The following is a 126,561-nucleotide window of genomic DNA, read 5'->3' on the forward strand; positions in this document are numbered from 1 at the left end:
GAGTTCAAGAACAGCACAAGAGCAAAGTTGTTATTACTAAGAGAGAACCATGCTTCGGCTACAGATTTTCTAAATTTTGCCAAGATAAGTAGTTAAATATTTTTGATATAGTAGCTAAATATGCGTGCCAAAGAATTTAGCTACAATCCATAAACTTTCCCGCTCCAAATAAAGCGCATTACTGTAGGATCTTAATGCTACTTTAATGTCATTTCTTTAATTGTTTTTCTAATGAAACCTTTAACTTTTGCTGTCTTCACGGTTACCAAGACAGCTTCTGTTCGATCACATAGAGCTGACAAGTTCCCTCACTCTTATCTCTTATTTGCCTTGGGTTGTCATTATTTTGACAAGCGCTTTCATTCGCGGCTATTCTGTAATTATGCACTTTGAAATTTCTGAAAATTTCTATGAAATTTAACTGTAAATGAACTCGTTGCACAGTCCGCCTACGAGACAATTATACGGTTTCGGACAGTTCCCATGTGAAGGCAACTGGCGTCAGTTGAAATTGTCATGTATCGTCATTTAAGGAACGGCTCAATTTAAACAATTTTCCAAATCAGAGCAACCGATTGCAGTTTCAGTTACGCGACTCGGTTTGCCGGTACGGTGCGGTGTGGTGCGGTGCGGTGGCGGCTGCTACTTTGACCCGAAACCACCCACACGTCTTGTATTATGTTACTTTAATTTGGGTAATTTGGCCGCTGCTCGACTTAAATAATTTGAAAACAAATTTCAGCGCTGTTATTTAACTGGCCATTACAAAATTGTTTGTAATAGGCATTTAACCCCGAAAAAAGGTTCTACAATGCTTACATAAGATAAAAGTTGAGTTCTTGTTGTTGCCTATGCTCCTGCTGCTGCTGTAGCTGATTCTGCTGCTGCTGTGCCTGGTGAAAGGTGGTTTGCCAAAGGTCAGACAAATATGAGAGCGCACGAGCAATGTTATTATATTTCAAAATTAGTGCATTTTATAAGGGGTTTCCTTTTTTGCGGGTGAATCGGGGTAGGCTTTTAGCCGGCCTCCCAACTTGAAGCTCATTCGAATCGTGTTCAGCGACCAAGTTATGTCACTAATTTGCTGACGTTGTCGTGCCTCTTGTTGTGGTTGTTGTTGTTGTCGTGTGTTGTGCTGTTGTTTTTGTTGTTGTTGCTGTGCGACATATTTGCTCAGTCAGAGACAGTCCCTGGTGTATTCAGTGGCATTGCATATGGGCAAAAATTAATGCCAAATGTCTTGTTAAAAGAACAAGAGCAACATGAACACAAGAGCAACATCATCAGTAAATGATGATCACTGCATGTTCTGTAGCAAAGTTATTTAGCTCAGTGCCAGGCGACGTAATAAACTGCAGGTACTTATTGATTTTTACTGTTACAAAAGCAAGTTGTTAACATGAAAGTCGTGTGAATAACAGGCAAAGAAACAAACAGTCTAACAGTCAGCCAGGCAGACAGACGAACAGACAAACAGACTGCCAGAGTCCGGTAAAAGGCAGCAGCTATAAAAACAAGAAAGTATTTGGCAAGAAATGGGATGAACGATTTATAATGAGAAATAAATCTACTTAGAAGAAAGCTAAATGTCTTGTGAGAAATTCAAAAAAGGAACCAAACCATGTAGAAAACTATTTCTTCTTATACCCTGTACGCAACCAATGGGTAAAAGACGCTCTTTCAATGTGTATTACAGAAAAAACATACTGACTGTATACGGTATAAAATTATTAATCAGCAGCTCAATTAAGCTTTATTTATGTTGCTCTTTTTTCACGTCCATATCAAAGACCATAAGTGCTATAGCTTCGATTTGAATCGATAAATACAGATGATCAATGGTACTTTTTGAATATCGACAATAATTGACTTTTAATCAAAACATTCTCCCATTTGTTTACCTAGGAAATAAGACATACTCTGACATACAGGGTAAATCGTAGGCAGGTGCTCTCTTTTGTTTCCTTTTTTCATATAAAAATTCAATAGTAACCTGTACACAACGTTGTCATGACTGCAGCATCTCAGGTAATAAATGCGAGTTGGCAATTTCAGTTTGGCTGCCGCATCGATACGCAAAGTGAAGTTTTCGTCATAAGATGGAAATATGCAGAGGGCCCAGTTAGTTACCAGAAAAGTGGCAGCTGCTGGTGCGCAGCGGGTGCAGCTACTCCTGCTGAGTCGCCTCCGCCAAAGGAGTACTTACGATCGGCCATATAATTGACGGAAGCTGTCGTCGCTCGTTGTTGCCCCAATGGCAGGCGCTGCGGTGGCCCATTTCAATTCGCTTTTATATGGTTGTCATAATATTTAACTATGATGGAACCATCAAATTGCAATTACCAAACAGTCTTAAGATTGACAAACAAGAGTGCGAGCTGGCTGGGAAGACTGATGAAGCGAATTAGAAATGAAATGAGTGCAATTGCCATAAACGAATATGCTAATTTGAGTGGCAAGATGAATGCAATGGGGGGCAACTTACTTAGCTGCATTCCAGCAACGGCCGCAACAAGCTAGCCAATTAATCGCTATCAAAATCTTAGCTTTCCACGAACTGCCAATTATTACACAATGCCAGGCGTCAAGGTGGTTGGCACTACACCACGCAGCAGTCACACTATAGCTGCAACCACACACCCAAGTGCTATGAGATGGGTGCATTGCTCTCGTTTTGCATTGGCATCATTCGGTTGAATCTTCTGCCATTGGCCATTTTGCCATGCAAATTGGTACGCTGTCGCTGTCAAGTTGATTTGTCATCTTTCAACTTTGACAGCACGTGAGCTGCATGTAATTGCCAATGTCAATACCAATGCCTGTTCCCAGTTGCCAGTTGCCGATGGCGATGGCGATGGCGATGGCATTGCTAAGGGCCGGTGACAGTAGCCGTTGACAGGCCTTGGCAGGCCGAGCAAATTGGCGGCACATGTTGCTGGCAACATTGTTGATGAGGCCTGCTGCATGTTGCCGGCGATTGTTTACGACCATACAATTAACTTTTATAGTGAATAGGCGGTCAGCATTTGAATTCTTTTATAATTTTTGTTGGTTGATTTGTATGGCGAAGACACTCTCGCGCTCTAACAATCTAATTGCCTAATTAATCGTACAACACAAGACGGCAAACACTTGAAATGTGATTAAAGCTTTTACCTCGCACTGACTGCCAGTTTGTTTTGGCCAATTTAATTGGTACGATATTTGCAATGTTTAGAGAGAACTAGAACAACAGCCACAAAACAGATACAAAACGTGGTGGCATTTAAAACTTTAACGATTTCACACTAATGGCCACTCGATAAGGCCACAAGCTGAACCACAGGCACAACCACTAGTAGTAGCACCCGCGGCATGGGCAGTCCCAGCAACTCAAGGGCGCGCCCGTGCCTTAAAGCCTACGCAAAAGACACGGGATCCGAGCCTTCTAACGAACGACTATCGCAAACAAAAGTCAAGAACAAGAAGCACCATGATCTTGATAATTGCCAAAAACGTTTGCGCTGTGCGGTCTGCGGCCCAGCCCATGCCACACCCACCAACGCCAAAAGAGTCCAAAGCCACAAACATGACTTTTAAGGGCCTTACATGTCGATTGGAACGATTGCTTCATGCAGCTGTGTGGCCAAGGCAAACGACTCGGAACAAATCGTGTGACGAAGCTGTAAACGCTTCAATTCCTCCTTCTGTTATGCCTCATGCTCCATCATAGAAAAGGATTTTGTTCATGATTTAATTTTCTTTTTCTGCTTGCATTGATAAGTCCAAATATTTCGTGTAAAAATGTGTGATTGGTGCAATAAGTTTATAGATCAGTTCCAATGTTTCATTTAACTAAAAGACTTGTAGAAGTAGACTTATAATTATTAAAATCCAGCGTTTAGCTCAAAATTCAATACCGAACTGTCATTAATGAAGACCATTGGTTTCTAATATATAAAAATAAATATTATAACTTTTCAATTATGAACCCGAAAAACTTGGCTGAGACGCCAAAAACTAGTTTTAAGAAATTCAATTTTCTCTAATATTAAAAATATATTTCGATATATAGATTGATATATTGATTTAATATTCTATAACTTAATGGGAACACAAAAAATACATTGTATATTGGACTTGGTTAGTTAGACAAGCAGTCATTGGATAAAAATCAATCAGGTGAATAGACAAAACCCGTTACGAAACGTGTCAAAGGTGACAGCAGCCGTATTAGAAATCAATTTGAGATGAGCTGCAGCAGCTAACAGTAAACACAGAATGCCAAATGGTAGATGGTAAATGGTGAATTGCGAGGCCTCAGAACGGAACTGCAAAACAAATCAATCTGTATGTACTGGCCAAGTAGTAGAAGAAAAAGAAGAACCAGAAGAAGAGAGTGCAATTCCAATTGTGATTATAGTCAGGCGGCTGCCGCTGCCGCTGCTGCTGCACCTACAGCTCCCCGTCAGTCAATGCACTTGGACTTGGCCACCTGCTGGCCCACCGAGCCAAGTCAATTTGAAACTATGCAGCTCGCAGCTCGTCGTACGGTTTGCGTAAATTGTTTTCAGTTTCCAAGTTTCCACTTGCCGTTTTAGCCAGCACAATCAGGCTTGTGGTCAATGCCGTTTGCTGGGTGGTGTTAATTCTTCCACAACTAATTCTTGGCATTATTCGCTGCTAGTTTGTAGTTAGCAGCCGTTGATCGCCGGCGTGACAGCCGCAGAAGTCATAACCCAGGAAGCCAGCGCTGCTGTTGCAGCTCTTGCTGCTGCTGCTGCTGTTAGAAATCAACTCGTATTAGCAGCTCATTTTGATATGTTCGGATGTGTGCTCACACATGCGGAAGAAGTGGTCAACTGTGGCCCAACCGCTAGGGAAACTAACTGTTCTCCTGGGAACGGGCAATCGCTCGTGACCACATATAAGATAATCAGCGACCATCTGTATACTACAAATGATGACAACTGCTAGAAAGTCAATAAATATTAAATATATTAAAAAAAGAGCTGATTTCCATTAATTATTAATGTAGATGAAGCTATATCGCTTTATGTATGACATTGATTAAGTTAACTCAAATCTAGAATTATAATACAAATGCCCTTAAATTAGGCATGCAGAAAATATAAGTCTTATGACCTCCGAGCACTGGGTATAAAAGTATTCGTATACCTTGTGGGGTGTATTATAGTTTTTTCATAAAGTGTATTCAGCATGCAATCTCCCAACTCAAATTTTTGATACCAATAATTCAATGTGCATCTACTTTATATAAATAACTTAAGAAAATCAAAAAAAGTCGGACTTCAACGCAATTATTACAGTTATTACGGATTATCTATGTTTAGATGAGAGCATTATACGCAAAAGTCAAAATACAATAAACAAAATTATCTTTTTCAAATAGTCGACAGATACAGTTTGTAATTTCTTTATTAACGCAGGAATTAGTTAGAAGTAGCATTTTCCAAACACGATTTTCATTCAATAGATTTGTGTGGAAAAAGCCACGCAACTATGCCTGGAGGATATTGCAAACATTTGAGTTGAAATTCGTTAAAGAAAAGATAAGGAAAACTAAAGATGAAACGGAGCAATTAAAAAACCAATTTGCCACAGAACCGCAGCAACAAATAACAAAGTTTATAAATCTCTGCGATAGCTTTAATAAATGTAATAAATGTGGACATGCCAAATTGTTGAGGCTGTTATTGTTGTTGTTGTCGGTCAGCGCATGCGATTCTTATTGTTGCGAGTATTTTTGTTATTCTGACAGCTGAGCTGCGTCCATAAAAACATTTATAAGCCTCATTATGAAGACTAGAATTTCATGTCATTGAGACTAGACTTTCACAGCGTGCGTGCGCTCTTAGAATGTCGTCTTGCGGGGGATTCGGTGTCTATGATGGGGGCGGGGGGCGAGTTGGATATAAAAAACAAACTCGGTGACCATCGATGTTGCTTCTGTGTTGCTTTTACTATTGTTGCCATAACTTAATGCTGATTTTTGGTTGTTAGAAGTGGGCTATAGTGCGGCTGCCTTTGAAGCCGTTCAGCAAGTGCGTTTGTTAAGTTCGTGTCTTAAGTCTTTTGTTTGACACAGCCTCTTTTTTCGCAACTTTTGATATTTGTTCAACATTTAGCCGCAAACTGCAAGCGCAGTGGCTGTTAATAGTTGACCCACTGACGCGTGCAGCCCTAAATGCCAAAGAAGACACCGGCTGCAGTCCCTGGCTGGCCGACTAGCTGGTTTGTTGGCAGGTTAGTTGAGTGACTGACAGCCATCACACTTGAAACGAACCCAAATGCTGCCCCATACACACACACACACACACACAAACTTACATAGACACTGGACACCGGACACAGTTTTCTCTTTTGTTGCAAACGTTTTCATTTTCACGCCGCGTCGTTGGTTTCATTTTCATTTCGGTTTCTGTTTTGGATTTCGGTTTTTTGGGTTGTAAAGTCAAAACAAGTGGCATTGAGAATGTCTTTAAGCCCAAATGCAGTAATTGAGTTAACGGTTCTCACAGTTTTTACCGTCACTTACAAAGGAGATATTACTCAAACTTAAATCCATATAAAGCGGCACACCGAGTGACAAATTGCAGGCGCCCTTGGGGCTAAGTGTATTTGTTGCGAGTCTTCTGCTGCTGCTTGTTCATAAATATTTACCAACTGGCTGCAGTCCTTCGCAATCTCAGGTACAATCTAACGCACGCTGGCAGCATTAGGTAATAAATTGCTGGCCCGCCCCGGCGGCCATGAAAATTGAATTGTTTGTTGTTGGTGTTGGTGGCTCACGAAGGCGAAGCGCGATCGGCACGCCCACATTGCGTTGGCCAGGCTCATTAGCGAATATCGTGGGATTGAACGTAATTTTTGTTTTTGTTTGCCCAGAGATGAACGCCCCGATCTAACTGCAACCTCCAACTAGGAGTCAGGTTGGGATTGCAGTTGCCCAGGCAACATCTGCAACACGCAAAATAAATGAGCGCACATTAAGTTAAATGATTGCGAATATTAGAAAATATTGGCATGCCAAATGCTGGGCAGGCTTAGGCAGCAGCTATCCAGGCGCAAGTGTAGCGCAGCTGTTGCTATTTGTTAAAAATAACAAATGATCCTTGGCCTTGGCGACGGCCATGTCGTTATGTCTCATTAGCACTTGCCGGGCATTTACTTAGGTGCGCAAATTAAAATAAAGAGCAGCGCAACACTTGATGGAAAGCTTTGGACTCAGGCCCTGGCCTGGCCCAGCTTCTGGCTCAAAGAAGTTTCGAAGCGCCAAACCCGTTTGGAGCCGGCAAAGTAAAGAATTCATTGGCAAACACACAAAAGAAATAAGCCACTCAGTGGTTTTCGATATTGCAGTTGAGTGGTTTGTGTTTGGTTTTGTGTTTGTACAATTTTACTTTGCTTTGCTCAGCCAGGAAGTTGATGCATGGCCAAAAAAAAGAATACATCTTTGAGCCATTCTGGCTGCAATTTAATGATTTCGAATTGGCCAAAAGTTTTAATGAAAGTGCTGCTCCGCTTGCTGGCAACGAAAGATGCTCTTGGAGACGCCTTCACTTTTTTGTTTTTGCTGCACAAATTACACAGGCAGCTGTTACGGCTGGCAATCAGCATAAGATTTCAGCTTTTCACTGCCCCCTGTTGTTGTTTTTTTTCTTCTGTTTTTTGTTGTTTTCTTATTTTGCAGAATTCCCAGTTTTGGTCGCTGCGCTTTCGTGTCAACACATTTTATATGCCAGCGAAACCGGCCTGCAACAGGCACAACCGCAGCCGTAGCCACAGCCGCAGCCCAAGCACTCGGCCAGATAATCAAAAGTCCACCTGGCAATTCGGCAAGTGGCTCTGGCAGGCTATCATTCATTCATTCACTCACTCACTCGCTTACTCACTCACTCACTCACCCATTCCAGCGAATTCCATACGTTGTGCGAAGCGTGGGCTCAATGAGGTCAGTCTGCTAAGTCTTGCCAATATGCTTAACCATTGTCTCGATTCTATTTTGCCGGGCCATTGACTAGCAGCCAAAAATTTCACTTTTCATAAGCCATACAGCAAAACCATACGCCATATGTTACCATATGCCTAATGCCACATGCTAAATGCCTGCCCACGACCTGTTGAACTTTTAGCTCGCTGGTACAAAAACAATGACTGATATGGGTCATGGCGCAGGTAGTACAGCACGCCGTTCCCATATTTGATTGTCAAACATCGACTACCGTTTGGCCATAGTTGCTGTTGTCGCTGTTGTGGTTGTCGATTTTGTTGTTGTTGTTGTTTTTGTTGTTGCCATTGTCCATGCTCTGCGCTGTCGCCGTCGTTGTCAATGTTGGCTGTCAATTTTGTCAGGCCGGCTGACAGGCCTACAAGCGTACCAACTTGGCTAACTGGCCAACGCTTTTGTGTAAAATCAATGCCGCGATTGCATGCACAGCATATAAGATCAGATCTGGCGAAGATCTGACACAAGGCTCCAGGCAGCTTGGCGGTTGCTCCAAAACCTGTGCCAAATTTATGTTCCACACGCCATTAATCACGGCCACGGAGTGTTGGCGTCGGCATGTGCCGAACTGTGGTCAACCCTGCCAACAAAAGAATTTCACAAATCATAACCGCAAAAAAGGTTTTTTGGCCAATACCACTGACACATATATATGTGTCAGGCAGTTCGAATGCTCCAATACCCGAAGACTGTGGCTCCAAGACCCATTTGTGCTCGTAATTTGGGAAGTGGCTGCAAATTAACCTTAATTGATTGCATTTGACAGCAGATGTAGCAGCAGCAGCGGTGACTGCTAGTCAGCCATTGTGGGAGCGGGTCTATAAACCAGAGCAGACTGGTGTTGGGAATTTCGGATAGAAGCGCTCGATTCGTAATAGCATTCATTACAGCTGAGCTGCTTCAAGTGCACGGGAATAATTCAAACATTATCATTAGCCCGTTTTTATTTTAGTTTTTTTTTTTTTTTTTTGGGTTTTCTGTCTGGAAAGTGAATCCGTGTATTTTTGTGGGTCTGTCTGGGTCCATCGATTGACCTGCTGGAAAACTCTTGGCACACAACTTCACTTTCTATTTATTTACTTAAGACAAGCTAAAGCGGCGGCTTCTTTTGTGCCACAGCACACAAATCACTTCGATTTAATAACAATAATCGGTGGAGGGAAAACCGTTTTCGACTAGCTCCACAAGGTGTTTATGGCAAATCGTGACAAAATGCTTTGACTCACTGACAAATTGGTGCAATGAGCCTGTCGGCGAAACAGCAAACGAACTTTGATTGAACATCCCAGCCTTTGACATTTTGGCAAGTGAATTTGACTTAAAGAACTCAAATGGGTTGGGCAAAGAAAGCTACAGCAGCGAGTGCTATAGTTGTAAAGCTTGTTGCAATCGAATGCAAGTAGAAAACAGTTTAGTATAAGCTTAAATGTTCTGGTGTGAACACAGCTAACCACAACTAAGACCCAGCTGCAATATAATAATTAAAATTAAAGCCAACTCCATAGCGTACCCATGCCTAAAGAAATTATCTGCAAAATATGCAAAATACATATATATTGTATGTAATGGTGTTAATTAGACTACACCCCATGTGTTTTATTCCATTGCTATCTTTTTAAGTTTTCATTTAAATTTATGCCATTTTAATATAAATTACTAATTAAGAGTTTTGAGGCAACGCGCATTTTCTGCTTACGTGGGAACAGAATAGAAAGAAAGTAATTCAACATGAAGAATTTTCTTCTGAACAAATAAGTAGATGGGAATACTTAACAAAAACCCATGAATAATAATTATATTAACATCTAAATCTGCGGCATTTATGCTGTTTATATGAGAAAAATTGAAGGTAGCAATTTTACTCCAGAGGAATATGTTAATGTTCAATTCACGTGTAGTACATACAAATCTGCATGCCAAACTAGTTTCTGAAATTCCTAATAGGAACACCAAGGCCGTATAGAAAAGAATATAGAAGATATCAATATGTGTGTTGTATATCTTATAAAGTCAACCTGTCACATATCTACACTTAGCTATTATTTACATACAGGATATAGAAGAAATGTCCAACAAATATTAATATTGAATTTGAAATATTTTGGCTGTGGCTGCCAGTTGAATATCTCCTGTTAATATGCAAATCAACGTAGAAAGTAAACGTAGCAATGCATGATGATGCATATTTAATTTGCGTAGCTAGGCGCCCACCCCCCTCACCGCACGCCACCCCCAGCCCGGCACTCAAGTCATGCTATACCCAAGACGGCATAAATTTCGAGCTGAACAAGTGAAATTGACCAAATTTGGCAACTGTAACTGCATAAACTGCAAGTCAAATGGGACTCAAGTCACTTTGATGTGTCCAACAAAGGCCAAGACCGCAAAGGAGACATCGGCGACAGAGATAAAGCACGCAAATGTGTTGAAGTTGGCCAACATTTTGGCCAATTGCCCATATAAATGCTACAGCAGCGAATTTTCAGCATAAATTTGTAAATCTTTCTAACTTTTTTCTGGTTTATTTTCTTTTAGCTTGATTTTTTTTTTTGTATGCCAGCGAGTCGACGCATTTACGGCAACTTGTCGCAACCAAAATACAATTTTAAGCAAATTAGTAACATATGTAAATACATTTACAAATTTGTGTGTATGTCCATGGACAAGCAGCCTTTCACAAAGTGTTGTTGTACCTGTTGCTATTGTTATTGTCGTCTTTGATAAAAGTGAAGATAGGATTGCAGTGAAAACATTTAAAGCTTTCGTGTAAACAGCATATCGTATTCAAACTGATCTAATTTCAGGCGATTAGCCAAAAAGAATAGCACAGATCTGTATCGCTGACAGTTGCCAAGATGCTGATTCTTATCCCCGCTTGAGCATTCAATTTGAAGAGCAGTCCTAGAATTGGTCTTTAGGTCATCTTATTCAATTTCGGTGCATTTCATTGGAATTACCATATCCTTGCTAAACAGCTAACTGTTCTTAGATTTTGAAGTATTTTGCTTGTTACCGACCACTTAGCGTGGCCCATAGCTGTATTTCTAACTTAATTATAATACTCGCACACACTCGTATACAAACATTCACACACCCAACGAACGCCCCAAATGCCATGGGGCAACATGTAGCGAGCCCCTTCTGAATGCTGCGTATATAACTCATATGCTAATTAGATGTTACTCGTAACTAGTACTCACTGTACAGATACACATCTCTCTAGGCATCCCACTAATTGCTGGTCAATGGTCGGACCGCTGCTTCCATTTTACTGGGTTAACAGGTGACGCGGAAATCACTTATTTAGAGTGCCAGTGAAAATTCCCTATGACCGCTAGACACAAAAATGGCCACGCCCATGCTCGACTAACAGGCGGTGCTTAAGAACCAACGTTCAAAGCGCATAATTAGCATAAAATTATTGAACTAATTGCTGCATGTGAATGACTAAATAAGTAAATGACTGCAGAGCTTTGGCTTCCTAACTGTGTGGGAAATGCAAGTGATCCCCATCTAGCCTAATCCCTCATTAGTCATAGTTGTTGGCATTATCTTATTACACAGGCGGCCCTTGGGGCAATATTTGGCTAATTTGGGCAACAACCAGCAACATCCCCATAAATTATGCAACTTAAGCACTGCCAAGAAGTCAACGGGTCTTTGAAGCGCCGCTTGAGATTCTCACGTTTGTCAACACGCTTTGAACACATTTTGGCGCTGAATATTGTGGCTAGATAAAAGGTACTTCAGTTACTATTATATTGCCGACGAGTACTAAGATCGTATAGGGCACTACTTAGATTTCAATAAAAATGAACTAAATTTAGAAAAAATTTATTCTCATTTTCTATGACTTTTATTATTATATTTTGTATTACTATTGCTATTCTTTTTACTAATATTATTTATTAAAATAATCATTTTTATTAAGTACTATTAATATAAAACACTATCATACTACCTCATTCTCCATATATTGACTCGAACTTTTGATCGTGCATTTTTTGGAAATTTAATTATAACAATTCTTTTAATTATTTTTTATTATTTTCTTGCATCACAATTCATTAATTTTGTATACTGACGAAAGCAGGCTTATTTCATATACAGGATTTCGAATATAAATTATAACTTTTATTTCTGTTTTGCTCAGGCTTTGAAAATTGCGAGTTCCAAGCTCGAAAATTTAAGCTCATATAATTTGAGTGTATAAATAGATCGGCAAGCTCGTCCTTATATTTTTATACAATTCGTTTTTGGAGCGCAGTTGCCACTTGCCAGGCGGCAAGCACATAAATTCCCTGGTAGCAGCAGTGATGAGCTTCAGCTCGAGCTCCCCTGATTGCCCGTTCATTTGCACATGGTATGGCAATTTTACAGATTTATCATTTTTTTCGCTTTGCAAAGCCAAAATTTATTAATATGCCAAGTGCGCATCGGGCCTTCGAACCGGTTCCAAGCCTCGGGCAGGAAATTTATGGCCCCTGGTTGTGTTAGAAACTAGCAACATGCTAGAGCCTGCAATCAGCTGGCAGCTGGCCTCGACAAAGCTGGTCAACTTTTACGCATGATACCGTTGTCCCAGCTTGGCGCTTACGCAGTTCTTCACACGTCGCGTTGGAGGCTTAGCTGCGGCTTAATATTTTGTTGGGATTAGATAAGCGAGCTGGTGCATAATTGGCCAGATGTTGGGTATGCTGTTTGCATATCGCGTGCCACGACGCCGTCGCCATCAGTTTCACTTGCGAGTGCTTTAAGATCCGATCGAGCTGGCACTCAGCTGGCAGGACTTTGGCAAATAAATTGCCAACAGAGCCGGGAGCAATGTTGCTGGCTGGCTCGCTGGCTAGCTGGCATGCAGATAAGATTGTGATCTTGGCCTGTTATGAGTCAATCAGACGCCTGCTACATTGTCACCGTCACCTAGCGGTTGCCTCGAGCGCGTAGGCAAACAACATGCGGAGATTGTTTCGATTGCATCATGAAATTTAACTGCCTGGAATAGTCGTACAAGGGGCGCACCAAGTCTTCGCATAAATTGGCAGCAAAGAGGCTTGGCGTCAATACAGGCTGCTCCCGGCTGGCTCACTAGATGCTTGGCTGGCTTATAAGGCGCCGCTGAGGTAACGCTCCATTCAGCTGTCCGCTGGGCAAAATGTTTATGAGATGACGATACTTTCCGAGGACAGGCGGGCCCTATCTCTGGTACCTTCTTTCATAATTTCTATGAGCAACACAAAAATGCTACCTTAATGGTAAATGAATAGACATGAAAGGCACCGCCTGCCAATATCAGTTCTTGTCCTTGGTCTTCTCTGTGGGTTGCCAAAGCTTCAAATCGGCTGACACTTTCTTCACAAGCGGCGCTATCTTCTTGAAGGACTTGTGGTCCTTGTCGCCCAGCAAATTAAAAATTATACTCTCGGAGCTGGCTATAATACAGCCTATGTGACGCAGACGCTCTAGGGCTAAATCGCGATCCTGGTTGAGACGCGAGGCAGTGCAATCAGCGACAAGCCAAACATCCATACTATTATTGATTAGGTCAAACGCCGTTTGCTCTATGCACACATGAGTCTATAGGAGAATTGGAAATTGTTAGCAAAAAGTAGATTATGGTCGTGTATTGAAACTAGCCTCAACTCCAAACAACACTACCGTCTTGGGCTTGTCGCCAAAAATATCTTTTATCTTCTTTTCAATTGGCGGCACAAACATGCTGAACTTGGTCTTAGGCACGATATCACAAGCATGTTGCACATCCAGCTCACAAACGGTAGAGCCCAATTTTTCCGGATATTGCTCTGTAACCAACAGTGGTACATTGAACACCTTACCAGCTTCTATCTAGAATATCATCTTGTTCACTTTTGAATTAAATGCAATGCTACACAGTTTACCAATTTATTGGTATTCTCTATAACCGCCCCAAGCAAAGGAATTGCTGGTTTGAACTTTTCTTGAATATCGCACAACATAAATAACGTTTTATTTGGCTGCAAACGGTAAAGGGATTGTCCTATACTTTTGGCCATTTTGATTCTAAAATTAATTTATACAATTTTGGTTTTGAAAGAGTTTCTGTAATAATTTGAAAGTTCCCGCAAAGCAAACGCCCTCTGACGACAGTCGTTAGTACTTCGTTGTGCCGTTGGTATGCACTGGAAATCATCGATATCGATGCCACTGTTAATACGAATGCTAAAAAACGCGCTCTGTTAACTTAATGTTACGTGTAAATATATTTTTTCTACTAAGCACTGTGATTTTTTTAAAAGCACAAGTTTTGTGCCTAAATAATTGGACTTGTTAAACGCCAAAGAAACGCACTAAGCTTTAATTTACAGCTATAATTTACGATTAGGATCCAAACCGACCGATTTTCTGCCAAAGTTGAAACCAAAACGAATTTAAGAACATTCGAAGCAAACTTCCTGCATTACCAAAAACTATTAATGAACAAACCATAAGTCTTGGATACGTAAACAAAACAGTGAGTAAAAAGAAAGCCGGCGTGTTTCATAACATTTTGCGCAAATACTATTGTCTCGTCAAATACAAGAGGAATTTATCGAGCTGCCGCTTATCAGGTGTTTTCTATCGACAACATAACATGCCTTGAATAGCTGGTCACACTTTGAAAAAAAAAACACATGGTCATACAGTCTGCTACCCTTGCTTTGTTTACCTTTTCTGTTTACAATTTCTTTCGTCTGTAAAGTGAAACAAGTGTTTGATTTAAATTTAAAATTCATAAAATAAGGCAAGTGCATAATAGATTCAACACATTGAATAGGGTGGACTAAACAGATGTCAGGATTCAAAACTACCGCTGTCACTGTCATTGCCGGGACCACCAGTTGCTTGCCGCTAATATTTACCTGTGCCTGTGCTTGTGCGTGTGCTTTGTGTTTGTGTGTGCATAAATATGTTAAACACAAATTTGGCACCGAACCAACGCCAAGTTCTTGGTTGACACTTACAGCGCGCACAACTAATTGCAGCCACATAAATTACGCTTCTCTGAGAATTATCAAGGCATTTGAATAGCAAATACATATATGTTAGCACATACATATGTATGCAAGATAAGCGTCGCTGTCCGATTTGCTGTTGCCTGTCATATAAAAGCAAAAATATCAAAAGCTCGACAACGTGCTGACGGCTGAAGCAACGCCGGCGTTAAAGTCAACGCCAGCGTCGTCGTCGCCGTCGCCGTCAACGTTGACAACGCCTTTATCAATTTGCAACGGATACGCAAGTTGTGACAAGTTGAATTAATCGCTTAGCCATCGCGACGCTCTATACAGTCTATACAGTCTAGACTCTAAACTAGCACAGTCCCAGCACTCCCAATCAGACTCTCTCACTCTCACTCTCCCTCTCGCTCTCTTTCCGCCTGCCCGTGTCTCTGGCTAATTGCGCTGCTCTCTCTTATTGCCAAACTGTTTGCGAATTGGTCGCGGTCCATTCGCATCGCAATCGTTCAGTAGCTAAGGGAAGCGTTCGCCTGTCAGACGAAGTCTGCATCTGCCCCAGCAATTTCCGACTGTCCTGACATTGGCGTTGGCATTTCATTTGATTAATATTGATCAATTGATAAATACGCTTACACACACACACACACATACATACATACATACATTCTCTGGCCATAAATTCTGACATAAATGTTGGAGCTCTGACGCCAGCTGAATAGCTGCCGCCGCCCACTAGTTTGGTCTGTTTTTGGGCATCAAACCGCGAGATCTTTCCTAATAATTTGCTTTTGCATTTCTCTTACAGTTAGTCGCATAGTACAAATTGTAAAGGATGAGCCTACAATCGATCAAATATCAGCGTGGCAGCCTGGAGATACTTGATCAGCTGCTGCTGCCCGTCGTCTCCAAGTATCTAACCGTGCGCGGCGTTGAGGACGGCTGGAAGGTCATCAATAAGATGCAGGTAAGCAGCAATAATCTTATCCAATAGACATACCAATCCCTAAACCTGTATAAATTCCTGTCTTGTTCAATCCCTTAATCATGTACAAATTACCATTTGACGCTCTATAAATAACGGCATTTAATTTTCTTATAGAAAAATAAATTAAATAATTCTTGTAAATTGCTTGCCAAGCATCAAAACGTGTGCAAACACATCATCATCATAATTAATTGCATCTTGCTTAAAACGAAATTGTTTGTGGTTTGCTCATTTAAGTGGCATGCCCTCTAGTTATTACCACAACTAAATATGTGACCAAGCTCTGGGTTCGTCTTCTTCGTTATTATTTAGTTTTTGGTTAAACAAATAGAATCTGCGAGAGCGAGAGATAATTTCCTAGTTGTTTACTGCTGCTTGTGCAAAGAGCACGCATGCGGCTCATCACGTGGACTGTGGCGACCCATTATATAATGTGGCTATAAAGAGTTTATGGCCAGATAAGAGCGTTGACACAGCAGCAGATGATACTGATATACTCCCTAGACCTGCACCCACTCATTAATTGCATATATCTCTGGTTTGTTTACTCCCTTTATAGGTACGGGGCGCTCCGGCCATTGCCATTGTGGGCTGCCTCTCGCTGGCCGTCGAAATCTATCCGGAGGAGTTTGGCAGCAAAAAATCGCTACGTCAGGAAATTGAGGGCAAACTAAACTATTTAGTCTCCGCACGACCCACAGCGGTCAACATGAAAATTTCCGCCGACGAACTAATCACGCTGGCCAATGAGCTCACCAAGGATGATAACGTGACAGTGGAAGATATGAAGCAAAGGTAAAACATACATCGCAAAGGCAACTTCAAAAGACAAGGCGCAGCCATTATTCCAATGTTATTCAAGATTCCTGAACGCCACCGAGGCCATGCTGGAAAAAGACATTGCCGACAATCGCGCGATTGGCGCCAATGGGGCCAAGGCCATACTTGAGCATGTGGCAGAGTCGGCTAGTGCGGCCGCAGCTGGTCCTGTGCGTGTGCTGACGCACTGCAACACTGGATCCCTGGCCACAGCAGGTTACGGCACAGCGCTGGGCGTAGTGCGGCACCTCAGCGAACTGGGCAAGCTGGGTAAAAGCGAAAGGCAAAATGGCCAGTCATGCGAGCAGCTGATTAGTGTTCCTCTTTCTCCTTACAGAACATGTTTACTGCACGGAGACACGGCCGTACAACCAGGGTGCACGCCTAACCGCCTACGAGTTGGTGCACGAAAAACTACCCGCCACCCTGGTGCTGGACAGCATGGTAGCGGCGCTGCTGCGTGTAAAGAATGTAGCTGCTGTAGTCGTCGGCGCTGATCGGGTAACATATTTTTGCGCTCTCTGCTTGGCAACTTAATCAATATCACTCTTCCTTTCACCAGGTGGCTGCCAATGGAGATACGGCCAATAAAATTGGCACCTATCAAATAGCCGTTGTGGCCAAGCATCATGGCGTGCCCTTCTATGTAGCCGCACCGTTGACCTCCGTCGATCTGCAAATACCCAGCGGTGATCACATTATAATCGAGGTGCGACCCGATCGCGAAATGACACACGTTGGCGAGCATCGCATTGCGGCGCCGGGCATCAATTGCTGGAATCCCGCCTTCGATGTAACGCCCGCTTCACTTGTAACTGGCATCATCACTGAGCATGGCGTCTTTAAGCCGTCAGCGCTCAAGGCAGAGATTACCAAGCTGCTTGATTTATAACAGCCGCACAATTTTTTGCTGCTGTTGTTGTTAATATTTGCGTTAAACGAATGCACTCCAGTTGCAAAGAGCACCACACAGACACACACACGGAACCACAAAAATATGGGCGACCAGCCAACTGGCTTTTGTATATGTAAATAGGCGCTGAACGTAAATACAAAGCACACTATCTTTACACAATAAGGCTCCAGAGTTTATCCACATGTTTTTTGTTCAATTATTATTTGTTTTCATCGTTTTCGTTATTGTTTGCCCATGCTTTAAAGCTGAGGGACGGTCGCGAGAACCCCAATAGACCTAGAGCAGGAGAGAATGGAGTTACATACGCGATCTCTGGCTGTGCCGCTGCTGCTGCTGCTCAGCTTGAGTCTATGCAGCTGCCAGTTGAATGTGAGCAACAATTTTCGTAATATGAAGGTGCGCCTGGCCAGTACAAATACTACTGCTACTGCGAACCAGCCGCTGCGTGAGGGCCGTGTGGAGGTGAGCTTTGACAATGGCGTTACGTGGGGTACCATTTGCAGCACAAAGTGGACAAAGCGCGAGGGAAATGTTGTGTGTCAGCAGCTGGGTCTGGGCTATGCCTCCATGGCCATGCCCAGCACAAAGCACGGTAACAGCAGAACACATCCCTGGGGCATGGTGGGCACTCTTTGTCGCGGCACCGAGCTCAAACTATCGGAATGCCATCGGGAGTCGACATATCCCACTGTATGCCATGCCACCAATCGTAATGTGAGTACAGTGGCCTGTGTGAGTAAATCACCGGATCTGGAGCTTGGTCTGGTGGACATTGAAGTAAGCGCATACTTGGCAAATGTGCCCATGACAGAGCTGACCTGCGCCATGGAGGAAAATTGTGTGTCGAAGGATGCGTATGTTGTACGAAGAACAAATCCCAGAGGTATCCGCAAGTTGCTGCGCTTCTCGGTCAAGGCCTCCAATGTGGGCAATGCCGACGTTAGTCCCTATGCCAACTACAAGGACTGGGAATGGCATCAGTGTCATATGCACTACCACAGCATGAACGTCTTCGCCACATTCGACGTGTACAATCAGCGCTACCAAAAGGTGGCCCAGGGTCACAAGGCCTCCTTCTGTCTGATGGACTCCCAGTGCAATTTGGGCATACGCAGGAAATACACCTGTGGCAATACCACCCAAGGTAAGTTCACTCTTGTTTATCACAGTCATGTCCTGTCCATCCTTAATGCTGACCCATTGATAGGTATCAGCGCTGGCTGCGCGGATGTGTATAGTCATGTGCTAGATTGCCAGTGGGTAGATGTTACCACTGTGCCCGTTAATAATAGGTATATACTGCGTGTAGCCCTAAATCCCGAGTATATGCTTGGCGAGAGGTCTTTCGAAAACAATGGTGCCGAGTGCGATCTTTATTATACGGGCGAAGTAATAAGCACAAGGGTCACCAATTGTAAACGAAAGCCGTTATTGATTTAGTTACAATTTTATAAAAAATATTTGATTGGGAATTGGGATATGGAACATAAAGTCAATAATAAATCAATGTATTCATATTATTTTATGTATGCTGATTGTTCTCGTGAAGCTAGCAAATTTATTTAAATTTACAAGTTTTTGTAAATATTAAAAAATCAGTTTTCATTCTTTGAGCAAGGCTAGAAACCTATGCACGGGCGGGTAATACTCGCTAGTTATGAGTATTACCATTGTCAGCCTTTCAATCAATTTACAAAAGATAGTTGTCGAATTATCTTTTGTTGAACTAATGAATAAAATGACGGTTCCCAATTGTTGTAGTTAAATACGTTTATTGTTGTTTTGTGTTTGTTGAATGTTTGTTTTATTTTTGTTTTGCATTTAATTGCTCTTACACAGTAGTTTCTATGTTTGTATATCTGGTATTTATTATGATCTATAAATATGCCTTTAATTACTATAGATAAATATTTAGGCGCTTGCTTTGTTTCTTTTGTGCTAAAATTCAATTATGCGTTTTTTCGAGCTTGTGGCGTTTATTTTATTTATTTTTACTTTTATTTTTTTTTTTTTGTTCTTTTTGTGGTTTTTGTTTTGTGCTGATAGCTGTGCTTTTTATTGAAATATGTATGTAACTTGCTTGCTGCTGGCTGCCATTGTATACCCTACAATAAGCTAGTTGTGCCAAAAAAATCAATTGAATTGTAACTAAATGTTGCGCGTGGCGTTCGCAATTGCAGTCGCATTCGCATTGCATGAATGATTTGCATTTAATGAGTAAGATAATAAATTCTCAAATTATTTGTGTGTTTTTATATTTGTTTTTGTTGCTAATTACAAAAATGCCTACACTACACATTTATACACGGAACTCTTAAACACTAGCCGACGTCTCAATTAGAAATTAGCTGGCATCATTTGCAGTATGTCAATGTATATACATACATACATATGTTAGTATGTATGCAAAATGATTGCATGACAAAACAATAAAAAAATATCAGTAATCACGTTCTCAAAACCTTAATGAACAAATTGCAGTCAGCTTAAACTTAGGCAACAGAATAGATTGAAGAGCATTGAAAAGCGTAGGAAAATTGTGCGGCAATTGAGAAAAAAATTTACATTTATATTCATGTGTAAACATTTACATAGATTTTTTTTATAGATTTATATATGCCATATATATGTAGTTGTATGTACGTTTGTATGTGTTAAGTATTTCATTAAAAATGCATTAAAGTTTTTCGAGTATTTATGTCATTTGCTTAACGGCCTTTAAAATGCTAACTAAAAACACTTGACGCATAAGCCCTTCGCCCGTCCAATCGTCCGATCCTCCGCCCGACGCTGCTCCCCCCACATTAGCAAAAACACGTTGAGCACAAAAACTACTTTACAAATATTACATTCTTTGCTCTGGCATCGCCCCGAGATTGCCATCTACATATATAGAAATGTGTAAGAGTGTGTATATGTATGTATGTATGTATTATTAATTAAAAGTAGTTGCTGTATACATATTTAAATAGCATACAATTGTATGTATTTTAAGTAACATTACTTTAGGTGCTATGACAAACTGACGGCCAATTTGGATTGCGGCTTTTAATTATTATTATTGTTATTATTATAATTATTATTTTGTTATTGTTTTACCTTTCGTTTAGTATTCGCTCTCTAGCTTTCGAATTACCATATTAACCTACTCGTATAATACCTAAGTACGGTATGGTATATGGTGTATGGTGTATGGTGTATGGTATGCTACAATCATTAAAGTGTCCACTTAACGTGCGTTGCTCTCAGTGTATTCATGTTGTGTTCGTGTAAGTCTTTTCTTTTTTGAATCATTTATAAATATAATTGTGTATTTATATGTAGTTTAGAGAAATGTGCTTGCATTTTTTTCTTCAATTCAGTGTTTCCATTAGAAAATTAATGTAAAAAATACATTCATATATATATATATACATATATATATATATAGAGAATTTTAAAAATGCTTCTCGCCCTCGTCGTCCTTGTTGTTGTTGTTGTTGTTCGTGTATTGCAATGAGTTTCAGTTGTGCTGCGCTTTGTACGCTTCGCCCCAAACTGCTGGGGCTGGGGTTAGGATTGGATGCTAACTGTGTGCGTATGGGTTACAGTTTGTGCTATGTGGGTACGTTAGGCGTTTGGGCTTTAGCTTTTGTATGCTATCAGCTCTCGACCGTTGTGGATGACACGCTGTGACAAGTGGTAAGCAGGTGCTCAGGAATGGGTATGGGCTGTGTGCGAGCCGGCTGCTTCTTCTGCAAACAAAAACACAACAAAGAGAATTGTCAGCTTTGATAAAGTGAATAGGTGATTTAACTTATACCTTGCGCCTGAACGGAAAACAGCCCGCCTTATCCGGTTCCGGTACGGCATTTATCAACAAATCGGGCGTGGGGCATTCGTCGGGACCAAAAACGTTCAGTTCGCGAAAGCATTCGGTTTCCATCATTTCATTTTGCCATGAAATGGATACAGAGCCCGTATTGAATTTCGTATAAAAATTCGTATCGGATTCGTCGATATTGACACCCTTCACAGTTGAGAACTGTTCAATATCGAGCACATCTTTGGCGTAAACGGCATGCGGCTGTTGGCGAGGAATTAATTGTTAGCGGGCGAGTTATTGATTCAGTTTTAGGTATTGCTTACGTCTGGCTCAAAGGGCGGCTTCAGCATGCCCGCCTCTAAGCGTCGCCAGTTTAGCTGTGTGGAGTGGAAAAACGGATGCGCCATCACATCCTGGGCGCCGAGACGCCCATTGCGGCAGCCCAAGCGTTGCTTTATCGATTTAGCTAACAGCTGTTGGCACATTGATTTGGCTTCATCATTAAACTTGCTCGAATACTTCTCGGCATCCTCCTGCGATTAATAGAATAGAATACTTACAATTAAAGTAAACAGATTTGCTTTGCTTTTTACAACTGTAAACGCACCTTGACACGCCTGTCCACCTCCTCGCGTTTGACCTTCTCCTTGCGCATGCGAAACGGCGCCTGACCCTCGATCATTTCGTACAGCAGGCAGCCAAAGCTGAACCAATCAGGCGAGAAAGCGTACTTCTCATTGTCTATAACTTCCGGCGCCATGTAGCCTAGCAGGTGTATAGATTTGTAAGATTTGTTTGGTTTTTGTTTCGTAAGCCAATTGCTACTCACCCACTGTGCCGACTCGTCCTCGCACCATTTCTCCCTCGGGTATCTCCACAGCCAGGCCCAGATCGGAGATTCGGACGTGCCCATGGTCATCCAGCAGTATGTTCTCCGGCTTGCAATCTCTGTAGACAATGCCCTGCTTGTGTAGATGCATCAGTCCACAGGCCACCTCGGCAGCATAGAAACGAGCACGTTCCAGCTCAAAGCCCGGTTCGCCGCCCATATTGTAAATGTGAAATTTCAAATCGCCACCTGCAAAATGAATATTAAATATAATGAAATACATTCGAGTAGCGCTAACAAAGCTTTTAATTGAAAGACGAGCAGCGCCTGTGGGTAAATTAAATAAGCTACTGAATGTCAGCATCATTTGATAATGGGATGTCTATTGATCAATGAACCAAATGTATGTTGGAATTTAATTAAAAGGACCAATAACATTAACGAGCACTGCACGTTTATTGACATTCGTCCACATTCACAATTCATTTGTTATAACTGTAATGAATGTATGTAGGGATGACCATTTGATGGCCTTCACAAGCACTTGAGTTCTTTATGTTCATATTATTTTATTTAGAGAAATTGGTGAACAAGCGTAAACTTATGATTATTGTACATTTTCCGACATGTATTTCAAAGACAACGAGCAACAGCGAACACATCTTTTCATTGACCCTTCTAGCTTACAACTGAGCTTCTCCTTCTTGTATTTTTATCGATAAATCTATCGTTGATTAAATATCCATAGCAGGGTTGCATATGATAAGTGATTTTATATTACCAAATGAGTATAATGCCAACATTATACTCGCCTGTTTAATTTAACTGATTGTAAGTTCGACCACTCCTAGTTCTGTTTCCAACTCCTACACTCGGCCATCCTGACTCTTCATTCGACCCGAATGACGACTCTTCTGTTAAATTAGCATTTGGCTCCCATTTTTTCATGTATTCTGCTACAGTTGTAGTTTTCCCTGGACCTTCGTGGTCGCCTACCTTTTCTACGTCATATCTACCATGGTTTTGAATCTTTACTATTTTATATGGACCAAAGAATTTAGGTTTCAATTTTAAACCAGTACCATACTGTGTTCTCTTAATGGCTACAAGTTCGTTTATTTTATAATTGGACTCTTTTTTGCGATGTTTATTAAAAGATTTTCGGTTTTCCTGCTGTATTTTTGCTATATTTTGCCGCGCTTCTTTACGAACTTCTTCTCTTTCGTTACTTAGCTCCTCTATAGCAGCTTCTTCTAATAGTTCTTGCAAGTCCGATATTCTTTTAAGTTTCATCTCCACACCAGTCAACAATCTAAACGGTGAAACTTTAGTGCTTCTTGGCGGCGTACTGTTGATTGTTTGTTGAACGATATCAATATGCTTATACCAGCTACAAGGATTTTCACGACATAGTTTAGACAACATTGGTATTACGATTTTGTGTATACGTTCTACCTGGCCGTTTCCTCTTGGAACTCCTGTAGCTATCGTAAGATGCTGTATACCTTCTGTTTCACAGTACTCCTTGAACAGGTTTGAAACGAAAGCTGCACCCCTATCTGATATTATGCGCTTAGGATTTCCAAACACTGCTGCCTGCCGTCTTAGTCGATCTACAACTCCTTCTGCGGTGGTATTTTTTGTTGGATAGAGCCAAACAAATTTTGAAAACGCATCGACTATCACTAGAATATAGTTATAGTTTTTACTTGTCTGTTCTATTGGACCGACATGATCCACATGGTACGTGCCTAAGGGCTTGTCTTCTTTGTCAATTGGTGCCAAAAACCCTTCTTTCTTGCCTGATTTGCTCTCAGATATTATGCATTCTACGCAACTTTTTACAATTTTTGGCACTTTTGACGATAGCTGCGGAATATAGAATGTCTTCTCGATTGCTTCTTGAGTTCGTTTCGCTGAGAAATGCCCTTGCTTGTGTGCAATTCTTATGATTTCGTCTTCCATCAGCGATGGTACTACTATAAGTTCCTTGATGGGATCCTTGTATAAAATACCATGCCTAACATAAAAATCTTCGTATGTGCTACAATCCAAAACAGTTAGCACCGCTCGGACCCAATCATCTCTCGCTTGTGCTTGCTGCAATCTGTGCTGCAGTGAGTCTTCAAGCATAAGACAGGATACGCGGCTTAAAGCATCAACATGCCTCATTTTGCTGCCATTTCGATGCTCAATACTGTAGTCAAAATCTTGAAGGAAGAGTGCCCAACGCGAGACTCTCAATGGAATATCTCCACGTTTTTTCATGGTCAAAGCGAAAGCGTTACAGTCGGTCACAATCTTAAATTTTATGCCAAGTAAGTAAACGCGCCACTTTTTCAAGGCCTCGACTATAGCCAGCACCTCAAGCTCATAAGAATGATACTTCTCTTCTGAGGGTTTTGTTTTCCGACTTAAATATTGAATTGGATGCAACAATTGATCGTCCGAGTCTTTTTGCAAGAGTACACCACCATAACCATTCATTGAGGCGTCCGTATGCACTTCAGTCTTGGCTTTCGGATTATATAATCGCAATACTGGAGTACTAACTAATGCTGATTTTAATTGCCTGAATGCGACTAGTTGTTCTTCATCAACTTTAAATTGCACGTCTTTCCGTAACAAATCGGAGAGCGGTTTGGCTATCAGCGCATAGTCTTCTACAAAGCGCCTAAAGTACGATGTTAATCCGAGAAAACGCTGCAAACTCTTTCGGTCATGCGGTATAGGAAAATTTTGAACTGCCTGGGTTTTTCTTGCAGATGGTCTTATTGTGCCTCCCTGTATAACGTACCCTAAAAAGTCAACTTCCTTCATGAGAAACTGGCACTTGCTCCACTTAATACGCAAGTTAAACTCTGCTGCTCTGTCCAGTACGCGCTTTAACTTTTGGATACCTTCATCTATATCCTTGGAGGGAATTATAAGATCATCCATATAAGTTACGACTGTACCATCCTGTACCAGATCTACAAGAATTGCATGAATGAATCTGGAAAATACAGCTGGGGAGTTCGATATTCCAAAAGGGACGAACAGGAATTCATATTGCCCTGCACTTGTTACAAATGATGTAAATTTTCTCGAATTTGGCTCAATTGGAACATGAAAAAATCCGTTTGCGAGATCAAGTGTAGTAAACACACTTTGGCCCTGCAATCTCTCAATCACATCGTCTATTAAGGGCATTGGAAAATTGTCCCTCGCGATCTTTTCGTTTAAACGCCTGTAGTCACAGCACAATCTTTTGGTACCATCTTTTTTCGGAACGAGGACAACAGGAGATGCATACTCCGATGTACTTGGCTGTATGATCTTTTCTTCTAGCCAAGTTTTGATTTGCGAATCGACAATAGACTTGTCCGCATGTGATATGCGCCTTGGGCGTTCGAAAACTGGACGCTCATCATTTAACAAAATTTTCATTTCAATTGGACATTTCTTCTTCATTTCAGGTGAATAGTTTTTAATCATTGCTTGAACTGCGTCTGCAACAGGTTTTTCTAAGTGATGTAGATCGATCTCAGCCTCCTGATTTTCTGCAAAAAAACATACATCTTTGAATTCTTGTAAAAGCTCTATGTCTGGCTTCTTATTTTCGACAGTATCTTCTGTTATTGTTGATGTCTTGTCAATTACTCTCTCGTTTGCATTGTCCTTCACTTTGGGTCGAAATTCTACGAAATTTTCCGATACTATTAAGTCCGCTTGCTTCAATACGCTGTTTCCTATTACAGCTGAGTATTGGATGTCGTCTCTGCTCGTAACATGAAAGGTTATATCCAGTAAGATACCATCAACTTCGACTTGAGTGACAAAGCTTCCCAGTGTATTTAGCTCACTATTACAGATACCAACAAGACACTGTTTTTCATTATTCAGTTCAACTTTTCCTAGCTCTTTAAGGATATCATCGCGTATCAGACAGAGGTCACAGCCTGTATCGATTAATGCAGAGAAGCATATGTTCTTACAAGACAACTCCTTAAAAATGCATTTTCCACTACTGTTGGCCTTGTTTATCATCGTGTTCGCATTTTGGCCTTCTTTCTTCTCCACTGCACGCGATCCTGAACAGTTAGCTGCCTTATGCCCTGGTTGAGCACACTTGTAACATTTTATTGGCTGTCTACATTCTCTGGCTAGATGTGATGGATCGCCGCATTTGAAACATTTCTTAATTCGTTCTTTATTCAAGTCAGGTTTCTTTTCTTCGGTATCGTTATGCATCCTACCCGTATTAGACGCTTGAGGGCGACTACTACGGATTTTCTCATATACCTTGATTTGTTCTTTTAGTTGCTGCAGAGTCTTGGCCTGATACAGATTACTTTTGTTACTCCTCGAGTCAGGTATTCCCTCAATAAAATATTCTATCAGGCTTGAGTCATCCAGGTTAAGAGGTCCGCCAATTTCCATAAGGCTATACAGATATTCTATATAATCTTCACCTTGACGCTTACGCCTATTCCGCAACATGCGGTGGACGTCTATTGATGAGACTACCGTCCCAAATTCTTCCAATAGCGCTTGCTTTAAAGATATCCAATCTGAAATTCCATGCTGACTGCGCACGAATAATTTTGCTGCACCTTTTAGTAATTGCTTTGAGTAAATAAATTTCTGAAGGTCGTTCCACTGCACTGCCAAAGCGTTATCTTCAAATTCATGAATCCATTTTTCAACAGCTGGTTGATTTGACCCATTGAATTGCGAGAGTGAATCTTCAATGTCGCGTAATGTAAACGTTGTTCGGACTATCTGCATTGGTGAGCTTTGACGGGTATGAGCCGACCCAGCATCGTCATACTCAGATTCATTATCGTCAACCTGCAACCCATAATATTCTAAAAGTCGGTCTTGCAAAGTTTGCTTTCTACCTGTTGTTACCAAACTAAGTGCCGATAACTTTTCTTTTAATTCGTTAACTCTTAACGCCAAAATTTCGTCTCTGTTCATTTTGTTATCGTCGTTGCTCGCTTTTCACAATGCTTAAAATTGAATCTTACAAATAAACAATTCAATGTACTTAACTTAATGGTATAAGTAATTAAACTCTTATGAATCAAATTTTAGTTTTTTTTTTTTTCAGCAACTTTAGAAATTATTAAATTATTATATTCGTCTGTCTTAACTTATACTTTCACTTTGTGTTTGCTTACACTTAATTTCTTCTTTGTTATAATTTGATTCTTTGAAAATTTTTTACTGATTTAACACTCTTTACTCAACAACTAGTTAATTATTTTCATATAATGACGAAATAACATACTCTGTTGTTGATCTGTAACTTGATACACCCTGTGATCATCGTTGTCGTGTTGAAGCACGTTCCAGTCACACGCTCTTTTATTGAAAGATTCCGCGCTCTTCGCTCTTCGCCTCTTTGATCTGCAACTTCTTATTTCATCACGAAGTGAAAATTTTGCGCTATCCAGCCTTTGCTACGCAGAATTTAAAACATCGCCTTCTCGCTTGCGCTTATCGACCACTGTCACGCAATACACGACTGTTTGTCTCGCTCTTACTAGAGCTCTCTAGGCATACTTCGCCGCTGTCGCCATTAATCCTAGACGATTCTTGACTTTTTCCATTTTTTCCAGGGCATACGAATTTTAATGAATTTTCATGCACCCGCTTCGTTTTATGCTCCGATTAATAGTCTTGCATACGTTTGTACTCGTTAATCAATTTACGAATTTCACAATTTCTGTCTATCCCACTTCTGACACCAAATTTGTAGGGATGACCATTTGATGGCCTTCACAAGCACTTGAGTTCTTTATGTTCATATTATTTTATTTAGAGAAATTGGTGAACAAGCGTAAACTTATGATTATTGTACATTTTCCGACATGTATTTCAAAGACAACGAGCAACAGCGAACACATCTTTTCATTGACCCTTCTAGCTTACAACTGAGCTTCTCCTTCTTGTATTTTTATCGATAAATCTATCGTTGATTAAATATCCATAGCAGGGTTGCATATGATAAGTGATTTTATATTACCAAATGAGTATAATGCCAACATTATACTCGCCTGTTTAATTTAACTGATTGTAAGTTCGACCACTCCTAGTTCTGTTTCCAACTCCTACATGTATGCAAATGAAAACTGATATCTGCTTGTTAGACGTAATGATTACCAGACAACAAATGCGAGCATGTGTGTGCGTGTACGTATGTGTGTTTGTGTGTGTGTGTGTGTGTGTGAGTGTGTCTGTCTGTCTGTCCTTGGCTGTAGACCCAATTAGAGTGCCAGTGAATTAAAAGTCATGGCAGCAAACATCAACGGGTTGCACTGCCAGCACATGGCCTGCAATCGGAACTTTCCATTGTCTACTAAGCTTGGAGTGGCCGGTGGGCTGGCATGCCTGGGACGTTATCTACTGAACCAAAAGGGCATATGTCCCAAGTGAATTCTATGCACGGCCTTTCAATCGAACGTGCCATTGTTTTCTTTTTTTTTTTTTTATGCGCTCCAAATCCGAGTTTACTATAGGGCTACACTAACTGGATAATACGTACCATTCATTATGGTCAAGACCAGGCAGAGTGCATCCTTTGTCTCGTATGCGTACGCTAGATTGACAACGAATGGCGAGTTGATTTTTTGCAGTATTTGCTTCTCAATGAGCACCATTGATTCCCCCTTGCGTTTTTTAATGCGCTTTTTCTCCAGCTTTTTGCACGCGTACATTTTGCCCGTAGCGCGCACCTGCAAGTGGCAACAAAAAAAAAAAAAAGACGAGGCATTAATGGACACGTGTGTGCACGCTGTTATCCAATTGCCCACTTACCTGACAGGCGCAGACCTCACCGAATCCGCCCTTGCCCAGCACTCGGTACATGCGAAAGGTTTTATATGTGATTGGCTGCGCCTCCAGCCACTTCCACTGCAGGTAGCTGTAAGGGAATTTGGGGATTAAGCAATTGCAATGATTGGTATTAATGGAAGGCCTGCGGCACGCACCGATGGAAGTACATGGAGTTCTCGAACTCGCGAAATGGTTCGCCAGCCAGGAACGCCTTCACGGCCTTCACACAATGGGCAAATATATCCTTGCCGCCGCTATTCAGCTTGCTGCGAACTTGTGCAATGAGATCATCGTTGAGCACATCTAGGACCAGTTCATCAGATGGCGAACCCGAACCGGTGCCAGATACACCGCCGCCCCCCTTATCCGCATCCTGACTGTCCTCACATTCAACGCCCTCGTCGCCATCGTTCTCCGCATCGCCATCACCACCGTTTATCGCCCGCGCCGCATCCTCGCCATTATGATTGTGGATGTCGTGCTGCAGCGTCTTATGGTTCGTGTTGTTAATGTTGTTGCAGTTGTTGGCGGTGGTATTGTTGCAATGTTCAGTCTCAGCTGTTTCAGTTGGATTGGCATTGCTGCTGTTCAGCAGCAGCTCGTCCCGTGTCTCCTGATCCAGGCCTTCGCCGCCTCCGTTGCGCAGCTCCAGCTGCGGCTCAATGTCCAAAAAACGCCGCCCAATGTCGTGCCCAATGAATATGCGATTCACTATGTACTCGATCTCATATCTGTGAATGTCGAACAAATTCAACCTTATAATAAGCCACCTCCGATGTCCTCTACCACTGCTGTTGACTTACTTGACCACCTGTTCCAAAAAGCTAATATAGCGAAAGTAAACGGGCCGCTTGTTCTCACAGAACTGTCGAAAGAGCTCACGACCAATGGGCTGTTGATCTATCACGTAGCCATAGCTTATGTCTGCATGGGTTATCGATTAGCAAAATGCGACAATCAGTACAAAAATTCTTATCATTCTGCTTCCCTTGCTTCTATTTTGTTACTCACCTAATTTGTCCTTCAGGTGGATGCACTGCGATATGTGTGGAAATTGTAATATTTTGCGCCATTTTTTACTCTTTCCTTTGTTGCTGTCCGAACCACCTGAAACACAAAGTAAAATATACATTATTTTTTAAATTGTCAAACCGTTGTGTGCTAAGAATGTTAAACTTTGATTTTTGCATAGTCTAAGCTCTCACAACCCAATCGAGTTTTGTCTATAATAGGTTTTCCGAAATTAATTTAAGCTGTTGTAAGATGAACTATACTTAATAGAGGCAAACCAAATTCTTGGAATCATTTTGAATATTCAGCTTTTATTTTTGTTTTTTCTTTCAATTTATATAACCCTGCGACACTTAATCTATTAAATGTTCAATTATTTACCTAACACTTAAACTATATTTAGAACACTTTCCAGACCAGCTGCTTCTCATGAAAAGACTTACACTGACTCAATATAATATTTATTGGAAAGGTAACTTAAAACGTAACTTGTTATTATGCCTTCAGGCCAATGGCTAGCAGCAGTTCAATGAACGCCTCAAGCTAAAATTACATATTTGAAACCAAATCAAGAGCAGAAATAGGAAATTGATCAATTTATGCGTATATTGATAGCGTATGATTAAGTTACGAAATCGAGGATGCAGCCCACAAACGCCCCAGTTGCATTTGTGGTGAAGGAATAAACTGAAATTTTACTTTGCCATTTGGCATATTACAGTGTCTGCTGCTGAACTCGTGACACTTGAGGTGCCGTCAGGTGTCTGGGGTTAAACGAACATTTTGCAGTGCTGGATTCCTGTGGGGATTGGCAGTTAGGGTTGGGTTAGAGAATTGCAACAGCTGTCCGCCTTGGCAGGTTTAACGACGTTGCTTGCATACCGTTTTTACTTTACTGGAGTAAGCCATATTGAAAGACGCAAATGATGGAAAGCACAAAGTTGTTCGACTTTAAAAAGCGTGTAAACTGAACTGGTGACACTTTACGTTATTGTTAATTTGCCAACTGAATGGCAACAAACTGAATGGACAATTGAATAACGAGTGGAGAGTTTTATAGCTTTGTGGTATGCTTTAAATGCTTAAGCTGTGCTGCACAATTGAATTGATTTAATTCAATATTTTGAACAAGTGACCACACAAAAGGCTCATTGCAATGACTAAATCGAGTGCTGCACTCGCATTAGCTCTGAGCCTCTGCTCTGTCAATAATAGCAAAGCCATAAAATGTAACAAGAAAATTGAGTGGATGGCAAAAAGAACGCACAAGGTCGAAGGCGATGACGACGACGACGTGGAGCAGCTGAAGCACAGCAGGGCATAAATGTCAAAAGCAGGCAAATCTTTGGCAAATCATCTTCAACACTGTCAGGATGAGGTTAAAACAAAAAAAAAAAAAAAAAAATTGATCAAAACTCAATCGGACATCTCTCATTTGCCAGCGCTCGAGTGTATGCTACAGCTAAGCATATAAACATATATAGAAACACACATATATATGTATATATATATATATATATATATACATAAATGCCACAATGCTTTCCACACGCTGACCATCGCCTAGTTTTTTGAGTGCCTGTGTGGGCGGGGTTGAACCATAAAACCCATACAACTTATCATAGTACGTTATCCAATGTGTGTGCATTTTGAATGTTAGTTGCACACAAACACACACACACACACACACACACACACACACACAGCCACACACACACATACACGCCCACACTCGCCGAAGAGGGAATCACTCGTACTTAACGTATGGCTCACAGTTGAGTGAACAATTCGGCTGCAATAAGAGATGAGAGCAGAGTTTGATATTTCATTGCATGTGCTCATTAAAGAAACAAGAATTTGTATAGAAAAAGATCAGTTAAAATAATGTCTTTTAAAGAAACCTTATTAATCTTATTTGATTTTGTTCATTACAATTCAAGTTAGGGGTAGGAAGCTGAAGTTCTTACTGTAGACGACATGAAGACCTTAGATTATGCAGATGCACAATAAGACGGGGTTTATGAAAATTCCATCCGCAAATGTGGAAAAGTATTTATGATCTGATCGGTTTCAGACTCATATATTTAAAGATCTTAAGAAAATGTACCTGAACCGTGTTTCACATTGTTCGCACGATCCGTCCTTTGGATGAAAATTCATGAGAATTAAATTACATTCGATCTGCTTCTAAATTATTTTCAGATGCTTCAGATATTCTTCACTTCGTTTATTCTCATTTATTATTGTCAGGGAAACAATTTCTTTTTTTTTATCCGTGACTTTTTCGTGCAAGCAAATTCCACCGAAAAGGCGCATATCTGTGTGTAAGAGACCCAAGCACACATACACCATACATATGCACACACACACACACACACACACACACACACACATGCATGTACGCATTTAATTTAGTGGCAGTGCAATTATGTAAAATAAACTTGAGAAACTTGAATATCAAGCTGGTCAGCAGCTAGCAACAGCTGAGACCCAGGCAAAGGAGGGAGACAGGGGTCATTCAGTTGCGTTGGTTTTTGATTTGGCTTTTCACTGGACTTAGACCAGACTGAAACGTCTTAACAAAAATGAAATTGCCAGCAAAAAGTTTTCACTAAGCTGGTGGAGAGCATGGGCTAAGCAGATGATAAAGTTTAGTTAAGCCTGAGAGATAACAAGGATGTGAACGCGGACGTGAGGAGCGGCCAAAACTTTTACTAATAACAATTAACTGACAGAACTAAAAACTCAACCAGATATGAAATATATGTTCCGAATGAGAAACAAGAGATGCCAAATGCAACAAGGGATTGCGAATGAATATCATATATATATATAAGCATGGGAAGCACTTGCAAAAGTTTCACACAAAGAAGCCACGAGCTCTCTTGAATTATTTATAAGGCTAACGATGCCTGTCATTCAGGGCAGCACCAAAAAAAAAAAAAAAAAAACAAAACAAAAAAATTATGGGAAAAGAGCAAGTGCTTTAATATGCGCTCTGAAAACTCACATAGTTTCCACATTGAGAGCTATTTTTGTGACCTTATCGGATGGCGCGGTCAGTTAAACAGTTGAGTTGAACTTGCCACTGCCACCTGCCACTTGCATCTGACAGCCGCAAGCAGAATATAAAGTTTAGACAGCTGCTTCGCTGGACACACTGCCAAGCATCGTAGGAATTCAAAAAACCGACACTTGTAGGAATAACTAGATTGAGACTGCTGGACCAGTTAATACTCTGTACACCAGTTTCAAATAATGGGAGACAAAATCTTATGTTGTTTACTGCACTTTCCCCATTTGTTCTTCAAGCTTGCAAAAAAAATCTTGAAAATTCTTTATGGCATTCGAGTAATACAAAAAGACCAGTGTAAACGCGTTTAGTTCTATTCGGAAGCTCTATTCACGAGCTATGCTCAAAATAAAGGGACAAGTAAAAGCCTCTTTACAATAAATACAGGGTATAGACTGGAAATAAAAAAACAAACTTTGAAAACTTTTTGCAATTATTATTATTGCTACACGAAGCGGAAACGCGCAACAGCGCCATGTTCCAAATAAGTTAATTCTTATACAAAAAATTAAAAGCAAAAAGTTTGTTGAACAACATTCTGACAACAACAACAAATTGCGGTCTGCACTTTTTGGGGGTTCTAGTTGCTAGTTGCTTAAAGCAGCCCCGCTTCGATCCAGGGCCTGTGTGTGCAAGTGTAATAAATGCCAGTGGCTTTATAAAAATCATTAATGAAGACGCAAGGCTAATTTGTGTTTGATGGTTTCTCTAATTAAAAACAATCAATGGGAAAAATTGCGTCTGCTTCCGTTGGCCATTGGACACCACCACCTGACCCGCCGACACGCCCCCCACCCACAATCAGTAGCTGTCTGCATGTCAACTGGCAACAAATGCAATTTGTTAGCAAAGTCGCCAGGCAGCTGCAATGGCCGCAACGCCGGCGGCTAATTGAGTAGTCGGTCTGGCGTCGACACAACTAAAGAAAACAATGGCAGCACCCTCACACACACATAACACACAAACAAACACATATACACACAAACACCGTCATGCAGGCACACATAGGATAATGGTTGCGCCAGGCAGGAGGCAACATTTTATTTATAGCTCAACAAGTTGTCACTAGATTAGCGCTTGTTCAGCCGTATCAAGCAATTGAGTAAATCTCATAGATCATGAGGTTGTGACCAGCTTGAGGAAATTGCAAATTTATCGATAGACATTAAAAGTTTTGGCCCGCAACTTTGGCAATTGCCACGCCCGCGATTTGAACAATTTTTCACGCTGCTCGTCGAGAAGTATGTAACATAATTTATAAGTTTCAAATTGTTGCCGACTCGTCCAGTCGCAGCGTCAGCCTCAGCGCCTTTTTGTATAATTCCATGTCATTTTTCAGCAAGATGAGAGGCAGCCACAGAAAGAGAACAAAAGTAAGCTGCAATTATTTATGGCCGGATCGTTATTCAGAAGGACAAGACGCGAACCGAGGTTAAATGCACGCTAATAGGCAGCTGGCCCAAAGGCCAATAGCAGTTATCAATTGAGCACCCGGCCGCAAGTTGATGCCAAGTCAAAATGCTGTTCACGGTGCGTATACGCACTGTGTAACATAATTTGTCAGCTCTTAGCTTCTCTCTCTTTCTCTTACTCATTCTTTTTGTCTTCACGAATTAAAATTTGATATACGACGAAGGTATAAGCAAAGTTAATTAAATAAAATCGCCTGATAATAGTTATTTATAAGGCACACATAAATAGTCGAATTATAGCAAGAAATGAAAAATGTAGAGAGCTTATCAAATTATATTATCATCGACTATTTATTGAATTGCAAATATTTTCTAATTATAATAATAATTAGCTGCTTGTCTATCTATAAATTGGTTGTCCTGAGTTACGCTTTTTTCCCAGGCTCACCTTTCTCATCAATTTGCGAACCTATTAATACAAATATATTTAATTATTTCTGCAACTCATTGACAATAAGGCTAACTTTTAAATAAATAAATCGATATACACGGCAGTGAGGTTTGGATTACACTAAGGTTAATACGTTTTGATTATATTTCTTTTTCTTTCTATTATTTTATATATTCAACGTCAATTAAATTAAAAGCATTCATTTTATTATCTGGGCTAAAGAATTACTTTTATTATATAAAAAAAATGAAGTCTTAAGCTGGCACAAGGTCAATGTTATTTATTATATTCAATCGATTTAATCTTAATTTACCGACCACCCTGTTTCATTCTTTTGTTTTCTCTTACGGTCTATTATTCATTCTTTTAATTGATACTCAAATTAAAGTTTTCTGCTTGTGTCGCTGATTAAAAGTTTTTCGCCATTTTAACAATAAAATGCAACCAGAGGCGTGTATTAAATCATAACAATGAGTTGGCAAACTTTCAAAGAAATTTCGAAATTGAAAAGCAAATAAACAGCAAGTGCGACCACAGCAGCGGGTTTCGCAGCGGAAGGGCGACATGTAAGGGTGAGGGTAAGCATCGACGTCACACAGTCAATTTACCTACAGCCGAGTGTACATTAAATTAATTATTACTGTTAAAAAACCATAAAAAATGAAAATATCAATAAAAAGCCGTAAAAGTTACGCAGCTGGCCATCGAAAAGGTTGAAAAAGTTGATTGACAGTCACAAAACGAGCTTGGGAATGCGGCAAACGTTCGTCCCAGTGGGTGGTCCAAATGTAAATGCACGTATGGCTGAAATCTGGACATCAGCCACGCCCACCTTGACAATGTTTATTGTGCACTTTTAAATGGCCAACTCGTATGTTGCGCGCGTGTTTGAAGAGCCGTCAAATGTCATGACTTTTGATAATAGCAATTTAAATATTCATTTCGTATTCTGAAACACAAAATTACATTTTTGTTTGTTGCGCATACGCCGCATAGGTCGCCAGGCCCAGAGGTAACAGATATGCATGTTGGCTTCTTATGAAAGCAATAAATGGACAGAAAAAGTCGTAAAATCCAATTTATTACAGCAATAGAACGAAACCAGTGCAGAACCAGCAGTGCGCCTGTCATAGGAAGTGTAAAAATTGGAGGTACATTCCTGACGAACCCAAATTAATTATGTTTCAGATATTAACGTATAATAAAACACAGAGAAGCCGAACACTAAAAAGACATGCAGAATTTAAGCAATCATCAATTTAAATTCAATTGCTGGATCTCTTTTTCATTGAAATTCTACGCATATAAACTCGCATCACAAAATACGCGATGGCCAAAAAATAAAATGATAGCAAGAATGCTCGCACGGGAGTCATCGATGAAATGTTACCCTAGATTTTGTAGATAATAGTTTTATGTATATTTGCCCAGACAGAAAATATTGCTGGCGGTAAATTTCCATAGATAAAAGTTAACATCATATGAAGAGCATTGAGTATAAATAGGTCATTAATGAAGCGCAAATCTTATCATTCAATTAATATATGACTATCTAATAATAAAATAAGAAGACAATACCTTGTAAATTATAACTACAATTTGTTGTCATACATAAATTGAATTAAATATACTTAGTGTACATATGGCATTTTAAGGTTTGAGGACAGACAAGAGAGCGTGAGAGAGTGAGCTGTTTAAAAGGCCCCTCCTTCTGCATCATATCATGCTGCCCTTTATCATTTTCATTGGCACAGGGTATAATAACTTATACACACTCACGCTCACGCTCACACTCCGAACGGGCCTTCGCTTCTATGGGTATGCAAATTGTGGGGCCACTTGGCTGAGAGAAATAGTGAAATTAGTCGGGTTGGCCATAAAACAGCGGGATGTGCGCTCCAGCCGGTATGAAAGATTTTATTGCCAACTTGCTGGCATTATTAATTCGTTTCATTTCTTCTGGCTCGTGGGCTCGACAACGGCTGCCGCCGCCTCTTGGCTTCTTAAACGTTAGCGCAGCTTCGTTTGCTTTTGTTTTTCAAGCTCCATTTGACTGCGAGACACAATAATGGCGTCTCGTGTCGGTTTTATAATGGCGACTGAGGCGGCAGAGCTACTCTGTGGACCAATAAGCAGCCAACTAATGAATGAAAAGTTCAACTGAAAACCAATATTATGAGACAAATAGCGTTCAAAAGGTAAAAGACATACAATCATGCATGCCAAGCGCTCCAACGGAAAGTCAAGTCCTCAAGCACACTTCTTTTCTATCCTGAATAACAAGTAAACAACTTACGTTGCAGGCAAAAAAAAAAAATAATATTTTTCCTGCAATTGCGCTACTTATGCGTGCTTACTATAATTGAAAAAATATGACAGAGAATCGCTACTCTTGTCAAGGTATTTTAATGTTCACATTAATAAGCCTCTTACAAATGCTTTAAATATTTGTGCTCAGTCCTAACAGTTCATTTCGTTCGCCCGGTAAATATATGTACGCAGTGTGGCTTAAAGCAAAACGTCTCTTTTACTGCCAGTTTTTTATATGCAGCACTGGTTGTCGTAAAACCCACTATAAACTAAACGTAAGCATGATAAAAAGAATGCGCCAAGCACAACGCTACGTATGCGTAATGGCTCCCATAAGAGATACCTGCGCCTGGTGCGCTGGTAAAGCGTAAAGCACATAACAACCAATTGTCTCAGTGTTTAACGACAGCTGACCCCTAGTAGAGAGTTGAAGAGAATCGCCAGCAGGTATGTATAAATGTGGGGTCAACTCAAGACAATGGCCAACATAGCAGGCCGAGACTTAAATACCCTTAGAACACACTGAACTTAACGCCGCATACAAAGTTTCATATGGAATAGTTGATGTACTCTATTAAAAACTTATAAATGTCTCTTTAACGTCGTGTGCGCAGTGAACCGAATTTGCTTTTGTTCTTGGTCAGACCAAGTTTTATACCATGTGCCGCTTCTAATTAAACAAGCCACCCGTATTGTACGAGTATATACTAAATAGATATTGACACAACTGGCATGGCACGGCATAGTCGATAGGGGAAAAAAAGCCAGAAGCCAGACGGCTCAACAAAGACTCGTGGAAATATATACATTTATATAATATATACATATGTATAAATATATATCGCCTCAGCTGCTGCATATGCGAAATGTTACGGCTGGGATTCACGTTTGATTCCTCGCTTGGCCAAGCAAGCAGCGGCTCGTCTTGGGAATATTTTAAACAATTTGTCATAACCTGATGAAGTTCTAGTGCTATTTGTAAAAAGGTAATATAAATTATGTTAGCCATTTGAGCATATTTAACTGTTTTCCTGCATTTTAGCTTAAGTTGTTGATTAATTTTACTTTACCATTTACCAAATTTTCTTTGGAGATTTTGTTTTTAACTTTTACGGCTTATGTATATTCTCATATTTTCTTTTACTATGAATTACATCGCTTTCGTGGCTCTATTCTTATTCTAAGTATTTTATCTGCGTTATGCTTTCACTAAAACTTATTTAATCGTCTTCTAGCGTTTTATTATATAAGAAGCCTTCACTTAACCCACACTTTCGTATGCGGCTCTTAACGTTGATTTTTGTCCTTTCTGCGTTCTTTTTAATTACCCGATTTAGTGGGCTGCTTAAGCCCTACTGTAGCATTTCCAAGCAAGGAAAAACTTGAATTTTTCTAGCATAACTTTCAAGTTTTTAATTTATTCAATTTGCATTATAAGCGCGCTTCTTTTCCTAGCACCACCATCACCAGCAAGCCTTAACTTCACCCACTTAACTGCCCGCAGTGCTACCCTTGGCCTAGGATTTCCTCCTAGCTGGGTTACGGTTATTGCAATATTCAAGCGCATTTCTCTATATAACTACTTGTTTTTTTTCTTTTGCTGCTGTTGTGCTTGTTGTTTTTAAAATTACACGAGCGTAAAAAAAACTGAACGCAACTCGTTTTCCACTCAGAAAAATTGTCGCTGCATGTTTGAGTGGGTTGACTTAAGAACCTTCCACTTGCATCTCTGCGTTCTCATGTGTGTGTTTATTCGCGTAGAGGAAAAAACTTAAGCAGCCAAGCTGGAAACCTGCGGCACTTTTTATGTGGCTGACATTGTATATAAAAGTATTTGAGGACAACTTCTGCTCCGACGACCAACACACGTACCTTCTCAGGTGTCACAGCACAAAAATTTATAAATTTAACATTTTCTCTGCATATATGGAAACTGGGCTACTGGATTTTGGATCAAGGCTCCCATTTTTATTATTGTGCAGAAGTCTTTTAACCAGTGCCATTATAGTTTCAGACATTTCACAATCGCAGCTATTAAACTGCCTTTGACTCCACCCATCGACTACCATCGTTTACCCTGCTTTCAATTTGCTGCGTCTGGCAACTGTTTGAATGTTGGCTTGTTAGTTTCTCTCTCTTTTTTTTTTTGGCCAGAAGTTTTTCAATTTCCTCCAAATAGCAAATAGTTTCATAAATTGTATTGTAATGTGACAGGGCACAGACTCTGCCAGATGCAGTTGCCTAACTTTTAAAGTAAATCAGGTGTAGCACTAAATGTATGTGTGAATGTGTGTGCGAATGCATTTGATGACATTTTTAGCGCAATTATAGCCACCAAGTATTTGAGAAATGCTGCTGCTGCTGATACTGCTCTGCAGTTAGGATGTGTGGCCAAAAACTTTTTGAAACGAGGGCAAAGTCGAAACTTTGCCTTAGCCTCTTCCACAAGAATCAAAGATTAATATAGATTTTATAGCTTTATATTGGTTAATACACAATGCACATAAGAAAACTACAGATTTTTATACAATACGTATCACATATTTACATTTTCTAGTTATATTTAGAGGCCCTCCAAAAATCGGCAGATGTATTTCTAAACACAACTTATAATGATAAGCTGTTTTTTACTACGACGTCGACCAGATTCTAGTCCAAACAGATAAGACTTATTTGAAAGCACAATGCAACAGCAATCACAAGTCTCCATGGCTGCTAACTCCGTGAAATGGTAGCTATAGAATCGCCCATACCACCTTTATTGCCCTCGCTTTCATTCTATTTCATGTTATACCTTCTTTTTATACCCTGAACCAATTGAAAATGGGTAAAAGGGTATTATATTGTTGTGCAAATGTATGCATCTGCAATCTAATAAAGTACATATATATCACGCAGTAAGAGTTTATCACACAAATAGAATTACATTCAGTTCTTTTCTTTTAATACTTTTTTAATTGCTGAAGTAAACGAGCGCGCAGCTCGAACTGCATTTGGTGTTGGTAGAATATGGTTCAGGGTATCCCTTAGTCGGGCTCTTCTGACTAGAGCGCTCTTACTTGTTTTTTCTGGGCTGCTTCGCAGCTGCTCCATACAAATGTTCATTCACATCTCAGTTTTGATTGCGGAAACGGAAATTATAGCTATGGCCCCCTTTCCCTCGTCTGCTGCTGCTACTTCAATTGTATTTCTATGCCCTGCATAAATTTATTAGACAGGGTTTAATGGGTATATATATTTTGCATCAGATTAATAGCCCTGTGGATATAAGACACTTAAAAAATTAGGTACCCTAAAATGCATTCTTATTAAAGAAAAGCAGGTAAGGCTCTTTCCGTTTACTATTGTTTAATTTACAACAAAAACAATTTACAATTAAATCCGATTAACAGCCATGATTTGTAAGATGTCCGTATCTCTCCATTTGGGCAACTTTCATCCTAATATAGGGTATCTCGTAGCTATTCAGTATCTATCTGAATATTGCTTGAGCCTTTTTACAACTCTAAGTGCTTGCAACTTGTTCTGTTGAACACTTTACTCATCGAACTAATAGTAATAATTGAAACTGCAATTTGGTGCCTCAATTATGCGAAGCACTACTCAGTTTGTTGATTTTTGTTGGGTTTATATTGATTTAAGCTGGCTGGCAGCTGGCCAAGGGCCGCGACGGACCACAGAGTCCTTGATATTATAAATGTTTTATATTTAACCCTAAATTGCCAGAAATTTAATGCTATATGCACGACTCAATAGCTGGACCAGGTACCTACACTGTCAAAAAAAAAACCAGCTCACAAAAAAGAGAAAATATCCGACAGTTTACATAAAGCCAAACAAAGACAAAAACAGCCCCTCCATGAAAATGATGTGAGGGCGTGAATTTGAAAAATGATTACACGAGCTGCTGTCAGAATAAAGCAAGCAGCAAAAGTCAGCGCGGCGTTCATCAAATTTAAAGCCGACGCATCAAAAGAATGAGAAAGAAAAATGTATCCAACTAGATCGCTCTATTGCAAATTACCCTTTAACGAACCAGAAAGCAAAGCCCGGTAAATTTGACCATTGAAATATGAGTCCTGAGTCATAAAATTCATCTTAAATGCGGTGTGAGCCAAAAAACAATAAGAAAATGTTCGCTTAGAGTTGTGCTCCCCTTTGAGCTTGTCAAGCCAAAAATTTGATTAATCATACGCCGCGTGTGACGGCCAAAAAAACATAACAGAATTCAATGTAAATTTGACATTTGGTGCTGCCAACTGTTGCCATGGTAAGCAACTGCCTTAAACATTTTGATAAAACGACAGAAGTTGCCACAAACGACGCGGGCAGAAAAATGGCGTATGTTGTTGTAAAAAACACATCAAAGGATGCCTTATGACTGGAACAAAAGAGTTTGCATGGAAAGATATAATGGGCGCGTCGCAGTTGTTGTTGCTGTTAATTAAGAGTTTTTCGTATGCGTCAAAAAGAAAACCCTCTTTGCAGCCACAGCCGTTTGGACAAGGTACCTTAGCAACAAAAAACAAGGAGAAAGCACGACTATGAGATATCCTACATCACGTGCGTCGAATTGCTTTTGAAATCTCACATAGAGATCACTGAACGTCTGTTCAGTTTTTAATTCTGATTTAATTTAATTTAAATGCGACAAGAAAGACTACCCAACTGATACTGAATTGAAGCATACACATTTTCCTATCAGATCGGAACTACCTTCCCATGTTTCTGTAATACCTTATTTACCCGTTTTTCAATGGGTACAATAATGGATAAATGTTTTTGGCATGCCAAAAGTTTGAATTGCAAATTACATCAAAGACAACGGCACGTTTCTCTCCTCAGCACGCAAGTATTTGGGTATATTAAAATGCAATTCCTTATGGCGGCCAACAAATCGAAATTTAAAAAAAAAAAAAAGAATAATCAAAACTTGAACAGAAAACAAGACGCATACGTAAAATGCTTTGGCACATGGCGCGTGTCTCGCATTTCAACGTTGCCGTCCAAGTTTTGCAGTTTGCACATAATTTAAATAATTTTGCCAAGCGCTGACGGTTTTAAACGTGCAGTCCGTGTTGAGATTTGATATGCTAGAATTTTGAACTGGCCAAAAGCACTGGCAACTACTAGCTATCTGGCTGGCTGGTTGGCTGGTTGGCTGACCAAAACCGGCAGCTGGGACGCCTTTTGCATTGCAGCTGTCAAAGCATTTGTCAAAATGTTGCATATTTCGATGTCAGCAACTGCATAAAAAAAAAAAAAACAGAATTGTGTTTCCCCATGGCTGGTTGTTGTTTGCTAGTTACTTTCACAGATAATACACACACATAGACGAAGTAACGTACACGCTCTTGGCTAGTTTGTTGCTGGTGTTAGCGAACTAGTTTGCCATCTAATTGCTATTGGCTTTTATTTTATTTTCATTGCTTATATTGCATTTTGTTGCATAGCTAAATCGTGTACAAAGAAATGCTGTGTGCGAAAACATATAGCAACAACCTGGTAAACATTGTTTTGTCGCTGCATTTGACTGCATGTGAAATTTGTTAAGCTTTATCTAATATTGACTCAATGCTGTTTAAGCGCCATATGCTTGCTTAACTCTACTATATTAACCTATCTGAAGTGCTTTCAAACGCTTTAATAACAGTGTTATCATTATAGGAAATTGTTATAGGAAATCAAGTAGTTGACTCTTCGTTAAAGCGTCTTGTGCTAATCACAAGTTGATTGATGTTTTCGGTTTTTTTAATAGAATAAAAGTTTACGCTTGCTTTTCTATAACTTATCAACAATTAGCCCCCTTCATGAACTTATGAGATTCTCAGAGAAGAGCCATGTTGTTAGCCAAAATGTCTGTCAATACTTCTATGAATAAAGTTTTGCTCTTAATTAGTGTGTTTTATGGATTTATTGTCGTAAATTCAGGTGCATAAATTTCCAATCAAATTCACGCCCACCATATGGCCAACAGATAACAATGGCTTACAGGTGCTAAAGCCATAGGTGGCCAAAATATGGCATATAGATACAGATAACATGAACAACGGGCAAAAAAAAGAAAATGAATTTTTATGCGACAAGAGGACAATTATTCTCAATCGACGTCAATTTGGCAATGGTCATTCAGCTATTTAAACGGCAAATAAGAGAGCGAAAATCTATATGTATATAGATTTATCTATACGTGCACATACATTACTTGTATACAAATGTCTCTCTATTGGGTGCAAAACAAATCAATTAAGCTGCACAATTCTCTCGGTTGGTTTTTGTTGTTGCTGTTGCCGCTGAGTTGACAGCGTATGCGAAATTGTTATAAATTGCTGCTCGGGCATTCCATTGAATTATTTATGAATGAATTTTATTAGTTGCCCTCATTGGCGACTCATCAGTGTCCGGACTGTGGCAACCTGATGTGACTTGACATTAATTGCAGCGCCGGGCGCCAGTTAAAACGCAGCCACGTTGTTAGTCAATTAAATGCGCTACATTTTGCTCAACATTTGATTTAATTTAGGCGATCAACCAAACATTCAACTAACCGAATGAATGACTAACTGAATCAGCCACTGACTGACTGAATGTTGGTCAATTGACTTAGATACTGTATGTGGTGTATGCTAGAGATTGTTGCCCGATAAATAGTTATAAATGCGCTTGTGCAGGCTCACGCATTCGAGGCGTGTTTTGGCCTCGTTCAGGCAGTGGCTCATTTGACAGCCGAACAACATGATCGATGTTAAATGTTAGCTGTTTACCGTTCGCTGTTAACTGTTCACTGTGCACTGTTTACCTTTTGCCTTGTCCGGGTCCGGGTCCGGCCTGATGCCTGTTGCTACATTTGCATTCGTTATCATAAACAAACATTTGCTGCAGATTTTGCAGCCATTTGATTGATGGCGACAGCCATTTTTGTGCAACAGCCATGTTGCAAGCGTGTTTCCCGACTTTCGCCTGGCTGTACATTTACATACATGTCTAATTAAACGGGCTCTATGAAAATGTATGCGTTACTTAAAAATCTGCAAAGCAATCCTCTCGGTTTCGATGAGTTTTTATACCCTGCGTTCATTAACCGTAACAGGGTATAATATGACGTTGGCAAAGGAAATGAAAGCAGCTCAATTTGATCTCAATATTTTCAATAGTTCGGCGTCATATAAACTTCAAATAAAAAGATTCTAAAGAATAATTAAGAGATGAACAAGTCATCTGCCTGACGAGTAATCTCATCGAGCACATTCTTGACAGCTTACAACTTAAATAACTTGAATTCCACTTATTATTATCCATAATGCTATTTATTGATTTTCTTTAAACAATGTATAAAAATGTATATAGCCACAACAAAAGAGAATAAATAATTACAAGTTGCTTTGGTTATAATGCATGCTATGGATAAACGTTTAAGCTGGAATTTAGCTTTTGATTTTATTGGTATTTCTTATTGATTTTTGGAAAACTAAGTGAAACGTTTAATTATTCTTGGCAACAGTAGACAAAAAGAATTCAAAGCAAGGTTAATTAAACTTACAAAAGTAACTAAATTTTCCGCACATACAAGAGCCCTTAATGTGAGTATATTTTGCGAAATATTGAGTGTGTCATATTGATAGGAAGCTAGCAAAATGCTTTCTTAACAGGCACAAAGAGTTGAATTTAGTTATTGAAAATGCAAAGGAGCTCTAACGAATACGCTTATCAACCTGTGACCGGCCCTGCTCTGTGACATTTGTTTTTGCTCCGACTGAGCTTATTTGCGTGTACTTATTGTGCATGTTATATTTAGCGTAATGCCAAAAGGGCACACAAAGCACTGATTGACAATCTGGCAATACGGAGCGTTGGCCTGTCAGCTATCTGTCTGTCAGTCTAATGGTCTGACGTCTGCTGTTAAGTGACAAAGCAAAATGCATTGACAGCAGCCTGGCAAATACGTCACAACGTTATCAATGCCTCGCCAGTAGAGCGGTCATATACACATCAGTATGTGGCTGTGAGCCCGCATAAGCATGTGCTTAGCAATTACGTCAGACAGGCTGGGATAAGCCTGGTCTGTTTCACATGCCGATGCACACTCATACATACATGTTTAACCACATAAACGCATTAGTGTGCTAAGCGTAATTATAATTAAATTCACATAATCGCACTCTGCACATGCGATTCCGCTTGACATTTGAGCGTTGGCGTATACGCAATCCCTCATACGCAACGTTGCGCCTGGCCAGCCGTACTATCGAATTTTCGAAAAATAATTGTACGTTCATTCACTTTAAATACCGCATGTCATTTAGCATAACCATTACAACCTCAAAACCAACCTGAGCGCAATTAGCATCAGTACTGTAAATAGCCAAAAGAAATTAATTGGCAACTACATTTACAGCTTTGTCTTTCCACACGCTTATTTGATGCACCGCATGCACTCAGCACTGAGCAAATAGCAAATACAACCGAGCAAATAAAACCATATGGCAACTTGTAGTTCAGAGTTCAAGTCGAGCGCACCACACAAGTTGCACATATGGCGCTGACAGCAGCTTTTGCGCGCTGAGCAGCCAAGTGAACGATAGCCCAAGTGGGATGTGGCAAGAAAACCCCTTCGCGTAGGCAGCCCCAGTCCAACCGCTGGGGCATGTTAACATTTTATGTTTGATTGTAAGTTCAGTGCATTTGGTTTTGCAAATACCACAATGGCACACAGATAGTAGATTGGCAACAGCACACGAGTAAGATTAATGCATTGAGACCTATAACAAATTATTATTTTTCTATGCATATGCCAGTCAATGGGGGAATACAGAATAAATATGGCGTGTACTCTGATCAAATTACACAATGATATATGCAGGTTTCATTCAGAGCACTTGCAATATAGTTTTCATATTGGTTTTCAAATTAACTTGAATAAGTAGAAATATGAAATGCTGCAATTTTTAAAATTAATAGTACAGCTTATTTACTGCTTTCAGGCACTAAATTTATTACTTCTCCTGCATGTAGGGAAATAATAATGTAGCAAATATACACGTACACGTACACCTTACGTGTGTCAAGATTATAAATTAAAATTGGTTTCTTAGCTTCCCTACTTTTTATTTCTTCTACACGTAGGACTCTAATAAGAAAGTTAGAACTGTCAATTAATGTTAATGCACATTTACATTTTTAAGAAATTGACAGCTTCTACAATTTGCGGTCTGCAATGCATTGCAGCTTTGGGGTTTGGGAGTATACATTTAAAATTAGTTGCATTAGACACTTGGATTATGGACATAAGATAATTTTTGTCTCAATGAAATCCTAGTTTGCCCATTGTGCCTGCTGGTTGTTATTGCTTATGACTGTTTTAGCAGTTACACTTGCGATTGCTGTTCTTGTCGCTGTGTTTAAGCAGAGTTGCCATTTATATAGCGTCAGTGCAGCCACATGGGACCCATTGGGAGAGCCAAGCAATCAACTATCCAACGAACCAGCACCAAACCATACAAAACATCAATGGATGCCAACTCGACGTTGCATTGAAATTTTTGCAACTACTATTGCGATGGCAGCTGCGGAGAATTTAATTGAATATTGCATTTGCAAAAGAGCGCTTGACACTGAGCTTTTGTTATCAATGAATAAAATCAATTTAAGATTTTTTTTCTCAACTCCCCCCCTCTGCCTCTTGCTCTTTTTTTTCAATTTATGTTGATTCTCTTGACAGCTGGCAAACACTTCACAACTGATGGCTAGGACGAATTCATTTGTGTATGTGTGGGTTTGTGCATTACTTCTATTGTGTTAATGTTTATAAAGCAGAAATGCAATTTCAATTGCTAAATTGTAAAACTGATGATTGAATATAAAAAGAGATACGCACACAAACACTTACGCATATTTGTGTGTGTGTGTGTATAAAGCTGCCTTTGCATTTTATAATTGCTTTTGAGGCTCAACAGCAGCAGCAAAAAACAGCAAACGAGCCGCTTCATGTGGTTACTTTTGCCGTTGACATTTATTTATTTGCCCTGGGGAATTGTAACTGCTGCTGAAGCAGCTAAAATATCGGTCGAAGCTGTTGACAACATTTCAAATAGCTGACACCAATAGAGTGTAAAATGTTTCCATGCTGCATTTGGAAAATGTTTGTTGCATGTGTTAGATGTGCTGTCAAAATTGAATTGAAATTGATATGCGTAGCGCGCATGAGACTCACAGAATGTCATAAACCTGAAATGTTGTCATTTATATTGCGAAATTGCGCATACGACACGTTGCCAACGAGATACATACGCCACCAATATGGCTCTGCACAGTGTAACACAGTGCAACACAGTGTAAAAAGAAGCATTCATATGCCTTCTTTCATATATTCACATGATGCATACCCTAGTCTCTAGCATGCAAAATTCTATTCACACAAACACAAGAAATACCTTAAATTTGTAGCTCTTACTAGGTTGTGTGTGTGTGTGTATTTGGTGCGAGTTTGCCGTATGGAATAACTCAATTTTATTTCATCAGCAAAATTGTTTTGAGCATCACTTACATTTTCATGACAGGGCGTAAGCATAAAATATGCCAAGTTTTCTCTTTTTTATGTCGACGCATAAAACACACCGAAATAGGAAGAATTGGAGAAATGTGCCTTCGCATATTTATGTATGTAGATACATGCATATATGTATGAACCGTCTCGTCGTGTACGAGCTGCAACCTATAGACATTCTTTTTATTTAACGATATCTGCCTCTTGGCGTTCGCATAGTTGTTGCTGACCATAAAACGCCCAAAAGCTGGCAGCACCTTTTTTGTTCATCAATCATTAATTCTGAGGCCCGGAAACTGGGCTGCAGCTGGTGAAGGTATCTGCTTAACACTGACAAATAAGGCCCGGTCGTTTGAACTGCCTCATTGTGCATACGACGCGATGTCCGTCGGAAAATTAATAAAAGAAAATTTCCTGCGCTAACACAGCGGCATCACCTTTTGACTTTTGTGTGGGACGCACTCTAACGCATTAAATCGAAATTAATTTTGACGCAAACAAAAATAATAAACAGTTCGTATATTGGCCCCGGGCAGCTTATGAAATGTTTGTTTTCGGACCATATAAATAAATACAGAATATAAAAAGTTAATTGTCAACACAATCAATAAATTTGAATTAATGGCCGGTGGCTTCTGTCGAGCAAACGGTGCATAATTTGATTCGCTTATCTGTTGCAATAGCAACAGCGGTTTCTTTTGTTACCCCAACACTCTCCGTGTGTTGAATATATTAGAATATAAATATGCATATTTATATTTTATGTATCAGAGTATATATACGCATGTATATTTTTGTGGGTAGCTCCCAGCGTTACGTGCGTGCATTTATGAAAATATATTCTTATACTATATTACATAATGTTGCGCAATACTAACGATCAAGGTTGTTGTGGCATTTGTTTGAGCGAGTTCCAGGATTTTTAAATATATGGGTTTGTTTTATAAATCTCTAAGAACTTAATTAAAATGTTGTTTGTTTTTTTTTTTAGATTTATGTATGTGCTTTCGTTGGTTGGGGCTTCTATAAACTATATAACATTTTCATTTTGCAGATTTGTCACATTATTATACCCTGAACCCATTCAAAATGGGTATAAGGGTATATTGTATTTGTGCAAAATCCAAATGTATGTAACAGGCAGAAGGAAGCATCTCCGACCCCATAAAGTATGTATATTCTTGATCAGCATCAATAGCCGAGTCGATCTAGCCATGTCCGTCTGTCTGTCCGTCCGTCCGTATAAACAATTGAGAGCTATAGACTTGAAATGTTAAATGTAGGTGCTTCTAGTGCCCGCGCACTGTTCCCGATAATCGATAACTTACTCCGTTTCCAAGCAATCGATAAAAATCGATATCGATATCCTGTTTTTTGGGCAATTTTGGTAAATAATAAGAGCTAGAGTCCCCAAACTTGACATATAGCTTCGAAAATATAATATATATATGCATTTGATGTTGGAAGAAGAGGGTTCAGGGTATCCCTTAGTCGGGAGCTCCCGACTAGAACCTCTTACTTGTTTTTAATTAGTATTAAGTGAGATTTTTTTAATTGTTTCTTGAGAATTATGCTTAAACAGATATATATGTAATTTCATAAAAATGATGAAAAAAAATGATTCCGTAATTTTTTAAACGACAAAATATCGAACGAAAAATTTAGAAGTTAATTTTCGCAATTTGGGATGACATATTTAAAACTTTTCGTATTTAAAATGTTACTGAGTTTTTTTCTTATTTAACGTCTTTAAACAGTAAACAGGAGACATTAAAAATAATATTTTTATGTCTAGTAAACGCAATCCATAAGAGTAGAAACCAATTGTTAACAGACCAATTAAACGCAAATCGTGTTTTTTTTTTAACAAATTAACTCAGGGCTTAAACTCAAACAAAGTTTATTTAAAAATACAAAAATTCAATTGATTTGCATAATGAGGAATGTGAAATAGTCGGCAATGTAATGCTGTCGCCCATTGTATTAATTGAAGCTTTTTATTTCAATTGCTTTAAGGCAAGCGCAGTTGTAAACCATATTTATTACGATAAAACATTCTCGAATTACAATAAAAACAAATTGAAATGAAAGAGCTTGCATTTAATTTATGCCAATCGGCTGACCACACGATAGCTCTTAATAGAAATAACATTTTTAATTTCACTTGATCAAAATGCAATGAAGCCATTTAGTGCTTGATCAAATTTGTAATCAAGCCCCACAATTACAATTATGTTATAGTTCTGTCACTTGCATATGACACACTACATGCAATTTAAATTCTGTCAAAGTCGAAAATATACTTTAATTTACGGATATAATTGACACACAATCAAGCACTGAGCTCGAATATCGGAGGCACATACAAACGTCACTCGAATGTCAAGCGACAGCAACAATTAAGGTTTAAAAATAAAAATGATTACAATCAATTGACTGACAAGCAATCAAACAAATGAGACAACGGCAAAATCAAGCGTCGTAACAAAATGTAGCCAAAAAACATTTTGTAAGTACTTTTGAATATTCATTTTAAAAACTTATGCTGCTCACAGATAACCTACATACAGAAATATTTGATGTTCTAAAATAACTAGTTCTATAATTTTATTACAGTCGGCGGTTTAAGCCGTACGTTAGTATTCATAAGTCGGAGATTACGCATACGCCACGGGCCGCAGATTAAATATGCCGATTAAATATTCATTTGCTGACGTAGCAGCGAGTCACTTAAAACATATTTTCACTGTTTGTGGCTTAGCGTATTAGTATTTATTATTTGCCTACGTCAACAAAAATAAATAAAACAAAATTAACACACAGCTTGTTTTCAGTCTCAAGTAGAAGAGCAGTATCAACAACAAATGCTAAGGGGCTACCGGGTTTCCAAGCCAATCTCTTGAAATTCTAAAGCAGCGGCAATAACAACAAGCAAAAACTGTGATGTCGCATATGCGACTATCAAATACACTTACTCCGGCTTTAAACAGTTAAAGATATTATTGCATGTAATATTAAACATATGGCAGTTTATAATTCGACTTGTCTTGCGTATCAAATCTATTGTAAAGTGTATTTTCTGCTGTGTTATTAACTCTTTGTTTTCGCGAAGTTGTAATGAATAGAGACAATGAAATGTTGGCCGTCAGCGGAAATGTTTCAGCCTCCCTACTCGGCTCGATGCTCGGCTCAATTTGATTGTAAAACTCTGTTTTATTGGCAGCGTTTTGCATATAATTAAAATGGATTTCTAGTATGCCACAGTCTGATGACATTTTGTGGCAATCAACGAGTCTGCTCCGATTCGCAAACAAAAGTCGCTTTGATTGCAATTACATATGCATGGGCAGAAAGGGAGCGCAAATGCAGCAGCAGTGCTGCAAATGACGGCTGACTACGTGCTGCAAATGCAGATAAGCAACCAAGCATTACAGACCGCAAAGAGTGACACCCACAGGATTGCGTGCTGCCAGTTACACGGCCAGGACACTCTGCAGGCAAAACAGGATCTGCACTTGTTGATAAGAAGCCTATGCTAACTGAAATATTAAACTGGCTGTTTGACTGACAGACCGGTTGACTGATTGGACGCTACAAGTAATTGGCGTGTTTGAAATGTGCGCCGGACTAGAACTGCCACAACACACACACACGCACTCATACCCACTCACACTTGGCACAAGAAACAGCTTGGACATGGCACATGAAACGCCTCCGCACCAGCGGCTTTTGTTGCATTGTATTGCGTGCGATAATTAACAACTGTTATTTTTTTCTTTTTAGCTGCTTAGCATACAACATAACTAAAAGCTTGTTAGCCTGATAAAAAAGAGTACAATAGTAACAACTATAACAACAAAATACACACGCACACCCACTTGAAATGAATTGGCGTGTATTGTAGGCAGCGCGGCAACAGTTGCCACACAGCAGACGCAAGTTGTTGACTTGACCAGCGGTCATTGAACCAAACGGCTTGACTCTGGTGCAAAATTCAAGTGGGCGCCGCCAACTAGGTGGGCAAAAAGTGTAAAGAAATGCACAAACGCAAGGCTATGCCAACAGGATGCAGTTCACAGCACCGAAGTGTTTGCAATTGCATTTGCCAAATATTTACATTAAATTAAGCACAGAAAGGAGAACGAAACCCGAATACTTAAGCGAGCTTAAAAGTACTTTTTCTGTGATGTGTGATTGTTAATTTCAAAAGATTTTAAATTGTGTCATCATGCTACAAATTTTGCCCTTTATAGCTGCCCATGGCCATCAAATCAAATGTTGCACATTTTATTCTAGCTCCAAACGATGGTCAACCCCTAAGTAGCATTCGTATCCGCAGTTCACTCTTTTATTCTCTTTCTCTCTCTTCCTCTATCTCTTTCTATCTCTGATGTAATCAACGTTATGGCAGCGCATTAGGCAAAATTTATGCCATCGAAGGCGACGTCTCTTCTGTCTCTGTTCACTGCGTCCATTTTAATGCGTCCTCATTTCATAAAATCCATAAAAAAAAATCAAATGCAAGCATAGTTTTTGCTGTTAAAACAAAAGGCGACAGAGAAGCTTAAAGACTGGCAGAGAGAAGAGCCGAGAGGCGCGCTAATATACTGGTAAGGAGAATTTCAATTTGAGACGTTCCCAATGATTAGCTCTAGTTTCTGGCATTGCGGCACGCGCAGAGCTTTGCATCAAAGCCCACAAAAACAGCAACTAGCGATGCTGACAAGAACTATGTGATGTATATATACTTATGCCTAACGGCAGCTGGGTAACCATAATAAAGGGCAGAAAAACCACAAAAATCTGGAGTGGAAAGTCCTCGAAATAAATTATCATACTGATATTTTAAAGAATATCTCACTGTACATTATTCCCTTTAAAAAAGAGCTTTGCGAATTTTTTTTGCTGAAATCAGTTCAAAGTAAAAGAGGACAGCTTCGTATCCATCGAGCATATATAACTTTATTCAGCAGCAAAAGTCGATGCAGTATTATTCAACCGTCCATTGTTTTTAAATGACCAATTTTTGCATTTTATTTCTCGATCAAAAATAATAAAGTCAATAAGAATATTACATGCTTTTTTGAACTAGCAACTGATTATAATAACAATTCCATGACCATCCAATAATTTATACAAAAGTAATTCTAAGAAAATGACTTTTTTAACATTTATTTATATGCACATTTGTAATTTAATCCATACATTTGTGCTTTTGTAAAAACCGTAATTCAGTTTTTGGTACATGGTATATTCTAGTCGAGCACCCTCGAATTGAGTTTTGCTGCAGCGTCAAATAAGAAGCAATTGGGGGCCAGACCTTAAAAAAAGTGGACCTAAAAAACGAAGTCAAAACTTTGTCAAGAGAACATCAAAAAGTAAAAAGAAAATAAAAGTTTTGGCCAAACGAATGTTGTAGCTGTCGGCTTTTGTTGATTTTATACGAATATAAAATTCACTTTTTGGCTCGTTAAATCTATTGCAAATATATGTTTTTTCTCTTTTCTTCTCTCTCTCTCTCTCTCTCTCTCTTTCTCTCTCTTGCCCCTGACGTCTGTTACCTCCTCTTTATAAACAAACGTTTCTTAAATATTACATTACTAGAGAAATTGAAATGTTGCGCACGTTTCTGTCATTTAAATCTGTTGAGCGGCGTAGAAAAGTATCTGACGAATGCATTCCAATGGCCGCTCGATTAGCTTTTTATATTTGACTAGTCTTTTTCTCAGCTGGTACAGGCTGAAACTGAGTAACAGAAAGTGTATGAATGTATTTGCTTGAGTCTTGTAGATGTTGCTGTTGCTGGTGTTGTTGTTGATGTTGTTGTTATTATAATTTAAATGACTTCTTCACGGGTGCAGTCATTAGAAGTCATCATGCATGCAATCTTTAGATACATTTCTATCCATAAATTAACATACATATATCCTTAAACGTGGTACAGAGCTGGGCGAAGGTGACCTTCAGCTTGCTGAAATATTCCAATAACCGCTCTGCATAATTTCACAATATTTTATCGCAAATTGTTGGGGTTGCCTTTGTGTTATATAAGACGAGCCAAGAAAATGACACTGAACTTGACTGCCGACTGGTCACAGGACGCCTAGCTATTGAGGTGTGACCTCGATGACAGAATGTCCAAGTATCTGCCAGTACCGAGTACTGAATCAAATAGAGCACTTAAAGCTGTAACATGAAGCATGAAAATGAATAAGTTGCTGGAGCGCAAACATTTAACGCTTCATTAACTTTAGATAAAGCGCAGTGCCAGGCGCCATACTACAACTGCCCGGCTCAGCCCAGACTAGCGCAGCCCAGCCCAAGCCTAAAAAGGACTTGATTTGGGTTTGGGTGAATGTTTCAGTACTACAATACAATTAACACCCGCCCTGAAAATCAGAGCCAAACAAAAATCGATGCGACTCTGCAGGCTCCCAGACAAGACAAGGTGCCAACACAGAAGCACTTCGGCACGCGTTCGCTGGCCCTCGAAGGATTTGTTGCCTAAATGCATGGTCTGGTATTTTTCGTGAGTAGTTTTTGTACGGGTTGGTTAGATACTTGTGCTTGTGGTCTTTGGGAATATTCACTCACCTTCTCTCGCTTTCAAGTAGACCGTATTGGCCACAATATTCTCTAATTCCATTAGTTCCAGGTTGGCGGTTTTTTAATGAATCCTTTGGCGCTCTCAAAAAATAACACACGATGCTTGCAACCAGCTGTTCAGCCTGCGGCTTTTATGGATCAAATTGCCTTTGCTTTTACGGGCCACGCAACTCTATTCAGCTTTTGATGAACCTGAAGCTAAGCTGAAGCTGGATGCGTGTTGCTTCAAACTAGCAAATCTATGGCAGGCTGGCTAATTTGTGGCCGTCGTCTAAGATCCAGCGTTGCGGTATTTGGCGCAGTTACACACACAGGCTTCATTTAGTTTTAAGGTTGGGTTTGGCTAAAACAGAATTTCGTGCCTTTGATGTTACAGAAATTTCGTGTGCTTGATTGGATTTACTTTTTAGGCTGGGCCAAGTGCTGGCGCGTTTATCTAGAATGAAATATGTGTTATAAAGTGTTAATTAATTGACTTTGGCAAGAAAGTTATGCGGCTAAAGAAAATGTATAAGCACGTTCTTAATGGATTAATAAGCCAAAAACACGCAAGATAAGTGTAAAATGGATTTGGTAAGGTGATCAGACTACGTTGTTCGGTTTTTTTCTCTTTAAAAGTGATTCAGTCCTAATTCAAAACGTGCAAGTTAAGTTTAAAATGGGTCGAAAGGTGTTTGTAGTGCTTTAAACGCTGCTTTAATAGACACTAGTTATGAATATGACATTTTATATAGTTTGCATGCATTGAGTAGCGCGTATATATAAAATGTGGGTTTATTTACTCTTCAACTTGGTGTGAAATTCATAATAAGGACCACAAGGAAGCCTGTCTATGGCATTGCATTGGCTTTTGTGTATGTGTATCTACATATGTGCAGATATACAAATGTACCCTTTGTATGCTTTACTTTGCTCGAAAAATTTCACTCAAATTGTTGTGCCGCTTGCCGGATGCCTTCCTCAGCTCGTCCCTTGGCAGTTATTGCACGTTGTCTCTACGTGTACTTGTTGTCGCCTAGTTGTGACAAAGGAGCTGCGTACGTTTGTATCATGCAGAGTGCACTCAGTGTGTGTGTCTGCGGGCATGGTTGCGAGTGTGTGTAACCAAGGCTTGGTTAACAAGCACCGCAAAAACTGCCTCAAGTGAGTCGCTCTTTGGGCAAAAAAGCCGCAACATATTTTGTCCAAACGACGTGCAGTTGTTGTTGTTCTTGTTGTAGTTGTCGCTGAGGTGTCAGTAATGTTGCGGTCGACATTTATTAATCATGGAAATGAACAAGAAGAAATGTGAGGCAAAGTGGCAGCAATGCCAGTTGGCAGCTGAAACTGGAGAAGTAGCTCTGTGGCATATGGCAGGGCTTGGGATATGCTGAGACGTGCGTGAGGGTATCTCAACTCAAGTGGTGCGTCACGAGCAGCCAGCAGAAATGTAATTGAATGACAAAAGTTCTCTTCAAGCCTCCTTGGCCAGAGTGCGTGATGGCAGGATGTGCTGGTGGCATCATACACTTAAAATACCCCGTTGATGTACTATTCTAAAATAATATTTAATAGTAGAAATATGTTTAGCTTTTAGCTGTTTCCGGGAATAGTTAAGCGATAAATTGTTGCTATTTCTGCGCTTTTCACTTATCAACTTGTCTGTGCGTCATATGGGAAACATTTATTGAGCGATCTTTCAGTCGCCTAGCTATAGGCAGTTTTAAATTATACATGAACTCATGGTCATATAGCTTTTTCTATATATATGACGATACATTAATAATAATGGGTAACATCAGAAGCAGCAGTAATGGCAACATGTGCTCGTCTGGAGCTGGAGCAGGCGGTGCACATCAGTCAAGGCATAAAACTGTGGTCATGTCTGGACCATGTGAGTGTTTACATTCAAAACAAATTTCAGCCAGACAAAATTTAGCAATCAAGCGGCTGGCAAATTAATTATTTTTCAAATGCGTAGCTAAACAAATAAACAAAGAGACATAAAAGTGCGGCATATGCGACTTCTAAATGCACTGCTACAAAATCTGATTTACTAAGCTACAAGAAAAGTCTCAATGCTTTTCATCTTAAATAAAAATGAAAACTAACGACAGCTTAATCTGAATCAGGAAGAATCTTTAAATATTTTACGAACAATTAAATAATATAGCAATTGGTTTTTTGTGCAGTTTGCTTGGTTAAGATAGACAGCTATTAAAAGCAACTGCACCAAGTTTCATCAGTAAATCAGTTTCGTATAGGCCTAACCATTACATTTAATTTTAAAAAGTTATCTAAAGATTTGAACTGAAAGGGATGTCAGGGTATAAAGTGCTTATCAACGGCAACAAGCACTTAAGTGCCAACATTATATAACATTCACACTTAGTCGTGCAATATTCACGACTTCGCACGGCATTGCATTAAATTAATATCCCCATTCAATTTATTTGAAAAGGTAAAGCACATAAAGTGCGTGTAGTGCCTCCTAAAAACAGAATGAGGCGCAGATTCTAAAGTATTGACGAGTCTCACTAAAACGAACACATGAGCTCTGGCTTCCGGCCAGGCCGTGATGCTCGGTGTCTCTGTGTAGGTATTTATATGTCTGTGGGTGTGTGTGTGTATGTGTGTGTGCAAAAAGCGCTAAAAGCCACTTTATTGAACATTTACGCCATTAGCGTTGGCAACGGGACGCTGTAGCAGCAGCAGTTCCCGTGACGATAACGTTATAAAAACAGAAACGACGTTGTCAGTCAGTCACTCGGCGATATACACACACTTCCGCACACACCCACAACCATGCAGGCTGGCGACCATTATGAAAATTTTATGAAATGGCGTAAATGTGCATGACAAAATTAAGCAGTAACAACAACTATACTAGAACCGATAGCCATTCTCCAGTGTGTCTGGAGGATAGGCCCAAAGGGCATTCGTGCTATGCTGTTTGAAAATGATAAGGCCTAAATATTTTACTCTTTAAAGCCACTTCGATAGAGTTAATAGACATTAAGAGATTGAAGTTAGGGCGATCATCAAATAGCATATCATATATAAATATCATGTCATATTTACTATATGAGTAGATAGTTTTTGGTTTGGGTAGGAAATCTATTTATTATTCAGAATCATCTGACGAATCTAATCCATATCCATAAAAAGATAACAGAGTATTGCTCAAAGTTTTAAAATTTAATAAATATTATTCTAATTGGGGAGAGAAGTCTTAAAAATATATGTTAATATGATACCATTGGGATACTATTCGAAAGGTTCTATACGTTCCTGAGCTTTTTTATTATTGTTGTTAATATTTATACTCATTTTTTTATTTTGATCACCATAATGAAATTTTACTGAATAGTCAATAGTTTTTTGGTACAGCGTAACAAACAGCCAGTCGAGTATTTCAACTCGTTGATAAAGTGTATGTCTAGTCTACACAAAATGTTTATATGAGCGCTCACAAAAATATATTTAGGTATTTTCTATGCAGCTCGAGCTTCTCCTGCTTCTAACCCATCCTCATGAGCTGCCCTAAGCAAGCAGCAATTGACTTATTAATTAAGATAAAGCTAGAGCTTGGAATTGGGGGAACTGTCAGTAGAGTGCCTGTTAACGTATTTGCCATCCCTTATCATATTTATGACAGCCTTGGCCAGGCCCAGCCACACAGCCAAGTATAATGTCGTCAATTTGAATGCCTGGCGCGACTTTCGGGTCAGTTGAACGTTGCCTGCATAGACAAGTAGCGACCGATTCTGGAATAGCAGAATACCTTCTCTAGTTATTAAAATAGAGACAAGCTCTGCTAGAACTGAACTTCAATCAAGAAGAAGCCCGATAACCCAAACGGATATCCGCAGTTCGCTTCTGCCACATTAGTTATGGAATCGTCTTCCTTTTTGCCTGCATCTGGCTTTTTTTGCTGATGCTGGCAAAAAAAGGCCAAAACTGAGCAGAACCCGAAAGCACAGAAAACACCAAGAGGACCAGGTCCGCGTGGGTGTCCTGACTTTAGCTGGTTACATTGCCCACTTGGCTTTGGCCATGGATTTTATTCCTTTTTTGTGCTCTCTTACATTTGTGGATTTCACATATTTTTCTGTTTAAGCTACGTTATGTTGTTGCCTGCCATTTCATTTTTCTCTTTCATTTTTTTTCTTGCCGTCCTGGTCTCGGCCTCGCCCAGTTTTTGTCGTTCTGTGTTAATTTTGCTCTGAATGCGCAATTTATTTGCGTTAAACTTGGATGTACGTGTTTCTGTGTGTGTTGTTGTCTGGCTGTTTGGCTGTGTGTGGGTTTGTGTGTGTGCCAGAGTGCGGCAAAGGATCAACTTTTGCCCGCACTCTGTGGCATTGCATGTGTCTGGCTTGCATTTTGTGTGGACGCCCTTAAAATTGTTTTCACTTTAATTTGCAGTCGTTGCAAAATTTAATCAGCTCTTAATATATATCCATTGCATGGTTACATACATTAGCATTCTGCTGAAGATAGCATGTCCTGAAATATATGTGTGAACGTACATAAATACTTTTTACTTATGTACTTATTAATTAAAAGACTAACCAAATTTTAGCAAAGTATTTAGCTAAAAGGCTAAGAGCCTTTTATAAGCTTACAGTTTTGGTACATGGTAAATTAAACATATTTTTTCCAAGAACGAACATTGTATGCAGTAATCCCTCTATATAAAACTGTTTGACCTGACTGACTGACTGAATTACTGAGTGACTGACCGATTGGTGATCAACGCACAGTCCAAACCGTAAGAGATAGGAAACTGCACGTTAAGATGGGGTTTCGGGAGTGTGAAAAAATTGCGGAAAACGCTTGTATGAAACATTTTCGTTTACCCTCCGATCCGCCTCAAACAATTTTCAAAGATCTTTGTTCAAATTCGATTCAACGATCCCGCCCACTAGTGCATTATATCAGCGTGGTCTGTATAGAGGATTGTCTTATAATTACAAAAACCAGAGAATTTACATTTAATTAATATAATTAAAAGCATTTCAATGTGCACACAACGATTGCAAACTTTATCATAAGCTTATCATTGCAATGTTTTGCAATTTACTCGCCAGCCATTCGATTAGCCGAAGAGAGCAAAAATACTATATAAAATACAATTAAAAGTTGCGCATTAAGCGGTCTGGTCTTTTGATTGGTATCATTATTACTTAATGGACACTCGTTAAACTTAAACAGCCAAGTGCTTGTGTATATTTATAGATATACGTACTTGGTTAGAAATGCGCATTGAAATTACATACACCTATTTCAGAGATTTCTACATACAAAGATATTTTGTCCTGAAAAATCTTTTGTACAGTCAAGTCTGTAGTGAAATTTCCTGCATGAGCTTTTATGAGTATATATTTCCCAAAAGGAATGAGATAACATTCCTTTTACCAAATGTCGTCAAACAGCTAGCAATACAGCTTAGTTACAATCCGATGATAATACCACTTAAATGCGATACTGTTAAAATTGTGTGGTTGAGAGTAAGCGCAGGAGATGTAGAAAACCTCAGCTGACACAAACGCAAGTACAGCCACACCCACACCATTACTAACACAAGCGTTAGTCAACCGCAGAGATGTGTAGCTGATGGTTAGGTAAGACCAAGAGATTTCGCATTAGATGGGGCAGCCACAAGTATGCAGCTGTCACTCGTTTGCGGTTCGTTGGGGTCATGTGATTGACTTATGATAATCGGAAATGAGACCAATGGCAATATGAATACCATACCTAAATGCGTCATCAGTATCAGCAGGATTATCATTTCCTAGAATTTGGCTTATACCAAATTTGTCTATGTCTGCAGCCTGCTTAAGTACATGGTATTGAACTGATAGTTGTTTGCTTATGCCTTAAAGAACATGTCAAAAACATTACAACTAAATGTCAATTAGTTGGGTGGTTCACGAAAATACATAGCAGTATTGGCTTAGGGCACTTGTGCCGTTTCTAAGTCTTCTCCTAATTTGAACATGTTGTTGAGTTGGGTACTCTTTTGCTAAAATCACAACAGCTGCAATCCGAGCATGTAAAGTATGCCCCAGGACTGGGCGTGTTCTGCACAGATCCTTGGCGAACAGTCAGCGACACTTGTGCTGGCAATCAATAAGGCCACAAAAGAACTATGCCAAAACTGACCCACTTTGGCAAGGACAATGGCCAAGTTGGCTGCAGCCGTCAGGGCGACATTATTTTTATTAGTGTATGTGTTTTGTTTTATGTTTTTTGTCAAGCAGCCAAGACAAAGTTTGGCACAATCCTGAGCTCTGCACAAGCAATGAGCCACTGGACTCGCTGTAGTACAATGTGCTCCTGACATTGACATTTTGCATATGTAGCCAATAAACAAATGCCCAGTTGTGCTTGTCAGAATCACACACACATACACACACACTCACACCTACCCTACCTACACAGTCTGTAACATCTGATATCAGAAGGTGACAAATTTCTGAGTCTGGCACACTCAAAAGGCTGTTGCATGCTTTGTGGCGCAGCGAGGCATCCGATTGCCAGTGTCCTGTTTGTTGCTGCCTTATGTTTCCGCTAGCCCATTATATACATATTTCGAGCCTGTCTCAACAAAGTGTGTGTGTGAATAATTTGCATTGCCCCATTCGCATATGCGCTCGGATCTGTTGAGTAGAAATGTTGTCTGTTTGCTGTTGAAAGCTCATTGCTCATTCATAAATGAATTTTGGATTTCCCCAAAGCGTTTGCTATGCCCTCTAAAATCTCCAGTTTAATTTATGTATTCTTAAATTGCATTTCAATTAATGCACATTCTGTTTGCATACACAAAATCTTTGAATTGTTTTGCTGCCAACTCAACTCTCAAATGACAAGCACCGTTTCATTTTGTATTTATCATAAACAAAACATCAAATTGTTCAACTGTGGGCTGCAGCATCTTTGGCTCTCGACCGGCTTAGAAATTCATAACTGGCTGCGCAACAATTTCTAAAAAGAAAAATACATAAATGTACGTATTTGCCTTCAAAAAAAAAAAAAGCGAACAATGTTATGATTTATGCTTCTGGGTCATAGCTGTCAACACAAAGTTGAATATTTATTAAACAAACATATGACGCATACAACAAAAATGAGAACACTCGAGTACTCTGAGGGAAAATAAAACACCCTGTACCTCCATAACGATAATATAACATGTGTCTGTGCGCGGTCAAATATTTACCACGCTTCTATGCAATCGCTGGCTATTAATTTTCTATTATCTTTCATTAAAAACGAAATAATAAAACACAAACAGCGCTCCATTTTCGCTGTTTTGCATATATAGAAGAAATGACTCGGATCATATGAATATTGTTGAAAATGTACCAAAGTTGTTTCGTTATCAGCGTCAACTTCAAATATATGCAAAGCTGTTCTAATGGTCATCATGCGACTACGCATTAATGGTACTCCCCTCGCCAAACAATAAATTGCAATTGAATGGGGTCATTCCGCGGCTCTTAACATCGGGAGGACCTAACGGACTGTATTGTACCTATTGCAGGCCAACTAAGAAACTGCTCTGAAATTAAATTTGAATTTAGCGACTTCTCGTTTAAGCCATACACACTTATGACGACACGTTTGCATACGACAATTGTTTTTGATACTTTTCATACTAAATTTGACCACCGTTGTTTCCGAATTGTAGGTGCCTTCTCTAAAACCTCATCTTATTGCTTACCTACAGCCCAAAAGGTGGCCGAAAGCTGGCAACGAGAGCTAAAAAGCTAATCATATTTTCTGCTAACCAACTAAGCGTATACGCATTTTGCATGCAAGTATATGTTTTATAAGAACAAAGACAAAAATCTCAAAAAAAAACATTAGCAATTTGATTAGCTTTTATAAATTCAAAAGCAATTTTGACTTCCGGAATGCTTTTATCTTAATTACAAATCGTAAACTCTGTGCCAAAGAACAAGCCCTTTTGTCAAAACGCTTAGGATGAAAGGTAGAACATCTAAATTTCAATGGCTTAAAGCAGTAATTTACAAATTAATGCTCGCTTTAAACTAACTTGCTTTATACGTTTTACACGTTTTAATTGACAACCAATTTTAGTGAGGGCGATAAGCTAATGAAATTTTTAAAATACGTCAAGAACCGAAAATGTTCTAGAGGAATATGCCACGCACCATCCACCTAAAGAACGTCATTTGCATTAAAAATAATAAAAGAAAAAAATCTGCTATTTACATTTTAATAAACTTTCTTGGCAGTCTGCCTTTGATCAGCAACAGCAGCAGCAATAAAGCACATAGATTAAAAGTCCATCAAATTACATTTCGAGCTATATAAATGGCATTAAATTGCCGTGCATTTGCCGTGGGCTAAGTAAAGACGACTCGTGCAAGGATAAATAACATAAAAAATTTATTGCAGCACCGAAAGCAAGTAGACTAAAAAACAACAAGATATAATGCTACAAAAATATAAAGTTAAAAGCGTTGATTCTGCTTCGATATGGGGCCTAGAATTGGGCAAAATTGCCAAATACTCTCGTGACACGACATAAGGCCTTTTGGGTCCGTGTCAAAATTGTATATGTATTGTGCATCAATACAAACAACATTACTAAACACAGCCAACAACGACGAACAAATAGAAAAAGAATTTAATTTTGTAGTCATGAAAAACGGAACTGATTCAACACTCAAACCACGCCCATCTTTTGCAGCAATTTTAGACACGAGCTGGTATTCCCAATGGTAATTTCTAAGGGCTTACCGCTGTTGTTCAATTTATAGCTGTATTAATTATTAATGAATATTTAGGCAAGGCATTTATTAAGTTACAGACTGAATTCCAAATGTCTAGAGAGCGACTTTCTGATGTAAATACATTGACAGCCTGCATTATATCGCATAGGAATTTAAAAAAAAAATAGGCTACGTTGTATAATTTATGGATTTTTACGAGCAGAAGCTTTGGGGATGCCAAAGTGAATTACATAAATTTCAGGCACTTGGGAAACACTTTTAAAAGTGCGGGCTGCGCTCAGCACCTTGAATGAAGCATAAATAATGTTATAGATAAAATGACAGAGAGAGAGAGCACTCGAGTGCTTCGAGCGAAGGAAGTGAGACAGACGTGGATTAGCCCCGGGGAATGTAACGCTTTTGAAGGGCATGAAGCGTAAATGATTTACAAAAAAATTCAAGATATAAGAGCTGTAGCAATTGCATGTTAAATATTTAAAAGCACAGGCGAAACTCATGGGAAAGACTGTCAAGGATTCGAAGGATGTTTTTGACTCTGGCCTGTCCTGTGTTTGGCTGCCCATAATACATCAAAATCCTGCTTTTTCGTTTACCTGTGCCATTGAATTGAGTTCTATAATGAACTCAACTGTAAAATTGGCAGTGCTCAGTGAACAATCCGCACTGTAGTACAGTACGAACACCTTTGCGCTGTGTGGGAGTGGCAAAATCATCAAATATGTCTGCGGTTAGATGTGGCCAACGTCAAGTGTTGCTGATGCCAGGCTGCTGTCTGCTGTTGGTGCCTGTTTGCTGACTGGCTACACAGGTTCGGTGCAAATAAATAGGCAAATACAGACAATGAAACATTTATCCAGACCACAGGCGCTATCGCTGCACAGCACTCGGCCCGGTAGTCGTGCTGCCACATTTATTCAATCTATTTGATGCCAGTCGTTCGAATATGAACAACACGAGTCGTCAAGTTGGGTTGATTTGTCCAGTGTTTGCTATAATTGCCGGCAAATGAATGGGGCTGCAGATTGCTGTTAGCTGCCTAGCTCCTGACTAAGTTTGATTAGCTTGCCAACTTAGATGAACTGCTAGTGGCTCTCAATAATTGACAGCTTCACGGACAAATTCAATTATCGCCTACTTTTTGCGAAGTATACATGTGGGGGGGGGGGGTCTCAACCAATTCATCATTGAGAAAATACCAAAACTAAGCGCCATAACAAATATATATACAAGTATAAATACGGTTACAAATGAAGCGCCATCAATGAAAATGGCCAACAGCCACAGTAATAGGCCATGAAAGAAGTAGCCACGTTATGGCCACTTATGACGCCCCCATCTAAAGTCCAACATTGCCAGTTCCTAAGCCCGTGCCATTAATGCTGTCTAGTTGCTGGCAAAATACTTTGTCTGGCTGTGCCAAATTTACGCTTCATTGAGCCAGGAGATTTCATTAATAAAAAATGGAAAATAGCAAAGACCAACAGGCATTCAGCCGGGCCAACTTTGTCATGGATTTAACTATTCATGAGTGAACACAAGACAACGCTAAATGTTGAACAGCAACAAACAAGAAAAGTAGGCATTGCCTTCAGTTGCTTTTGGGGCATACTATATACACGTAGTTACCTTTAAATATATGCACAACTGAGATCTTTGAGAAATAGCGCCAGCTTTTACTTACACGAAGCATTTGGGTAGACTATTCAAGTGGTTGGCCTAAGCAGAAACAGCACGTGCACAATTTCAGCAGCAACAACAGCAAAATGTTTTCGGCAACTTTTAAAGGTATGGGCCGAAATAAATAAATTGTGTAGTAAACATGATTTACGTTTAGGTCGCAAGCGCCCACATTTTTAATTTTTTAACTCTTACTTTGCTAGTCTATGAGTATAGACAGACAGCCGACAGAGGTAGTTGGGAGTTTCTACGACAAAAAAAAAAAAAAACATGAAATGAATTACAGATAAACAACTCGTATATATATTCGATTATATCATATGAAGATAAACAACAATATTCGCTTACTAAAGTTATTTTAAAGTACCAGAGGAGTGTATTACATTTGGCATAGGAACTACGTATAGCTTTACAATTAAATGAAATCCGGCAAAGAGACGACAGAGTTCACAATATATAACAGAACTACTTATGTAGGTTTTAAATTCTATGAGCAAAAATAAATAAGTATACCTTTACTACTTCTGACAGCTGTAACATCTTTAGGCACAATCACAAGCAAGTCTTATCTACAAGGCTGCACCTTTACTCTACCTACATATACGCACACACACGTACATATTTATATATAAATATATGATATATAACGCCAATGTTAAACGCCAGTGGGTAGACAGTGAAATCATTTAAGAGCTCCACCGGCGTAAGGCATTCTGTAAGCGCATACGAAAATTGGAAAAACTTGTAGCAATGGAAAATGCCAGATACACACAAACAGACAGGAATCGTGAAAAGCGGAAACATGTTTGAATGTCCCCATGACCGACCTCGTTGTTGTTGCTGCTCCACTCTTCAGTTCCTGTCCCTGCGTAAGTCAGCCCACAGCTTTTTACTGGGTGGGAATATAATTGTATTTGTGCCTGTGTCTGTGGCAGGCATTCGATTGTAAACTGTGCATAATGCCCAGAAAATTAACGGGAAGTAGGCATGAAAGAACAACAAAATCATTTTTTCTCGCCTGTTAGATATATCTTCTAATTTCTGGCCTTCGAAACAGCAACAAAAATTTAAAGCTGCAAGCGACGTTTTAATTGAAATGTACAGGGCATGTAGATGTAATCAAGAAAACAAAGCAATGAGTAAATCCAAAAAGAAAAGATAAAAAACAGCATCAAGAAAAAACATGAATTGACATTGCTTCTTTTTGCTAGCTGCAGGCGCAAAGCACAGACAATTTGGAAGTTGTATGACATGATGAAAACAATTCCGAGACGCTACAAATGGGCAGAGCTTATTACGGAACGCTCTTGGCCAGGCAATCACAATAAAGAGCAAGAGAGCTGACCGGGCTTGTAGTAGTAGGTCTGGCAAATATTTTCACAATGTTATGTAGATAAGTGCTTAAGGTTTGCTTGTCTCTCTTCATCACTATCACAACCCACCAGCCAGCCAGCCAGCCAGCTAGCCAGCTAGCCAGCTGGGCATCAGGGCAGTATAGTATATAAAACGGCATGACTATAAACCCTTTTTCAGACAATTTAAGCCAAACAGCGTGCGGATTTGCTTGGCTGGCTCTAGATGCCATCGCTTTGGTTGCCCCTTGCAACTGGAAGGTTTACGATTGAACTGGATTTAATTTGGCAAAATTGTGCGGGCACTTAAATGGCCAAGAACTCGAGTTGACTTTTGTTGCTGTGCGTGTGTGTGCCTGTGTGTGAGAGTGTGTGTGTGTTCTACCAATGGTATAGTATGATTTTATGCATTGCGTAAGCAGCAAAAAGTTGTTGAAACTTTGCTGCCAGACCCAACTAAAAGCGAAAATCAGTCCACTCCCTTGGCTTATTTATTTATTTATATTTTGATGGTGCATTTTCCAATGCTGAAAAAAGTTCCTGTACTATAATTTTCAGCTACTTCAGCTGCTTCAGCTGCTCTGTTGTGTTCGGGTCTGCCCTGTGTGCTCTCCGGCGTGTCGTAACTTTGTTGATAACTCAACAAAACTCAATTACGGGACTTTCATGTTTAGCTTCACTTGTTGTACTACAAGCAACAGTGTTTAGTGTGCACCAAATATCTAGCAAAAATTTTTATGCGGCACATGAATTGTTAAAAGTCTAAGGAAACTGAGCCAGATTACCTGAAAAGAGAGTTTAATATAATATATAAATTACAACAGAGTAGAAAACTATATTCTTTATACCAGTATATATATATATATATATAAGACCCTTTCAATAGAAATTGTTCAGTTCTGGAAGTGGAATTTACACGCAGACACTTTAATTAACGTCAAAAACGTGTTAGAAAATCCATATGCAATAAACAATACTCCATAAAATCGATTAGTGCTAAAAACCAGAAGCATTTCAATGCGTGTGGGTATTACAGTGTTGCAGCTGTAATTTTACGTTGCACAACACTTTAGTCATTAATGTGCACTATAAATAGCCCATTGGCATAGGGTTTCACGGCTCTGCCAGCTGCATTTCCCCAACTCAATTGAATGTGTTGCAAAATGGCGCCACTCATTGCGTGGCATAAATGTTGCATTATTATTGGCGCTGGATGCCCCGTTGTGGCATGCACACTCGGCCATATCATAATTGGGCCACGGCTAAAACAGCACGCGGCATAAATCATGCCGAGCGTTGACAATGTTAATGGTGCCTTCTGACCCTGTCCAGCATTCAAGGGGAACTGGTATAAATGTCCAACTAAACCAAAAGCGAGAGCGAGACACACACACACATAGGAAAACATCTAGCATTTGTAATCCCTGCAGTTGCAAGTTCTTTTTTTTTTTGCTGCCTATTTGGCAGCGACACAATGTCTGCCAGTAAATAACTAACATCGATATTTTTATTGGTTTTAGTTTTAGTTTTATTGCCGTCCTCGAGCTGATTTACATTAAAACATATCGTATGCACTACAAATCCAAATCTACTAACGTTATATGCATGGTTACGAACACACATTACAAACTTCCTTTTTTAAAGTGCATTTGTTTTTGACACATGCAATATTTACTTTTGTTTGTTCATGCATAAATTATTGCATTTACTTGCTGCTAATGCATGTTGTATAAAAGAAAATAAAGCCCCATAAAATAACCATTAAATAATTTATTGCTGTTAAAATAAAATAAAATCGTTTTTTCATTTCATTTTCGTTGCGAATAAATTTGCGTGTGTCGCTAACTGGTAAATAAACGGGTACAAAATCGAACGAAAGTAAATCTTAGCATTAAACAAAACTAAAAATTGTAACAAGCTGAAAAACTTCTTCAAGTAGCAAAAGATAAATCATTTGAAAATATTATATTATATATGTATATTCAATGTAGAAATGTCCATTCCCTCCAGGAACGGGGGTCGTGTATGGTAATACAAGAGAGAAGCAGTCTGTAAAAGCAATAGCATTATATGAAAGACTTTTTGACGAACATTGAAGGTGAAATTATCAAAATTGGAATTTAACATTTTTTGCTATGCTTAAACAGTTTTAACGCATAATGAACTGAACTTCTGCATGCTAGATAATTGTAGCTCCTCAAGTTGTCACTCAGGCAGAGCAAACTTTTAGGACATTTTGCAAAATTAATCAACTTGGCTAATTGAAAGAATGTTAAGTAAAATGTGCTTTAATGACAAGCTGAAGTGCGAGGCACTTCGCACAGTTACACTGACTATGCATACACACGTTTCTTGTATTTGCAGTTTGCCTTGTCAACACGATAATTAGATGCAATTAAAGTGTGCAACAAAGTTAATTAAAGGCAGGGAGACCTGCCCAAAAAGCCTGTCCAAAATATAACATGCCAAACGAATGTACATCAAAATCTGCTGCACGTAGCCAAATTGATGAGTAGATCCAGACCAACAGCCCACCCGGAATATTCTAGTTATTGTGCAGCTCAGAGGTTGACTGGCTGCTTCAACTGTGCGCTCTTGTCTTGCTTGGTCGGATCGTGTCTGCAGTCTGGTCTACCTTCGCCAGATAAAGTAGTTGCACGCTGCTAAAGCTAGAAATATTTGGGCCACGTATGTTTGGCTGCTAATCAGAAGGCGAGTAGACAGCTTGGGATGCGTGTCATGAACCACGGTTTACGGGTCTGGCGTAGAGATGGGCGTCTCTTAAGCTTTTCAATGTAGCACGACGTGCATGAAAAAAAAACACGAGCTGCGCACAACATCAAAGTGAATAGAAAATACCTGAACATGTATATATTGTTTAAAATAATTTGTTTGAATTTTGTTGTGGAACAAAAACAGGATTTATTTTACCCCACAATTTTAGAAGAAATTCATACCATGCAAACTGTCTAGAAACTCTAAATAAAGGGAAATGGGAAAATTTGTTGTACATGTCACATCCTCTTAAATTGGTTAAATAGTTTCCATGCATGTTAACAACAGTTTCTTGTTAAATTTCGTATTTTATTATATTCTGTGGCATTCTGTGTTAGATTCTGTGGCATTAACTCAGTATGTTAAGCCAAAAAAAAAAAAAGAATCTCGCGTAAAATTTAATTTAAGCGCTACAAGCACGACACAAACTTTGGACTAAAGCTGTAGTTCTGTTGTGGTGTTGGTGCTGCTCTGGAGAAACCAAATAAATTGCAAGAGATGTGCAACACGCGCAAGTAGCGTTATATTTATACAGCGGAAGCAACGTTCCCGGCAAACGGCAACGGGATCGAGACCGGGATTGGGTTTGGGCTTTGGCTTCAGTTTGAGTTTGGGTGTGGGTTTGGGGCAACTGGCAGCTGAGATGCTTGGTTGCATTTCAATGGCATAAAACACACCCCAAGCATCACCATGGCGCACACATGCCGCCCTTTTGGCTGCACTAGTCGCGCCCTGCTCGAAATAAGGGAAGAAATCTTGCAAATGAACACAAATATGCAGAAAAACACAAATCCAAAAAAAAGCATACACATTGGAAAACAACAACGGGCGAGCAAAAATCTTTTGTATGCACCACAAAAGAAGCGACTGCAGCGAAAAAAAATAAAAAGGGAAAAAATAAATATATTTATATATGTATTCGTATAGGGCAGAACATGGCAAACAGCTCGGGCCAAGTTTTGCGGAACGCGAAGCAAGCATCAGAGTTGCACTGGCGAGTACTTTATTTTTTTGGGGTAATATCCAGTGAATGCAATGGCAAGGCCTGCGGGTAAAAGGGTGCTTAAATAGAAGAAGTCATTGGCCTTTTCTTTTCTTTTCTTTTAACTTTTACAGCCTGCCGCACCCATCAAATTCGACTGTGGTATTGCCCATTAAGGCTGATTGCCTGGAGCGCAGACATCAATCAAAGGCAAGTCAAGGCAGACGTAGAAAAGGAGAAAGAGAGAGTGAGAGAGAGAGCGCGAGAGCGCGAGAGAGAGAAAGAAAGAGAGGGAAAGAGAGAGAGCGAGAGAAAGAGAGAAGGAGGGAAGAGAGAGATCGATATAGGAAAGGAGCAGTTCCGACTTATACAACATGCAAAAAAGCACACTCAAAAAAGCACCTCATATGATAATCATGTGACAATATTCAGTGCTAGCTTGGCGCTGTGACTCAGCGCGTCCAAACTATTGAAATGTACAATTAGACGCTACAAAACTACAAAGTCGATGCGCAACTGGAATTTCAAAGCGCAATAAACTTGCCTGCCAATTTGCATGGTGTGAAAATTATCAAAACACGACAGCGCAAGCAATTGGGTCATTTCGAATAGGTTTTTTTTTATATATAAAAGTACTTATTATCACCACCTAACTATAACTAAGATGTAGGTATAATATAACGTGGGTCGTTATTGTGTCACGCTGAGCTTGACTTGTGGCGTTGTGCGAAACAAGTCTCGCTTGAGTAGACACTTTAGTCAATTGTCAATCATAAAATCAGAGTCAATTGCACAAAAAATATTATTTTGATTAAAAGCTATATATACTTAACTTATTGTATATTTAGAAACATGTGTAATCTAGCTGCATTTTTATCCGAAGCTCAATCTTCATATACATTTAGTATTATTTCTTTACACATGCCTTTGACTATATTCACATGAATATTTACATAATCTTAAGCCCGTATTTTTAGAATCCATTGATTCTATTTTAGTAAATGTTAATGCAATTTTTATGGAACAGGCCATTAGCTAAGGCTGTAAACCGGTTGACAACTGGTTTAAGAGTAAGATGTTAAAATCTTAAAAATGTAGAGACAGCTACAACAATAGAATTCTACTTTAAGACTGCTCCACTTAAATTACTACACAAACATTAATTAAGCCATGAGAACTAGTTGCGAGAAGCCGCCAAATAATCTCTTAACTTTGTATTGTCGCTATATGAATGGCGCGCACTGTAATTCAGCTCGATGCGAATGGCACAATATGGCATAGGAATTTGTATATGTTTATTGTTATTGTTGCCGCTGTTGGCAAGAGCGCCCTCACTGAGCTTTTTCATTCATTCGTGATCAGACAGCGCATTCCACTGAAGCGCGCTTCATTCATGGCATGCGCGACTGCGACAGGGCGCGTCAAGTGCCTTGAAGAATTGAGTTTTATTACTCGTTCAATAAGTGAAAAGAGATTATTGGTTTTGTGCAATTTACGTCTTACTATTTTGTTCGCTGGCTTTGAGGTCAGACGATTAAAACTTACTAAGTACTATATACTCGTAAATACCCGTATCGGATAAGTGTTAAGATTGAAAACTGAATTAAGGTACATAAAACACATGAGCTACTCTCAAGATCGATACAAATATATTTGGCCTATATCTACAGGGGAGCATGACGGATATCTTCTTTAAGTTGGTACTTAAATGCGTGCAAGTATTAATCGGTCGGCTACACCCGACCGAAACATTCTCACTTGCTTTTTGTTTCGTATTGAGAAACTATTCTAATGGCGGGCCTTGGAGGCAGCAATTGCGACAACAACATCAACACTATTAAGACATCGGAGTCGTCGGTGGTGTGATGATACTATGCAACAATTGTCTGTGTAACAGCCTAATGGAATGTATATTTCGATATTAATTAATTATTGGTCATACAATAAACTAATAACATACGCATGTAAGACCTTTAAATAATTGAATTCCCAACTAAACCGCAACATGTGACATAACAGCGATTTTAATCAGCAATGTAAGTAATGCGTAATGATGAATAATAATCGACAATGAAAAGTGCAAGAATTGTGCAATTGCGATTGAACAATATAAATTCATGCAAGTGGTGGAAGAAACTAACTAAAGATTGTTGAAAATAAATATAGACAACTATATATATATATATGAATACTTGAATGCGTAACTAGTAATTGGTTTATATGATATGAAACTTAATTCTAATTATTCTCAGATTGTCAGATACGATTCTAAAGCAAAGTAAAACTAAACAATTCCTTCAGCAGGATTTAGTTTCATTTTCCAGTCAAAACACAGACTTTATCAGTACTACAGGTAGAAGGCAAATAGCTAAACATAGTTAATAGAATGTGTATAGGTACGAATACAGATAATTATACAAATTATAAGTTTTTCATGAAAATAATCTTTTAATTGTCGAAATATGTAGGTGTAATACTTTTCGCATTTTACATACATTAATTGTTTTTATACGTAATAGCATTTTACAATTTGTTCGTGCGATAATTGGATTGAGTTATTCGTATAAGAGAATATTGGCAAAGTAATAAAAATAATAAAGAAAAGAAAACTTTATAACGAAATCAAGTCAAAATATAAGCTGCTCATATATAGAAACTAGGCAAACAAAGCATGAAAACAAGCATCTCTGACATCCAGCTGTACTGCTCAGGTCATTATCTGGATTTTGCGCTTTAATATATATACGCTCAACTGAAACTAATTATAGCACACAAATTAGTAAGAAAAAATAAACAAAATAGAGCACACAATTCTAATCGCTGATAAGATTTTTTGCATAGTTCATGGGGCTATCAAGAGTGGAACCGCACCTTCAATGTGCATATGTCAAATCGATCATTCGGTGGAAAGTGCCCATTCAAAGTGTCTAGTGTGGAGTATAAAACAAGCAGTGGCTGCAACAACAGCAGGAATAAAAACAACAACAACAACAACATAGCAGACCCGCATTGCGCCAAGGCTGGCCCGCATTTGACCCGGCCAAAAGCTATACGAATTGCTTGGCCTGAGTAAGGCCACCTGTATCAATACAAGTATTTATTTATAATAATAAAGGCGCACACATAAATATATACACTTAATAGTGTGTGAGTGCGAGTGTGAGTGTGCGTGTGTGTGGCTGTCAAACCTCATTTAAATACTATGACGATGTTTTATTGACACTGTGTGTATGTTTTAATTTGGCTTTTGCATTTCACAACGCACCGCGCACCGCTTACCGCAGGCCGCTCGGCGTTGCTCGGCTCGGGTCGCACCTGCTATAAATAAAAGCGGATCGCTTTGACGTCACTGTGACGTCATTTGGGCATCGACAGCAATAACAAGGCATAAACATTAACTTAATCATTGTATTTAAAAGTGTCTAAGCAAAGTCTTGTCAATAACTGGTTTTCCATACTATTCGCCATGCGTTTGTTTATTTATTTGTTTTCTTTTTTTTTTCGTATTTTATTTTTGCCGCACTGTTGTGTCTTATTATAAACGGCATTATATAAAGATTTCAATTCAGCGATATATGGATACAATTGCATTTGTTTATTCCGTGTATTTACAAAATTCTTACAACATTTTGCAAATATTTTCACATTTCTATGTGTTTGTTTTCTTTTTCTCTCATTCGATTTTATTTCAATATTGTAGTTTTTGCTTTGAGAATTGAAAAATATTTTTATTAACTTGCCCGTTTTTCGTGTTTACATTTCATTTCCACTGCATTATTGCCCCCGCAGCGGCTACCTCACCTGATTCGCTCGTCATTTTCCTTTTCGTTTCTGATCTGCGACTTGATTTAGTTTTATTTCTGGCCATTTGCATTAATTACTAGCGACGACGCGCTGCCATTTTAATTGAATTTTCAACGCAAAGTGCTGGCGCGATTTTTAAATGTTCATAAACTTGTGGCGTTTATTTTTGATTCGTGCTTTATTTCCCTCGGTATTTCTTGATTTCTTGGCTGTTTCTTTTTTTTCGCATTATTACTATTATTTGGTTTCTGGCACAAGGCTAACAATTGCGTTTAATGCTCATTGCTCGTGGCTATTGCTGTTGGTATAGCAGTTGATGTTGTCGTTGTTGCTGTTGTTGTTGATATTGCAGCTTTATGAATGGCCGTTGGTCAAGACTTTGTAGCATTAGTTCATGTAATGCATAAACAAATAACGCTCCGACTAAAACAAACACTGCCAAAAGCCGTAACAGCCCGGACAGGCTGGCCTGTTAATTCAAATGTCGTAATACTCATATCAATCGATATATACTATATATATACTATATATATACTATATATATATACAATATATACACATATATATATATGTGTATGTATATATATATGAGCATGCAAATATCAAAATGGCTCGCACGTCCGGCGTGAGTATATTTGCCTTACAAATCGAAATTGCAAATAGTAACGAGAATAAAACGAAACATTTTCTATTTTCTACTTATTTTTACATATTCCCGCTAACGAATTTATCAATCAATTGAAATTGCAATGCCAAATGGCAATCACATGGCATACATTCAAAATTCAATACTATGCCCAAGTTTCTACCCTGTCATATATAGTTCATTTCTGCATGTTAGCTAAGCATTTAAGAAGATTTAAATTCAAATTTTAAGCTAACTACTTTACAACCTAAGTTGCAATTGACATCATTAACAAGCGACCCGTTGTAGGACGACTCACCTTCAAAAAGACAATCATAAATGAATTTACAGATTAAAATGAATAGTATTATGATGCAGCACTTTTGGCCTGCATGAAACGCGACCTCTCACTAAGCCCTTGGTCAGCTTGACTGCCCAAGTCGCATTACTTGACCAGGCCAGGTCGTTAAGTAAATTCTACTGACAGCCAGAAGCCGGCACACGGGCCGAGGCCATCAACTAAACCAACATCAGCGCTGACCACAGCCGGCGATGATGATGACGCGACGTTGACCGCGATGCCTGCAACAAACGGGCTGGCCGGGACGGTACGGGCCGAGCTGGTATCTGAACAGAACTGAAAGTCCAGTCGAGTTAATCCGAGCTGAGCTGAGTCGAACCGAGCTGCCGTGCATATGCATGCGCATAACGGTTGAATGTTTTATTTACTACGTACGCAATAAGAGCAGGAAAATGTTGGCAAATGTTAAGGAAAAGCGAAAAAACGATGTCAATATTTGTTCAAAGTTTTGCTGCTGTCGTTGCCATTATGACTGCACTGTTGTTTTGGTTGTTTGCAAATTGGCCACAGGGCTCAGGCAGACAACATAAAATATTAAAGTTGTTCATGTATGTGAATGTGTAGGTATATATGTGCATACAATTTTTAAAGGCTAAAATGGTTGCCAGCTGGCTGGATTCCCTGCATACATCTAAAGAAAGTTAGCTTTAATGAAACCCTTCTGTACTATGGTAAATTAAATTTTGTTGTGCCGAAATATTGACATAGATGTAACTAGTGGCTACTGCTCGGCCTTGCTCGTGAAGTTTGGTGGTGTTTGTTGTGAGAATCTTGAATCTTAAATTTCTAGTTTCGGGTGAAATTTCTTAATTTTTTTCCCTAAGTTGTTAGTAAAGCTTCGAAAAGAGGTTTCAGGCAGATCGGACAAAACTGAAAACTTAACCCAAAAAATCGTTGAATCACATTTTCCACCGAAGAAGCTTGGATTCCGCGAAAGTGTGTAACACCCCTCAAATACAATTTGAACAGAGATATTTCAAAATGAGTTTTATGTCGATCGGAAAATAAACAAACAAGTTGCATGCAAATATTTTTCGCGATTTTTCCACACATGCGGGTGGAATTACATAAGGTAAATATAGTGAACATTTCTGTTTTCCTAGCTCTTACGGTTTGGGATGTGCGTTGACCACCAATCATTCAGTTTATCATTTTGTTATTCAGTCAGGATAAAAAATGATCTGTCCCAGCTTACAGTTTACCCAACATTTAACATGTACCCACCACTTATCGTATAGCTATATAAGCTCGGAATAATTAGAAAGAACATAACTACTGGAATCTTCACAGATAATTGTGCAGTCAGCTACTTCCCAAGAAAATCATTTTTTACGTATGTCTTTGTTTGCTTAATGGAAATGTTCAATCATTTTGCGCCGTCCCCATTTGATGTACGACAACTGTGTCAAAACTTGTCAGACGCTATAAAAAAAAAGAAAGGTAAGAATAAATGGCATATTTTTAGCAGACAGGTAGGCGATTGTATAAAATAAACGTCCAACGATCGATTGGCAAAATTTATGGGCTCATAAAGATTTCAACCGAAACTCGTAATGACAAAGTGTCCGTCAGCTGATGTAGCTGGCGCACTTCAAGACCTGCACTTCACGCGTTCTCAGTTCTCGTCTCTTGCAATTGAGAATGAGTGACAAACGTGGGAGAGAACAACTTTCAAGTTTGGCTGTTCCATAAACTTGACAAGTTTGTGTGTTGCCAAGTGCGACTGTAAAAATAGCAGCAGAAAACGCTAAAAGTCAGCTTCAACATTTGTGTCCCTAGCGTGCAAGCCACGCTCCAAGTTCTTTTTATATATATAAAAATATGTGTCTTTTTACTATTTCAAAAGCTGTCAAGTGTCGCAGGCGACAAACTTTGTTTTAATACCATCACATTTATTGTTTGCGTGAGGTATATTCGTTTGCGAAAATATTTTTTTTCTTCAATAACACATTTCAATCGCAACTGCGAGTTTGACAAGAGAAGGATGCTACCACAGAATAATTTTATTAATTAGTTTAATTATAGTATTTGGCAGGTTTCCCTAACATTTAATAAAACAGAATTTTAAGTGCAATAGGGTGTATAAGTTTTCAATAACAGATTATTATTAGCTGCAAGTCCTTGTTGCTAGTTTGCACAAAAAGTTATCAAACTGGCTTAAATTGAAAACCAAACAAACTATGCAAAGTTTACTAGATAATGTATTTAAAATAAACCTTATAACTTTTCCCTTACCACGCCCACAATTTAGAGACGTTGGCAATTACCTTAGCCAAAGTTGTGCACAACATCAACAAATGCATTTAGTTATTGTGTTTCGCAGCTGCTACAGAAAAAACAATGTTGTGTTTTGAAGGAAACAAGGGCAACAAAAGGCAAAAGTTTATGGAGAACACAACCAATGTTAGCAAAAAAAAAAAAAAGAATTCTATAGCGAAAAAAACAAAATGAAAAACGAGCGCAAAGTTAAACACTCCAAATGTTTGTACAAGTGTCTATCCTTTCCTCACTTTCTCGCTCGCACGATTATTTTTTTTCTTTTTTTTTTTTTTTGTTTGTCTCTTGCTGTCAGGCGCAGTGTTCCCTTTTTTTTAATATCATATATTCATTTTCCATAATCGTGATATATGCATTCCGTTCATTGGGGGTAGGCAATTGGCGACAGGCACTCGTTTCCCAGAACAAGTTTGTTATGAAGCAAGCGCCAAAAATCAATTAATGACAGTGCGGAGGCAGCACCACAACCATCCCCACCAGCAGCACCACCACCAACAACAACCACAACAGCAAGAACAGCGTTAATATAAACCACAGACATTAAATTAAGGCCGACGCGTTGCGGCCAAAGATTTTGCTAAATGTTAAACATAATCGCGAGGCCGATGCTCTATAGGCTGCAATTCACAAAAATTCTTCACTTTTAAATAAGCTCCAATATATGCATGATTTAAACCCGCTCTAGATTACGTTTTGTTTCATTGTTAATCATTTATTTACTTTCTCAACAATAAATAATACATTTACGAGAGTAAAGTATTTACATATATTAGGTTTAAGTTTTCGATACGTATGAATGAATGCTAGTAAAATTTATTAGTATCTCAGCGTGTATGTTATTTTGAAGTGAAATCTTATAATAATGATCAAATATATGTATGTTTGGTAAACTTAACAGTTTCACTATAAACAGATCTTACCTTGAGCTCCTTAGTATAGATATCTAAAAAAAAGAAGTAAAATGGAACGTATTTAATTCAGCTGTACAACTCTTCATAATTAAGTAATATTTTATGATTATTAAAATATTAAACTAGACTCATGTCCAAAAGTTAGTGTTTCTATTTTTTAACATTCTCGATTCTAAGCTTGTGAAAAAATATAAAATCTTTTATGGGAACAGCTCACATAACAAAGTGCAGCCATGTCAAAAAGACCACCCAGGATTTGGCTTACAGAGAATTCTTGGCTGCCACAATGCCGTTCAACCACATCCCCTGCCTCCTTTCCAGCTTCGTCTTGCCATGCTTGCAGGCTCTTCGGCTTTGCTGCGCTTTATTGTTAATGAATTCTACACGTATGCCGCCGGGCTGGTCGATTGGACACGCTGCCATGGCCCGGCCCGGGAGACGGTGCCCAAAGCTGTACCCTGAGGCGCATTATGAGCCAGTTTGCCTGCCAGCCTGACGCATATATATATATATATATATATATATATATATATATATATATATATATATATATATATATATATATATATATATATATATATATGTTTTTTTTTCATTGTATTTTTTTGTTTTTGCATAAAGCGTCTGTAGAATGTTTGTTGCTGTTTGGCTCTTTATTATTTTTTTTTTTGCTGTGTGTTGCTGTTGCCAAGTCGCCAGCCGCAGTGTCAAGGTGTTGGCCACATGGCGCTGGCCATGCATATTTACAGCTGCCACGGTCGCTGTTCGGGGCGGGGTTCAATGTACAAATGATTGGTTTTCAAGCGAGAGGGGAGTGGAAACGAAAGCGGGGCAGCTGCTGATGATTTAACTTTGGGTTGATCTTTTGTTCTGGCACAAAAAAAGTTTCAATGACACTTTGAATAATTTTGGCAACATTTGCTGGCATTTGCTGATGGATCATGATATATGTATTAACCTATATGTAGGCCAATACAAGCGTATACCATTTGCTTGTTGACAGAAGAACAGTCAAATTCAATTTGTGTGCCACACAGGTATGGCGCAGACCCATAAAAAGGCCCCAGGTTTAAAGGTTGACATCTCAAAGTGGCAATAACACTCAGTCAAAGCAATACCAGGCAGGACGAGGGTTTTTCCTTAATCAGAATTGAGTGAAAAGCACAGCAAAACGCAGTCAGCAAGCCGAGCTAAGCTGCAAAACGGCCGCAAAAAAAAGCTTAAAAAAAGGCCACTGTAAAAACTATTGATACCCTGTAAAAAATATCTAAGATTAAGACTAACACTAAATTCAAGTAAATAAATAAGAATGCCTTGCACTACATGTTAAAGTTATTGCACATTAAGCTTATGGTACTCCAGCCTCGAGCTTTGTGTGAATCATTTTATTTATTTCCTTTAAAAACAACCAAGTTTGTTTGTATATACATAGGTAGAGCTACATACATATGTATCTTTTACGAGGTAGCACGTAAAACGTTTTTCAAATATGCACGCCGAGAACAATAACAAATAAAAAGAAAATGGCCGAAAGCCAAACCAGCCGTGCACATCCTAAGAAAGCACAGGAGCCCACTGACAACCTGAAAAACAAAAGTTTATCAAGGTCATTACAGCAGGTTGCCTGCCCAGCCCCCCCCCCCCCCCCCCCTTAACAGCGTCTTCCGCGCCATCAAGCGCCGTTTGATTAGCTGAAATTTCTTATCAAAATGATGGCTGGCTAAACATGGCAGGACCTGGATGTAGTTAGCGTCCTGAAATAAGCCTAGTGAGCACAGGAAATTAAGTGAACACACAAGGCGTTCTGCAGTTGATTCTTCTAAGAGCTACTCAACTGAATGGGAACTTAAATATTAATTCATCAGTAAGTAAACCTAAGTATGATGCACTCTAGTCGAGTAGAATTTTTGCAATGTTAGATTAAATGGAATTCAAGGGAATTTTTTGTGGCTGCTCATTCGAAAATTTCCAAGATATACAAACTTAACGCAAAGGTTATGCTTTAAATTGGGTTTAAAATGATGGAAACCATATTTCTGTTTAGTTGATAATGTAAATAAGAGTTTTACAATACGAAATCGAAATTCGTATGAATTTAAGTTATTTAAGTTGCCAAGTTCAAGTTTATAGATAACTCCTTTTGTTTTTGTAAACATTGTCGGATATTGCAATTTAATTCAATTGTAACTAGTCCAACAGAATTTAATAAAGGGTTGGCGTTTGGCTAGTTGTGCCAAATAATGTGCAACAACTTATGAAACAGTTTATGTTTAATATTTACACAATTTATTTGCACTGTATTTTGGAGCGATTCGGCTCAAGGCAAATAATAAATAAAATAAATTATTGCAAGAAATATTTTTCGTTTTTGTTTAAGCTAACAGAAACTTCAGTTATTCGCTAGTTATTTGAAATGTGATTAGTGTATAATATAATTTATATATTCTTTAATAAGTTTTGATAATTTTATGAAATTTTGGAAGATCCATTGGTCTTGCATTTGCTGGACATAAGTTTTTGTCACACTTCGAATTCTACTTTTTTAACTCGAATAGAATTCGATTGTTGAAACGTGTCCGCACACAAAAACGATTGTTCTCGGAAAACGGAGATGGGACGCCAATCGGCGCTTCATCTAAAAATGTCTAATTCAATCAGGGGTCTATACAAAAACTGTAATAGGATAAATTTCTCAGGGGTTGTGCGAAGAAGGCGAGCAAGGATTAATTGGATTGAAAGTCACAATGCGTTGCCAAAGCAACCAGCAATGGATAAGTGTGTGAACACACGCACAATACACACATACACACACACACACATAGAGCTACAACTAGAGCTATAAAACCAATTACATATGTGGCATAGGGTTTCAGGTAGCTGCACTCATAAATTCATGTAGGAGTTCGCACTCTTAATAGCGACAACAACAAAATATTATTAAGAGAACTGAAAAACAGGGTATTGGATAGTCGACCACAATACAATAGGCGTAAAGCCGATAAGCCGTTGCCTTTTTTGGTTTTCCCAATTGTTGCCGCAAAAATGAGTTAAGCTGATTTTCATGCGAGTTTCGTGGCTGGCTAATGGACTAGCGCTTAGCGCGGCTGCTGGTCGCTGCCACGCCCACTACAGTTTGTGGAGGCGTGCGGCAATTAATATCAATTCCGTTTGGCCATTAACATGGCCGAAAACATATTGGCTAACAAGTGCCAAAGTCGCGCCAAATTAGACCCATAGCCAATGACGAAACAGGTCTGGGATTGGAAACGGTTTAAGAAACGGGACTGGGACTGGAACTGGACTGGGCTCGCGCTGTGCTCGATATGCCCGGCAGCACAGCTATATAGCGCCATGACGCGTGCAAACGATGAGCAGCATGTGGCCAATCCCCAATTGCCGGGGCTAAGCCCAACACGAATGGGTGCGAGTTCAGTTCTGGGGCGCGTCGTTGTCCTTGTTGATAATAATATTCGATTGAGTTTTATTTGCTTTGGGGTTTGGTCCTCCGCCTCGTCCTGCTCATTGATGGTTTATTGTCTTTGCAGTCAGACAATATACACATCATGTTTTTCTTCCATTCTTTTAAGCTGTGTGCGTGTGTGCGTGCATGTGTGTTCGTGTGACAGTGCTGAAACTGTGACGCAAACGAACGGCACTCGAATGCTTTTATGGTGCCACAAAAATACTCTGCCCCTAGCCTAGGATCGCCTCTAATGGCAATAACAATGGCATGGCGAAGGACCCGCACTCGGCACCACATGTGGCCAACTCTTGGCTGACTCTGCGCCGGGCACTGGGCAACTGCTAATGGCGGGTCACAGTTGGTTCTTCAAATTGAAAACGGAACACTGAACGCTGCCGCTGCTGCTGCTGCCGCCGCCGCTGCTGTTGATGAGTGATGAAGCGGAAGCGGCTGACGCTATCAGCAAATGCTAAGCGCTCCCTAATTATGCAGCCCGTCTGGCAATCGGCAATCAGTGTCACTTACAATGACATACAACAAAAGCAACAATAGCAACAAAAAGAAATGCAAAGAAGATAACAAAACAGCGCAACGCAAAGTCAAATAGATATAAATCGAGTACATACGCGAGTTGTTCAAAGAATTACCCAAATAGTGTATATATTTTGTAGTATTCAAAATGATATATATATATTGTACATTTTTAATTTGTATAATTAATTATAAGTCACTATAAGGCATAATCATTATTAACGGACAGCGTTGACATCTCTTTAAACTATTGAATTTCAATTGTTTTCGTCTTCTACTTAAGTTCAGTTAAGTTTTATACATAAAACTAAAAACTTCAAAAGTATAAAAATAAATGCCATTTTTCCTGCTATTGTTTTTTCATTGAACGGCCCAAACTAGTTTATAAATTGTTCTGTATTGCCTTAGCAGCACAGAAAGCTAAAGTTGCTAAAGCTATTTAAAAAGTTTGCTTGATAGTTTGTAACTGTAGACAATGCTTAAAAGATTAATAATAATTATTATTTCTTTGGCGTATATGCTAAGCTGGCATCTCTTTTAGCAAAGATATCATTCTCCATGTATATTTCATTAGGAAACCTATGAGCTAATGTGAAATCTATATTTTAGATATGTTCATAACGATGCGTATGGAAACTTTATCGATAAGCAACCCGTGGAACAGACAAAACAATGACAAAGTTGAGAACAAACAGACATCGACCGGAAGTGCGCATAGCATAATGAGTTTATGTGTTTTATTTTTTCTTTTTTTTTTTTTTGTTTCATACACTTTATTTATTTATTTTTTTGAGGGCAAGAAGAGGTTGAAGAGGCCTTGCAGATAGCATGAACAACAGCAGTGATAACAATGCCCAAGACTATGACGCTGATGGCGGTGCGAACGCGGATGCTTTCACTCTCAATGAGAGAAGGGCGGGGCGATGCGGCAGGCGAGCGAGTATCTGTGGCAGGCCATAAAGCACTCAATGCATGTGCAACAGCAGCAGCAGTAGCAGCATCAAAGGAGCATCGATTAAGTTAATGAAATTGCGTTGTCCATCGTCACGGCTGGGGCAACGCGGGGCAGACGGCGTGTAAATTACAGTAAATACTTTAAAGCACTTATGCAGCCGGCGCTGGCAAAGCTAACAGCTAATGAGGTGTGACAATTAAAAGGCGGCAGGCAAATGGGTGCAGCTGAATTTATTATACTCTAGTCATAAGCTAAAAGGAGTGTATTGGTTTTGCACTGTCCACTGTTTCTCTGTAGATTGTATCTAGAAACTTGATGCTTGGAAATATGCATGTATAACCGCATCAGATATCGTCAAAGTTGATTGTATGCCGTCAAGGGGGATTGGCAAACCGCGAAAATCAATATGCGTTGTTTTTGATGCTTTTCATACAAAGTTTAACCACCGTTTTCCGCCACTTCAAAGTCAAATGTGCCAAACATACTACGCAAGCATTTTAACTTAGTGTTTGGTCCATCCGTTGATCCCCACACAATCTGCCAGGACCGATTCCCTTTTATGTATCTATATGTCATGTCTTTGACACTTCTAAAGCTAGAACTCCTCTAGGGATAAATCAATATTTCCTAGTCCCAATTTGAAAGACCTGCCTTCCAGGCTATCGAACCCAAGAATCCAGTTGGTTATTTTAAACTTGCTTTGATTGTTATTATATTATAAATAGAGTATTGCGCAGTCTGTTGCAATGGACTAAAACCTTTTAACTAGTTTTTTTTTTTTTTTTGACAAAGTTAAAGCAGGGTTGTTGATGGTGGGGTTAGGCGAGCAAATTTTACCTTGTCTGTTTGCTTTGCGTTCTTGTTGTTGTTGTTTCCGTAGAAGCAGCCGCTTGTGCTTAAAATGCTTAGGTTTTAGTATGTGTTTTGGTATTTTTATAATTTTTTTCGCAACAATCAGAATGCGGCTGATAAGGGGGCGCCGTTGATAAGGCGAATCATCCAATTCGCAGAACAGGCGCAAGGGCAGCAGCAGGGACAGCGACAGAGGCAGATCAGCATAAACAAATTAAAGCGACGCGCTAGAAAATGTCTTTGCAACGACAACGCCTTGTGAAGCAATTTTCCGGCTTTTCACACACGCGACGGCGTCAACAGCAGCGGCAGCAGCGTCAACGCTGACGTCGGCACAGGCGGCACGCTTTCTCGGCAAGTTTTGCGTTTGCTTTTGAGTTTGCTTTTGCTTTGCTTTGCTTCGCTTTGCTTTTGCTTTGCTGCTGCTTCTGTCTCGTTGTTGTTGTTGTTATTGTTGTTGTTGGCGACACCAATACTTTATTTTTTCTTTTCAATTTGACCGCATTTGTCGATTTTGGTTTTTCTTCTTTTTGTTGCTGCTGCGGCCGCTGCTATAGCGGCTCTCTTTGCGTTTTGCTTTTGGCCAACAAAACACACACTTACTAGCACTTGCACATACACGCACTCACACACTTGAACTTGCGCGCTGCAAACACACACTTACACATGCAAACACCCGATAGAGCAAGAGCGCGGCGATCGAACAGAGAATGCCAAAAATTTAAAGCACTTGATTTAATTGGCTTGCACAACACGCACGTTTAATTTGCATTTGCTGCGGCTCGCACGCGTATTAATTAACAATAATTTTTAAATATTTTTTACGTCCGCGCTAGCAAAAGAGGTATACACCCACGTCCGTTCGTAACACAAATGCTGTTAATTAACAGGCACAGCGTTTAACGTGCTGTAAGTCAAAGACTGATGAAAGCCTTAACAGACTGTTTCCTTCGACATGACTGCATTTCGATAAGTGAACAACCACAGACTGTTACTGTTAAATACATAAATGAGACTGATAAGGTTTTGTTATCGATTACAAAAATCACATTGTGTGACGTCACAAGTGTTATAAGCATATAAAAAATAAGCTTAGTTTATTAATATGAAAGACATGCTGTTGAATTAGTTAACTTAATTTAAAAATATGTGTTACTACACAATCAAATTTATAAATTACTTTTAAGTTTGTAAATAGTTTTGTATATTGCGCGAAGGTTACTCGTGGTTCGTTACAGCCGCAGACAACCGGCAAACTGTAGATAACTTGCACGCTTTGAATCATGATTTTTACGAGAAAAGCACTTAAATTACTTAACCATCGCCTGAAATGCTCTGGTGCGCGTTTAATTAATCGCCGTTACCTACAAAGCGCCACTAACGGCGTAGTCCCTGCCGTAGAGGTCAGTTTCAGCAATGGGTAAGACAATTGACAAGCGCTTCCATGAGCAAAAACTATTTTATAATGTACTTTCGTTATCAGGCGAAACATGACCATTAGCTCGGGCAAACTGGCGCGTTTTGCCAATGGCACTGCTGTTTGCCAAATGGGAGATACTGCGGTTATGGTCACTGCGGTGGCGAAGGCGAAGGCAACGCCTGGACAAAATTTCATGCCGCTGGTTGTGGACTATCGCCTGAAGAACGCCGCCTCGGGCCGCATACCGATGAACTTTATGCGGCGCGAGTTGGGCCCATCGGAAAAGGAGATACTGTCGGCGCGTCTAATAGATCGATCACTTCGTCCTTTGTTTGCCAAGGATTATCGAAACGAGACGCAACTGGTGTGCAATATGCTGGCTATGGATGCGGTCCACTCGCCCGACGTTCTAGCCATTAATGCGGCTTCCATGGCGCTCTCCCTGAGCGACATACCCTGGAATGGACCCATAGGGGCCGTGCGGTAAATTCGAAGTTTCATGAGCAATGTCGATTGTAAAATGACTGTAATCCTTTTTTAGTGTTGGCCTGAACGATGGTGAGGTATTGATTAACCCCACGCGCCGCGAACTTCAATCTTCGCAATTGGATTTGGTTGTCTCAGCCACCAAACAAAATCTCGTGGTTATGCTGGAAGGAAAGGGTAATGTAGTGCTAATGCAGGATCTACTGAAGGCCATCAAGCAGGGCACGCGTGAGGCACAGTTTATAATCCATGAAATTGAACGACTTCAAAAGGCTTATGGACGCCATAAACGTGAAGTGGATGCGCTGCCAGAAGCAAATTCAGAGCTGGTTCAGGCGGTGAAGAGCATGTGCGAAATGCGTCTGCGTGAAATCTTCCAAGATGCACAACATGACAAAATATCTCGTGACACTGCCGTGAACGAGGTGCGTTCCAATGTCATTGACAAGGTGTGGTCGTCATATCCAGACACAGATCCCGCAGCCATTGGAGAGGAGTTTAACAAGGCTTGTCGTGATATTTTCCGTGAGCTAATCTTCGAGAGTAACCGACGCTGCGATGGTCGCGACTACGACAGTCTGCGCAACATAAGTTGCCAGGTAGACATGTACAAACCGTTGCATGGCTCTGCCCTGTTCCAACGTGGCCAGACGCAGGTCTTCTGCACGGTCAGTCTTGACTCTCCGGAAAGTGCCATGAAGCTTGACACGTTGGCGGCACTAGACAGCGGTGGCCTGAAGGCAAAAAACTTTATGCTGCACTACGAGTTTCCTCCATACGCCACTGGTGAGGTGGGCCGAATTGGACCACTCGGACGCCGAGAATTGGGCCATGGTGCTTTAGCCGAGCGGTCCTTACTTCCCACACTGCCGCACGACTATCCATTTACAGTGCGCTTGACGTCAGAAGTGCTGGAATCGAATGGCTCCAGCAGCATGGCGAGCGTCTGTGGTGGTTCCCTGGCGCTCATGGACGCGGGTGTTCCAGTAACGGCGCCTGCCGCCGGCGTGGCCATTGGCTTGGTCACTAAGTACGAGAACAATGATACCAAGCATCTGCAGGACTACCGCATTTTGACTGACATTCTGGGTATTGAAGATTACATGGGCGACATGGACATGAAAGTGGCGGGCACCCGCAAGGGCTTTACTGCCATTCAAGCGGATCTCAAAATACCGGGCATACCGCTCAAAGTGGTTATGGAGTCACTGCAAAAAGCCACCGATGCCAAGTCTAAGATACTGGATATCATGGGTGAAAGCATCAAAGAACCACGGTAAGTCCAATTACATCTTGCATTTGAATATCGACTAAGCTCGTTTTTTTGTTTTTTTCAGCAAATACCGCAAGGATTGCTGGCCTGTCAGCGAGAGGCTCGCGGTGGAGCCACATCAACGTGCCCAACTCATTGGACCCAGCGGACTGCATATGAAGCGCATCTATTTGGAAACGGGCACCACCCTGACCGCTGCCGACGACAGTACTTTCACAGTTTTTGCTCCATCACAGGCGGCGCTGGATGAGGCCAAAGAGCTGATCGATGGTTACATGCACAAGGAACGCGTGCCAGATTTGGAATTCGGTGGAATTTACACAGCGAAAATCACTGAGCTGAGGGATACAGGCGTGATGGTCACTTTGTATCCAAGCATGCCCCCTGCACTGTTGCACAACTCGCAACTCGATCAACGCAAGATTGCGCATCCCTCAGCTCTAGGCTTGGAGGTTGATCAGGAAATACAAGTCAAGTACTTTGGTCGCGATCCTGTCTCTGGATTTATGCGTCTCTCCCGCAAAGTGCTACAGGGTCCAGCGGTGGGTATTCCGCGTAGTCTAAACAAAGCGGCAGCCAGCGAGAACAGCTCCTGAGGTAGCTGGAGATTGGAACTTGGAATAGCTCAAGCAGTTGTACTGTTAAAAATGTTGTTTCTGTTTTTAGACTTGCGATTATATTATATATTAAGTTATAAATTTCATGTATATACATTAAACAAATCAATTTAATTTTGAATTATGTAAAATAGTTCTTTAAAATACATTTCATTGTAAAGTTTATGCCATTTGGTGCGTTGAAAATGGGTGCTTGCATTGTTAATTTTCGCCCCGTTATTACTTATATGCGAAAGAAACAGAATTTTCAATTAATATTTGCCATAATAGATAGTCTCAATTGTAGCAGTTTTCGTAGGGTTCCTAAATTAAATTGTTGAAAATAAATATTTTTGTATGCCAATAAAGAAAAATTCGGCGCAGTTGGCAAAATAAAACATTTGTTGAAGTCTTGACATAATTTTTGGTAAATAAGTATACATTGGCCTCTGAACACAGCTTACAAAAAATCTAGTTGTAGAACTATTGCAGGAAACTTTAGTTAATCAAAAATCTAAACGTAAACTAATTTGAAGCAATCAAGGATAGATAGTTCTAACATTGTATCGCATGGCATCATATAGTAGCTGTAGAAATCACCTTTAGATGATAACTCGATAATAGGAATCAGAAATGCTGTACAAGGCCACAATTGGTGTCTTGGCATCACTCAGATTATCCACGATCTCCTCGTGTATTTCGGATATATAACGTTTGTATTTCGGAAATCTGCAAAAGCATGAAAGGATTCTTATTAAGCCGACTTTGTCCAACTTATTAATTTTTTATTAAATATATAATCAGTTTACCGCCCGTGGAAAAGATATTCCAAGGACGGTAAAATCTTTTTTTTATTTTATCATACAGAACTTTGAAAACAAGTTTGATTCCCACTAGGTAACATTTGAAATTTTACCATCACAGCCTTAGTCCTCAATGCTTCACTCGGTGAAAGGGTGGATTTTCCGAAAAGAGCGAACCACATACTCAAAAAATGTTTAGATCTTTGAAAGAGTTTATGTTATGTACAATAGTTTTTCATCAGTTTTCCACCCTTGCGTGAGGAATTTCCCCAAATATTAAAAAAACTGCTTTCTAGCTATTACGTTTTGAAGAGCATTCAATTATTCAGTCATTCAATCAGTCAGTCAGTTCAACAATCAGTCTTGACAAATATTTGTGTATGATTATGTATTATATAGCTTTTTTACCTTTCGACCACAAAATTCATTTCAGGTTCAGTCTCATTTCTGCGTAACACTCTCGGGTTGATAGCACCAACTATGGCGTTCACCACTGCAGGCGGCAATTCCACCACCACCACCACAAACGATTCCTTCTTAATAAACTGCGCTAGCGTTGAGCTCATTTGCTGGGCCACCTGATTTTCCAATCGCCTTCGATAGTTGGCAGTGAGCTTGTCGTGGGTGAGGAATGTTACCTGCACATTGGGCAGCTGGCTGTAATTGTTCTTGATGGTCGAATTGGACGCTGACAAGCTGAGCCCGTTCTCGCCGCGCCCGCTGCCTCCGCCACTACTGCTCATGCTGGGCAGCTGGCTAAAATTTTCCACACCGCCACCGACAGCTCCGCCATTAACAGCCTCGCTGCGCTGCATTTTCTGAATGAACTCAACCAGTTCGGCGCGAGTCAGATGACGCTCCTGGAAACGATCACGCTCAAAGGAGCGTACGCGCAATGCTCCATTCTCTGCTACCAATATGACATGCAGCGCCCCCAGTCGTTCCAATTCCTGCGCTTCATCGCCACCACCGCCGACCGTCTCCACAATGCCGCAACGTATGCCAACGGACCACAGTAGACGCATAATGTAGGTGACATCCTTGAGCGGCGGCCGAGTGCCGCACACGCAAATACCTATGTCAATAGCGCGGCAATCTTTTGCATATTCCATGCCAACGGCGGCCACCAGCTTATCCAACGAAAATGAGAGTCCCGCTCCACTAAGGACACCACGCGTTGGCAGCGCCGCATTAAAACTTTGTGCCTGTTTCTGGAACTCATGCAGCATAGCATCATAGCGCTCACCCTTGGCCAAAACTGAGGGATGTCCAGAACGATTCGGTTTTAGGTCAGCGGTCATTTGCCAGACAATGCCGCCATTGCTGGCACGGTCAAAGCTAATGGGCAGGCCAGCCCAAATATGTATGGGACACTGTTGGTAAATAACAACATTCACTCTTCCGATGACATTCAGCCAGTTCAATCAACTACTTACCGTAACGCCCAGACTGTAAGCTAGTCCTATGACCGTTTCCAGTTCACGCAAAGCGCCGCGTGCCAAAGAAGCTGCTTCACCTTTGCCGCGCATCAGTGACTTCAGCGCAGACTCATCTACGCTGCTTCTGGAACCAGTCAGCAGAAAGTTTACCAGCAGCATGTCCATCAAGGTCTGTGCCGAAGTACGTGACTTGTCCATGATTGCCGTTATGCTGGAATGAAACTGAAAGCGTGAAATGCGGCCTTCAATAAAGTCCATGAAGCCCTCAAATAGCGCGCCATACTGGGACTTGGGCACATTGCAGAATATAAGAATGGAACGCAACAAGTTCGTGTGATTCATGCGTATGGCAATGTTGCGCTCGCGCAGGCGAGGCAGCTCATTGGTAATTTCAAAGGCCAGTGAGATCAGTTCTGCATCCACCAGTTGGCTGCTTGTGCTGGGCGTGACGATGTCGAAGCAGCATTCGTAATTCTGTTTCGGGTGAAAGTTGAAGACTCGCTCCTCGTGATAAACCCGATCCACACAGTAGCGCCGTATGAGATTCACTCCATTCATGGTTACATGGCGGGCAAACTGAGTACGAAGATCGCAGGGCAGCAGCACCACACACCCGGAGTGGGTCATCAAATGCACCGCATTGGAACTGGCACTGGAGTTAATGTTACGCGAGGACAGCGGTGACAAAAGTGGCGAGTCTACCTCAATGGCACCATGCTTACGGAACACATTGACCACTTTCGCCTTGACAAACTCAATAAGCGGATTGAGCGAAACTATGTCGTCCATAACAATGGCCGAATTCCACGATTTCATGGCACGACTGCTGCTTAAATGGTAGGTGTGTTCAAGCACCTCGTCACTCTCCTGTTGCAGACAGCGTGCCACGAGATTCTTATAAGCCTTGCTTTGTGGATTGGCCAAAGCATGCCGCAGCATTTCCTGCAGCTCATTGGCCTCTAGTTCAGCTGGCGGAACCAAATCCGAGACAAGCAGCTCTTCGGCGGTTGGTCGTTGGGCAGGATCATGGCTGAGCAGCCAGCGCAGCATCTAACAATAAAAAAGAATTAGTCTATGTATACGATTTCATACAAAAGCTTACCTTGATGGTCTTCTCGTATTTGCTATCCTGCAGCATGCACTCTGGTATGATTATGGAGGGATTTCTTAAAGCCATTATGGTCTGTGCGCGTTCCATGCTGGTGTCAAAAGGCGGCTGGCACATCTCAAACAATATAATGCCCAGCGTGTACATGTCTACCTTTTGGTTGTAAACGGACTTAGAGGCATTACCCGTCAGCTCTGGTGCCACATAGAGCGTGGTGCCCACTTTGCCCGTGCCAGTGCCATCCTCCGTGAAGGTTACATGCTGAGTGGTTGAATGCGATGGGTACTCAGCTATAAAGAGCGTGGAATTAGTTGTGACCAGACAAGCTTTGAGTTTGGTCACGCACCATGCGATTGCAACGCTAAAAAGCTCGTGGTGGCTAGACCGAAATCTCCAATTTTAATTTGATCATGCGAGTCCAAGAATATGTTAACCGGCTTCAGATCGCGATGTATAATGCCTTGCTTATGTATGTGAGCCAAGCCTTCGGCAATCTCCCGGAACAAGCGCCACAAACGATCTGTGTTCTCAAATAAATTATCATCGATTGCAGTGCTAAAATAAAATGATTCATTTAAATGTATAGGAGCTGTGATAAGTGCTAACTTACCGCAAGGTACACTTCTCACAAAACTCCATTTGTATGTACATAACTTGCATTTGTGGACGCGGCGAACTTATCTTGCGTTGCAATGAATCTTCCTTGTCGCTGTCTTCATCGTCATCATCATACACTGCTACTTGACCATTCGAGTCAACAAACTCAATGCCATCCGAGTCGGAGTCGTCCATGTTGGGCCTTGCAGAAAATGTGATATAGGTAATTTTTAAATAGCTTATATCAGATATTTACATGTAACCATTCCACATGCTCGATGAGCTTTCTGTTTCCTCCACATGCACGGCCAGCCCTAGCTGGGGTGACTTGGCCGGTTTGGTGCTCAGCTCTTGGCTCTGTGACCAATCGCCGCCCAGCATTTTGTCCATTTCAGCCGCGTCGGCGTCACTAACACTCTCAATCCAGCTGTTGAAATAACGCACCACATTCTCATGATTTAGACGCGACAGCAGCTCCACCTCACGGGTCATCTTCTTATATAGCTGGCGACTGCGCGCCGGGAGTGGTATACGTTTGATTGCATATTCCCGGTTATCCAGTATGTTGCGCACTTTTAACACATCGCCAAATGCGCCTTTGCCCAAATACATGAGAACCTCGAACTCGGTGCGCAGACGAGATTGGCTCAGTGCCAGAGTGGGTATTTGAAAGGGCACCACAGTGCGCTGCATGGACAATCCTTGGGTGGATTGGGGCACCAGGGAACTTCGATGCTGTGTATGCTGCAGCGTCAAGTGTTGTTGTGCATTGTCCACATACAAACGCAGAAACGGATGCTCTAGCAGCTCCGAGGCAGACAGTGTGCGATCAGAATGGCATCTGGAATGGAATTTAATGTATTAAGCCATTTGCAGTTGATGTTTGCCATTCGCCTATATGTACTAACTTATCCACAAATTCTCGCATTTCATAGCTGTGGGTAGGCATCAATGCCTCCACGAGTGCGCCCAATGCTGGCAAATCGCCGCGGTTGCTGCTTTGGCCAGCGCCTCCAGTCAGCTCCAGCAAATTGGGCACCAACGAGAAATCTGTACAGCGTATGTTACCAGCATTGTCCATAAATACGGTGCTGTCGAGCAGGTGACTGTGTGAGACGCCTTTGTTGTGTAGAAACACCAGAGCTTCCAGTACGCCACGTGCCACCATGCGAGCACCATCCATACACCAGCCCAGCGTCGAGGAAATGCTAAAAACACTAGTGCCTAGCAAAAAATCCTGCACCAGATAGACCAGTAAGCCCTCCTTTCGTTTAATGCAGAGCACGCATTCGTATTGAATGAGATTCTTGTGCTGCAACTGTGCCAGAGTTGCCACCTGTTTTTCTATGGAGGCTATCAGCTCATCCACACGATGGTTGCCGACACACTTCGACTCGGCACTCCAGTGGCATTTTCCATTGCCAGCACAGGGCTGCTCTAGTTGCGAGTACTTGATATTCCACTCCGTTACGTAGAGCAGCTGGCCAGTGTGCATATCGACGCCAGTGTAGGCAATGCAGCCGCGCTGTGAATGACCTGGAAGTGGAAATGCATAAGCTACAGAACAGTTAAGACAAGAGTAGTAGTTACCCAAGCAACAGCCGCGTTGGATTTGCCTGCCCACCTTGTAAAAGGAGAGCATTTCTGTATTTCGATGATCGAGACACTTGTTTGGATACGTGTGACCGCGATAGTAGGGCGACGAGCTCTCAGAACTTTCCGAGGAGCTCGGATGGCGATTGTTGGACTCGCTCATGCTGCGTCTCGGTTCGCCGCGTCGCTTGGCCTCCGTTTTGAACATCTCTTTGCGACGCTCCACCTCGTCCATGAGCGTCTGCCGCTCAAGAGTTTCCTTTCGCTTTTGCATGTCCAATAACTCCTGTTCACGCTTTTGCTTGGCCTGTAGCATTTCATCATAAAATGAACCCTTCGGTGGTTTGTTGTGCTGCAGCAAAAATGCCTGAACGGTCTGTGCCAGCTCATAAATCATTACCTCGCCGCGCAGGTCCTGCGATTGTGCATGCAACTGGGCGAGCAGAGCCTCCAGCAGCTGATCTGATATGCCCTTGGACTCCTCGAGTACTATTTTGGGGGCACTGCAAAAAACGAACCGCGTATTAGCTAATTGTGGCACAACAATATAGGCCGACTAACAGCTTTGGATACTTGGAGGGACATGTCACATGTAGCTTGGTACAAACATAGGCTTGTGGCAGGCCATTGGAGGAGTCTCGCAGCGGCGTTAGGAGTATGCGTATGTCTGTAGGCTTCCATTGCGTCGCATTGCTTTGCGGCCTCAGATCCTCCACATCGGCGCCGAATATGGACTACAAATAGCAAACGTTCATTTCATCATCTTACAAATATGTAGGTTCGCATAAATTAAACTTGCCTTTATAGCTTCCAATTCCTCCGTCTGTCTTTCGCGAAACGATTCTTTCGCTGCCATTTAACTGTAAATTTGTTCATTAAATTTTGATAAAAAATCCTCAAACACTGCACGTTTGCAGTGCAAAAATACTGAAGTCTCGCTGCTTGTTGTTGGTGTATCTACGTGTGTGTGTGTGTGTGTGTGTGTGTGCTTGTTTTTTGTTATGAATGCTGCGGCCGGCGTGTCTTTTCTGCGATGGCAGCTGTTTCATTATTCGTGAGCTTCTGCATCGCTTTGTGGGTTGTCTTTACGTGCAGTTTGTGATAACTAAATTTCTTTTATTGCTGGTGGCAGTTTTATTGCGCAAAATTGCAACTTGTTGCTCTTTTCATTAAAATTTTTCACTTGCGTTTCGTGTGCGTAGTTGCTAGTCGTATAACACTTAACATTACTTGTTGGGCTCATAACATCCGTTATTCCAGGAACATCGATACCAGCTGCGTTCCGCTTATTGGGATTTTTCATAATTGACGAGGCGGTCACACTTACAGATTACAAAAGTAACGGTGCCTTACTTCTAAATGTGAATTTCCGAAGTTCATTTATTTACGTTTTTGAATTTGTTATTGATTTGTGCGAAGTTATTAACTAACTATTATGGTGCAAACACGCGTTATTGTGTATCTAAACCAAACCTCTGATGAAATACAAACAGGCGCTGCCGTAAAAAAAGACACTTTCCAATATGGCGGCGAAGTGTGCGTATCGGATGATAAAACTTTAAGACTCTTGTGCTGTCAAAACACTTCCAAACCTCACGTGCTTGTTGCCCAGAAGCTGCGCTTCGATATGCTCTGCTCGCAGAGAAATGAGGAGCACAAGGAGCGTGAACTAAAAGCATTGATGCATACTCTGTTAGTAGATCAAAGAGATTGCCTGCTCATGCATCTGACTGCTGAGCGTGGGTATCATTTGATGTTTCTCGTCGATACGCTCGTCGTCCAGATCAATGTGAAGCTGCAGCAGGAAGCGTTACAACTAGAAGGCTGTACTGTGCGCTACAGGCATGTGGTCGAAGGCACAAGTTCAAGCAGTCTGGACACTCAGAGCAATTTCAGCGATATGAAGCATTTGATGAGCTGGCTGTTGAACGAGTATCGCATGCGCACTGCTTTGGCTACAGGACATGAGGCTCTGGAGGTGCAGTATGTGCTGACACGTAAGGAGCAGGGCAGTCGCTTCAGCGTCAAATTTCACATTCTGCTTGTGGCCATGGAGGAGATGTGCTTGGGCACGCTGTGTGGCCTTCGCTGCTATTTAAGCAATGATCTTCTCACGGCTGCACTGTCGGTCACGGAATTGACTACCTATATGCGCCAAGCGGCTGAAGAGCATACCGGCAAATCACTATATATGCTGATGATGTGCCATGTGCTGGTAACTGGCAGCCAGGTGAATTGCAAAAATGTGCAGCTGCTTGGTTTAGCGCATTTGGCCTGCGAGCAACGTGACGCTATTCAGGAGCGAGTGGAAACTGTGAGTGGATCCAGCTTATGGCATACAATCTTTATTACTTCTTGTGTACCCTATTCCAGCTCCACATGTTGCCGACAGTTATCATGCCCAACACTGATGCTCTGGTCCAATTGAAAGAGCTTGAGCTCTGCCACCAGGAGATGAATGAACGTTTTCAATTACTTCATGACCAGCTCCTGGCTTATGTGCAGCATGAGCAGCAGTTGAAGCGCAGCCACTGCCAACTATTAAAAGAACGTGCCGACTTTGTTGCTACTCTGCTCGCGTCCGAAGCTAAACTTGTACAATTAAGAAACCTAATGGTGAACAATATACAAAATTAGTATTGTTTATTCTTTTCACCGTTAAATTATTTTGCATTACTTACATGTATTTTTAATTTTTTGTAAACGCTCATGTGTGTCCTTTGATAATAGTTGTTGTATATCTTAGCATTTATTTCGCGTGAATCTCTAGTTTGAAACTTTGATGTAAACCTTGTTTTTGTTATCCATTTAAAAGTAGCAAACTGTATTTGTTTTATTAGTTCAGATGCCATTTTCGACTTGAAATAAAATTGTGTAAACTTTTATCAAAATTTTATGTAAAAGATATTACCTCTCACAAGCAACCCAAAAACAGAAACAAGAAAGTTCCCTCCCGTTATGTGTGACAAGGTCCATCGCGTCGTTGTGTCCCTCACGGACACAATGCACAAGTCAGCCAAAAGCAGCAAGGAAACACCAATCGATAGCGACGTCAAGTTACTGGACAAGACCACATTGCTCCTACGCTCCAATAGCGGTACGGAAGCGGCCAAGGCGCCGTCGCCGCACTACTATCAACAGCTGCAGTTCGACGCTGTTGGCTATGAGGAAGATCGACATGTGCGCTGCGAACTGACCGGGCTTTTGGATCAAATGATGCGGAATCTTCGTCACGGATGTCTCCTGAGGTTGACGCCTCGTCGTTCGCATAATCTTAAGCTTCTGACGCATCTATTGGTGTCCGACTTGGACAAGATACTGCTTAAGCTGCCATACCAGCTCATTGGTATCAATGTAGAGTACTATGATGTGCGCAAATTCGATATGGTCAACATGCTGTTGGGGTCGCATCGGGGCAAGGTGCAGTCAAGCAAACGTAATATGCAGACAACGCGTGAGATGTTTCAATGGCTGCACAACGAATATGCTGTGCTGCGTGGACGCGGCACTGGCGATGACCACATCAATGTGGAATTTGTGCTCAGTGAAGCCGTCTATAAGCAGCACAAGGTGCATTTATCGATATTCGATATTTTTGAATGCAATGGCCGCACGGATATAAACAACTTCTTCAAAGCGCTGCCCACTGGCAAGCGCACCAAGAGTACGCTGCTCACCGATTGCATCAAGGAATCGTTTGATGCCAAGGAACCCATCTTTACCTTGGTGCTGTGCGAAATGCCTTTGGATAAGGAGTGCGCACGGGAGATGCACAAGTTCCTGCAGCTGGCCGATTTGGTCTGTATGAGCATCGGCGCTACGCACAGCAAGATGGAACATCAGGTAAAATCCATCGAATCCAGGACATCGCTACAAAGCAGAACAAGGCTGAGCAGCAGCAGCAACCTGTCACTGGATCCGATTAGGAAACACTCTCAACGGAACTTGACCAGCATGTCGCTACGTTATCGTCCGGTGAGTCTCTCCCATGAGGACTACAGTAAACTAGCCGCCTGGTATCATCGCATTGACACCAAGTATGCCGAAGTAAAGGTCTGCATGGAACGCCACTACAATGTTCAGTATCGCCAAAAATTATTGAAACTCTGCAAGCAGCTGAACTCCTGCCGCATCCTGACTGACAAAAGCGGCGGCGATGCCCAGGGCGTGCTGCTTAAGAATAGCTCAAGAGATCTAGCAGCATCTGCTAATTATATGGAGGCACTTAAGCGATTTCGCCAATTGGAAAAGGAAGTCAATAAATGCAACTTTGCGCCCACCTTGTCGACTTATATGAGCACCAAGAACTATGAGCTTCTGAATGCGGAGGAGATGCTGCAGCAACAGGAAACATCAAATCTACGGGAGCACAGAGACCGCATATAAAACACCAGTTATGCTATTTTTTTTAAGGGGATTCATATAGTTGCCTGCTTACTGCCTAGATTAAAATATTTACCCAAATTATTTCTATGCAGCAATCAGTCAAAAACCTGTGAACCCTGCGCAAAATTTAGAAATAACATTGAAATCAGTTTATGGAATTTGTCTATTCCATTTCATATAAGTTAAATATATATTTTTTTGTTATGAGAAACACGAAATATTTGTGGTTTCGACGAGTATACATATAATATAATATATAATATACATAAAATACATATTTATATGTTTATATATATATATATATATATATGTATATACACACATTTATATAAATTGCAATATTATTGTCAACAATATGTTCCATAATAGTAGTTAAGCAGCTTTATCGAGCTGCGGCTTCAGGCTAACAAACAGTTAAAATGCCAAATACAATGTGTAACAGTTACATAATTCGATATTAAATATATTATATGCCTACATGCAGGGTATACCTTATGAGGTTGAGGTACTCTGCCATTTTGTTATGCTAAAAGCACTCAAAGCAACATTTAAACAATTGATTAATGCAGAAAATGGTAATAAATCTTTAAACAACAATTCAATAAGTATATTGTTAAATATGTTTTGCATATTGGCAATGTTTTGAACAATTTGTCAGTTGGATATGTGCGATTTGCGATGTTCTCTATTGTAGTAAGGGTATAAGGTAAATGGATTTCATCTGGTTTTTGATAGTTTTTTAAACTATTGTTGGCAGTTGGCAAATCTAATAACCACATTGAATAAATACACATGTATTTCTCAAACCAAATTCAATTTCAATTTACGAAACTTAACTTAAAGATCTTAAGAAAAACTGCTAAAAATACTATAAAAAAAAATAAATATAATATTTTCGTAGTTCAACGTAAAATGCAATGCTTTTTTTCATGTTTCTGAGTATGTCGCACTAATTTCTAAACTAAATTTTAATTAACAATTTTAAAAGCGCTTTTAAGAAAACATTGATAACTCTTAAAAGCTGCGCAACTGCATTTTTTTGTATGATACAAATGATTTTTGCTGGCTATTAAAACAATTTGAATATTCTACATAAGAGTATTACATTTACCCTCAAGATAACTGTGAGAAGTTAAATTTAGAGAGGGTTGTTCATGCCGTTTTTTAGTTCTTATGCTCTTCAACCGACTGTGAATATATTGTTTATAGGGTTTTGTAGTACTCTTATCTGTAAATTTCAACTAACATTGAGCTTTGGACAACTTCTGTTTTGATTTCCCTTGTAATTTCCATTAGTTTTGCACAGTCTTTGCGATGGAGTCCAAAGCTTTGTGTTAGTTAATTTTGTGAGCTGCAATGAAATGAAACATACTACACTGGGCTTAGTGTTAACTTAAAACATATATAAAAATATATCTATTCGTAGTTTTATTGCTGAGCTGGGCGCGCTTTAAGTTTACCAATTTTCTTTCAAATCGCGCCAAGTTCTGGAATTTAGTGTATACACAAAAGCTTGATTTCTTTTTTGAAATTTGTTTATGCAATTTTAAATATTAAATGCTATCATTTGCTGTTGGCTAACATGATGTATCCACGTGCTTAATAATCTCTGCGTAATCTCCGGCAACAGATGAACCGCTATTATCCATCCACTAATCTCTACACCTGAGCTGGTTTCTTTTGCTTGCCGAGTACCATGAGCAGCTTTTGTAGGAAGTGTGTTAGGCCTACTGCAAAGTATAAGAACGATGGATGCATTAGTTAAGAACTTAAGAACCGTCAAGTTCTACTTAAGTGCGGTACTATGAATAAAAAAGTAATTGAACAAACGTCTAAAAGTGTTAATGAAACATAAAAAGGGGTTTTAGCTCAACCCGCTAGTAGTTAGTAGTGAGTGCAAAGGGCAGGCAAGAGTGTGAGCGTGTTAGTCGCGTGTTGAAAAAAAAAAGAACTTAGGAAAACTAGGGTAACGATCAAACTTAAAAACCTTTGACGCCGCTTTGGGACGCACAACCATCATCAGTTTCTGTAGTACTTGTGTAAGTCCGCCTAGAAGATTTGCAAGGTACGGGAGCACAGCATAAATCATATATGAAACGGTATTGCAAAACAGTTTTTGGTGAGCACATGATAAGGAAGCAGCTGGCCAATTCAGTGTCAGTTCAGGGCAAACAACTTACCCATGGATTTCTGGAACCATATCGGCTTATTCTTCCAGGCAATGAATACCAAATAGACGGGTATGCTTGACAGTATCATGAGTATGCCATAGCCCGTCTCCACGGGACTGGCATACATGGGCACAACAGTAACGAATATTGTGGCAATCAGATATACAACGGGGAATACCAAGGGCACGCGAATGGGGCGTGGCAAATTGGGTTGAGCCCAGCGCAGCCAGGGCAGGCAGAGAACCGCAACGCCAATGCTCAACTATATGTGGAAAATCCAATGTGAGCTGCTTCATAGAAACATGATTAACAGAACTTACCCAAGTCGCAAAGCCCACATAGTTGATAAGCGCAAAGATGTCGGATACCGTGAGGTACAGCATGGACAACAGAGCCATGGCCAGCACAGCGGGCGTGGGTGTAAAACGTTGAATTTGAATCATGGTTAAAATCTCTGGCATCTGACCCTCGTTGGCGCCAGCGTAGAACAGACGCGAGGAGGTCAGCAAAATTCCATTGACGGCTCCAAAAGTGGACAGTGCCACAAATACTAGGCAAAATAAATAAGAAAAATTCGTTAAATTCAAATACCTGTCATGCTTTCATTAATGTTCACCCACCTGGTATGGTCCAGGCCAGCATGCCAAAGGCTCGCTCCGCATAGGTAACAGCCACAGCTGAGGAGCCTAATACCTCCTCCGGCGATAGGATTGTGTAGAAGGATACATTGGCCATCACATAGACAACAGTGACAAGTGTGCAGCTGATGGCAATGGCACGCGGCAGATTTTTGACGGGATCCTTCAGCTCCTCAATGATAAAGTTCAAGTAATTCCTGTCAGGAAGAACAAATCCAATTAGACCAACCAACCAAGCGAACAAACAAAGCGGCTTAACGCTTACCAGCCATTGTACGCGAACAGGCCCGAGTAGAAGGACAGTGCCAAGGATGTAACCCGCGTGTCGCTATTATCGAACGTAAAGTACTTCACATTGCCCATATATAGCTGGTACATGCCCGTGGCAATAATAATAAACAGGGCGAATAGCTGAAAATGCCAATGTCCTGGCTCTGTTGTAATCTCTGACTTTAAATTGCAAATCCCGTTTAACTTACTTTTGCATATGTAAAGATATCCTGCACTGCGGTGGCCCATTTAACGTCCCAGCAATTGATTAATGTTAGCACCACTGTACAAAATAATGGAAACAAAGGAACTTCAATATATTGCTAGAGATTTAAAGAAGGCATTGAATGCATGAACCATCCGGATGATGTAATAAACTGAGGATTTACACAATGTAAAAGGCATTGATTTTGTATAGCTGCAGCGCGTAGATGTCCGCATTATTAAATCAATATTAAATAAGTATTAAAACGATCAGTCAATCCCACATTGACAACAAGCTAAACGTGCCAGACTTTTGGCTTGACATTTGGGCAGACGAATGAAAATAGTTGAAGGAACTAACTTTGAGATGTCGAAGAATAAATGCTCTTTCAGATACTTAAGTTTAGATACTTTTATATATCCACATGTATAGTTCGTTAAACATTTATTTATATATTTTTACTTAGGGACAGACTAGGAATATGCTAAAGCTTAAGATTAAGCTTAAGATTTTCTTCAAGTATTATTTACTAATTAGAGAAGTTTCTAGTTCTTCTATGCTTCATAAGCCATAAAATAAGCTTAGAATATATATTTATGCTAATCTAATAGCATTTTCTATCGATCTTTGTCAGCCTTCACATCACACTAAATATATAGAGATTGATTTGTATGATGTTTATTTAGTTTGTTTACAGAAAACAACAACGAGAATAATAAATAAAACGGAAATCAAAGCACCTCCCGCCTCGTTTACAGCTGCTGATAAGCCAAAATCAAACACTTTTCGCATTCGTATGCGTATTTACTCTGTTCTCAGGGGATCTGTTTGAATTGGGTTTAATCTATAGGTCAAGTACGCAGCATTTGCGAGTGCACTGATACCCGGCTATGCAATAGTTGTATCTGTCTGCGCTACTCACGTATACAGCAAACGGCGAGCAGTCGTGATGCATCCTCGGGTGGTGTGCATTCCGGAAAGAAGGGCTTCAGAACGTAGGTGCTAAATGTTAGAGCCACAATGGCCTGCGAGCAGGGACGCACAATCATGCACTCGATCCAGAGTCGTATGAACGCCATGAAGGGTCCGAACGTTTCCATAATGTACGCATAATCAGCTCCAGATTTGGTTATCATGGTGCCCAGCTCGGCGTAACAGTAGGCGCCCACCTAAATCAATATTGATGAGAGAATTGAAAGAGTGCTGAGAATTCAAAATTTAAAAACTTCTAAAAGCAATTTGGTTCTTTCAACCCCAAAGTGGCTGTCATTTCCGCAACTTGACTGCCAGCGACCACGCAGCGTATACGCAATTTTTTATTGAATAGCAGCGCATGCTTTTGACAAGGGCGTTTCCGGCCTGCGTGTGCGTGTGTATGTGTGTGGGGTATGCGGGAATTTCAACAATTTCATTAAAACACAAAACGCTGCCAGCATTTCTAATTGAGTGTTGGTCCTTTTGACAGCTTTACATTGTCACGCGCATTTCCATTAGTTGGCTTTGCCTCTCATCGAAGCACATCTGTTTACTGCCACATGCAGTCACCAATTCAAACCCTCAACAGGTGTCAGCTACCTGCCTGTTGGCCCATTTGCATATCACTTAATCAATATTTATAAGTCGCTGATCCCCCATGCACTTCTACACGCATGACACTCACCATTGAGAAGAGTCCAGATATGACCCACACAATCAACGCCAAATTAACGCTGCCCGTGTACATCAGCACACCCGTGGGCGAGACAAAGATACCGGAGCCAATAATTGAGCCCACAATGACGGTGCAGCCGTTCAATAAGCTCATTTTGGCTTTAAGTGTCACCTCACCGCCACCAGCACCGCCATCCCCTGCACCGTCATCGCCATTTGTCAATTTGGTGGATGCATCTCCATTGCCGTTCACAATGGAGCTCTTGCGTGAGGAGTTCTTGCGATTGAGCGACTCCGTTTCCATGCTTGCAGCTGTGATATCTCAAGAAGCTGCCTGAAAATGGAATATTTGAGAAAGGGTTTGTTAACAAAAGGTCTCTTAAATATTAACAAACATATTTTGATTTAATTATGTGGCGTTTGCACAGATTAAGTATAAGGTTAAAGCCAACAAAATTGGAATATTTATATGGGAATTAGCTATTATTATTAGATAAAGATTCGTTGAGATAAGAAAACATCGTTTATATTATTATCTCCTTTGTTATTTCGGTAATTTATCTTCAAGAATATACATTTTTGAATATCTTATACGATTTTTTCTCAGCTCCTCAAATTACTTTGTAAGCTCATTTATAGATATGTATATTTCCTGAGCTATATTTAGCAGCTGTTCAGAATAACATGTAGTAGTCTTTGTAGTCTTTCAGATAGCATATGGCTGTCTGTTTATCAACTTCTTCGTATAATGCAACTAATTATTCAAGAGTCTCTAGTGGCCGTTGCCGTTTTTTCATTACTTTGCTAATTGTTTGCACAACAGCTACAAGAGCTGAGATTCATGTTAATTAATTGGGTAGTATTTGCGTTAGACTAGTCAATTAAAGTTTTTTATATGCCTAGCTCAGCTAAATAATTTTTATTCTACCAGCTTTATAATCTAAAGCTTGAAATCTGACTTTTAGCGGCATGACTGTGTGCTTGTTATTATATTTTTCCTTCTTATGTTTGTGAGTGAAAGGCATTCAAAGTTCATTGGCCAGTAAGAGGCAAATTATTTGTTTCATTTTTGCAATTTACTTTTATATAACTCGTATCGTGTTCCAGTTCTTAAACCTTTCTTCAATGCTTAAGTCGACAGCAGACATTAGTATAGCCCTGCGCACTTGCACCTTTTGATTATGCCCGACCTCATTATCAGCTACGGTTCAGCTCGGACACACGATGAGGAAACGCAAGACGATGAGATTTCATCAAGTTCGTTAAACCACGAAAATTTTCATTAAATAAAATGCTATATAAAGTTTGACAGATCCCCAGATTGATTGTTGACACATGATGCGCGTGTTGGCCCATAAAATATACTATCCAAACATGTTTTCCTTCTCAAGGCTGTGGAAAGCAAACAACGAACTATTGGGCACCGCCCACGTCATACTCTTTCTTTCCGTCCTCTTTTAGCTCTGATTAGGTCACAATGTTGTTTTTATACAATATACAAGTGTATAGTATATATGTGTATAGCCAGGTACTTCCTCTAAAGCAAGAACCTGCACTGGGCACACGCTTTGCATGAATTAGCATAAAATAAAGGCGAGAAAAACAACAGATGTGAATTAACTATTGTGCGACAGTTAAAACGAGCAGGTGAATATAACTTATTTAAATTGTGAAATTATACATTTTACAAAATTCTTCATCTCTTGAAATCTTTTAATCTGACTACAGGGTATCCAAAGGTACGTCCTCTTGGTAATAGCTTCTGCTGCTAATTACCCATCTGAAGGTTTTCTTTTCGCTTCACAGTTGAGCGGCCAACTTGAACGGAGTGTAAAATGTTATAAACCGCCAAAAAAAAAAAAAAAAAATAAATAAAAAATAAATTGTCCAAAATTTTGACTCCATTTGTGATGCAATCAAATTGAGCACTTCAAGCAAATTGTTGATTGGGATTTCAATTTGTAATTGGGGGTTTTTTGTCGATTACCTACATTGGCAAACTATGCGGAAATTGGCAAATATTATATGCTTAGAGAATTACTATGAAATTTACAACATTTCTTAGTCACGAGTTTGCGAAATGCGAGCGTGTGAAAGGCAATTATAATTGGCTTTTAGCAAGCCATTAGATAAATGCACTACATATGACTCCAACAATTGTCTTTTCTATGTAGGTCTGGTCATTGCCAGCCAGCCTTTCACTCTGTTCGCAGGCATTAACCTGGCCGAAACTTAGCCCAAAATCACAACAATAGCGTGTTGATTCATCAGGCTATGTGTATTAGAGTGCCGCCCAAATTGTGTACGCATAAAATAGCACACGAAATCCATTAATTTTGATACCGTAAACAAAATACAATATAGTTTTTTTGTAGCTATCTATTTGCTTATATGTAGCATTCATGTGTGTTCCACAGCTATCATTTTTGTTGCTTTCAGGCAGCCGTTGTATACATACTATACTGTACTGTAGATTTTCACACTTTCGACTGACTAATAAAGTTATTATCAAAATTACGACAAATTTTCGTTTCACTTTTTATATTGCAAACTGGGAACTGGGATTAACAAAAAAAAAAGATCTCTTCTTGAGCGAAAATTGCTTAATTCTAATAATTGAGTGAATTTTGTTTGGCTTGGAGGTGTAAATTGTTATTTGCATTAATTTATTACTCTTGAGACACTTGTTTGAATATTAAAGTTGTTTTTCGATAGGCTTTAATGCGTTGTCCAAATTAAGAGATTTATAGATATATTTCAAGCGAAAAATGGCTGTATTCTTTTCTTTTTCGGTGTAAAGCACAACACAATAGAACGGGCAATGAATAAACAATGTCTTTGTGCGTTAATTCTGGCCAAGATTACACACAGTTGTTAAAACATTTTGTGATATTTATTGTGTTAGCTACCTTCTCAAAAGCAAATACAATATTTCGCGCCACAAAAATCCGTCGAATGTTGCCAAGTACAACGAGAACTGGAACCGCACGCGGCCAACGAATAGAGCAGACTGAAAAGAGCGTTGGCTGCTCCACGGCATCTTTGCGGCGCAATCTCAGTCAGAGTAAGTGCTCGGTCTGGTTGGCATTTGGTATGACCTACCCGCTGATAAAGCTCTGCCCTCAGCTCAAGCTTCGCGGTCTGTCGGCAAAGCTTGCTGTGCTGCTGCGCTACATCGAACTTGTCGGAGGTTGGCGGTTCTGTGGAGGGCTCGTTCGTTTCTAACCGGCATTTTTGAATTTATAATTTTGAACCAAAAACGAGTTTTTTACGCGGCGATTGCCGCATTTCTTCGTGTATTTGGCTTTCATCAGAATTTCTGTTGTTGCCGTAACAAAAGTTGTAGTTTATTTCTCTTGTTTCGTTATATATATATATATATATATATATATATATATTTTTTTTGTGTTTTTGCCGTTTTGTTTTTGTGTTTCACCGTATTCTCGCATCGTGTTTGCTCTTAATTGTTGTACATATTCTCCAGCAAGGCGGAAAAAGTACGCGTCATTTTTATCTAACAAAAGTTGTACGCAACTCTAATTAGCAGAATGCTGTACTTTTGCCCTGTAGCTCGGCACACATTTGATAGATACTTTATCTTTCGGCACTTGAAAATATTAAAAAGATGAAGCGGGGTAGCTGGAGCCACATATTCGCACTTTTCTATCCCTGTTCAAATGCATGAGCTGCAGTGTGTTTGCCACCACAAGATACAAAAGTATCTTGCGCATTAGATGAGCACACAATAAGTACGTAGCGAATGTATCTTTTACGCGTTGTCATTCGCTTAGCTTATGTAAATTTCATGACAGCCTCACAGATTTTTTGCGCGTACATTCAAATCCCACACTCTGTCGCTTGAATTACCCTATAATTGAATGTTTCCGCACTTGGGGCAACGTCTGTCTACCCAGCTATCTATTATGGGAAGATATGACGTTCCAAAACGACATAACTCCGCGCGGTATGATGGGTAATAGCTCCGCGGGGAGATATGACGTTCCAAAACGACATAACTCCAGGCGGTATGATGGGTAATAGCTCCGCGGGGAGATATGACGTTCCAAAACGACATAACTTCTTCCGCTCGGATGGAAATAGCTCCGCGGGGAGATATGAAGTTCCAAAACGACATAACTCCGCGCGGTATGATGGATAATAGCTCCGCGGGGAGATATGACGTTCCAAAACGACATAACTCCCTCCGCTCGGATGGAAATAGCTCCGCGGGGAGATATGACGTTCCAAAACGACATAACTCCGCGCGGTATGATGGGTACTAGCTCCGCGGGGAGATATGACGTTCCAAAACGACATAACTCCGCGCGGTATGATGGATAATAGCTCCGCGGGGAGATATGACGTTCCAAAACGACATAACTCCCTCCGCTCGGATGGAAATAGCTCCGCGGGGAGATATGACGTTCCAAAACGACATAACTCCGCGCGGTATGATGGGTACTAGCTCCGCGGGGAGATATGACGTTCCAAAACGACATAACTCCGCGCGGTATGATGGATAATAGCTCCGCGGGGAGATATGACGTTCCAAAACGACATAACTCCGCGCGGTATGATGGATAATAGCTCCGCGGGGAGATATGACGTTCCAAAACAACATAACTCCGCGCGGTATGATGGGTAATAGCTCCGCGGGGAGATATGACGTTCCAAAACGACATAGCTCCGCGCGGTATGATGGATAATAGCTCCGCGGGGAGATATGATATTCCAAAACGACATAACTCCCTCTGCTCGGATGGAAATAGCTCCGCGGGGAGATATGACGTTCCAAAACGACATAACTCCAGGCGGTATGATGGGTAATGCTCCGCGGGGAGATATGACGTTCCAAAACGACATAACTTCCTCCGCTCGGATGGAAATAGCTCCGCGGGGAGATATGACGTTCCAAAACGACAAAACTCCGCGCGGTATGATGGGTAATAGCTCCGCGGGAAGATATGACGTTCCAAAACGACATAGCTCCGCTCGTTATGATGGATAATAGCTCCGCGGGGAGATATGACATTCCAAAACGACATAACTCCCACTGCTCGGATGGAAATAGCTCCGCGGGGAGATATGATGTTCCAAAACGACATAACTCCGAGCGGTATGATGGGTAATAGCTCCGCGGGGAGATATGACGTTCCAAAACGACATAACTCCCTCCGCTCGGATGGAAATAGCTCCGCGGGGAGATATGACGTTCCAAAACGACATAACTCCAGGCGGTATGATGGGTAATAGCTCCGCGGGGAGATATGACGTTCCAAAACGACATAACTCCGCGCGGTATGATGGGTAATAGCTCCGCGGGGAGATATGACGTTCCAAAACGACATAGCTCAGCGCGGTATGATGGGTAATAGCTCCGCGGGAAGATATGACGTTCCAAAACGACATAGCTCCGCTCGTTATGATGGATAATAGCTCCGCGGGGAGATATGATATTCCAAAACGACATAACTCCCTCTGCTCGGATGGAAATAGCTCCGCGGGGAGATATGACGTTCCAAAACGACATAACTCCAGGCGGTATGATGGGTAATGCTCCGCGGGGAGATATGACGTTCCAAAACGACATAACTCCGCGCGGTATGATGGGTAATAGCTCCGCGGGGAGATATGACATTCCAAAACGACATAACTCCCTCTGCTCGGATGGAAATAGCTCCGCGGGGAGATATGACGTTCCAAAACGACATAACTCCGCGCGGTATGATGGGTAATAGCTCCGCGGGGAGATATAACGTTCCAAAACGACATAACTCCGCGCGGTATGATGGGTAATAGCTCCGCGGGGAGATATGACGTTCCAAAACGACATAGCTCCGCGCGGTATGATGGATAATAGCTCCGCGGGGAGATATGACATTCCAAAACGACATAACTCCCACTGCTCGGATGGAAATAGCTCCGCGGGGAGATATGATGTTCCAAAACGACATAACTCCAGGCGGTATGATGGGTAATAGCTCCGCGGGGAGATATGACGTTCCAAAACGACATAACTTCCTCCGCTCGGATGGAAATAGCTCCGCGGGGAGATATGACGTTCCAAAACGACATAACTCCCTCTGCTCGGATGGAAATAGATCCGCGGGGAGATATGACGTTCCAAAACGACATAACTCCGCGCGGTATGATGGGTAATAGCTCCGCGGGGAGATATGACGTTCCAAAACGACATAACTCCGCGCGGTATGATGGGTAATAGCTCCGCGGGGAGATATGACGTTCCAAAACGACATAACTCCGCGCGGTATGATGGATAATAGCTCCGCGGGGAGATATGACGTTCCAAAACGACATAATTCCGCGCGGTATGATGGGTAATAGCTCCGCGGGGAGATATGACGTTCCAAAACGACATAGCTCCGCGCGGTATGATGGATTATAGCTCCGCGGGGAGATATGACATTCCAAAACGACATAACTCCCTCTGCTCGGATGGAAATAGCTCCGCGGGGAGATATGACGTTCCAAAACGACATAACTCCGCGCGGAATGATGGGTAATAGCTCCGCGGGGAGATATGACGTTCCAAAACGACATAACTCCCTCCGCTCGGATGGAAATAGCTCCGCGGGGAGATATGACGTTCCAAAACGACATAACTCCGCGCGGTATGATGGATAATAGCTCCGCGGGGAGATATGACGTTCCAAAACGACATAACTCCCTCCGCTCGGCTGGAAATAGCTCCGCGGGGAGATATGACGTTCCAAAACGACATAGCTCCGCGCGGTATGATGGATAATAGCTCCGCGGGGAGATATGACATTCCAAAACGACATAACTCCCTCTGCTCGGATGGAAATAGCTCCGCGGGGAGATATGACGTTCCAAAACGACATAACTCCAGGCGGTATGATGGGTAATAGCTCCGCGGGGAGATATGACGTTCCAAAACGACATAACTCCGCGCGGTATGATGGGTAATAGCTCCGCGGGGAGATATGACGTTCCAAAACGACATAGCTCCCTCCGCTCGGCTGGAAATAGCTCCGCGGGAAGATATGACGTTCCAAAACGACATAGCTCCGCGCGGTATGATGGATAATAGCTCCGCGGGGAGATATGACATTCCCAAACGACATAACTCCCTCTGCTCGGATGGAAATAGCTCCGCGGGGAGATATGACGTTCCAAAACGACATAACTCCAGGCGGTATGATGGGTAATAGCTCCGCGGGGAGATATGACGTTCCAAAACGACATAACTTCCTCCGCTTGGATGGAAATAGCTCCGCGGGGAGATATGACGTTCCAAAACGACATAACTCCGCGCGGTATGATGGGTAATAGCTCCGCGGGGAGATATGACGTTCCAAAACGACATAGCTCCGCGCGGTATGATGGATAATAGCTCCGCGGGGAGATATGACATTCCAAAACGACATAACTCCCTCTGCTCGGATGGTAATAGCCCCGCGGGGAGATATGACGTTCCAAAACGACATAGCTCCGCGGGGAGATATGACGTTCCAAAGTATGATGGATAATAGCTCCGCGGGGAGATATGACGTTCCAAAACGACATAACTCCGCGCGGTATGATGGGTAATAGCTCCGCGGGGAGATATGACGTTCCAAAACGACATAGCTCCGCGCGGTATGATGGATAATAGCTCCGCGGGGAGATATGACATTCCAAAACGACATAACTCCCTCTGATCGGATGGAAATAGCTCCGCGGGGAGATATGACGTTCCAAAACGACATAACTCCAGGCGGTATGATGGGTAATAGCTCCGCGGGGAGATATGACGTTCCAAAACGACATAACTTCCTCCGCTCGGATGGAAATAGCTTCGCGGGGAGATATGACGTTCCAAAACGACATAACTACTACTGCTCGGATGGAAATAGCTCCGCGGGGAGATATGACGTTCCAAAACGACATAACTCCCTCCGCTCGGATGGAAATAGCTCCGCGGGGAGATATGACGTTCCAAAACGACATAACTCCAACCGCTCGGCTGGAAATAGCTCCGCGGGGAGATATGACGTTCCAAAACGACATAGCTCCGCGCGGTATGATGGATAATAGCTCCGCGGGGAGATATGACGTTCCAAAACGACATTACTCCGCACGGTCTGATGGGTAATAGCTCCGCGGGGAGATATGACGTTCCAAAACGACATAACTCCAGGCGGTATGATGGGTAATAGCTCCGCGGGGAGATATGACGTTCCAAAACGACATAGCTCCGCGCGGTATGATGGATAATAGCTACGCGGGGAGATATGACGTTCCAAAACGACATAACTCCAGGCGGTGTGATGGGTAATAGCTCCGCGGGGAGATATGACGTTCCAAAACGACATAACTCCCTCCGCTCGGATGGAAATAGCTCCGCGGAGATATGACGTTCCAAAACGACATAGCTCCGCGCGGTAAGATGGATAATAGCTCCGCGGGGAGATATGACATTCCAAAACGACATAACTCCCTCTGCTCGGATGGAAATAGCTCCGCGGGGAGATATGACGTTCCAAAACGACATAACTCCGCGCGGTAAGATGGATAATAGCTCCGCGGGGAGATATGACATTCCGAAACGACATAACTCCAGGCGGTATGATGGGTAATAGCTCCGCGGGGAGATATGACGTTCCAAAACGACATAACTCCCTCCGCTCGGATGGAAATAGCTCCGCGGAGATATGACGTTCCAAAACGACATAGCTCCGCGCGGTAAGATGGATAATAGCTCCGCGGGGAGATATGACATTCCAAAACGACATAACTCCCTCTGCTCGGATGGAAATAGCTCCGCGGGGAGATATGACGTTCCAAAACGACATAACTCCAACCGCTCGGCTGGAAATAGCTCCGCGGGGAGATATGACATTCCAAAACGACATAACTCCCTCTGCTCGGATGGAAATAGCTCCGCGGAGATATGACGTTCCAAAACGACATAACTCCGCGCGGTCTGATGGGTAATAGCTCCGCGGGGAGATATGACGTTCCAAAACGACATAACTCCAGGCGGTATGATGGGTAATAGCTCCGCGGGGAGATATGACGTTCCAAAACGACATAACTCCGCGCGGTATGATGGGTAATAGCTCCGCGGGGAGATATGACGTTCCAAAACGACATAACTCCCTCCGCTCGGATGGAAATAGCTCCGCGGGGAGATATGACGTTCCAAAACGACATAACTCCGCGCGGTATGATGGGTAATAGCTCCGCGGGGAGATATGACGTTCCAAAACGACATAGCTCCGCGCGGTATGATGGATAATAGCTCCGCGGGGAGATATGACGTTCCAAAACGACATAACTCCGCGCGGTATGATGGGTACTAGCTCCGCGGGGAGATATGACGTTCCAAAACGACATAACTCCAGGCGGTATGATGGGTAATAGCTCCGCGGGGAGATATGACGTTCCAAAACGACATAACTCCGCGCGGTATGATGGGTAATAGCTCCGGGGGGGAGATATGACGTTCCAAAACGACATAACTCCCTCCGCTCGGATGGAAATAGCTCCGCGGGGAGATATGACGTTCCAAAACGACATAACTCCCTCTGCTCGATTGGAAATAGCTCCGCGGGGAGATATGACGTTCCAAAACGACGTAACTCCAGGCGGTGTGATGGGTAATAGCTCCGCCGGGAGATATGACGTTCCAAAACGACATAACTCCCTCCGCTCGGATGGAAATAGCTCCGCGGGGAGATATGACGTTCCAAAACGACATAACTCCCTCTGCTCGGTTGGAAATAGCTCCGCGGGGAGATATGACGTTCCAAAACGACATAGCTCCGCGCGGTATGATGGATAATAGCTCCGCGGGGAGATATGACATTCCAAAACGACATAACTCCCTCTGCTCGGATGGAAATAGCTCCGCGGGGAGATATGACGTTCCAAAACGACATAACTCCCTCCGCTCGGATGGAAATAGCTCCGCGGGGAGATATGACGTTCCAAAACGACATAACTCCCTCTGCTCGGTTGGAAATAGCTCCGCGGGGAGATATGACGTTCCAAAACGACATAGCTCCGCGCGGTATGATGGATATAAGCTCCGCGGGGGGATATGACATTCCAAAACGACATAACTCCCTCTGCTCGGATGGAAATAGCTCCGCGGGGAGATATGACGTTCCAAAACGACATAACTCCGCGCGGTATGATGGGTAATAGCTCCGCGGGGAGATATGACGTTCCAAAACGACATAGCTCCGCGCGGTATGATGGGTAATAGCTCCGCGGGGAGATATGACATTCCAAAATGACATAACTCCCTCTGCTCGGATGGAAATAGCTCCGCGGGGAGATATGACGTTCCATAACGACATAACTCCGCGCGGTATAATGGGTAATAGCTCCGCGGGGAGATATGACGTTCCAAAACAACATAACTCCCACCGCTCGGATGGAAATAGCTCCGCGGGGAGATATGACGTTCCAAAACGACATAACTCCCTCTGCTCTGAGGGAAATAGCTCCGCGGGGAGATATGACGTTCCAAAACGACATTACTCCAGGCGGTATGATGGGTAATAGCTCCGCGGGGAGATATGACGTTCCAAAACGACATAACTTCCTCCGCTCGGATGGAAATAGCTCCGCGGGGAGATATGACGTTCCAAAACGACATAACTCCGCGCGGTATGATGGATAATAGCTCCGCGGGGAGATATGACGTTCCAAAACGACATAACTCCCTCCGCTCGGATGGAAATAGCTCCGCGGAGATATGACGTTCCAGAGCGACATAGCTCCGCGCGGTATGATGGGTAATAGCTCCGCGGGGAGATATGACATTCCAAAACGACATAACTCCCTCTGCTCGGATGGAAATAGCTCCGCGGGGAGATATGACGTTCCAAAACGACATAACTCCAGGCGGTGTGATGGGTAATAGCTCCGCGGGGAGATATGACGTTCCAAAACGACATAACTCCCTCCGCTCGGATGGAAATAGCTCCGCGGAGATATGACGTTCCAGAACGACATAGCTCCGCGCGGTAAGATGGATAATAGCTCCGCGGGGAGATATGACATTCCAAAACGACATAACTCCCTCTGCTCGGATGGAAATAGCTCCGCGGGGAGATATGACGTTCCAAAACGACATAACTCCGCGCGATATGATGGATAATAGCTCCGCGGGGAGATATGACGTTCCAAAACGACATAACTCCCTCCGCTCGGATGGAAATATGACGTTCCAAAACGACATAACTCCCTCTGCTCGGATGGAAATAGCTCCGCGGGGAGATATGACGTTCCAAAACGACATAACTTCCTCCGCTCGGATGGAAATAGCTCCGCGGGGAGATATGACGTTCCAAAACGACATAACTCCCTCTGCTCGGATGGAAATAGCTCCGCGGGGAGATATGACGTTCCAAAACGACATAACTCCGCGCGGTATGATGGATAATAGCTCCGCGGGGAGATATGACGTTCCAAACCGACATAACTCCGCGCGGTATGATGGGTAATAGCTCCGCGGGGAGATATGACGTTCCAAAACGACATAACTCCCTCTGCTCGGATGGAAATAGCTCTGCGGGGAGATATGACGTTCCAAAACGACATAACTCCAGGCGGTATTATGGGTAATAGCTCCGCGGGGAGATATGACGTTCCAAAACGACATAACTTCCTCCGCTCGGATGGAAATAGCTCCGCGGGGAGATATGACGTTCCAAAACGACATAACTTCCTCCGCTCGGATGGAAATAGCTCCGTGGGGAGATATGACGTTCCAAAACGACATAACTCCCTCTGCTCGGATGGAAATAGCTCCGCGGGGAGATATGACGTTCCAAAACGACATAACTCCGCGCGGTATGATGGATAATAGCTCCGCGGGGAGATATGACGTTCCAAAACGACATAACTCCGCGCGGTATGATGGGTAATAGCTCCGCGGGGAGATATGACGTTCCAAAACGACATAACTCCCTCTGCTCGGATGGAAATAGCTCTGCGGGGAGATATGACGTTCCAAAACGACATAACTCCAGGCGGTATGATGGGTAATAGCTCCGCGGGGAGATATGACGTTCCAAAACGACATAACTTCCTCCGCTCGGATGGAAATAGCTCCGCGGGGAGATATGACGTTCCAAAACGACATAACTCCCACCGCTCGGATGGAAATAGCTCCGCGGGGAGATTTGACGTTCCAAAACGACATAGCTCCGCGCGGTAAGATGGATAATAGCTCCGCGGGGAGATATGACATTCCAAAACGACATAACTCCCTCTGCTCGGATGGAAATAGCTCCGCGGATAGATATGACGTTCCAAAACGACATAACTCCGCGCGGTATGATGGGTAATAGCTCCGCGGGGAGATATGACGTTCCAAAACGACATAACTCCTTCCGCTCGGATGGAAATAGCTCCGCGGGGAGATATGACGTTCCAAAACGACATAACTCCCTCTGCTCGGATGGAAATAGCTCCCCGGGGAGATATGACGTTCCAAAACGACATAGCTCCGCGCGGTATGATGGAAATAGCTCCGCGGGGAGATATGACGTTCCAAAACGACATAGCTCCGCGCGGTATGATGGATATAAGCTCCGCGGGGAGATATGACATTCCAAAACGACATAACTCCCTCTGCTCGGATGGAAATAGCTCCGCGGGGAGATATGACGTTCCAAAACGACATAGCTCCGCGCGGTATGATGGATAATAGCTCCGCGGGGAGATATGACATTCCAAAACGACATAGCTCCCTCTGCTCGGATGGAAATAGCTCCGCGGGGAGATATGACGTTCCAAAACGACATAACTCCAGGCGGTGTGATGGGTAATAGCTCCGCGGGGAGATATGACGTTCCAAAACGACATAACTCCCTCCGCTCGGATGGAAATAGCTCCGCGGAGATATGACGTTCCAAAACGACATAGCTCCGCGCGGTAAGATGGATAATAGCTCCGCGGGGAGATATGACGTTCCAAAACGACATAACTTCCTCCGCTCGGATGGAAATAGCTCCGCGGGGAGATTTGACGTTCCAAAACGACATAACTCCCTCTGCTCGGATGGAAATAGCTCCGCGGGGAGATATGACGTTCCAAAACGACATAACTCCGCGCGGTATGATGGATAATAGCTCCGCGGGGAGATATGACGTTCCAAAACGACATAGCTCCGCGCGGTATGATGGATAATAGCTCCGCGGGGAGATATGACGCTCCAAATCGATAAACCCACGCGGTATGATGGGTACTAGCTCCGCGGGGAGATATGACGCTCCAAATCGACATAACTCCACGCGGTATGATGGGTACTAGCTCCGCGGGGAGATATGACGTTCCAAAACGACATAACTCCGCGCGGTATGATGGATAATAGCTCCGCGGGGAGATATGACGTTCCAAAACGACATAACTCCGCGCGGTATGATGGATAATAGCTCCGCGGGGAGATATGACGTTCCAAAGCGACATAACTCCCTCCGCTCGGATGGAAATAGCTCCGCGGGGAGATATGACGTTCCAAAACGACATAACTCCGCGCGGTATGATGGATAATAGCTCCGCGGGGAGATATCACGTTCCAAACCGACCCAACTCCGCGCGGTATGATGGATAATATCTCCGCGGGGAGATATGACGTTCCAAAACGACATAACTCCCTCCGCTCGGATGGAAATAGCTCCGCGGGGAGATATGACGTTCCAAAACGACATAACTCCGCGCGGTATGATGGGTAATAGCTCCGCGGGGAGATATGACGTTCCAAAACGACATAACTCCGCGCGGTATGATGGATAATAGCTCCGCGGGGAGATATGACGTTCCAAAACGACATAACTCCGCGCGGTATGATGGGTAATAGCTCCGCGGGGAGATATGACGTTCCAAAACGACATAACTTCCTCCGCTCGGATGGAAATAGCTCCGCGGGGAGATATGACGTTCCAAAACGACATAGCTCCGCGAGGTATGATGGATAATAGCTCCGCGGGGAGATATGACATTCCAAAACGACATAACTCCCTCCGCTCGGATGGAAATAGCTCCGCGGGGAGATATGACGTTCCAAAACGACATAACTTCCTCCGCTCGGATGAAAATAGCTCCGCGGGGAGATATGACGTTCCAAAACGACATAGCTCCCTCTGCTCGGATGGAAATAGCTCCGCGGGGAGATATGACGTTCCAAAACGACATAACTCCCTCTGCTCGGTTGGAAATAGCTCCGCGGGGAGATATGACGTTCCAAAGCGACATAACTCCGCGCGGTATGATGGATAATAACTCCGCGGGGAGATATGACGTTCCAAATCGACATAACTCCGCGCGGTATGATGGGTAATAGCTCCGCGGGGAGATATCACGTTCCAAACCGACACAACTCCGCGCGGTATGATGGATAATAGCTCCGCGGGGAGATATGACGTTCCAAAACGACATAACTCCGCGCGGTATGATGGGTAATAGCTCCGCGGGGAGATATGACGTTCCAAAACGACATAACTTCCTCCGCTCGGATGGAAATAGCTCCGCGGGGAGATATTGTCACAATGAAGTGAACATAATCGTTTGCAATTTCTCTAATAAGTTCAAAATAGCCCACGCAATTTACTGCTCTTTGTAGAATTTATTTAAAATTATATTATTATTAACTACATTCAAACCTGATTAGACTGGCTATGCTCTGCACGTTTATTGACCAGCGAGCTGCAGATCTCTGCAATCTCAGCCAGAGGGTGTATCTACACCCAAATTTACAGCTGCTCACAGGTTCTTATGTTCTATATTCAGAGAGCTCAAAATGTTTGATCTTTCTTTTTCTTGCACAATCTCAGGTTTATTAGTCACTTAAATAAACAACAATTTACGGCTCGCCCAAAACGTCATTGAATTAAGGTACACACTTTAAAAGTCGTTTAATTTATGCAAAGTCAGTGAATTAAATGTGAATTCCAACTTGTTGTCGTGATATGAGGAATTTTTAAAGCTCTACACTTATTTAGCAATTGATTTACAATATGATTTGTTTTGTTTTGATATCGATGCTGTATGCAAATCAATTTCCATATGTCGGATGCTTCAGATTCCCTCGAGTGTGACGATTCTGATTTTAAAGCTTTGTCGAGAAGAGTGACAAAATCGAGCAAATAACACATATTGCATTTGATTAATGTATCTGTTTGTTTGGTTGTTAAATTACAATAATGATAACTGGTTTAATAGAACCTGAACACATAAATGTGTTTGGAAGAGTTCTTGGATACAGAACTTAAGGCAGGTATTTGGCTCGAATGGTAGTAGCCAGCTCTAATTAAGATAAATGATAAATATATGTGTATATATTTATATATGTTAATATATATGATAAATATATATAAAAATAAAAAACTAGACTAATAAATATATAATTCGCTTGAAAGTAGCATAGCAGATAATCTACTTATAAAATTTAATAATTTTGATATTTAATCATATTTATGAATGTTTAACATAACTAACTAATAAAATATATTAATTAGTTTGTGCAATATCACTACTGCATTTATTTATTCACTAGACTGATTAATACATGTTTTAGAATTTGTATACCTTATAGAGGTATGTTCCGTGCTGTTGAATTAAATTTGTGCTTAAGTGTGCTTAAGAATCTGAATTCACCATATAGTTCAAAGTACTAAATAATAAAATTTATTTTTAATTACGCAAAATCTTAGCCTGTGATATCTGCAAAGATTCAAAAATGAGACTCTACCGAACCTCTTTCAAGCACGTTTGTTTAAGTTTGTTTCTGTTGCAATTTGCAAATAAATGCCAATAAATTAGATGCTTATCCTTGACAGATGTTTATAAGCTCTTGGGGGCTGCCCGAAGACGATACGCATACGCATAATTCGATCAATGGCAACACACCCTGTAGGGTGCAGGGTATTGAATGTACATTAATTAAACGATTAATACTAAGCCCAAGATTTTGCACAAGGCTTCGTGTGGTTAGCCAATCAAGCAATTCTTACTAACATCTCAGGTTTCGCACCGAGGCTGACCATATCATTTGCGCGCATTGCATCAGACTTCCTACTAAAGCGAAGATAATAAAATTCAAATTATTTTATATGATGAGACACGTCCTGGCGCCAATGCGTCTGAAAATGACAAACTGTGTGACGTTCCGCTGGACACAAATTGATATACCACCTAGCTGAGAGGTTGTGTGTATGGGCTGTGACGTCAGACACGCGTACTGAGGCGTAACTCTGACATTCTTGGGGGGCGTGTTTTTTTTTCGCGTCCATCTTTGCAGCCAAAAATAGCTTTGCAGTGTGTCAGAAGGGCAAAGTTCTTGCTAAGCTTATTGGCCTATTCGAAGGTTTGTTATTGTTAAGGTTTCCCTAATGAAAACTTACGTTTAATTCTTAGTTAATTAATTTTCGTTGAATGCGCGTTTTTCTTTGTGCCACTTTTACTGTTCAATGTCAAGGTCTCCCCAGCATATTCATAGCAAAAACACTTTCATCTTTCAATTGTGTCGATTATTGAATAAACTATTATTTTAAATTTAATATTTGCACGCTTCTTTAAAAACACTTTACTGCCAGTCGAACGTAGTCAACAAACTTGTTAGTTTTTATGTTTTTTTTTTTTTTTTTTTTTAAATTTTTTCAACAAAAGAGCTTGAAAACGTTTTTCCTTGTCGTCGCCACAGTTCAGAGTGTACTGAAAGCCAGCGCATGGATACAGCATCAGAGAACCGGAACCAGAACGTGAATTTCAGCAACAAGCTCTGATAAGAGGACATAAGAGAAAGAAGCTCGCAGACTCCAAAAAAAAAAAAAAAATAATAAAAAAATTTAAAAAAGGTCGACGTCACGTTGTTGGTTGTTCTCATGTTATTTGGTTGGCTCTGAAAACTTTTTGCGTACTTCAAATTATATGTTCTTGTGCTGACAACCCCTTGCGCTGCTCGTTAGCTACGCGCAGGCATTCATCGAGGGCGTTTAGCATAAATTATGTCCGTCCATTTATGCCATTTCTTCAGTTTTTCGGTTTCATATTTGCTTCTGTCCTCTGTTCAGGTTCGCGCCTTTTGTTTGCGCGTTAAGCATGGCCCAATGTGCTTTGCGTTGCTTTCGTATGTCTTATGCGACTGTTCTTCGCGGTTGTTTGTTGTTGTGCCTAAGGTCAGCTTCGGATGTTCTGCGCATGTCCTGGTTTGAGCTTTTTATGTAGCTTCCAATGGTTTGTTGGAGAAAAGTTATCGACTTATGTAGGATACCTACATGCTTGTTTACTGTGTAGTCGGGTATTGTAATTGCTTGGGCTTGGATTTCGTGCATTTGGTTTTGACTTTTTGCTTAGCTCAAGATTTGTAACTGATTTTATATTTTTATTTTTCAAAAATTGTATTTTATAGCAATCAGCTTGTGTTACATTGCAAAATTTTGAACTGCTTTCTGACTTCAGCGCTTGTACACTGCTTACACGCATTAATAAGCAGTGTTGCAAGCAGGTTACATAGATTGTTTAGAAAAAAAGCGAAAGATGGCGCTAAGCAATACATGACGTTATTTTCAAAGCATTCTTTAACATTTAGCTTAAATATTTTGTAAATTTTTAAGTTTTGATTAATTTAGTGGGAAAATTACGAATAGAGATCTAATGTTGCCATAGTAAGTGTTATTGTTGCATGGAAATTTTTTTATGATCCAACCAGCGATTTACTCATTGAATTCTGTAAAAGTGAGTCTTACATTGCTTTTGGGGGAGATTTCTCGCACAGGCCCAGGCGTGTGAGTGTATTTTACAGGTTCATGTTATATTATATATATTGTATTGCATTCCGGTGGGCAAAAAAGCGTGTGAACCAATGCAAACGGTGTGCACCATAGGAACTTTGATCCTGTTTTCAATCTGTTCATGCGTACAAGCAGCATTGTTGTGCGCTTAAGATCCAAACAGACACAGACATAGCTATATGGGTGCTTGTGTGTGTGTGTGTGTGGGTGTGGCATGTGTGGCTGCAGTTGCAAAAACACCTACGCATTGTTGCACAACAATAAAAAGCTGTCACCAACCCCACCTGATGCCAGCCTGCCAAGCCGACTGCCAGTTGGGCTTATTAGTTTACTTTGCAGCTGGGCCAGAATCAATCATTGGGCACAAACTGGCAAACTGGCAAACACCTGATGGCCCCTTGCGCCTGCAGAGTTTCATTTTGTGTGGCCGCGACTCGCACCGGATGCCCGGCCAGCCGGATATGAACGCATTCCCAATCAAATTCGATGCAGGAGTGCCCATTGTCCAGGTCACATCTCTATATTTTTTTTTTTAGAATTCTCGCATGTCACGCTGATGTTTTTGAGCCCGACGTGACTACAGCAATTGTCGCTGGCAATTGTTCGCACTGGAGCTGCTTCTGTATTTTTTTTCTTCTATTTTTTTTTCATGGCGGGAAACTTTAATGCCACCCATTGTGATTTGCATTTTTTAATGGACTGTAAATGTCAGACGTGGAAAAAGCTCATATGAATTTGTCACACCTTACATACTTTCAATGCTTATCGTTTTTCGCTCGAACAAATTTTGAATAGTTTTACGTGCAGTTCGATCGATGAAGTGCGCACTTTTTGCCATCTATTTTTGTGCTCCTGGGCAGTGAAACCTGACGCTAAGCTACTTACTTGGCCAGTTGGAGACGCCAGTCCAGAGATTTTTGCACAATTTATGCACTTCCTGACCGGAGCCACATGTGAGGCGGCACTCGAGTGGAGGCCATCTCAATGAGTTGCAAAGCGGCTTTCGATGGCTCCGGCTACGGCTGGAAACTGCAGGCCAGGCACTTGTACTCGTATTTATGCAAAGTGCACCCATCTGCTGCCAAATGGGTGGCCCAGTGGTGGCCTATGTTAATTTTCATGGACTGAAATCAATTTGAGGCAAGCTGCAAGTGTGAGAAATATGAAAGAAATTCAGCTCGACGCACAATCAAAACTTTACTAATTACAAACTTGCCGAAAAATCAGCTTAATACAATAAGTGCGACACTGGCTGGTAACCCGATTCAGCCCTGCCTCACGACGTTCCCACGTTCCCGGCCCAACCCACTTAGATTAAGTGCGAAATAAACTTGCGTTTTCAATTACCAGCACCAGGAGCTGAAGTCTTAAGTTGAGCCTGCTGCCAGGCATCAAAGGATATGGAGGACGCCGTCTGCTGACAATGCCAAAATGCAAAGAGCAAAAGCTCTTGAAAACAGAATGCACAGAGCAGGGAATGGGCCAAGCTGAAATGGCAACTGGCGACAGCAGCTTAAATCGTTTTTAGCACCATTTCATTCTTTTTCAAATACCCTATAACTATGAAATAAAAAAGCGGCATGTTAAGCATATACAACGGTGGGTAAAGTGCCTGAATAAGTGCCTTTCAGTAGAAAGGGGAACATCGAAGTTATTTAACTGTTGATAATATATCATAATATGCCCTTTAAGCGCTCTATAAGAAAGGTAAATATAGTTGTATAGGGTATATGATTGTGTGCCAACTCCTTCACTCCTTTGTTATGGGATATCTACAATTGAATGAGGAATTTTTCTGTAACTATTAAACTTGAAAGAAATATCAAAGACAAGCAATGTGCTCTATGTGGGGTGGATGGGTGTGATACAGGGTACCTACCAGTCGATAAGCTTTTCTCTTTTCTATTCATTGTTTGTAATTATGGGTAACCTATCAAGATATGCACTTTTAGAGAGCTTTGTTGTGGAATAAGTGTTTTACAGGGTATATACAGTTTGATCAGTTTGTTCCTTCTAATTTGTCAAAGTGCGAGAGCCTTCAAAACGCTACGATCACATACTGATTCTGATTATTTCAAATATATTTCCAGAGCTTTCTCAGCTTTACATAGGCCCGACTTCCTTAAAACCTGGGAGTTACCTTTTCGAATAGGCACCCAACTGGGGTAATCTGTGCAGCATCATCACTTGGCTTCTTAATTTATTTAAAGCCATGTACAGTTAGTCATCTGGCGGCATCGGCGCATCAAAAAGCCAGTCGCCAGATAAAGTTTATAATTTCATAGAGTCGCCCGCTCCGCACTTCCGGCGAGGCAGCGTCTTGAATTTATGCACTGAATTAATTATGCACGTACGTCGTCGTTCGCGGGCTTTTGGCTTTGGCTTTGGCTTTGACTCCATTGCCAGCTCCAGATGTGGTCGCGTCCGAGTCCTGGCGGGGGTGGCTCTTGGTCCTGGATGGCTTGTCTGCTCGCCTGTTTATCTGCTAGTCTGGTTAGTTTGTGTTTGGTGGCGTTGCCGGCGCATTTAAAATAATTGCACTGCGTTGTCTGAAAAACTGAAACTGGCAATTCGTGTGAAAAGTTTACACAACGCTTTTGGCATAAGCTCATAATGGATTTGTCAGCGGGTTTGTTGCGTTGCTCGTACTGCCTTTGGGCTGGCTGCTGTGGATGAGCCGCAACAACTTGGGTTAACCCATGGACCTGCTTATTGGGTCCTTCTGCGTTCCGCTAATGTAAAATATGGATAGTTCTAAGTGGCTGGAAGGCTTTGAGCTGGGATAACGACTGCAAGTTAAATGCTTGGCTTCATTTGCATAGAAGTGTGGAGAAAGTTTTGGACAAGTAAGAAAGTTGGTGCCTGGAGAAAGTAGTTATTAGGCGTTGATATAGGAAGTACTTCCAAAGAGGAAGTTACCTACTGTGTATGCATATATTATTGTAGGGAAAAGTTCTCTAAATGAAATTAAAAGTAGAACCAAATGCATATGAGAGTGTGACGCTTACAGAACAAGGCAGGGAAGAATTTGATGAATTTCAAAATAGGTTTTTTATTTATTACATTTCCTTCATAGAAAACAGTATACAAAGTTTTCCAGTTTTATTTTTTTCTATTTTCCAATAATAATATCTTTTCAAAACAACAATAGAGATATCATCTTTGACTTTCTGCCATACTTTTTATGCAGTTAATCACACATAAATTGAGAGCCTTGCAGGGAGCTGTCCCATAATTAATTCTCTAAGTTTAAGTTTTCTCGCTTGTCCCATTCAGTTTGTTTATCCAACGTAAAGTCCCCTTATACGCTGTGTCAGTTCAACTGGCAGGCGCTGGAAATCGCTCAGATTTCACACCCTACCACCCCCAATCGCTGTGGCATGGAAACAGTTATAGCTGCACAATGGGCAAGATTCATGTCGCTAACTCGGCAGCGTAGTCAACTGTCTGACGTCGTTTATTTACGCCGAGGGCGGAACGTTGAAAGCAAATTGATATTATGTGGATTTGGCTTTCACTTTGGCGGTATCAATATGCGAAATCCTTTGCCAGCGCCCTGGCACCTCCACTCCAGCTAAGCCAGGGATAATGATTATGTTGCGCAACGGGCAAGGCAAAAGTGTGCAGAGGGGCCAAGCTGGAAGAGACAGGCGCTTTTGCATGCCACGGTGCGGCTTGCGTAGAACAATGTGTGGGGCAGGATCCTGCTCCAGGCTGCCAGCATAGTATTTGTAATCGACAGACAATCGACGTGCGCTCAACAACATGAAATAATGGAAGTTGAAGCGATGTCGAAGCATACTCCAAGGCATTGCAACTAATTGGGTTTCGCTTAACGTTTCTACAATGGGTTAGAACAAGACCATAGCTCTGCTCAGGCGTGGGGTGTTGTCGGTGTGTCTCAGTGCGTGTCTCTGGGCCACTTGATTGGAAAATCAAACTAATTAAAAGATTTCAATTAAACGTCGAGCAAATGGCAATGCAACGACTTGGCGCAGTAATTCCATTAAAATGGCAAATCAATTTCAATAAATTTCATGCGGCTTCAAAAGCGCACAAGGTAAGCACCAATTGGAGGCGAAGCGACACGCCCAGATAACCCAGCGTTGCTGCCACACGCTGCTGCTACTGTTGCTGCTGCCTCTGCTGTAAGCGTCATAAAACTGTTACATGCTGACAAATCTGTTAATTGAATCGAGAATCCAATTAAAACTTCAATTTTGCGGAAACTTTGCGCTTTTGATAAAGTTCAAGTGCATAAATGGCCAACATGCGGTCCCTGATTTCATTTCACATGTTGACGCTTCTGACAACACTCGGACAACTCTTGTTTGCACTTGTTTTTCACAGTTTTCATGACTTTTTCTTTCCTTTCACTGTGCCCAAATACTAACGAATTTATTTTGCTCACATTCGAAGCGTGTAAATTCAATAACGAATTTTTGTTGGCTTTCCTGGTTGCATTAAAGTGCACAATATACTAATTAGCGTGTCTGCCATTTACACAGTAAACGCCCACTTTTAGACACGCCCCTCTCTCCCTATCTCCGACTCAAAACGCTAACCCATGCCGCACTCCTCTCTACGTCCCTCTGGCTGCATTTGAAATTCGTGCACGCAAAAATAGTCAAAGCAAAACCGCAAGCTGCGCATAACTAACTGCAACTGCTTTATTTGGACAAACCGCAGGCGGACGCATCCCTCCCATCCAAACACTGCTCATCGCCTATCGCCCCCGTGGGGCCCCTACCAGGCAGAGGCAACAAACACAATTTCAAAGTACCCTGGAGAGACCAGCGGCAAAGTCGAGTCTGATCATTTGATAGTCGTTTTTTATATGATCTTTATCCTATCCGATGCTCCAGGGGAATAGCATAGTTAGTTGCTCTGCCTCTATAATGAATTATATCTGATTCATTTGTTATTATTTCAACAAGCCGATAAATCTAGGCAGCAATCTAATTAAATCATATATAAAGATTGGGCTGTGAGACGCCAGATACAAACATAGCTGTTAAGCTTAAAGGTTTAGTTTGGTTTTTACACCGGCAAAAGTTATTATTTGTTTTATGTTGTCTATGCCAAAACAATAATACATTTATGATAAAATGTTATTGGTAATTTATGTGTTGAAAATTATGCTATATTATTTTAGAGACTGTTGCCTAAACTGTGAGATTCAAAATACATATTATTTTACAATTAGTCTCGGGCAAAGTTATTTTAAATACGAACTCATCCGCAGTTTTAGTTTTGAGTTTAGAATTACAAAATTTGCAACAAGTTTAAGTACTGTTCACCTGCAGCACAAATTGGTGGTAGCTACGGCTTCGGTTACACGTTTCGGCAGTTGTACAAAGCCCATTAAAATTGCATTTAGTGAAAATTTATCAGTGTGCAGAAAGGTAGCAACCGCCGGCGCACTTTGCACTCGGCTAGCTACAAGTGTGCGTGCCCGGAAACGGAAATAAAATAACTCTCTCACTCGCCAGTCGGCCAGTTGCAATATCAACCAAAGCACTATCTCTCTCGCTCTCTCTCTCTCTCTCTCACCATCTCTATTTCACTCTCGCTTACTCTTCTGCCTAGCTGTCTGTGCCGCGCAGTCTGCGTTTGTTTGTTTGCTCGTTTGTTTGTCTGTTTGCGTGGGCGCCAGGCGTTTATGCAAATGTTTGGCCCGAGTGCTTTAACTGAAAACACTTTAACCACATTCACCTTGGGCGGCTGCTTGTTAGTAGCCATTGAAAGCAGCAGAAGATGCCAACACCAAGGCATGATCCCATGCCTTCTTCAGCTCCAGTTCCAGCCCAGTTGCCCAAAAGGCCATAAAATGCCTGCAAGTTAGAGCTTTGGCCTCTAACTCTCCCCAATGGCTGTTGTTGCCGAAAAATGTTTCATTGCTTTGGGTGCTTCTGCCCTGGACTGGGGGAGGCTTCTGCTGTCGACTTGTTTGCCACACCTCGCTAAAAGTCAGCCGTTTTTCCCTCTTTCTCTCTCTCTGTTCATGGTTCCATGAGCTGCTATTATATAGTGTGTAGCATACCGTAATCTTACTTCAGTCAAAGGTTTTGCACGGCCAACCGAAACACTCTCTGTTAAGCAGACACACTCACACTCAAACCCCCACCCACACACACACACGCACACACACAGCAACACAAGCACACATGCGGCAAACACTTTGGCGTGTTTATTATGGAGCTGTTTTTGCCGTAGGAGCGCTGCTCTTGGGGTTGCTATGGCAAAATATGCTCGAGTTGGTAGTTGTACTTG

At 41.0% G+C, this 126,561-nt stretch overlaps 9 protein-coding genes across 15 annotated transcripts; 5 read left to right on the plus strand and 4 right to left on the minus strand.

Annotated features, from left to right (window-relative positions):
* Nucleotides 1–12,015: 12,015 nt before the first annotated feature.
* On the minus strand, nucleotides 12,016–14,190 carry LOC6631060 (isochorismatase domain-containing protein 1). Of its 2 annotated transcripts, none has more exons than XM_002054190.4 (3): nucleotides 13,909–14,190; nucleotides 13,646–13,855; nucleotides 12,016–13,585 (listed from the first exon to the last, which is right to left on the minus strand). In XM_002054190.4, the coding sequence occupies exons 1-3, from the start codon at nucleotides 14,041–14,043 to the stop codon at nucleotides 13,301–13,303; spliced, it is 630 nt and encodes a 209-aa protein (XP_002054226.1). In that variant the 5' UTR covers nucleotides 14,044–14,190; the 3' UTR covers nucleotides 12,016–13,300. The 2 variants fall into 2 exon arrangements, with proteins under 2 accessions (XP_002054226.1, XP_015027613.1); XM_015172127.3 differs by having other exon boundaries at nucleotides 13,646–13,851; nucleotides 13,909–14,041.
* Nucleotides 14,191–14,291: 101 nt separating this feature from the next.
* Nucleotides 14,292–17,870, plus strand: LOC6631059 (methylthioribose-1-phosphate isomerase). Of its 2 annotated transcripts, none has more exons than XM_015171489.3 (6): nucleotides 14,292–14,501; nucleotides 15,794–15,952; nucleotides 16,533–16,768; nucleotides 16,836–17,062; nucleotides 17,130–17,293; nucleotides 17,355–17,870. In XM_015171489.3, the coding sequence occupies exons 2-6, from the start codon at nucleotides 15,821–15,823 to the stop codon at nucleotides 17,682–17,684; spliced, it is 1,089 nt and encodes a 362-aa protein (XP_015026975.1). In that variant the 5' UTR covers nucleotides 14,292–14,501; nucleotides 15,794–15,820; the 3' UTR covers nucleotides 17,685–17,870. The 2 variants fall into 2 exon arrangements, with proteins under 2 accessions (XP_015026975.1, XP_002054225.1); XM_002054189.4 differs by lacking the exon at nucleotides 14,292–14,501 and adding an exon at nucleotides 15,346–15,728.
* Nucleotides 17,871–17,880: 10 nt separating this feature from the next.
* Nucleotides 17,881–19,228, plus strand: Loxl1 (Lysyl oxidase-like 1). The gene is made up of 2 exons (XM_002054188.4): nucleotides 17,881–18,852; nucleotides 18,916–19,228. Exons 1-2 carry the CDS (start codon nucleotides 18,000–18,002, stop codon nucleotides 19,146–19,148), a joined length of 1,086 nt encoding a protein of 361 aa, XP_002054224.1. The 5' UTR covers nucleotides 17,881–17,999; the 3' UTR covers nucleotides 19,149–19,228.
* A 406-nt stretch (nucleotides 19,229–19,634) lies between these two features.
* Nucleotides 19,635–84,764, minus strand: Gprk2 (G protein-coupled receptor kinase 2). Of its 2 annotated transcripts, XM_002054187.4 has the most exons (13): nucleotides 83,868–84,764; nucleotides 78,091–78,113; nucleotides 54,559–55,006; nucleotides 30,176–30,271; nucleotides 29,968–30,088; nucleotides 29,320–29,895; nucleotides 29,147–29,252; nucleotides 28,875–29,064; nucleotides 22,343–22,591; nucleotides 22,121–22,278; nucleotides 21,837–22,046; nucleotides 21,511–21,774; nucleotides 19,635–21,442 (listed from the first exon to the last, which is right to left on the minus strand). In XM_002054187.4, exons 3-13 carry the CDS (start codon nucleotides 54,608–54,610, stop codon nucleotides 21,350–21,352), a joined length of 2,115 nt encoding a protein of 704 aa, XP_002054223.1. In that variant the 5' UTR covers nucleotides 54,611–55,006; nucleotides 78,091–78,113; nucleotides 83,868–84,764; the 3' UTR covers nucleotides 19,635–21,349. The 2 variants fall into 2 exon arrangements, with proteins under 2 accessions (XP_002054223.1, XP_070063197.1); XM_070207096.1 differs by lacking the exon at nucleotides 78,091–78,113.
* Nucleotides 84,765–84,951: 187 nt separating this feature from the next.
* On the plus strand, nucleotides 84,952–87,843 carry PNPase (polyribonucleotide nucleotidyltransferase 1). Its single transcript, XM_002054186.4, has 4 exons — nucleotides 84,952–85,302; nucleotides 85,366–85,785; nucleotides 85,844–87,064; nucleotides 87,126–87,843. The coding sequence occupies exons 1-4, from the start codon at nucleotides 85,166–85,168 to the stop codon at nucleotides 87,655–87,657; spliced, it is 2,310 nt and encodes a 769-aa protein (XP_002054222.1). The 5' UTR covers nucleotides 84,952–85,165; the 3' UTR covers nucleotides 87,658–87,843.
* Gcn2 (eukaryotic translation initiation factor 2 alpha kinase Gcn2) lies at nucleotides 87,771–94,425 on the minus strand. Of its 2 annotated transcripts, XM_002054185.4 has the most exons (11): nucleotides 93,997–94,425; nucleotides 93,759–93,931; nucleotides 93,195–93,700; nucleotides 92,513–93,140; nucleotides 91,861–92,445; nucleotides 91,618–91,806; nucleotides 91,354–91,562; nucleotides 91,002–91,297; nucleotides 89,897–90,949; nucleotides 88,869–89,833; nucleotides 87,771–88,386 (listed from the first exon to the last, which is right to left on the minus strand). In XM_002054185.4, the coding sequence occupies exons 1-11, from the start codon at nucleotides 94,051–94,053 to the stop codon at nucleotides 88,260–88,262; spliced, it is 4,788 nt and encodes a 1,595-aa protein (XP_002054221.1). In that variant the 5' UTR covers nucleotides 94,054–94,425; the 3' UTR covers nucleotides 87,771–88,259. The 2 variants fall into 2 exon arrangements, with proteins under 2 accessions (XP_002054221.1, XP_032294808.1); XM_032438917.2 differs by having other exon boundaries at nucleotides 92,513–93,700.
* Nucleotides 94,426–94,506: 81 nt separating this feature from the next.
* LOC6631046 (uncharacterized) lies at nucleotides 94,507–96,088 on the plus strand. Its single transcript, XM_002054184.4, has 2 exons — nucleotides 94,507–95,511; nucleotides 95,571–96,088. Exons 1-2 carry the CDS (start codon nucleotides 94,633–94,635, stop codon nucleotides 95,832–95,834), a joined length of 1,143 nt encoding a protein of 380 aa, XP_002054220.2. The 5' UTR covers nucleotides 94,507–94,632; the 3' UTR covers nucleotides 95,835–96,088.
* Nucleotides 96,089–96,155: 67 nt separating this feature from the next.
* Nucleotides 96,156–98,468, plus strand: LOC6631045 (uncharacterized). The gene has a single exon (XM_002054183.4). The coding sequence runs from the start codon at nucleotides 96,156–96,158 to the stop codon at nucleotides 97,581–97,583; it is 1,428 nt and encodes a 475-aa protein (XP_002054219.1). The 3' UTR covers nucleotides 97,584–98,468.
* On the minus strand, nucleotides 98,020–119,167 carry LOC6631044 (Y+L amino acid transporter 2). Of its 3 annotated transcripts, XM_015172125.3 has the most exons (10): nucleotides 105,427–105,546; nucleotides 102,528–102,851; nucleotides 101,790–102,036; nucleotides 100,872–100,945; nucleotides 100,658–100,803; nucleotides 100,375–100,589; nucleotides 100,075–100,304; nucleotides 99,764–100,016; nucleotides 99,571–99,632; nucleotides 98,020–99,313 (listed from the first exon to the last, which is right to left on the minus strand). In XM_015172125.3, the coding sequence occupies exons 2-10, from the start codon at nucleotides 102,819–102,821 to the stop codon at nucleotides 99,311–99,313; spliced, it is 1,524 nt and encodes a 507-aa protein (XP_015027611.1). In that variant the 5' UTR covers nucleotides 102,822–102,851; nucleotides 105,427–105,546; the 3' UTR covers nucleotides 98,020–99,310. The 3 variants fall into 3 exon arrangements, with proteins under 3 accessions (XP_015027611.1, XP_015027609.1, XP_002054218.2); XM_015172123.3 differs by lacking the exons at nucleotides 99,571–99,632; nucleotides 105,427–105,546 and adding an exon at nucleotides 118,900–119,167; XM_002054182.4 differs by lacking the exon at nucleotides 99,571–99,632.
* Between the last annotated feature and the right edge of the window lie 7,394 nt (nucleotides 119,168–126,561).

This window comes from Drosophila virilis, chromosome 2 (genome assembly GCF_030788295.1).
Source record: "Drosophila virilis strain 15010-1051.87 chromosome 2, Dvir_AGI_RSII-ME, whole genome shotgun sequence".
In the NCBI taxonomy this organism is placed as follows: Eukaryota; Metazoa; Arthropoda; class Insecta; order Diptera; family Drosophilidae; genus Drosophila; species Drosophila virilis.

What these genes read in the sequence shown, in the direction of transcription:
- LOC6631060 (XM_002054190.4), bottom strand. Translation starts at nt 14,043, where the DNA reads ATGGCCAAAAGTATAGGACAATCCCTTTACCGTTTGCAGCCAAATAAA. An exon ending in TAGAGAATACCAATAAATTG is followed by an intron (nt 13,856 to 13,908) that starts GTAAACTGTGTA and finishes ATGATATTCTAG; the next exon opens with ATAGAAGCTGGTAAGGTGTT. An exon ending in TAGTGTTGTTTGGAGTTGAG is followed by an intron (nt 13,586 to 13,645) that starts GCTAGTTTCAAT and finishes ATTCTCCTATAG; the next exon opens with ACTCATGTGTGCATAGAGCA.
- LOC6631059 (XM_015171489.3), top strand. Translation starts at nt 15,821, where the DNA reads ATGAGCCTACAATCGATCAAATATCAGCGTGGCAGCCTGGAGATACTT. An exon ending in AGGTCATCAATAAGATGCAG is followed by an intron (nt 15,953 to 16,532) that starts GTAAGCAGCAAT and finishes CTCCCTTTATAG; the next exon opens with GTACGGGGCGCTCCGGCCAT. An exon ending in CAGCGAACTGGGCAAGCTGG is followed by an intron (nt 17,063 to 17,129) that starts GTAAAAGCGAAA and finishes TTCTCCTTACAG; the next exon opens with AACATGTTTACTGCACGGAG.
- Loxl1 (XM_002054188.4), top strand. Translation starts at nt 18,000, where the DNA reads ATGGAGTTACATACGCGATCTCTGGCTGTGCCGCTGCTGCTGCTGCTC. An exon ending in CTGTGGCAATACCACCCAAG is followed by an intron (nt 18,853 to 18,915) that starts GTAAGTTCACTC and finishes ACCCATTGATAG; the next exon opens with GTATCAGCGCTGGCTGCGCG.
- Gprk2 (XM_070207096.1), bottom strand. Translation starts at nt 54,610, where the DNA reads ATGGAATTAGAGAATATTGTGGCCAATACGGTCTACTTGAAAGCGAGA. An exon ending in TTTTTGGAACAGGTGGTCAA is followed by an intron (nt 29,896 to 29,967) that starts GTAAGTCAACAG and finishes CGACATTCACAG; the next exon opens with ATATGAGATCGAGTACATAG. An exon ending in AGCCGCCCTTTGAGCCAGAC is followed by an intron (nt 21,775 to 21,836) that starts GTAAGCAATACC and finishes CCTCGCCAACAG; the next exon opens with CCGCATGCCGTTTACGCCAA.
- PNPase (XM_002054186.4), top strand. Translation starts at nt 85,166, where the DNA reads ATGATTTTTACGAGAAAAGCACTTAAATTACTTAACCATCGCCTGAAA. An exon ending in GAGGTCAGTTTCAGCAATGG is followed by an intron (nt 85,303 to 85,365) that starts GTAAGACAATTG and finishes TTTCGTTATCAG; the next exon opens with GCGAAACATGACCATTAGCT. An exon ending in GAAAGCATCAAAGAACCACG is followed by an intron (nt 87,065 to 87,125) that starts GTAAGTCCAATT and finishes TGTTTTTTTCAG; the next exon opens with CAAATACCGCAAGGATTGCT.
- Gcn2 (XM_032438917.2), bottom strand. Translation starts at nt 94,053, where the DNA reads ATGGCAGCGAAAGAATCGTTTCGCGAAAGACAGACGGAGGAATTGGAA. An exon ending in TGTGAGAAGTGTACCTTGCG is followed by an intron (nt 91,563 to 91,617) that starts GTAAGTTAGCAC and finishes ATTTTATTTTAG; the next exon opens with CACTGCAATCGATGATAATT. An exon ending in CTTACAGTCTGGGCGTTACG is followed by an intron (nt 89,834 to 89,896) that starts GTAAGTAGTTGA and finishes ATTTACCAACAG; the next exon opens with TGTCCCATACATATTTGGGC.
- LOC6631046 (XM_002054184.4), top strand. Translation starts at nt 94,633, where the DNA reads ATGGTGCAAACACGCGTTATTGTGTATCTAAACCAAACCTCTGATGAA. An exon ending in TTCAGGAGCGAGTGGAAACT is followed by an intron (nt 95,512 to 95,570) that starts GTGAGTGGATCC and finishes ACCCTATTCCAG; the next exon opens with CTCCACATGTTGCCGACAGT.
- LOC6631045 (XM_002054183.4), top strand. Translation starts at nt 96,156, where the DNA reads ATGTGTGACAAGGTCCATCGCGTCGTTGTGTCCCTCACGGACACAATG.
- LOC6631044 (XM_015172123.3), bottom strand. Translation starts at nt 102,821, where the DNA reads ATGGAAACGGAGTCGCTCAATCGCAAGAACTCCTCACGCAAGAGCTCC. An exon ending in CTGTTCGCGTACAATGGCTG is followed by an intron (nt 100,590 to 100,657) that starts GTAAGCGTTAAG and finishes TCTTCCTGACAG; the next exon opens with GAATTACTTGAACTTTATCA. An exon ending in GCTGGCCTGGACCATACCAG is followed by an intron (nt 100,305 to 100,374) that starts GTGGGTGAACAT and finishes TATTTTGCCTAG; the next exon opens with TATTTGTGGCACTGTCCACT.